Source organism: Urocampus carinirostris, chromosome 8, assembly GCF_059441175.1.
Source record: "Urocampus carinirostris isolate Australia breed hairy pipefish chromosome 8, RoL_Ucar_1.0, whole genome shotgun sequence".
Lineage (NCBI taxonomy): Eukaryota > Metazoa > Chordata > Actinopteri > Syngnathiformes > Syngnathidae > Urocampus > Urocampus carinirostris.
The window spans coordinates 13,135,031-13,256,568 of record NC_142356.1 but is presented as its reverse complement, the minus strand read 5'-3'; the positions used below and the strand labels follow the sequence as shown (position 1 = coordinate 13,256,568).

The 121,538-nt window shown below is 38.8% G+C and overlaps 3 protein-coding genes and 1 pseudogene across 5 annotated transcripts; 2 read left to right on the top strand and 2 right to left on the bottom strand.

Annotated features, from left to right (window-relative positions):
* Positions 1-3,849: 3,849 nt before the first annotated feature.
* Positions 3,850-25,383, bottom strand: dctd (dCMP deaminase). 2 transcript variants are annotated; one of them, XM_088341656.1, is made up of 6 exons: positions 25,149-25,383; positions 24,899-24,992; positions 15,332-15,467; positions 13,927-14,043; positions 10,304-10,400; positions 3,850-5,091 (listed from the first exon to the last, which is right to left on the bottom strand). In XM_088341656.1, the coding sequence occupies exons 1-6, from the start codon at positions 25,187-25,189 to the stop codon at positions 5,007-5,009; spliced, it is 570 nt and encodes a 189-aa protein (XP_088197782.1). In that variant the 5' UTR covers positions 25,190-25,383; the 3' UTR covers positions 3,850-5,006. The 2 variants fall into 2 exon arrangements, with proteins under 2 accessions (XP_088197782.1, XP_088197781.1); XM_088341655.1 differs by having other exon boundaries at positions 24,899-24,995; positions 25,149-25,380.
* Positions 25,384-31,221: 5,838 nt separating this feature from the next.
* cep44 (centrosomal protein 44) lies at positions 31,222-51,424 on the bottom strand. Its single transcript, XM_088343039.1, has 11 exons — positions 51,308-51,424; positions 51,119-51,216; positions 43,993-44,140; positions 42,194-42,331; positions 40,859-40,933; positions 40,137-40,292; positions 34,131-34,253; positions 33,132-33,227; positions 32,852-32,923; positions 31,732-31,769; positions 31,222-31,542 (listed from the first exon to the last, which is right to left on the bottom strand). Exons 2-11 carry the CDS (start codon positions 51,208-51,210, stop codon positions 31,482-31,484), a joined length of 999 nt encoding a protein of 332 aa, XP_088199165.1. The 5' UTR covers positions 51,211-51,216; positions 51,308-51,424; the 3' UTR covers positions 31,222-31,481.
* A 176-nt stretch (positions 51,425-51,600) lies between these two features.
* On the top strand, positions 51,601-77,968 carry fbxo8 (F-box protein 8). 2 transcript variants are annotated; one of them, XM_088341653.1, is made up of 8 exons: positions 51,601-51,837; positions 54,963-55,065; positions 56,229-56,309; positions 60,100-60,244; positions 60,363-60,489; positions 60,641-60,759; positions 63,906-64,102; positions 69,873-77,968. In XM_088341653.1, exons 2-8 carry the CDS (start codon positions 54,963-54,965, stop codon positions 70,058-70,060), a joined length of 960 nt encoding a protein of 319 aa, XP_088197779.1. In that variant the 5' UTR covers positions 51,601-51,837; the 3' UTR covers positions 70,061-77,968. The 2 variants fall into 2 exon arrangements, with proteins under 2 accessions (XP_088197779.1, XP_088197778.1); XM_088341652.1 differs by lacking the exon at positions 51,601-51,837 and adding an exon at positions 52,113-52,230 and having other exon boundaries at positions 56,229-56,310; positions 60,098-60,244.
* Positions 77,969-81,987: 4,019 nt separating this feature from the next.
* On the top strand, positions 81,988-82,222 carry LOC148360746 (U2 spliceosomal RNA; annotated as a pseudogene).
* The last annotated feature ends 39,316 nt before the right edge of the window (positions 82,223-121,538 follow it).

Here is a 121,538-nt window from a genome sequence, read left to right as displayed (position 1 = left end):
TGCTAGTCTCAGAGAAAGTAATTTATGTACAGTGTTTCTACAATAAAGAATAAAATTCTTAAAATCTCAAACTGTGTCTTTTTAGTTCATATTGTACTGGCTTGAGTGGGGATTAAGTCTACAACTCTTTGAGTGAAGGACTTGAGCTACCTGCAACATGCGTCTGAATTTTATTTAATTGGTGGGTAACTCTAAAAACACTTTAAAAACCTTGAGTAGAGCCAAAACCTTAAGCCTGGCTGATACCAAAACCCCTAAGCCTGGCTGCAACCAAAACCCCTAAGCCTAGCTGCAACCAAAACCCTAAGTCTAGCTACAGCCAAATCTCACCTAGCTACAGCCAAATCTCACCTAGCTGCAACCAAAACCCTTAGCCTAGCTCCAAACTCCTAAGCCGGGCTGCAACCAAAACCCCTAAGCCGGGCTGCAACCAAAACCCCTAAGCCTGGCTGCAACCAAAACCCCTAAGCCTAGCTCCAATCAAACTCCTTAAGCCTAGCTCCAACCAAACTCCTTAAGCCTAGCTACAGCCAAACCTCACCTAGCTGCAACCAAAACCCTTAGCCTAGCTCGAAACCCCAAGCCAGGCTGCAACCAAAACCCCAAGCCGGGCTGCAACCAAAACCCCTAAGCCGGGCTGCAACCAAAACCCCTAAGCCGGGCTGCAACCAAAACCCCTAAGCCGGGCTGCAACCAAAACCCCTAAGCCGGGCTGCAACCAAAACCCCTAAGCCTGGCTGCAACCAAAACCCCTAAGCCTGGCTGCAACTAAAACCCCTAAGCCTACCTCCAATCAAACTCCTTAAGCCTACCTCCAATCAAACTCCTTAAGCCTAGCTCCAACCAAACTCCTTAAGCCTAGCTCCAACCAAACTCCTTAAGCCTAGCTACAGCCAAACTTCACCTAGCTGCAACCAAAACCCTTAGCCTAGCTCCAAACTCTAAGCCAGGCTGCAACCAAAACCCCAAGCCAGGCTGCAACCAAAACCCCAAGCCGGGCTGCAACCAAAACCCCTAAGCCGGGCTGCAACCAAAACCCCTAAGCCGGGCTGCAACCAAAACCCCTAAGCCTGGCTGCAACCAAAACCCCTAAGCCTGGCTGCAACTAAAACCCCTAAGCCTACCTCCAATCAAACTCCTTAAGCCTACCTCCAATCAAACTCCTTAAGCCTAGCTCCAACCAAACTCCTTAAGCCTAGCTCCAACCAAACTCCTTAAGCCTAGCTACAGCCAAACCTCACCTAGCTGCAACCAAAACCCTTAGCCTAGCTCCAAACTCTAAGCCAGGCTGCAACCAAAACCCCAAGCCAGGCTGCAACCAAAACCCCAAGCCGGGCTGCAACCAAAACCCCAAGCCGGGCTGCAACCAAAACCCCAAGCCGGGCTGCAACCAAAACCCCTAAGCCGGGCTGCAACCAAAACCCCTAAGCCGGGCTGCAACCAAAACCCCTAAGCCTGGCTGCAACCAAACTCCTTAAGCCTAGCTCCAACCAAACTCCTTAAGCCTAGCTGCAACCAAAACCCTAAGCCTAGCTACAGCCAAACCTCGCCTAGCTGCAACCAAAACCCTTAGCCTAGCTCCAAACTCCTAAGCCTAGCTGCAACCAAACCCCTAAGCCTAACCAACCCTAGGTCCAACAAAACCCTAACTCTACCTCAAACCTTCTAAACCAATAATTTGTACTGGATAGAACCAGGATTAAAGCCACACCTATTTGAATGTAAAAAAGCTCCTTGACTTTGTCATTCCATGTCACTGGTATCTCAAAAGGTAACGTTTCCTTCAATTCCTGGATATTTTGAAAACCCTAGTGTAGAACCAAAACCATAACCCTAACCTCAACAAAACCAGTAACCCCTAGCTCCATCCAAAACGCTAACAGAGTTTTGGTTGGAGCTAGGGTTAGGGTCTAACCCTAGCTCCATTTAGTAATCTATAATCTTATCAATTACATTAGCTAGAATTAGATAAAACCCAAAACCCTTTGAATGTAGGGCAAGCTCTAAACACCAACTAAAACACCACTCGTAGCTGCAACCAAAACTAGCAAAACCTCTACCTCCAACCATGAACCCCTTAAAGCTAGAATTTGTACTGGGTAGAGGGGGATAAGGCACACTACATGTACTTGGGGTTCAAGGCCTCACCTTGTCCACAGTCGAGCGTGTTTTGCATCTCCATGGACTGAGAGGCTGCCGTGCAAGAAGCCCTTACTCCAAAAGTGGCACCCTAAGGCTCGACTGAAGTTTGCTGCTGATCACATGGACAAAGATAAGACCTTCTGGAGGAAGGTTCGGTGGTCAGACGAAACAAAAATTGAGCTATTTGGCCACAATGCCTAGCAATATGTTTGTAGGAGAAAAGGTGAGGCCTTTAACCCCAAGTACACCATGCCTACTGTCAAGCATGGTGGTTGTAGTATTCTTCTGTGGGGCTGTTTTTCTGCCAATGGAACTGGTGCTTTAGAGAGAGTAAATAGGATAATGAACCAAGAACCTAGAGTCATCAGCCCGAAAATTGGGTCTTGGGCGCAGTTGGTTGTTCAAACAGGACAATGACCCCAAACACACAACATAATTGGTAACGGAATGGCTAAATCCGGCTAGGTTAAGGTTCTAGAATGGCCTGACCTAAACCCCATCGAGAACTTATGGACAATGCTGAAGAAACAAGTCCATGTCAGAAAACCATCAAATGTAACTCAACTGCACCAATTCTGTCAAAGATTCATTCAGAAGCTTGTGGATGGCTACCAAAAGCGGCTAATTCAAGTAAAAATGGGCAAGGGACATGTTACCAAATATTAGCGCTGCTGTATGTATATTTTTAACCCAGCAGATTTTTTTATCACTTTCTGCTAAACCATAAAAAAGTCATAAAAGAAACAAACCTCATGAATGTTTTTTGTGACAAAGACCCATCTGTTCCAATCTATCAGAGAAAAGTCAGTAGTAGAAATAACTGGAAACTCAAGAGAGCAATGATATTATGTTCTTCACAAGTGTATGGAAACTTTGGACCACTACTGTTTTATGACTGTTTTTAAGTGATGCAAAAACTTTGACTTAGCGGAAATTCACTAAACGTAGATGGTTATAGAACAGATGACTGTGGAAAACAGAGGAAATACCGTATATTGTACTTGTAATCCATTACCCAGTCAGTGTTTGCCCGCGTCCCTGCGTCTTAGACGGGACGCATAGTTTCAAATCAACGTGCGTCCCCGGGACGCAACTTTTTTGACACAAAATTGTCATTATTGCCCGATTACGTTTTGTTTTTAAACAAAGATTTACCGCACTCCAAACTTTTCGTGAGGCAGATCCGCCATTGTTGTTTTGGTCTCGCGGTTCGAGTTTTCGTCTGCACGCCCATCTCGAGTTGTGTGGTGAAAAGACCGTCTCTTTTTAGAGAACCGGCTTTTTCGGCTCAACTCGTTCAAGAGAGCCGGCTCTCAAACGGCTCACTTGCTTTGATGCATTATATTACGAATGATTATGTTGTATAAAGTTGAGAAAAAAGGAAGTATAAAAGGAGAAAATGAAAAAAAAGACAGGTTTGTGGTTATCCCTTTAATCGGTATATTACCAACAATAATTTGATGCAGAAAATTAATAATTTGATGATTAAAACTGAATGAATATATACATTTTTATTATACATTTGTCACCGATTTACAATTTCAACCTCAATAACACAAAATTTTGGGGACCCTTAGATCTCTGTTGGGACCCATTGATTTGCTATTTGAGCATGCGAGTCCCCGGGACCCATCACTTTTCACAGGTAAAACACTGCCCAGTAATACTCTTCAATATAGTACTTGACACCCAAAACATACTCGGCAATAAGAATGAATCACGTTTTCTTTATTCGAGCATTGAAGTTGTATATTGAATTTTTTTTTAGGTATGAAAGCTTTTTCTGGTACTGATGACAATACTGAACTATTTGAAGGACTAGCTAAAAATCCAAACGGTCACTCTTAATACAAAGATAATCAGGGTTGGGTAGGGTTACTTTAACTGGATTACTTTCAATTACTTTTGGATTACTCCAATACCAAATATGATAATAAAAGACAAAAGAAACTAAATAGGAATACAATTATGACTCACAACATGTGGTAAGCTTCCTCTCCTGGCTTTGATCTCCGGCAAAACTAACATAAATGCGACAGAAACAAAATGAAAATAAATCCAAACAGCTTGCCAACATCATTTTTGCCCTTCCATGTATTCCGTTACTCCCCAAGCCTGCACAAAATTGAGTCATTTTATTCATATTTAGTTTCTTTTGTCTTTTATTAGCATATTTGGGCACATTTCTTTTCTGGTGGCTTTCTTTGAAGTTGCGAATTGTGGGGTGTCTGCGTCCAAGCTCTCACCGTTCTGACCAGCCTCCTGGGGGGTTGTCCAGACAACCTGGAGTGTCCTTTGTTTAAAAATTTTGGTATTGGAGTAATCCAAAAATAATTGAAAGTAATCCAGTTAAAATAACCCTACCCAACCCTGAAGATAATATTAAAAATGTCTGCAATTTGGTCAGGCAAAACCAGTCCTTGTTGGGTCAACAAAAAACCAAAACCATAAGCTTAAAGTGTTACGAAAAAAAAACAAAGTTTGAGATATTATGCACCGTGGACAAACTCTCTCCGATACTGACAAGATAGCCAAGCTCAAAGTCAAATTCCTTTAAATGCAATTCTTGATCATAAAATGTGACAGTTTAAGATAAAAATAACAAAACCGAAACCTCCTGGAAATATAATTGGACGAAAACTCCGATAAATACATGAAGAATTAAAAATATGTACAATTTTAAATGACCCATTTTAACTAAAAACATGAGGACTTGTAGCTGGAGGTCAAAAAGAGGAAATACATCACCTGTTCCTTCCGAGTATCCAGTATGCAAAATACTACAGTTCAAATCTTGTGGACCTCGGAATGGAGTGCCAATCTCTACTTTTGATATTCCAGGCCGAGATTCGGGATCCGCTCTGTCACTTGTTCATGTTGTCCAGGGTGCTCGTTTGGTTTATGGAATTAAAATCAATGGTAATCTTGCTCCTTTTCGGCTGGAATTGCCTAAAACGGGAAGATAAGAGGACATTGAAAATACAGTATGTACAAAAAAAGGCATCAAATAAACTAAGAATTAACGATAAGAATTTAAACATTGCTCTGGATTTTTTTACTTTCTTAGAACTCAAGCGCTTCGATAAAAGTAGATAATGAAAGACCTTTCAAAGCGGCGCTGCCACGAGCGGCTGCCTTTTCCAGCAGCTGCCCTATTGTTTTATTGTCTGCTCCTATCTTCGGTGTTTTTTCTTCCCGTTTTGACAACTACACTATGGATTACTTCTATCCTATGGACATGGGTTTTAACGCACAAGAAATGCGTGTATTTAAGGAATTTCAACTCCTTGCCCTGAAGAATTCTCGTGCCGGAGTGATGAAGGGGCCTATCGTGGAAGAAAAGCCGGAGCTAGCGAAGCGGCTAGCGGCGTTATAAGTCTTTGGTACCATCCGTAATCATGGTAAATGCGAACTCACGACCAAATAAGATCATCGAGTGCTGGTGGAAAACATCGAAGCGCACAGGGAGCGCAGTTGCTGTGTTTTGCGGAAACGTGGCTCACGTTTAGCACCCCGGACGCTAACGTGTAGCCACCCGGAGCTACCCGGAGCAATCCGGCTTCAACGCCGCTAAACAGAGACACGAAAGCCGGGGGGAATCGGAGAGGAGGCGGACCTGCTAACACGAGGTGGTGTATCCCTGGATTTTCACAAAGAAAAGTTTTCCATCTGCCGCAGGGATGTCGAATTTTTGGACTGGCGTGACGTCATCCACTTCGCTACAAGCACCCCTAGGGCATCATGTTCATCTGTTAAGAAACAACGGGGTAGACTGCTGGAAGTGTGAATTTCCCTACGGGGATGAATAAAGTATCTATCTATCTATCTAACTTGCGGGTTGTAGCTTCCAGGGAGGGCCAAAATTGCCAAATTTAAAAGGAACAAAAAGAATAGACCATAAAAAAGTGCAATGAAAATTAAAAAAAAATCAACAATGAACTATATTTAACTATACAAAACAATACATAAACAATTTAACGGAAAATAGTCATGTTTATTTGTGACGCCCTTAATCACAAGGAGTCTTAAAGAGCTGCACATTATCGCAAACGACAGACTATTATGACAACATCCCCTGATCTCAGACCTACATGAGGGCAAGGAAAAACTCAAAAACCTCAGTCAAGTCATGTGTATTTGTGACGCCCTTAATCACAAGGATTCTCAAATGGCTGCACAGATCAAAGACTATTGCAGACTACAGACTATTATGACACCATCCCCTGATCTAAAATCGACATGAGGGCAAGGAAAAACTCAGAAATCTCAACATCAGAAAAATTAAAAAACCTTGAGAAGAACCCGCACACAGAAAATGATTTTCAAAAAAAAAATGCAAAAATAAAGGTATCATAGAATGTATTTTGAAAAACGTGCTTGAATATAAAAAATGTGGGGAAATCTCATCTCATTAGCTGCACCGCTTATCCTCAGTAGGGTCGCGGGGGTGCTGGAGCCCATCCCAGCAATCATCAGGCAGTGGGCAGGGGACACCTTGAACTGGTTGCCATCCAATCGCAGGGCACACTGGGACAGACAACTCACTTGTCAGGGACAATTTTGACCGGCCAATCCACCTGAAATGCATGTCTTTGGAATGTGGGAGGAAACCGGAGTGCCCGGAGGAAACCCACGCAAGCATGGGGAGAACACACAAACTCCGCACAGGAAGTTCGGTAGCTGGATTTGAACCCACACAGGAGGTTCCCAAGACCATAGAACTGTGCGGCATACGCGCTAACCACTGCGCCGCCATGCTGCCCTGTGGGGAAATCTTTTGGGAATAAAAAAATTACCAGGAAAAAAAAAAACCCATCTATAGGGTTTGGTCCCGCCAGCAGGACGAGCTCTTAGTATTGTATTTTCACGATTATAAGGCGCACCGGGTTATAAGGCGCACCCCCCAAAAATACCTTTTTGTCATACATTTTCCATACATAAGGCGCACCAGACTATAAGGCGCTACGGTTGGAACGTCAACAAAACAGTCGGTTATAACAACCACAATTCACTTAGTTTTGTTTTTTTTACTTGTAATCTTTATCAATTAAACCTATCAAAGTCTTCATCCTCAGTTTCTGAACTACTGTTCCGTAAGCCCATCAGGCGTACCAGGTTCACTTTCTTTGATTTCAGAGTATCTTTCTATCTTTGGAAACGATGCCTGTTTTTGACAAAGCACGATCAACAGTGCCAGCAGACACGTTTGTCCAAGCATCTACAATCCACCGGAAAAACGGCAAGCTCGGAGTTTACTTGCTTCCCTTGTTTTTTATTCTTCACACCAGCTATGAAGCCTGCGCAGACCAGCCACATTTAGCGAGACGCCATTTCCGATCAGCTCCATTAGTCAACACCAGGTGCCATTCAACGTTGGGTCACTATTCTGTGACCAATATGTATTGGCAACTGTATATTTTTGTAATGCATTTATTTAAGAGATTTATTCTGTTATGTGTTCTACGGACGAATCAAAAAGAAGGGGCGGAGCAAACGCGGGCTGATGGGAATTAGGGCAAAGCTGAGTTACCGGTAGATCTGTCTGTTGTCGCAGCGGACAATAGTGGATATATATTTTTCCCACCCTTAACTTTGGAAATATATATTTTGTTTCCTTGGATTACTTTCAACGGGACCCGGACTTTACAAGTCTGCATCATACGTTAATTACGGGTTTCATTTTCCATTTATGATAAAAGCAGGGGTTCTGGAATTGTGTATTATCTATGTAGGTGGATTTGTTCAGACCGAGGACAATCGACTTTGGCCTGGACGGATCTATTGACACTAACAAAGATGTTATATAATGAAATTGTGAATATGTTTGATTTTCGAGAAGGTTTGTTCAAACCTCACTTTGTGTTTGCTGTTAAAAACGTAATATTGGAATATAATATTGTGAATGTGCTTAATTGCTGTTGAGATTGTCATGATTGTTTTCTGTTCTTAGTGTCAATAAATTTGTTCAAACCAAAAAAAAAAAAAAAAAAAAAGATACAATCGTGAAACATACAGTCTGGTCTGGGTTAAGCTTGTGGTTGTGCCTCAAGTATTAATGCCGCGCACGCGGCTTTTACATGGGTGCGGCATGTGTAAGTACAAAAGTGGCAAATCACCTGAAAAATGGTGGGTGCGGCTTATAATCAGGTGCGCTCTATAGTCCGGAATTTACGGTATTTACAGTGTTTGAATTATCAGGTAGCAACAGGGTGTGAGGTACAGTATGTTATCCCGCATTCGGTAAAAGGAGGACATTCCAGGTTGTCTCGACAACCCCCCAGGAGGCTGGTCAGAGCAGTGAAAGCTCGGACGCAGATACCCCACAATTCATTTCTGTGGAGAGCAAGGAGTGTGCAAGACCAGACACATTTAGCAAGACGCCATTACCGATCAGCTCCATTAGTCAACACCAGATGCCATTCAACGTTGGGTCACTATTCTGTTTTGCAATATCAAAAAAACTGATAACACAATGTCCGACCTAGCCATTCAATCCCATACTATGCTTTAATTCAATTATTTACAGTGTTTGAATTATCAGGTAGCAACTGGGTGTGAGGTACAGTATGTTATGCCGCATTTGTTAAACAAAGGACACTCCAGGTTGTCTGGACAACCCCCCAGGAGGCTGGTCAGAGCGGTGAGAGCTCGCAACTTCAAAGAAAGCCGCCAGAAAGTAATGTGCCCAGCACCCCCCACCAGCCACCACTAGTCTTTTTTACTCAAATGATTTTGCTTTCAATTCCTTTTTAGATTTCATAGTTTGTTTCAGGATTTCAGTAATGAAAACCCAAGGTTTCTGTCTATTCCTTTCCTCTTCTGTTAATTTATCATTCATTATTCTTTGGTTTGCCGTTGTTGCATCAGTTAGGAAGCACTTGAATTTCCAAAATTAGTCATTCATTAGGCGAATCCTTCAGCATATGCTTACGCAAAGCCTAAGAGGAACTATACTGACCCGGACCAGCGGCCAATAACCTGGTTTAGTCTGTTTTCAGAGTTTGTATTTCCCTTAAACTCCAAATTACTAAAAAATGCGCTTACTTAATTCGTAGTAGTAATATAAAGTCAAAGGCTTGGAACCAATGTTCCCTGTAATTTTCCCCAGGTCTGAGCGTTCACACTAAGTCGGTGAGCAACGCTTGAAACAACAGTGAGCCACCGTAATCCCAAGTGTGGCAAGATAATTAATTATCAAACATGTCCAAAACTTGACATTGAGTTACATTTTGCCGAGTTTCCGGCAATGCAAAATGATTTTTCTCTTTTGAATGAATTGACTCATGTACTATTGCAAAGGTTGTACGGCTTACAAACGTCCTTTGTTCTTACAATTCTTTCACATGATATCCATTTTTTTTTATTTCCTGATATATTTTGTCGCATAATATTAACATTTTTGGGGGCTTATTTAGTACAGAACTGTACTTAATCACATTTTTTTGTGGAAGTAGAATGTTGGCAACAAGATTCACTTGATATAATTATTTGAATGCAACACAAACTTTTTCTTATTTTTTCTACTTTTTTTTTAAATTCCTTTAAAAAAAATCTCATTGTGTTTATTTTTTCCGAGCTGTTACTTTTTTTCTTTTTGTTCTGTGTTTACTTTTTTCCTATGTTTCTTTCTTTTCTTTTTTTCTGGCTTTTTTCTAAATTTTTCCTTCTTTTTTTCTCTTCCTTTTGTTTCTTTTTTTCCCTCAGCTTTTCACTACTTTTTCATTTTGGTATTTTTTTCTTTTTTGTTCTATTTCACCTTATTTTAAGTCATTTTGTGCATAGTTTTACATAATATTTGGTCATGTTGGGATTAAAGAAGCAGAAACAAGCTGAAGAGCCGTTTAGGACCCGAAAGAGCCGGTTCCTTTTAGTGAGCTGAGCCGAAGAAGCCGGTTCTCGAACAACTCTACTAACTTTACTCAACTTCGTTCTACTTCGACTCGACTTCAAAATACCGCATTTAGGACACAACGTCAGGGGAACCCGTGTATTTTGACCTTCATGCACTGTATCTTTGACTTAAGTCGCTTTCTATTTAGTAATTTTGAGCCCTGATTTTTGTGCGCCGGCTAGATTTTCTTGTGCGCCGAAAATATGCGAGCAGTGCGCAATTGCGCACGCACGCAGCTTAGAGGGAACACTGCTTGGAACAGTTACTCACTGGATCTCCACTCCGGCCATGTTCAGTAGTCTTCTCGAGGCAGTCATCTCAAGTGTGTCATGGTATTTATCAGAAAGATAGACCACGGCTTTAATTCCTGGACAGAAGTTAATTGTGATTGATTACAATAAATATGTGAAAAATTATTCATTTGTTCTTGAAAGATAAGGGTTTGTAAGACAAGTTATCGCTCGGTGGTCAGTATTTCAAATCTAACTAAAAGCTGTTTTTATTTGGAGGTCTTTGAATACTCCAGTGATGTCGTGTAAGCTGTCAGCTTTTTCTGGAGACACAGTCCAGGAACCTGCTGGGGTGTCAAACTCATTTGAACAGAGGGCCACATCAGGAAAATGCCAGTCCTCAAAGGGTCCGATGTAAATTTTGGATATAGATAGATAGAGAGATAGATAGATAGATAGATAGATAGAAAGAGATAGATAGTTGATAGAGATACATAGATCGAGATAGATATAGAAGAGATAGAGATAGCTAGAGAGATAGAAAAATAGATAGAGATAGATAGAGATATAGAGAGATATATAGATAGATAGAAATAGATAGATAGAGATATAGATAGAGCAAGATAGATATAGATAGATAGACAAATAGAGATGGATAGAGATAGAGCAAGATAGATAGATAGAGATAGAGAGATAGATAGACAAATAGAGATAGAGAGATAGAGAGATGGATAGAGATAGATAGAAAGAGAGGTAGAGATAGATAGATAGTTGATAAACTGTATCACAGCATCTTTAAGACATCATAGAGCAGAGATTCCCCTCATAGTCTTTGAATTTAGCACTTCTTTCATCTTTTAATACATAGATAAATGCACACATAAACGAAGTATACAGTTTTTATCGTATTATTTAAAAAATACAGCTTTATAAAGCATATTTATTACATAAAATAAAGCATATTTACAGGGATTTAGGAAGTTGAATTCACTGAGGAATGCCCTTCCCCCTGAGATCCGATCTGCAACCTCCGTGGAAATGTTTAAATCTAAACTTAAAACTCCATTGCATATGAATAACCTACTCTTCTGGTCAGCTGAAAAATAGTCTGTGTAATATAGTGTAATAATCTGTGAAGCCCTTTGAGACTCTTCGTGATTTAGGGCTATACAAATAAAAATGACTTGACTTGACTTGATAGATAGATAGATCGAGATAGATATAGAAGAGATAGAGATAGATAGAGATATAGAGAGAGCAAGATAGATATAGATAGATAGAGAGAGAGAGACAAATAGAGATGGAGCAATAGATAGAGCAAGCTAGATAGATAGAGATAGAGAGATAGATAGACAAATCGAGATGGATAGAGATTGATAGAGATAGATAGAGATATAGATAGAGCAAGATAGATAGAGCAAGATAGATAGAGAGATAGATAGACAAATAGAGATAGATAGAGATAGATAGAGATGGATAGAGATAGATAGAAAGAGTGGTAGAGAGACGGACAGACAGATAGATACTTTATTCATCCCCGTAGGGAAATTCACACTTTCAGCAGTTTCCTTGTGTTGAAAAATAAAATAATAAAATAAAAGAAATAGAATACAAAAATACCCAATATAACGTGTTGATATAGAGGATTTAAATAGTGCTACGGAATATACACACTAATAAAATAGGGTAAAATGCTAATGAGGGGGTGGGGTTTCATGTGGGCTTTTACTCCCCCGGGTGGAGTTAAAGAGCCTCATGGCATGAGGAAGAAATGATCTCCTCAGTCTGTTCGTAGACCATTATGTAATGTAACTAAACGTAATCGAATGGCAGGTAAAATAAATGGGTCTCCTTGTTTATGTAAACTAACACAGAGTTAGAATAGAATAGACCTTTATTGTCATTGTTACAACATAGGTTGAATATATTGGACGTGGCACTCCAGTTCCACATTTTACAGTGAGGATAAAGAAAACAAAGAAGATAAGGAACAAAGAAGATGTTTGTACTGTCCTTGTTGCAGGCTTTGTTTTCCTCCGTAGGGGGGTGTATGAGGGGGTGAGGGACAGACAGAGATGGCCGGATCTCTCCTGGTTGCTGAGCCCACGTATTGAATGAATTTGTATTAGTTATTGAAGTCAAAAGCATGACAGTTACACGTATATAATGTAGACTAAATATAAGAAAATCTTCTCGGACTTTCTTGGCTTGATTTATGCCTCAATTCCCCTCATTGGCATTGATATGGAAACACTGCCATGTAGTGGCGGAGAGCTATAACTTCAAGGGGAGCGTTCTCTCTTTGGGAGTAGAGATTGAGAGGAGAGGATCCCCAGTCCTTTCGCTCCCTCTACCAGAGGGAGAGGGGCCCTCACCACAGGAATAATTTTTGGTTGTTTTTTAATATCTTTGTTTTTGTGTATGTTTTTGTCTTGCTGTCGGGAATGTTCCCTGTAATTTTCCTTACGGGTCTGAGCGTTCACACAAAGTCGGTGAGCAATGCTTGAAACAACAGTGAGCAACAGCAATCCCAAGTGTGGCAAGATAATTCATTATCAAACATGTCCAAAACTTGACATCAAGTTACATTTTGCTGAGTTTCCGGCAACGCAAAATTATTTAGATATCCATTTCTTTTTGTTTCCTGATATATTTTGTCGCATAATATTAACATTTTTGGGGGCTTATTTAGTCGGTTGCAAGATACAGAACTGTACTTAGTCACATTTTTTAGTGAAAGTTGCAATTGGAAATTATTTGAATGCAACACAAACTTTTTCTTACTTTTTCAGTGTTTTTTTTCTACTTTTTTTTAAATTCGGCTTATAATCAGGTGCGCTCTATAGTCTGGAATTTACGGTACAAGAAAGATCAGCTCCTTGAATATATTGGAGGATGGCAGTGGCGCGCTGTGCATTTCATACCTAGGCCTTCAGTGATGTCCTACTTAGTCCGGCTTGAATAACTATCCATTCAAATTCCAGGATTTTTGAGTCACATTGCCTTAGTCTATTTTCCAGAGCATTTAAATATCAATAAAAATGAGTCTGCAAATGTATCATAATAATATCATAATAATGCAAACATTAACAAATAACAGATTTCAAAATTGATTGTCCTGAAAGTTGTACCTCCTAATGCGATCTTGCTTCTCTTGAAAGATACGTCTTGAAAATGGCTTTGGAACTGGTCATCAAATTCAGTTGTAGTGGGTTAAAATTTTAACGTTTTTAACTTCAAAAGCTATAATGCGACTTTGTTGATCTTTATGGCGCTGCTTTTGCTTAGCTCCAAACTCATTCTTTATGTCAGGGGAACCCGTGTATTTTTACCTTCATGCACTGCAACTTTCACTTAAGTCGCTTCTTAATTAGTCATTTTGAGCCCTCATTTTTGTGCGCTGGCTCGATTTTCTTGTGCGCCGAGAATGTGCGAGCAGTGCGCAATTGCGCACACGCGCAGCTTACAGGGAACACTGGCTGTCGGTCACCCCTCTCGAGGGATATGACCAGGGTAGATAGAGAAAATAAAATTATCCATTTTCGGGCTGTGCGACTTATACTCCAGAGCGACTTATTGTCTAGAAAATACGGTACAAATGAACAGACTCATTCAACTGCTGATAATAATAACAGGAGAAGTGTGTATTTATGGGATCCCAACCTGCTTGGATGATGAGTTTGGCGCACTCGTTACAGGGGAACAGTGCGACATACATTGTGCAGCCCTTCACGTCGGCACTGTTCTTGTTCATGATGGCATTTAGCTCTGCATGACACACTGCGGGAGAAAAAAAAATGAACATTGATACCGTTCACAAGTGGATTTAAAATATTGTTCACTTCCATATAATGGTGAAGGAGCACCTTTTACGATTTAGAATGAAATAGAATTGTCTTGAAAGCAGAGGTGGGTAGTAAAGGAGTACATTTACTTGAGTACGTTTTGGGAATCTTTGAATCTCTATTACCGTATTTTCCGCACTATAAGGCGCACCTAAAAGCCTTTATTTTTGTCAAAAGCTGACCATGCACCTTATAATACAGTGCGCCTTATATATGGATCAATATTAAGTCGCAACGTCTTGCAACTAAAGCGAGCAGCCGCCGACTAGATTTTCCCCCGAAGGCGAAGTCGTCCGCGGTTTATGCTGGGATTTATATACCGGCGTTTCATTTCCTAACCAATGTGTCAATCATCATTTGAATCAGTCACTATTCGCTAAAGTTATTCGGAGGTAAAGGGGGCGGATCCTTTTGATCATTTACAGGCTCGCATAGGCTAAAGGGGCGAAACAAAGCCTGCAATTGGCCGATAAAGGTGAATGTGAATCACACGTTGGGTTGCACTACGACATCGAGAAAACATTTTTTACTATTCTGTATTTGTAAATATTTGACTCTCCTGGATTTACTACACTCACGGTTGTAAGAAGACCATGGTTACGTATCGTTATTGAACGTGATGGCTGCAAGAGAACTTAGGTGAGCTATGCGGCTTTATATTTTCCCGGTATCTTGTTTTAAAACGATCTTGATGTTTCTGTGATGAGTCTATTTTTAAACTCAATTCAATTCAAAGTGTTTATTGTCATATGCACAGTAAAGAACCCCGTTTCCCGCCACAATAAAATTCTGAGACACGTATTTGCTTCTTTGCAAGCTTTGGGAATGTTAAGGGGGTAATAAGTTGGACTGAACTATCTGACTGTTTTCTCGACAATCCCATTGTAGCGCCTTATAATCCGGTGCGCCTTATGTATGGAAAATAGACGACCAAAAACCGTTTTTTGGGGGTGCGCCCTATAACCCGGTGCGCCTTATAGTGCGGAAAATACGGTACACAAGTAAAAGTAAATGCAATGCTGTGCAGATCCTCCACTAAGGATGGCTCTTAATAATTGACATTTTAAACCCGAGCGCAGCCCAAATTTCGGTGGTAAAATTGCTTCCGTTGTCCCAGCTTTCAAGTTGAAAGTGCTGTATAACTATAGGTGACCAGATGGAACAGTCATGTGCTTTCTATTGTCATGAAGACCAGCATACTTTTCTTAAAGAAACCTTCTCACCGTATGGATATTTAGTATCCAGACGGTCATCTGCGGACCGAGCCCAGGGTAACTTGTCGTCATCACAGCCGTTAGGCATCCCGTTGTAGCCGATCCCTACAATCTTGTTCTCTTGATTCACTATACAGGCCCCCACCTGCGGACAAGAAAATAACTGATCAGACTTCAAATGATCAAACAAAAACAATTCAAAAAGTTGAGAAACGATGCTACTTGGTATACATTGATGTAGCGATGGCAAAATGAAGCCCTATAAAGCAGTGAAGCCCTGCAGGAAACACACAGAGGCTTCAAAACGAATCAGTTCCTCGAAAACACAATCATGCGGACGGAATAATGTATTGGTGCGTGCAATAAAAGAAATTGGGTGTAATTCCTACTCTGAATACAAAATAGATTGTTATCGCGGTTTACGGATCCCTTAATCGCATGGGTCCAATGAGGATGCAACTCTGGACAGCCTTCCCTACTGTTGACGGTCCCTGGCCTGTTCTTGGGTCATGGCAAACTTGGCACTAGTTGATTCCTTTATGGTGTCAGCCCATGTCTTTTTCGGTCTTCTAGAATTTTATTTAGTATGTATTATATACACATATACAGTGGAACCTCGGTTCTTGACCATAATCCGTTCCAGAACCCTGTTCGAAAACCGATTTGTTCGATCACTGAAATCGTTTTTCCCATTAAAAGTAAGTAGTAAATCGTTTTAATCCGTTCCAACACCCTGAATGTTTACCTTGAATGTTTAACGTAAACATAAAGCTAACCCAGGCTAATCGTACGTCCGCTTTCCGTACGAAAGATTACGCTAACATGAACGCGTAAAAATAAAAAAATCAGGTCGTTTAAGTCATTTAGCACCCGGGTCCCCACAACAAGTGGTGAGTGGTTCATTGGAAAGGGGGCTGCGTTCCAACACCCTGAATGTTGGGCTCCGTTCTAACACCCTGAATGTTTAGCTTGAATGTTTAACGTAAACTCAAAGCTAACCCAGGCTAATCGTACGTTCGCGTTATCGTAATCTTCCGTACGAAAGATTACGCTAACATGGACGCGTAAAAATTAAAAAAAAAGGATAAAGAAAAGAATTATGAATAGGATTTTTTACCTTTGTGGTGGTCAGCAGAAGGCGCAGGCAAGATCAGACACTTGCACATCTCCTTCATATTTTGCTATTATTTCTTTCTTAAATGCAATAGTTGTACGCACTACTTTTCTTTTTTCACCTGTAGCAACTTTGCTGCTTAGCCTGACTTTATTCGGAGGCATAATTAGGGGCTATAACACTTGGTACACCCATATTAAAAGCGAAAGCAAACCGAAGCACGTCCGCACGCGATAACAGTCGGTCACGAAAAGAGCGATCTCCACCCGTACGCCGCTCAGCATCGCACCCTAGCGTACGCACTCACGCATTACCGGCGTTCGATCTCCGATTTTTCTGACCGAACAGCGAAGCAAGAATTTCTCCGAATTTTTGGTCGGACTCCGATTTGTTCGAACTGAGAGGCGTTCAAAAACTGAGGTTCCACTGCATATGTCAGATTATCAAAACAGGTCACCGAGTAAGTTGTCACCATAACATGAGTTTTCCAGCAATATAACTTTTAGTATTTGATCATGGCATTATTCATTTTAGTTGTTATAAATGCACTTATGTTCATCCTCATATTTGAGTGAAGTATTTACTTGCTGTATCCTTTCGTATCAGTACTTTCCCAGCAATGGTCTTCCACCCTTATCATGCAACCTTCAAAATCCAGCAGTGTGCAGATTTAACAAAAGTCTCTTGTCCATTGAGATCCTTTCTTTTATCTTGTAATGCGAGTTCCCAGGTGAGCATGTTCGTTTCATTTTTACGTTTTGCATAATCCACACCTTTCTCCTATAGGAGTGGAGTGGGGCTGAAACATTCCGATGCCTTTCTTGGTGGGAGACGCGCTTCCCATCGACTGGACCAGAGTGTACTCTGATTTTGTCTTTAGATAGGGATAGATGAATGGATAGATAGATACTTTATTCATCCTTGTGGGGAAATTCACACTTCCAGCATTATCCTTGTGTTGAAAAACAATATAATAAACTAAAGATATAGAATACAAAAATACCCAATGTAACGTTTTGCTATAGAGTATCTACCGTAAATTCCGGACTATAGAGCGCACCTGGTTATAAGCCGCACCCACCACATTTCGGGAGGAAAACCGATTTTGTACATACACATGCCGCACCTGTATATTAGCCGCATGCGGCCACATTGAAAAAACGCAATACAAACACGAAATTAACCCATACCCGATAAAGTCCAAAAAACACAGCCGGCAAAATGAATGGAAAATGATACCGGTAGTTAAGGTTTGATGCAGACCTGCAGAGTCCAGGTCCCGTTGAAAGTAATCCAAGAAAAAAAAAGTGTATATTTCCAAAGGTAAGGGTGGGAAAAATATATATCCACTATTGTCCGCCGCGTCCACAAACACGTCTCACCTTTACTCCACTTCCCGTCAGACCGCGTTTGCCCCGCCCCTTCTTTCTCATTTGCTCGTACAAAACATATCAGAATAAGTTTCTAAAATAAATACATTACAAAAATATACAGTTGCAAATACATATAATACATGGTTACACATATTTACAAAGAAAGACGGTACACCGAGAGAGTTTTCAAAGCTTTAATAATAATAATATTATAACTTTCATCCCAAACCGTGCCTGTGAAGGGTAGCAAAACGCTACAAGCAACACGCTCTCAACACAGTAAACAGCTCTGTTAAAAAAACATACCATACTTGCAATACGCACGGTAAACCGTCCTTATCTTCCTCCTTATAACTGACGTCATCAAAATCGTCTTCCTTCAGTATGGGAAAGAGACTTTGTCATGTAGGCGTCATCATAGCTCCCTTATTCCAAAACACGCTAGCGACACGCTCGCAAAGTAAAGTTTACGTGCGGTAGCTCTGTTTGTCTACGCTGATTTAATTTGTGCAAAAGTTAAGAAGTTGCAGTCTAAATCTTACCTTTTGTACTCGAGCGCCGGTGGCGGCCGTTGGAAAAATGACATAAATTGGCCGCATCACTGAATAAGCCGCAGGGTTGAAAGTTTTGGGGAAAAAAGTAGCGGCTTATAGTCCGGAATTTCCGGTAAATAGTGCTACAGAAATTACACACTGTAATAAAAATAAGGTAATATGCAAATGTGGGGTTTAATGTGGGCGTTTACTCCCCCGGGTGGAGTTGAAGAGCCTCATGGCATGAAGAAGAAATGATCTCCTCAGTCTCCGCAGAACAAGACTGTGACAGCATTTGATACTTTGTCATAAATGTCCTCAACTGCATTGCTTATCCCCAGCTCTGTTTTTTTCCAAAGTCCGAATACTCGGTCTGGTCTTGGAAAAGAACATGCGGCCTTTTCTCCTTCAATATATAGTGCTTACCCCCTCAGCATCATATGGTTTGATCCCACCTACCTTCGGGTTGTTTAATTAGTTATGTGGGCTTTTGTCATAAAGTGTCTCAACAGTGAACATAGATTGTTTAATGAGCTTCCATATAAAGCATTATTTAGCAACGTACAGCTAAAATGGAGTCTATTGGTGTGACACCTTAACTGTAAACTGGAGTGAGAACCAGTGTTCCCTCTAAGCTGCGCGCGGGCGCAATTGCGCACTGCTCGCACATTCTCGGCGCACAAGAAAATCTAACCAGCGCACAAAAATCAGGGCTCAAAATGACTAATTAAGAAGCGACTTAAGTCAAATTTACAGTGCATGAAGGTCAAAATACACGGGTTCCCCTGACGTTGTGTCCTAAATGCGGTATTTTTAAGTCGAACGGAGTAAAGTTAGAAGAGTATGTCGAGAACCGGCTTCTTCGGCTCGGCTCACTAAAAAGGGTCCTAAACGGCTCTTCAGGTTGTTTTTGCTTCTTTGATCCCAACATGACCAAATATTAAGTAAAATTGTGCACAAAATGAGTTGAAGGAAGGGGGGAATAGAACAAAAAAGAAAAAAAATACCAAAATGAAAAAGTAGTGAAAAGCTGAGAAAAAAAGAAGGAAAAAATTAGAAAAAAGCCAGAAGAAAAGAAAGAAATGTAGGAAAAAAGCCTAGAGAACAAAAAGAAAAAAGTAACAGCTCAGAAAAAATAAACACATTGAGATTTTTTTTTCAAAGGAATTTAAGAAGAAAAAGTTTGTGTTGCATTCAAATAATTTCCAATTGTATCAAGTCAATCTTGTTGCCAATATTGTATTTCCACTGAAAATGTAATAAGTCAAAGTTACAGTGCATGAAGGTAAAAATACACGGTTTCCCCCGACGTTGTGTCCTAAATGCTGTATTTTGAAGTCGAGTCGAAGGAGAACGAAGTTGAGTAAAGTTAATAGAGTTTGTCAAGAACCGGCTTCTTCGGCTCGGCTCACTAAAAGGAACCGGCTCTTTCGCGTCCTAAATGGCTCTTCAGGTTGTTTTTGCTTCTTTAATCCCAACATGACCAAATATTATGTACAATTATGCACAAAATGACTTAAAGGAAGGGGGGAATAGAACAAAAAGAAAAAAAATACCGAATTGAAAAAGTGAATAGCTGAGAAAAAAAGGACACATTTAGAAAAAAGCCTAAATAGAGAACAAAAAGAAAAAAGTAACAGCTCGGAAAAAATAAACACAATGAGATTTTTTTCTAAAAGAGTTTAAAAAAAAGTAGAAAAAAAAACACGGAAAAAGGAAGAAAAAGTTTGTGTTGCATTCAAATAATTTCCAATTGTATCAAGTCAATCTTGTTGCCAATATTGTACTTCCACTAAAAATGTGACTAAGTACAGTTCTGTATCTTGCAACCGACTAAATAAGCCCCCAAAAATGTTAATATTATGCGACAAAATATATCAGGAAATAAAAAGAAATGGAAATTTTGTGAAAGAATTGTAAAAACAAACAACGTTTTTAGGCCGTACAACCTTTGCAATAGTTCATGAGTCAATTCAGTCAAAAGAGAAAAATCATTTTGCATTGCCGGAAACTGCGTTGCTCACCGACTTTGTGTGAACGCTCAGACCCGTAAGGAAAATTACAAGGAACATTGGTGAAAACTATGCCCTATGAGTACGGAATTGAACCCATTAGGTTTTCTACGATGTTCCATCTATGTGGGGGGGCGGCAGTGGCTCAGGAGGTGGAGCGCTCGTCTTGGGATCAAGAGATCGCAGTTCGAATCCCGGCTCCTCTGTGTTACATGACGAAGTGTCCTTGGGTAAGACACTGAACCCCTAATACCCCCAATAAGCAGGTTAGCGCCTTACATGGCTGCACGGCCGCTATTGGGAAATGTGAAGCACACTGTAAAGCGCTTTGGGAAGTCTCGACTTAAAAAGCCCTGCAGAAAAGCTGATCATTCATGTGTCATGAGTGTAATAATATCTTTTGTTTTGTTGAAATTCCTGCTGAAATATGCTTGTATAGTTCGTGTATAAGTGTCCTGCAATGACGAGGCCAACAGTGCCACCTGCTGGTGGGGGGTAAGGTTTAGTTTAGCCTGTGATTTTATGACCGTTGTTAGCAGTCTCCAGCGCGCTGCTAACGGTAAGCTAATATCTTTTGGTGCTCCGCAAAAAGTTAATTGACAACATTAAAACCACAATTGACAAATCTTGCAACATACACAAGAATGTACCGTATTTTCCGCACTATAGGGCGCACCCCCAAAAAATAGTTTTTGTTCCTATATCTTCCATAGATAAGGCGCACCGGATTATAAGGCGCTACAATGGGAACGTCGACAAAACAGTCGGATGGTTCAGTCCAACTTATTGCCCCCCTAACATTCCCAAAGCTTGCAAAGAAGCAAATACGGGTGGTAGACACGTGCGGATGCGGTGTCCGTACGATGTCACTTAAATGCGTCATTTCAAATATCATTCGGAAGGTTAAAGTCTTGGAATTCAAGAAATGCCAACCATTCCTTAGTTTCTATTTTCTTTTTCGCTCGCAACTTTACTGTGCATATGACAATAAACACTTTTAGAGTTTAATTCACTCAACTCATCACAGCAACATCAAGATCGTTCTAAAACAAGATACCGGGAAAATATAAAGCCGCATAGCTCACCTAAGTTCTCACGTTCAATAATGATACGCAATCATGGTCTTCTTACAACCGTGAGTGAAGTAAATCCAGGAGAGTAAAATATCTACAGATACAGACTGATGAAACATGTTTCTTTATGGCGTTGTTTAGCAAGCTAGCTATTCAGTCATCTTTTTCGGCCAATTGCAGGGTTTGTTTTGGCCCTCTAGCCAATCCGAGGCTCCGAATAACTTTAGCCAATAGCGATCGATTCAAATGATGATTGACACATTGGTTAGCCAATGAAACGCCGGTATATAAATCCCAGCATACACCGCGGACTACTCCACGTTCGGGGGAAAATCGAGTCGACGGCTGTTGCGTAAGTTGCGAGACCTTGCGAATTTAATATTGAGCCATATATAAGGCGCACTGTATTGTAAGGCGCATGGTCAGCTTTTGAAAAAAATTAAGACTTTTAGGTGCGCCTTATAGTGCGGAAAATACGGTAATTGATATTGTCAAGCTGTTTGGATTTATTTTCGCTTTGTTCCTGTCGTTATTAACGATAGTTTTGCTGTATGTTGTACTCTACTGATATGCCAATTCCCCTCATAGATGTTGAGAACCAGCGGAGGTGCTAACCACATGGTGTGTGTTTATTGTGTCGCACATTGCAGGTAAATTGTTCCCGTTTTTTTATACTCGTTATTGTAATTATTTCTGTTTTCATAAATGTATAAAAAGGATGATGTTGGTTAAAATTCAGATTAAAAATACCGTAAATTCCGTACTATAAGCCGCTACTTTTTTCCCCAATTTTTCAGCCCTGCGGCTTATTCAGTGAAGCGGCCAATTTGTGTAATTTTTCTAATGGCCACCAGCGGCGCTGGAGTATAAAAGGTAAGATTAAGACCAGTAGAATATGTGCGCCAAGAAAGACTGCAACCTCTAAGTTTAAGCGCACATTGTCTGTAACGGAAAGGTACGTTCCGATAATGAGGAAGACGCTTTTGATGGCGATAGATATAAGGAGGAAGTTGAGGACGATCCACCGTGAATTTCACAATTACGGGATGCTTTTTTATTGACAGGCACGTTTGATGCATTGCGAGCGTGATCCTACTAGTGTGTTGGTACCTTTCAAAGGCACGGTTTGGGATGAAAGTTATATTATTATTATTATTAAAGCTTTGAAAACTCTCTCGGTGTTTATTTGCTGTTATTAGTGTCAATAAATTTGTTCAAACCAAAAGAGTATTTCTTCGTAAATATGTGTAACCATGTATAATATGTTTTTGCAACTGTATATTTTTGTAATGTATTTATTTTAGAGATTTATTCTGTTAGGTGTTCTACGGGCAAATCAAAAAGAAGGGGCGAAGCAAACGCGGGCTGATGGGAAGTGGGGTAAAGCGGAGTTACCGGTAGATCTGTGTTGTCGCAGCGGACAATAGTGGATATATATTTTTCCCACCCTTAACTTTGGAAATATACATTTTGTTTCCTTGGATTACTTTCAACGGGATCCGGACTTTACAAGTCTGCATCATACGTTAATTACGGGTATAATTTTCCATTCATGATGACGACTGTAGTTCTAGGATTGTGTACTATTGACTTTTGGATTGTGTCGGTAGGAGGCTAGGACCTTGAGCAAGTGTCTCGGCCTATTGGCTTTGTAGTGTATTATGGTTTGACCGATAACGGATAATGATAATTGATAAAGAATATAGAACAATAAACCTCTACAAAATCACAATCGTCTGGTCTGGGTTAAACTTGTGATCGTGTCACAAGTTTTAATGCGGGCGCACGCGGCTTATACACAGGTGCGGCTTGTGTAAGTACAAAAGGGGAAAATCACTTAAAAAGTGGTGGGTGCGGCTTATAATCAGGTGCGCTCTATAGTCCGGATTTGACGGTATGTCAAGTTGAATTCATTGTAAAATTTAAAACCACTATACGATCACTTGTTAAAAGTATCTTGTTAAAATGTATGTCAAAATGTCATGGTTGATTTTCTGAACTGTATTGTATTGTAACTGAAAAGAAATCTATTTGTTTGATATGTTTAGAGCAGTCTCCAGCGCGCTGCTAACGTAACTAAAATGAAAGCCTCATCATCCAGTCCAGCCTGAATGTGGATCCTTGGCATGTTACACACTTTCCTGTCCACATGATGGCGTAATTGAGGAAATGATTCATCTTGAAGCCCATACGTGTGAGTGTGTGAGGCATGTCCCTGCAGGGCTTCACTGATTTATAACGTTTCAGTATGCCTTCACTCGAGGAATGCGCCCCTGGTGGTTTTAAAATGCGCGCATGCTCATTACTCAACAACAATTTTCCCTGTAATTTTCCTTATGGGTCTGGGCGTTCACACAAAGTCGGTGAGCAACGCTTGAAACAACAATGAGCAACAGCAATACCAAGTGTGGCAAGATAATCCATTATCAAACATGTCCAAAACTTGACATCAAGTTACATTTTGCCGAGTTTCCGGCAATGCAAAATGATTTTTTTCTTTTGAATGAATTGACTCATGTACTATTGCAAAGGTTGTACAGCTTACAAACGTCCTTTGTTCTTACAATTCTTTCACAAGATATCCATTTTTTATTTCCTGATATATTTTGTCGCATAATATTAACATTTTTGGGGGCTTATTTAGTCGGTTGCAAGAACTGTACTTAATCACATTTTTTAGTGGAAGTACAATGTTGGCAACAAGGTTCACTTGATATAATTGGAAATTATTTGAATGCAAAACAAACTTTTTCTTCTTTTTTTCCGTGTTTTTTTCTACTTTTTTTTTAAAAATTCTTTTAAAAAAAATCTCATTGTGTTTATTGTTTCCGAGCTGTTACTTTTTTCTCTATTTACTTTTTTTCCTACATTTCTTTCTTTTCTTTTTTTCTGTCTTTTTTCTAAATTTTTCCTTCTTTTTGCTCTTTCTTTTGTTTCTTTTTTCTCAGATTTTCACTACTTTTTCATTTTGGTGTTTTTTTTCTTTTTTGTTCTATTCCCCCCTTCCTTTAAGTCATTTTGTGCATAATTACATAATATTTGGTCAGGTTGGGATTAAAGAAGCAAAAACAACCCAAAGAGCCGTTTAGGACCCGAAAGAGCCGGATCCTTTTAGTGAGCCGAGCCGAAGAAGCCGGTACTCGACAAACTCTACTAACTTTACTCAACTTCGTTCTACTTCGACTCGACTTCAAAATACGGCATTTAGGACACAACGTCAGGGGAAACCGTGTATTTTTACCTTCATGCACTGTAACTTTGACTTAAGTCGCTTCTTAATTAGTAGTTTTGAGCCCTCATTTTTGTGCGCTGGCTAGATTTTCTTGTGCGCTGAGAATGTGCGAGCAGTGCGCAATTGCGCACGCGCGCAGCTTAGAGGGAACACTGCTCAACAACCTTTGCAGTCCGAAATGTAAAAAAGCCTTCCTGAAATATATTTTAAAACGAGTAGACAAAAGATTGGATACACACCTGTGAGTTTGGGTCTTTGCTCCTCTGAGCAGACAAAAACGCCACAGCCATAAAGTACTCAGGCCACTGCAGGTAGTCTTCCCTTTTCGTCGTGCTGCTGCACAGATAAAGACTTATCAAGAAGACTAAGAATTTGTGACTCTCAAAAAGAGATCGTCTTTAGGTCCATTTGTCTCCAAATGACAGAATCCTGCCACTTGGCGACGTGTTTTTTCAGTTGTTTCCAAATATTGTTTTTAATCTTACTTACCCAGTGTAAATATCAGATTTCGATCGCTGAACAGCGTCCATGTTTGTTGCACAGCCCGAGATCCCGAACTAGCGTGACGACTAGTAGCGGTTTGTTGACTTCCTGAACTTGGAAAAAATTTCCCGCGTTTGTAGAGAAAACTTTTCCCGATTTTTGGTTTCCCAGGTAGACGGACAAATCCGAGGCAGTCGTTATTTTAGAATTAGAATTGTATTTGTTGTCATTGCTAACAACGAGATGAGACATGGCACTCCAGGATAAACATGTACAGTGGGACCTCGCTACTTCGCGGTTACACGTTCGCGGGTTCTGAGCTTCGCGGGTCTAAAAAATAATAATAATAAAATAAAATAATATATTTTTTTAAAAAAGTGTTTTTGTTTTTTTTAGCATTTTTGAAGGGGTGTCGCTACTTCGCAGATTTTCATGTTTGGCGGGTGGTTTTGGTCCCCATTAACCGGGTCTAAAAAATAATAATCCCAAAAAAAAAAATAATAATGATACTAATAATTATAATAATAATTTTTATTTTTTTAAGCATTTTTGAAGGGGCGTCGCTACTTCGCTGATTTTCACTTTTGGCAGGTGGTTTTGGTCCCCATTAACCGGGTCTAAAAATTAATAATAATAAAATAAAATAATAATAATATTTTTATTATTTAAGGATTTTTGAAGGGGCGTCGCTACTTCGTGGATTTTCACTTTTCGCGGGTGGTTTTGGTCCCCATTAACCAGGTCTAAAAATTAATAATAATAAAATAAAATAATAATAATATTTTTATTATTTTTAAGGATTTTTGAAGGGGCGTCACTACTTTGCGGATTTTCACTTTTCACGGGTGGTTTTGGTCCCCAATTAACCAGGTCTAAATAATAATAATAATAAAATGAAATAAATTTAAAAAAAAGTATCTTTTTTTTTTTTTTTTTTTTAGCAATTTTGAAGGGGCGTCGCTACTTCACAGATTTTCACTTTTGTGGTGTTGGTCCCCAATAACCGCGATAACCGAGGGATTACTGTAATAGAGAAGAATAAGATAAAAGAAACATAGAACCAGCTATATAGAAGTTGGTGCATGGTAAAGGATTTTATAAATTTGACTATAAAGGATTTTATACGATTGACTCAGTTTAATGCAATAAAGATATTCACTGACTGGGCTTTAGTTCAATGTCAGGGTAGGCTGTTCAGAATGCATAATATGTTGTCTAGGAAATTTTGATAACAGGACTCGTGGATTTGCTGACCAGACATCAAGGCCCTGGTGTATGAGATGGTGTAATCTGTAGTTTGCAATAGCATTCCGCAGCACCAGGGCCCGAATGGTAAACGCTCTTAAACCTGCGTATCTCTTCTTGGCTCTTGGGATCACTAGACCAGCATTTTCAGAACAAAGGCTCTGGAGCGGAACATAGGGTGAAATTAAATCTGAAAGATATTAGGGAGCAAGTCCATGCATGAATTTGTATAATACCAACAAAACCTTCAAATTACATCTTAAGCTAACAGGGAGCCATTGCAGGTTAGCTAAAATCGAGGTAATGTCTTAGTTAAAAGCCTTGCAGCAGCATTTAAGATTTGAATTAACAATAGATACTTTTAAAATGTATTTATTATGATTAAGTATTTTTTTCCTACAGATCACACCATATTCAGACATTTATGGACGGTTCCTAAAAGAGACCTGCGGCGTGAATAAACAGCATTAAACTGTCTCCGCTTATGTCATTTTGCTGCAAAACCTGTCAGGTGTGTAGTACATACATAGCAAACAATCTTTTTGTGACTATATAGCAGAGGCCGGGAACGTATGCCTTGCGGGGCCAAGTGACTCTTTTTATGAGTGAATCCGTCTCAAGAGATATATACAGCAAACTTGTAGAATGTGCACATCTTGAAGTACGTAAACAATCCATGTTCACTGTTGAGACAGTTTCAGATGAGAAGCCACAGAATAAACTGTAAACACCCAAAATCACCAGCTAAGCAGCCAGATAGGGTAAGCAGTAGTGGTGGGTGGATGTCTATACACAGCACGCTCCCTTCTCTCTCTCGCCAAACACCCTCTGCTTGGATTTTTAACTTAAAAATGATGGTGTGGCTCTTTAAAAAAAATGCTTCCATGGCTCTTTGGGTCAAAAAGGTACCCGACCCCTGCATTGCTTTCAAATGTCTATTTAAAAAAATGAAAATGGTCAGACGTAGTGGAGATATGTTAGATAACAAATGTGTCACACTGTCGAATTTTGCAATAACCAATTAGATCCCAAGATGGCGCCAGTGAGATCAGATGTTCGGCATTAGCTAAGGAGGTAGAGTGCTCGTCTCGGGATTATGAGGTCCCGGGTTTGATTCCCGGCTCCTCCGTGTTATATGTCGAAGTGTCCTTCGGCAAGACACTGAATCCCTAATGCCCCAAATAAGCAGGTCGGCGCGTTGCCCGGCTGACTCCCTAATGGTGTGAGTGTGTGTGTGTGTGAATGGGTGAGTGAAACAAATTGTAAAGCGCTTTGGGAGGTCTTCATTGACTTAAAAAGCGCTATAGAAATGCAGACCATTAAGCATTTACCATGTTCAACGCGAAAAATTAACATAAAGAACGAGTTTGGAGCTAAGCAAAAGCAGTGCTATACAGATCAACAAAGTCGCATCATAGCTTTTTAAGTTAAAAACGTTAAAATTTTAACCCACTGCAACTGAATTTGATGACCAGTTCCAAAGCCATTTTCAAGACGTACCTTTCAAGAGAAGCAAGATCGCATTAGGAGGTACAACTTTCAGGACAATCGATTTTGAAATCTGTTATTTGTTAATATTTGCATTATTATGATACATTTGCAGACTCATTTTTATTGATATTTAAATGCTCTGGAAAATAGACTAAGGCAATGTGACTCCAAAATTCTGGAATTTGAATGGATATTTATTCAAGCCGGACTAAGTAGGACATCACTGAAGGCCTAGGTATGAAATGCACAGCGCGCCACTGCCATCCTCCAATGTAATAATAATAATTTCCTTTGTATTGTCATTCTTTGTAACAATGTACACAGAACGAAATGTCGATACACCTGACCTGTTCTAGCGAGCCGATGCAGCCGCAGCCAACAGAGGGCGCCGCCATTTTACCAATGTTACAAGTCTTAGGTATGACTCGGCCGAGGCACGAACCAGCGACCTCCCAGTCTCAAAGCGGGCGCCTTACCATCTAAGCTACTGAGCTGGTATATTCAAGGAGCTGATCTTTCTTGTACCGTAAATTCCGGACTATAGAGCGCACCTGCTTATAAGCCGCACCCACCACATTTTAAGAGGATAACCGCTTTTGTACTTACACAAGCCGCACCTGTATATAAGCCGCATGTGCCCACATTAAAACATGTAACACAATCACGAAATTAACCCAAACTCGACTTTGAGTCCCGCAAATGTAACTGAATATGAAGTACACAGTCCAAAAACAACAGCCGGCAAATTGAACGTTGAATGATACCGGTACTTAAGATATGACGCAGACCTGCAGAGTCCGGGTCCCGTTGAAAGTAATCCAAGGAAAAAAAAAATGTATATTTCCAAAGGGTGGTAAAAATATATATCCACTATTGTCCGCTGCGCCCACAAACACGTCTCACCTTTACTCCACTTCCCATCAGCCCCCGTTGTATTCGCTTCTTTCATTTTCATTCGCCCATGGAAAACATATCAGAATAAGTCTCTAAATTAAATACATTACAAAAATATACAGTTGCAAATACATATTATACATGGTAACACATATTTACAAAGAAAGACGGTACACCGAGAGAGCTTTCAAAGCTTTAATAATAATATTATAACTTTCATCCCAAACCGTGTCTGTGAAGGGTAGCGAAACGCTACTCGGAACACGCTCGCAACACAAGGAAACGGTTTTGTTAAAAAAATACGGTATTTGTAAAAATCATGGTTAACCGTGCTCATCTTCCTCCTTATAACTGACGTCATTAAAGTCGTCTTCCCCAGTATGGGAAAGAGACTTTGCCATATAGACGTCGTCCTACGCTCCTTTATTCAAAAACACGCTGGCAACACACTCGCATATAATTCCACCGGTCTAAATGTTACCTTTTGTACTCGAACGCTGCTGGGGGCTGTTAGAAAAAATACATACATTGGCCCCATCACTGAATAAGCCGCAGGGTTGAACATTTGGGAAGAAAGTAACGGCTTAAAGTCCGGAATTTACGGTAATCGATTCCAACAATCGGGAAAAATTGGATGCAATGAGCACTCCAAACTCTTAAGAACTCTTTGTTGTGACTTCATAAGTATTCTGTTATGGTCCTCTCTGTTTTACCAAACACAGGGTGCCAAATAGTGTGAAAAAACAAATAACATGTATGATGTAGATCATCTTTATTCAGTACATATACAGAAATCAGTTTCATGTAAGGGAATTTTAAGGATTTAGCACAAGGAAAAAAAAAACATTTGCAATGGAAAAGGATTATTAAACATATGAATCCCCCTTTATTATACATTATACTCATCTATGTGCTACACTATAGAAAACCCATCCAATATATGATCAGGGTTGGGTAGGGTTACTTTAACTTGATTACTTTCAATTACTTTTGGATTACTCCAAGACAAAAGAAACTAAATATGAATAAAATGATGACTCACAACACGTGGTAAGCTTTCTCTCCTGGCTTTGATCTCTTTGATCTCCGGCCAAACTAACATAAAATGCGACAGAAACAAAATGAAAATAAATCCAAACAGCTTGCCAACATAATTTTTACCGTTCCATGTATTCCGTTACTTCCCAAGCCTGCACAAAATTGAGTAATTTTATTCATATTTAGTTTATTTTGTCTTTTATTAGCATGTTTGATATTGGAGTAATCCAAAAGTAATTGTAAGTAATCCAGTTAAAGGAACCCTACCCAACCCTGTATATGATAAACGTATATCAGGAAATCTTAAGTAATTTAGAAACATTACTGAAGAGTGAAGGAAAAAAAATGTAAATACAATGTATGCATGGATTCAAAACAAAGGAAATCTATCAAGAGAATGATAATAGAAAATTACCCAACCAACAACCACTTTCTCAATAGTCAAGACATCACAAGGAGTCTCAAAAGGCTGCACAGACCACAGATTATTGCAAACCACAACCTACACCTGGCTGCATCTTCCTCTTTGTATCTCTTGCTTTGTTTCAATGGCCAGAAAAATTCTCTTCCTCTTCTTTTCTTCTAGTTCAATTTTCTGTATGCCGTTTCGTAAGGTCTGTGATGAATGATAGCTCTTTGTAGCATTTGCAACAGTTGCCGGGTAGAACTCTGGGAGCAGCTAATGGCAGTGCGTACTGTACTGTATTTTTGACTTTGTATCCTGAAACGCCTTTGTAACTAGAGGCAATATTTTCCCGTTCAGGTACTTTTTCCATCTAGTACTTTTGTATGTAGAGACATTTGTAAGTAGAGTTAGTGCTTTACTTGTTTATTTGTGTAGGATGCCCACTCGTGTATAACGTGCACCCCTAATTTTTGAATAGAAATCGGTATCAAATTTTGTTTAGCTCTTTCTCAGCTCAAACTATCCAGATATTTAAGTTCATTTTAAATTTACTTTTTAAAACTTTAAGCTTAATTCATGTTTGTGTTTATCATTACATTTTTCTTAATTCTCTAGCTTATGAATGACCTATATTTGATGTTGACAATATCTGTGAATTATTTGATATTGGAACATCCCTTGCAGCCTGGTCATTGTGGAAGGGGAATTACCTCATGTGCGACCCCTCTCAAGGTTTCTTCATGTTGAAGTTTTCGATTTTTTTTTCCTTGTCCTCGTGTAGGTTTTAGATCAGGGGATGGTGTAGTCTGCAGTCTGCAATAATCGGTGGTCTGTCCATGAAGTCTCAGAATTTGCGGAAAAGAAAAGACCCAGAAAAATGTTGAAAGGTTAAGCTATCGCTCATTATGATGACCTCTGCCTCGCGCATTTTTGACAGATTGTCAAAAGCCAGCAAAAGCAGACGTCATTGGATCAGTTCTTCAATGGGTTGTAAAAAAACAGTAAACAAAAAGGCCAGTTAAGAGGTAAATAAATACTTTATTGTATTAGCGATATAACGTTATAACACGGCTCTGTAGACTTCAGAACATAACAAAAATATGACCCAAAACATAAGTACCAGTTTTGTAAACAACGACAGTATTTTCCCATTACAAAAAACAAATATTTTTTCCGTTCTGACCAAATCCCAAACTAAAAAGAAGCTAGACTTGATGAACAGAGTGGCTTCTGTCAATTTCTAACTCGCAAAAGGTTTCACTTATCTATTCACAAGGTGTTCTCGACGAGACTGTATTCTTTATTAGAGTTGATGTACTCTTCATCCTGTAGAAGTTGAAAAACCGGTCAGGTTTTTTATTTTACATTGAAACATTGATTCATAAGCACTACCTTTCGTGAATTGATTAAAGAATACTATTAACTGGAAAAAAATACATGACTCAGGCTTGAAGGTTTACAAACTAAAGTCAGGTAACACGTCTCTGATGATGCTTTTATGAACTCGTCACTTACATTTGGGTGATCCTTTCTAGTCTGTCTTGCATATCATCCTGGAAAAATAAATAATGAAAGGATAAAAACATTCTGTGTGTAAAACAAAAGACCACTTCAACACTTAATGGAATCAATGGCAGCAATCATATTTAGGAGGGTAAAAATATCACATTCAGCGTTGGCGACTAATTGGATCATCGATTTGTTGTATCGCATGATTTATGAGCTAATAAGATCGTTAAATTGATGCATATTAGAGTGCACACCATTTCCTTGTGACACTGGGAATTGTAGTATTGCTTTGGGCCCGCAGAGGGCGCCCAGACAGTTTTTATAAAAGAATGTTACATTTTTTTTTATATACTATATTTTGAACAAACAAAATTTACATGAAAGTCTCAACTTTGTAGTGTTTGACTGTTTCGTCATGAAACTAAGTCATTTTTCAGGGGAATAGAGAAATACAGAGAAAAATAATCCGAAAATAAATAAGGTAAAAAGAAAAATAATAATATTGACATGTTTTACTCTACCCAAGGGGCAAATTCTGGAGCAAATATCATTTTCATATAGGCAATGTTTAACATATTCCCAAATTTAACACCCAATAACAAATTTGTTGACAGCATTTTGAAAAGTGGGTTTGTTTACAGTTTTGATTATTTATTTTGTGGATAAAAAAAATCTACACAAATTAAAATGTATTGCTTTTCCTTTGTTGTTTTGTATGATAAGTCCAAATTTAATATGATCTTCAAATAAGGTGGTATGAAAAGAGTAGCGTACATATTTGCAGATTTATAGCATACATTTCTATGCATTGTTTTTTATAACGAGTTAAATTGACAAACACTTATTATTTTTTTGGTTTGATATCATAGAATATTTTGTTTTTGTGTGCGTCTATCTGGCCAAAACATAAAATATTTGAACAAATAGGAGGATTTGATCAACTTATGTTTCTTCCTACTCTAACGTTAACATTGTTTTTTGACTTGTTTTATTCGGAATAAAATTCCTTTCAGATTCAGCCTTTCGATTAAGGTGTACATATGGAGCATTCCTTATGACCGTTCGCATTCATTTTAACCAGAATACATGGCTCCATGAAAAATCAAGTATGAGAGTATGGTCTCACCTTTGAATCATCAGATATGGAGCTCAAAGAGTGGAGCGGAGCAGATGACTTATGCTGTGAAGGAACACTTTGCTATAACAGAAACACAGGGACAGTGCTCGTATAAATAACAGAGAATGGCATAGTGAACTGAAAAGAAACATCAATCTAAAATCAACAGAATACCTCTGATTTTCTTTACTCCAGTTACTTAACAACTTATTGCTCAGCATAATTATGAAGCTCAAAAACTTGTCTTCAACACCCGTCCCACAGCCAAAACTAAAGGTAAGCATCCTACCTTTGCTTGGCCAAGTTCCAATTTGGTTTCCAATAATAGAATTCTACCATTTAGATTTTCCCAGCTCTCTCTTGATATTGTCAATTCCTCTTCCTTCTGTAAAAATATGATACATAGTATGACAGAACAGGTACGACTTAAGTGAAACCGTGACACGCAATGAGAAAAAAGGTTAAGTGGAACTCAACCAAAAGGATTCAGAAACAATTATATCTCGTATGGCTCACCACTTGTCTGAACTCAGCTTATTAGTATTATTAGTATTGAGAGGAGGCTTATAACCGATATTTGGAATCAATATTCATTTGCTGTAAAAGCTTAAAAATTGTCGTAAGGAGTTTTCAATAATGCGAAATGAAACAAAGAATATTTGTTATGAATTCAAATAAAACTTTAATAGCTCTCTGAAAGCTTTTAAAGTAAATACATTTGAATGTTAACACCACTAGGATGCCTTATTTTTGACTTAAACGAAAAATAAATAGTGCAGGAAATAAAATTACGCTTAGAAGCAACTGGTATAAAAAGGTATATAAAAACATCCCATCCCATCCCAGCTATCTCCGGGCAGTGGGCAGAAGACACCCTGAACTGGTTGCCAGCCAATCGCAGGGCACACAGGGACAGACTATTTGCTTGCTCATTCACACCTAGGGACAATTTTGACCAGCCAATTAACCTGACCTGCATGTTTTTGGAATGTGGGAGGAAACCGGAGGAAACCCACGCAAGCACGGGGAGAACATGCAAACTCCACACAGGAAGATTCAATCTCATGACCTCACAACTGTGCCGCACACAGGCTAATCACTGCGCTGCTGTGCCGCCCCTCAGTCAACCAATAAAAATATAATTTGAATAGAATTTTCACCCAGGTGCATGCGGGCACCACATTGGAGACCCCTGCTAAAAGTATATAGGCTAAGTATTCACCTGATTGCACGCGATACTAAATAAACTGTTACCTTGAAGAAAACTAAAATTGAAATGTCACCCTACCTTTTCTTTGCTAGTCCTTTTCTCCAGGACCTCCAGACGGGCTTCCAGGGCACTGAGCCTTTCCAAACCAGAAAGAAGACTCTCGATTTTGGCTTCCATGGCAGAAATCTTTTGCTCTGTATTGTAAGACTGAAAAACAAGATGACATTGTACATAATGAGTTAGAAGTAGATTTATTCACATATTAGATTGTTGCATTGTATATAAATGACTTGTGTAATGCATCATTACCATTAAAATATATTCTATTTGTTGATGACACCATAACAAAAGGTTTGAGTGCAAATTTACAGGAACTACAGGCAAAAATGACCATAGAGCTTAACAAGGTCAATGATTCAGATTCAGTTTTACTTTATTGTCATTCGTGTACACGTGTATACAGAACGAAATGTCGATACATCTGACCCGCACCGTTTCCTTGAGCGTCAGATAAGATTAACCATGTCTTCGTTAGAATTTTACCGCAGCAGTTCGTCATCTCACGGTTCGATGTTACTTCCAGTTGTAAATGGTCCAGTTTATTGTCCAGAGAGCGAACGTTGGAGAGGAAAATGGATGGGAGAGGTGTTTTGAAGGGTTTAGCCTTTAGCCTAGCTGTTAGCCCGGCCCGACAACCTCGCTTCCTCGTCCGGCGGTCACGCCGCTGTCTTGCCATTTTGCTTCGCTGCTTTGTAGGCCGCTGGGTCTTGTTGATGTAGCAGTCCGTGGCTAAATAAACACTCCCAAGTGGTCGTAGCACCGAGCGCTTGATGCCTGGATGATCGCATATCCAGCAACAAAAACTGCGATCGTATATTAATCTGCAGTTTGAGTTGACTTTGTGCGCCGTCAAAACTGAGTTGAAGACTGGGTCTTTTGGCCGAAGTGTAAAAAACTGTAGCGAGCCGATGTAGCCGCAGCTGAACAGGGGCGCCGCCATCTTGAATTTCAATCATTAAAGCAGCTTTCGTTGGCACCTTTGTTTGACACTCCGCCTACAACTCCCGTCTCTGCCCGCTACATTGGTGACCCCGACATTAGTCTCGTGGAAGTTTCCGAGGCCGTGCATAATACTGAGCATACCGACATGGCATACGCGCCAGTTCTCATGCTCCCCGAGTTCTGGGAGTCATCGGCGGCAACATGGTTCGCACAAGCAGAGGCTCAATTCGCCCTGCGCGGAATCACTGATGATGACTCTCGCTATTACCACGTGGTGTCTGCTCTGGGGAGCTCAACTGCAGCCAGAGCGGTGAGCTTCATCACATCACCTCCTGAACTGGATAAATATAAGGGACTGAAGGCATATCTCCTCAGAATCTTTGAACTGTCGCGTTCTGAGCGTGCCAGATGAATGGCTTGATAAAAAAATCATTAAACATATAAAAATAGGTTACTGTATTTGGGAAATCCCAAAATCATATTGAAATGCCAATAAAGCTTGTAGAGTATAAGTTATTCTCCATATTAGCTGGACACTATATATATGGTATACAATCCAAATTAGCAAAGAACATTGCAGTGATGAGTAGATTAAAACATATATTTGACTCCCCCTATAATGTAGTTATTAATGTGGTCTTGTTTAAGTTATTGTAAAGAGATTTGAGGAAGATCATATAGAAGCAATATAAAAAGGATTATTTTGATTACAGAAGAACTGTAAAGATTGTGCCCCTGAAGACCTTACAAACTGTTTTGAAAATCAAACTTAAATCTTGATTATTAGTATATAAAGCAAGTATACGTCAGCTCCTAAAGATAATATACAGAGCAGACACTGATCATCAAAGGGGAACCCAGAACTCATTGTCCAATATTCTGGTACAACATTGAAAAGCCATTGTGCCACCTCAAAAGTTATTCGTTTTTTAAATGATTCAGATGAAAACCTTAAAAATGTTCCCAATTTATATAAATATATATATACCACAGCCATATCCCCCTAGAGGGAGGTGGCTAGAGTCATTTCTGACTGTTTTTGGGAGATTGATTCAGAGGAGGGGATTCCCAGCCCCCTTGCTCAACCCAACTGGGGTGTTGGGAGTCATTAGGTGACCAAACCCCCCAATTCCAACCCCTAATGCTGAATGCCAAGCAGGAAGGCAACGGGTACCAATGTTTAAGTCTTAAGTATGACTCGGCCGAGGCTTGAACCACAACCTCCCAGTCTCGGGGCGGGCGCCATACCCCCAAGGCCACCGTGCTGTTTTATATTATTATATATTATATTTATATAAATAAAAAGATTATATACTATATGTCCATCATTCATTTTTTGAGCCGCTTATTCTCACTAGCGTCGAGGGGGGGGTGGAGTCCATCCCAGCAGTCTTCGGGAAGTGGGCAGGGGACGCCTTGACCTGGGGACACAGAGACAGACAATCATTCCTATACCCACTCATAGGGAATATTTAGACCTGCCAATCGACCAGCCATAATGGATTTTAAAATGTGGGATGAATTCAGAGTGCAGGAGAAAACCCTCACAGGCACGTGGGGGAACATGCAAACTCCGCTCATGGAGGCGGAAGCGTGAACCAGTCTTCCAAAGTGCCACCTATACTATACATTTTTCGATAAATATGCTAAAGAGGATTTATTTATCAAGAGTTCCTTTGGGTAAGTATATGTTATAGGAGTGGCTAGCGGTATATTTATATGTCTTCAATGGAAATTGTGTTTTTATTCCCCAATTCCTTTTTGTGAGGTGGAGTTCAGTTTTATCTTTCTGATTTTGAATATCTTTCCTGCAAGAAAAATGGAATAGCGGTAGGCTGTTAAAAGCTTATACCTTAGCCTTTTGTTAATTAGTGGTTAGTGTGTTTGTGTGTGTGCTTTGCCCATATAAAAATCCACAAACTAGAGATACAGTTAGGTAGGTAGGTAGGTAGACAGACAAAACTTTGACACTAATTCTTGAACAAAAAACAAATAACCCACCCAACATCTGTTTATGTAATTATGTATTTCTAAAAATAAAAAAAAAACTCATTTCATTTCTCAAATATTACTGTGCTTATCTGCTATATAATATACAGTATTTTCACAACTATAAGGCGCACTTAAAACCCCTTTTTTTTCATAAGGTGAGCATGCGCCTTATAATACAGTGCGCCTTTTATATGGATCAATATTGAGTCGCAAGGTCTTGCAACTAAGGCAAGCAACCGCCGACTAGATTTACCCCCATAGGAGAAGTACTCCGCAGTGCATGCTGGGGATATATATATACTGGACTGTCTCAGAAAATTAGAATATTGTGATAAAGTTCTTTATTTTCTGTAATGCAATTAAAAAAACAAAAATGTCATACATTCTGGATTCATTACACATCAACTGAACTATTTCAAGCCTTTTATTATTTTAATATTGCTCAATTTGGCATACAGCTTAAGAAAACCAAAAATCCTATCTCAAAATATTAGAATATCATGAAAAAGTATACAAGTAGGCTATTCAACTAATCACCTGAATCATCTAATTAACTCGAAACACCTTGCGAGGGTTTCCTGAGCCTTAAAAACACTTAGCTTGGTTCAGTAAACTAAATCACAAGTATGGGGAAGACTGCTGATCTAACTGCTGTCCAGAGGACCATCATTGATACCCTCCATCAGGAGGGTAAGACACAAAAGGAAAATTCTCAAAGAGCAGTGCAGTTTCAAAGCATATCCACCAAAAGTCTGTTGGAAGGGAAAATGTGGCCGGAAACGCTGCACAACCAAGAGAGATGACCGCAGCCTTAACAAAATTGTGACTAAGAGCCGCTTCCAGAATTTGGGGGAGCTTCAAAGACAGTGGGCTGAAGCTGGAGTCCAGGTATCAAAAGCCACAGTTCACAGACGTGTCCGGGAAATGGGCTACAATAGCCGTATTCCCATGGTCAAGCCACTTCTGAACTCAAGACAACGGAAGAAGCGTCTGACTTGGGCTATGGAGAAGAAGCACTGGACAGTTGCAGAGTGGTCCAAAGTCCTCTTTTCAGACGAAAGCAAGTTTTGCATTTCATTTGGAAGTCAAGGCGCCAGAGTCTGGAGAAAGGCTGGTGAGGAGCAAAATCCAAGTTGCTTGAAATCCAGTGTGAAGTTCCCACAGTCAGCAATGGTTTGGGGAGCCATGTCAGCTGCTGTTGTTGATCCACTGTGTTTCATCAAGTCCAGAGTAAATGCAACTGTGTACCAAGAGATTTTAGAGCACTACATGTTTCCATCTGCTGAAAAGCTCTATGGAGATGAGGATTTTATTTTCCAGCATGATCTGGCACCTGCCCACAGTGCCAAAACCACCAGTAACTGGTGCACTGACCATGGCATCACTGTCCTTGATTGGCCTGCTAATTCCCCTGACCTGAACCCCATCGAGAATTTGTGGGGTATAGTTAAGAAGAAGATGAAAGACACCAGACCTACAAATGCAAATGAGCTGAAGGCCGCTATCGAAGCATCCTGGGCATCAATAACACCTCAGCAATGCCACAGGCTGATTGCCTCCATGCCACGCCGGATTGATGCAGTAATCCGTGCAAAAGGATTCCCAACCAAGTACTGAGTGCATCAATGGACATTTTCAAATGTTTGATTTAGTTTTGCTGTTATAAAATTATTTTTTTACTTGGTCTGAGGAAGTATTCTAATATTTTGAGATAGGATTTTTGAGTTTTTTTCAGCTGTAAGCCAAAATCAGCAATATTCAAATAATAAAAGGCTTGAAATAGTTCAGTTGATGTGTAATGAATCCAGAATGTATGACATTTTTGTTTTTTTAATTGCATTACAGAAAATAAAGAACTTTATCACAATATTCTAATTTTCTGAGACAGTCCAGTATATATATATATATATATATATATATATATATATATATACAGCGGCGTTTCATTTCCTAACCAATGTTTCAATCATCATTTGAATCGGTCACTGTTGGCTAAAGTTATTCGGAGGTGCAGGAGCTCTACGGCCTGGAGAACATTCTTTTTTTACTAGTCTGTATTTGTAAACAGGAATTATGGGGCTAAACAGACAGCTAGCAACAAGCAACGTCCAACAATTCATAGATGCTTTTTAGCTGATTTTTTCCTTTTATTTGTCAGCATTATTGTGTGTTTTGGAGTATGTAAATATATGACACGGTTGGATTCACTACACTAACGGTTGTAAGAGGACCAAGGTTATGTATTATTATTGAATGTGATGGCTGCAAAACGACTTTGGTGAGCTATATCTTGTTTCACAGTGATCTTGATGTTTCTGTGATGAGTCTATTTTTAAATTCAATTCAATGTGTTTATTGTCATATGCACAGTAAAAAACCAAGTTTCCCTGCACAATGAAGTTCTTACTTTGCTGTCCACACAGTTGCCAGTGGAAAAAGAAGATAGAAACTAAGAAATGTTTGGCATTTCTTGAGTCCCAAGAGTTTAACCGTCCTAATGATATGTGGAATGACGCATTTGAGTGATTGGTGACATCGTACAGACACTGTGTCCGTACATGTCTGAGACACGCATTAGCTTCTTTGCAAGCTGTCGGAATATTAAGGGGTTAATAAGTTTGACTGAACCATCTGACCGTTTTGTTGACGTTCCCACTGTAGCGCCTTATAGTCTGGTGCGCCTTATGTATGGAAAATATATAACAAAAAACTATGTTTGGGGGATTTCGCCTTGGAACCCGGTGCACCTTATAGTGCAAAAAATATAGTAATTAGTTGGTTGGTTGGTTGGTTGGTTGTATCCCACTACCATTAGGGTTGTATAGGCACAATTACCTGTGGAGTGCCTTGGGCAAGTGCAGCCTGGTGGCGCCCATCCCTCTCCACCCGGTCTGGCACCATGGACTTTTTGCGTGTCAGGCAAATGTGCTAACCACTACACTACTGAAACACTGCAATCTGATATACTTAATTCTAATTGCTAATACGAAAGAACAATGTTTGTGTTTTTATAGGTTTCTTTTGTGTCTTGTTTTCTGGAGAATTTTAAGTGATATGAACACACATACACACATTTCTTACATGATGAATGTCAGGATCTTCTTGGTTCTCTTCTGTTTGACTTGTGCTCTCATTATCAGGAGAATTTGATCTGTATCCATCATCGAGCAGTGGCTGCACTTTGTTGTGGCATGAAAATTGGTCATCTTGTTGCAAATGATTTACAACAAAGTGCCGGTCACAAACCTGAAACAATGCTTTATGTTAGTACCAAGATAAAGTCTAAATAATAAACACATAATACAATTAAAATTTGTTTTTGTAATGTGAACAGAGTACATAAAAAACTGATTTGGTAAATAAATACACATTTGAGCATCACAATCTGTAGTGTGAATTTTTTGTAAGTAGCTTTACGCCCAATATGTTTTTCACCGGTGTTAAAACCCCTAGTCATTTTCTGAATCCATAACATAATTTTCTGGAATATTTCCACCCCAAATACTGACCTCCAGAAATAATACATAATTTAACCAAATCTTTGACTGTTACTGGTGGGAAATGTTTGTCCCAATTCTTTAAATTGTCCTGAAGCTTAATCCACATTTTAATTTTAATAAGCAGGGTATTTTAAAATTTACTTGTCAACATAGTAACATTCTGTACTTTCTGTACATTTCGACTCTTTATTTGTCAAATGTTTGTGTATGATTTCATTACACAACATGAACTGTGTGTGGTATTTGAGAAGGTCCATTTGCATAACTACTAGATGTGCTTAACATAACATATTGTTATCTTTGTGTACTTACAGTATCTGGCTTACTGTCTTTTGCATAGTCGACTCCTTTTGTGTTCTTGTGCAAGATGGGATTTCTCTCGGTGGGCTAGAACACACATCAAACTCAGTACAATCCAATAAAATATTGCTCAGAGACAAAATTGGACAGTAGTTTTTTCATGCCCAAATTCTAGCACTTTTTAAGGACTTTCAAAGCCTATTGTCTGATTTCTCCAGGACCATTCAAAGGAGAAAAATACATTATTATAGTATAGTGTTAGTAATGATATTTATCATTAAATGTTATTAAAAAGTAATTTAATTTGGCATCATTGATCCCACCACCAGTAACGAGGTATTTAAGGTGGATTCAAGTCAAGGAAAGTCCTTTATTCTAAAGTTTAACTTATGTGTGAACTAAGCTACTGTGAATCTAAACTGGTCATGGTAAATTGTCTGTTTTTATATAGCGCTTTTCAAGTCAATGAAGACCTCCCAAAGCGCTTTACAATGTGCTTCACACTTACCCATTCACACACTCACACACCAATAGATATGTCAGCCATGCAAGGCGCCTACCTGCTTGTTGGGGGCATTAGGGATTCAGTGTCTTGCCCAAGGACACTTCGACATATAACATGGAGGAGCCGGGAATCGAACATGCGACCTCTTGATCCCAAGATGAGCGCTCTACCTCCTAAGCTAATGCCACCCTTCATCTATGCTACTATTTCTTTCCAATTAATTTGCTGGCATAAGAATATATTTAACTTTAATGTGTGGTCTATCGAGTCAGACTACCAAGAAACATGGCAACACTTTCAAGCATTTACAAGCACTTTACCCAATACTCCAGTGTTTTTCAAACTTTGAAATCACAAGATTAAAATTCAAGCATTTTGAAAAATTCCAAGCATCAATACGATTCCTTATTAGAAAATGGGAGAAGAGGGGGGGGGGGGGCGTCCTTGCAGGGGTGTTTTTAATGCAATAAACAATTTAGGAGAAATGTCCTCCTACTTCAGCCAAGTAATTAGATTTTACCTGAGTTTGTTGTCAAATTGTATGTAACAATTATTCAACTTTGCTTGTATACAAAGAGACCTTACCTTTGACCAGTACAGCATGTCTGATAAACTCAACTGTAATAAACTTCAGTACACTATGATTAAACTACAATATAAATATACAGAAAAAGAAATAAATTGATTGTATTAACCTTTTTATCATTCCTTATTAAATGGCAGACACTTAAGTTCTCTTAAGATCCATTTAACTCTAAAATGCATTATTATCCAATTTTTTGAAATACACAACACAAAGAAAACAATGTAAGACAACACATCTCCGAACGTATATGCTGTACCTTCTTTAGTTCCTTGTGTTTCTTCAGGACCAAGTCAATGATGTCGCAAACGGTAGAAATCTTTCTTTGCACAAAACCCTTCTGAAGGAACTGTTGCTTGGAGAGTATTGGTTTATAGTGGAATACATCTCGCAAAACCTTGAAAAAAAGATAGAAAGATGTAGAAAATAGACACTTTCATCATTGTATTGTTGTTATTCTCTCTTGCATATTTTATTTTAGGGATATTCTGAACGGTTTTCCAAACAAAGAAAATTAATACACGGTATATTTCAGAACTTGCCGCTTCCCATTATTGTATCATCAAGGCTCCCATAAGACACGGATTACACTACGGAGGCGAGTACACACATTCCTTCTCTTTTTGGGAGTTTTGAGTTATTAAGCATATGCAGAGTATGGCAATGCTTTTTTTCCCCTCTTGTTTTCTCAATTGTTTATCAAAGTTGTCGATTTTGAACTCATTGTGACCATGTATTTGAGGAACAATAGAAAATAAATAGAAATGTCAATCAATCAAATAATTAATTCAAGGGCTATGAACACCATAGTGGGCAGAGAGACGTACAAGAGGACATGACCAAATTTCCCTTAACTGCTAGTCATCAATAGGCTGCATGCAACTCTTTGACACTCCTTACTGGTTCCCTAGTGGTTATTTCAAAATGTTTTTAAATGGAAAAGTATACAGTCTCTGTGGGAGAACAAACATTAATGTTTTCTAATGAATATAGATATTTACATCATATAGAAACAGTATGTGTTGGTTTCCTTAAAAGGCGTAAATAAAGCTTTACATTTTCTGCACGTGCAAACATTTTTTATTATTGTTTCTTATCCAATATGGCTCGTTCCACATTTTGGGTTGCCAACCCCTACTCTAAAACCTGCAAAGCTCAAGCTTAGAGTCTATGCAGGCAAAATAAATGCAATTATTATGTGACACATTAGTTGACATTTTAAAACAAATTAAGTACTTTAGACAGGTGAATGCAGTATTACAATATTTTAACATTGTGGTACAAAAATATGATTTTCCTGTCATCTTTTTAACTATAGTACTTAATAGTTGATGTATTGTGCCAAGAGCATTTTTTTGACCTGTGGTTGTGCGGTAGGTGTGTGAGTGTTAGTAGTAGTAATATTGTAATAGAGTTTGGTTCTCTGGATACCAAAGCCAATGACACTTAAAGGGACAGTGTGTAACATTTAGTGCCTCCTAGTTGTACACAAAACTCTTTCAGTAAAAAAAAAAAAACAATTTGAATACTAGGCAAAAATACATGAACTATCATACCAATGTAAATATCAGTAAAAAAATAATGGTTCACAAAATTTGTATTTCTTTTACCGAGTGGAATCCCTACTTAGAAGTCACCGCCATGTTTGTCTGATATCTTGCCTCTGCTCTGTGCACTTGGCACTGGTTTTCGTTCACATAAGACTATACAATGCCATCTAGTGGTCAAATATTACACACTTGGGTTTTAAATCACAGGAGTCAAGGCTTCAAGGACCCTTTTGACAAAAATGTTCCTAGTTAACTGCTCTGATAATAGACATATTTTAAATGTAATATGTTTAAATAATGATTTATTTAAATTGCGTTTTAATAACACTGAAGAGAAAAAAAAATGGAATAGTTACGTAAAATGTACAAAGTTGAGAACAAGTCCTGTCACTGCAATTAAGTCACCCAATGCATTGATACAATTTTATTTTTCAGTTTCACCATTGCCATCAGAAATAACAACCCAAGGAAAAGAAACAGATGAAATGTGTGTGCCAGAGTACGGTACCTTATAGAGTGTGTCAGTGAATCTCATGTCAGTTTTGCCAGACAGCTCCAGTCCAGCTCCCACTAATTGCTCAGCAAAAGGTGGAGAGAATGTCATAAGACTGAAGCTCAAAATCGGCAAAAACGCTGAGGGATCTCCTTTGGAAAGACTGTTGTGAAATAGCATGAGTAAAAAGAAATAACTGGAAAAAATGGCATACATAAACTTCAACACACACACACACACAACATAAATAAATAACTTTCAAATGCATTTTGAGTAATATAAAACATTTATTAATTTGAAGGCCATCACTTTTAGATTTGAGAAAATATTTTATTGATCACACCGTTTGTTAAATGTAGGCATTAAAGTAACAACTAGGTCTGCACGATTAACTAAAATCTAATCGACATTGGGATTTGATGTAGTGCGATTGTGTAATCGCATAACACTGCAGCGTTTTTTCCCAAGGATTTATAAACAGCAAACCCTAACAATGATCCCCAGAAGAGGGCGCTGTTTACCTAAATTTCCCCTCTTAATAATAATCCTGTAAAATTCACGTAAAATCTCAATCCAAGAAGCACCCAAAGTAAATTGAACTCTGTTGTTGAACTGTTTGGAGAATCTGGACAGCCTTGCTCTCTTGACAGGTAACACTCTGAAGTTTTGTCCCAAACTGAAATAATCACTGCAAGTGCTACTAACATGAGCAACCGAAGTTGGAACACACAGAAATAGTAGGCATTTATTCTCGCCTGAATTTATTTTTTGCAATCACATGCAAGATGAGTGTAGCATGGGCATTTTAGCTGGAAAACAACTATTAGAAATGCATTAAGCTCTACCTGATCCTAGGTCAAATTTGATCTGGAAAACTAGACATAAGTATTTTGCTGATTTCTTTTTTTAGGGTACGATGGAGCGTTTTCAAAATTGGCCATTTGGAGACTCCAAAAGGACCAGTGACTGTCGACATCATACAGGTTAAAGCATGTCACTAGTATCAACCAATGGGTGCCTAAATGGGATCAAATGTACCCATGGTTTGTTATTCTTCAAAATCTTTAAAAATAAAAAGTTGTAAAACAGTTATATTCCAAGTATTCCTCATAAAACATGTGTAACATGATGCCATGAGTACTTTATTATTTTCCCCACTAATTATCGACCCCACACATGGAAAAGTGTATGTACTGGTAGGTCATGCATCCAAGTACTCACAAAAAAACAAAACCAGCACAGAAAATACACTTTCCTTTTAAAATCCAAAATCTCATCAAAATTGCAATACTGGTCTGAAAAAATGGCAATTAGGTTTATTCCCAAAATGGTGCAGCCCCACTCACAACCATAAAAGGGTTTTAAACTTGATTACGGTAGCATTAGTCAGCGACAAGATAAAGAAGCAGTTAATGTTTCCCTAGATGCAGGAAAAAAACCTTTGAGGTTAATTGTCTTGTTCGTTATTTTAAGTAAGCTTGGCTTTGGGAAATTATTTACCCATCACCTAATCATACATATTGTATTTTAGAAGATCCTTTCAGTTTGTATGTATTCACTCTAATAACTAAAAGGTTATATTTATCACACTGGTTCAAATCCCTGCTATCATAATATTCTACTGGAATAAGAAGCAATCATTACCCCTTTCACCTAAACGGGGAAAAAAAATCCCTAGGCGGTCTCGAAGCACCTAGTTTTATCTATCACTATATAGCTAACCAACTACAATATCTTGTTATATGGGCACGATACAGAGATACTATGGTAAAAAATAAAACAAAGTTATTGTAACAATCTTCAAACTTCACACCTAAACTTTGCTACAACGGCTATGAAGCGGGGCAGCTGCTTTAAAAACCCAATGCTCTCCTCTAACTGGACGATGCACTGTATTAAGAATGGACTTAGTCAGACTAATTTGCTCATGCAAATACCAAAACAAAATTAAATCCAGATACAAAAAAACAATATTGGCAGAATACAGAGATGAAGAAAATGGGGTATGAGTAATACTAGAGATTGGAAATACTGCATTTGCAACTATAGTTCAGATTCAGATATACTTTATTGTCATTCTAGTACACGTGTATACAGAACGAAATGTCGATACATCTGACCCGCAGTTTCCTTGAATGTACTGATATAAATAAAATGTTGTATTGAGTTGGAGTATTGAAGTACTAATAATATACTAAATAATTATGGCTATGTATAGTATTATACAGTAGTGCAAAGAGTGCAAGAGTGCAAGAGGAGCAGCTAACCAGATGTGCAAAATGGGCAGTCAGGTAAACAAGTCTCTATACAGTAACAATAACACTGTAGTACGATAGTGCAGAGGAGAACAGATGTGCAAAGGAGTGGCTAGGTATAAAGAACTGCCAGTAGTGTTGTTATTGTTACTATTATTATATCATAACTGTTATCATTGCTATTGTTATCATTGGTGTCACAATGATATCTAGTGACTAGTAGCATTATAACGTTAATAGATGGGTACTACAATGATTAGTGTATAAAATATGTGATCATGGTTATTATTATAATGATAGATGGCTGACCTATGTAATATGTATATCCGTGAGATTTTGTTATATTTAGACACAAAAGAAGAGCTAGCTGTAAAATTTAATTAAGGGGTAGGGAAAAGAAGCGTCTGCTTCTTACTACCCCTTTTCGAACATGTTATGTTCACATTATTTTTGTTGTTGAGTCATTGTTTTTGTCCTGTTTTTATTTTATAATGATCAAAATAAAGTTTTTTATCCATTCATTCATTCATTCTTTCAGTGTTGATTGATGAGGGCGTGGCTTCCGATGTCACAAGTGTGGCACATCTCTATGAGTGTATTAGTGTAATTCCAGCAGATTTGATACCTTAAACATTGAAAAATTTCAAGATTGTTTTCTTGTAAATGTGAGTTTTTTTTAATCTATTCAAATGCATTTTCTTTTTTTTTCATTCATTTATTTCACGCAGTTAAATTCCTAGTGAACACCTGTAAATATAATTTAACTCATAACAATGCCTGAAAAGGAGTGGAGTATAGAATAATATTACTTATAAGAACAATAATAATAATTGTAATATTCTATTTGAGCTCCCTGTGCAATATATCTAAAACTGTAAATGGTGCATTTTGAAAAAGAGACATGGGTTAATGTTATTTTTTTTAAATTCTATTAATTTTAAATCAAAGTACTCGAAAATGTAGACAATGTCCAATCAGTTAATCACTCTAAATGGCACATGTACATTGCTATGGAAAAGGGCTCCCCAACTGTCTGACCGTGCCCCTAGTCCAGACCCAGAGACCCTTTCAGCCAAACCTCCACAAAAAATTACAGTACTAGCACTGAAATAAAAATGCATTTAGTTTCAATTGACGGTTGATTTTTAAACAGGCGCATTTGAGGACATTCATGTCTGGGGTGGGGCTCCTTTGAAAGCAAGAACTCGGTAGGCAATCAAACAAGTTTGTTGGGGATAGTAAAGATGATTGAATGGCGCTGTCTATTTTGTCAGGCCACGTACACTAAAGCATATAGGAGGAGGCATCTGGCAACAGAATCCCCCCACACATATATTTCAAAGAATTGCTGATCGTATAAAACGGTCTCTTCGTAATTTAAACCTATTGGGTAAGCGTTATGACATGTTGGTTAGCTTGAACCTCGAAATTTAAAATAGTGTTGAAATCATCATTTATATTTTTCCAAAGGTCAACAAAAACTTTATAGATTATGCCATAACATAATTTATATTTTATGGTATTGTCTTCTTTTAAAAAAAAAAAATATCCACCCTGGTCATATCCCTTGCAAGACAAACGCAAACACATACACAAAACAAAGAAAAGAAAAAGGTAAAACAAAGTAGCAAAGAACACACAAAAAATGCCCATGGCCAACCCAAATGCCCAAACACCCAAACAAGTTAAGCACCCCGGCACCCAAGTTGGTCATGCTTTCGTCCCTCCAGATAAAAGGGGACACAAGAAAGCGGCCTTGTCACTTGGGTCAGGGTGACACAACACACTCTACTGTTCAAAAGCAGGGCCCGACAGCTTTCACTGGTTTACCCCTGCCGCATCATATAGGTGTCCAACCCATCACTTAGAACACATCCCACTATCCTTTCACAACACCTCTCCACTTATTCCGATCACCAACAAGAGCTTTAGATCCCACTACATTTAGACCTCTTTCCTCCAGTGCACTCATAACACCATCCATCTACGTCAATCGCGGCCTTCCTTTTGGTCTCCTTCCATTTACTCCTGCTCTGTAGATCCTCTTCAACATTCGCTCCTCATCCATCCTCTCCATGCATCCAAACCAACCGAGTACTCTCTTATCCACACGCATGCTCAGTTCCACTACTACTCCAGTTCTGTCTCTCACAATTTCCTTTCTCAATCTATCCAATCTTGTCACTCCTAACATACTCCTCAATCACTTCTACATCTCAAAAACATTTAATTTCATTCTCAAATCTGAGTTCAGGCTCCAAGTCTCTGCACCATACAACACAGTCGTCACAATCACGCTCTGATACAGTGCTCTCTTAACATCCATACTCATACTCTTGTTATTCATAATACCATTAAAATAGCTTTCTTGCATAAATGTGTGGTATTGGCATGTTGTATGTTTTCTAATGTCTTTCATACCAAGATAATTACAGTTGTGAGTAAATAACACACATTTAGAAAATGCTGTAACCTTAGAGTCTACAGTTATTCTAAGGCTTAGACTATACTCACGCAGTCCTGGAATAGAATGCATTATATTTAGGCCTAACTCCCATTTTGTTGCACTGATGTTTTTAACGATCTCAGATTCTGTATAATCGCACCATTATGAAATTATGGCGAACCAAGGATAATTGAAAATTACATATTTATATATTTTTTAGGACAAAAAAGTGGATACCAGTCTTTAACACATGACAGCAACAACATGCTTTTCTGACATGCTTTTGTTTGTATGAAACAGCAGCTAAAATGTATATGAAAAAAATCATTAAAAGTAGAAAAAAAACAAAGTGAAATAAGTTCTAGTTCCCTCACAGCTGAGCCAAAATTCAGACTTCAACACAGCTTATAAATTGTTGCTCATGTATTAGTCCTCCATTAGTGGTGGGCGATACTAGCGATTTTGGTATCAATCCGGTCCAAGTAGATACAGGGAAGTATCACTCGATACTTTTAGCTTAGATAAAAAAATGAAAAACAGAACTCTTCCACCCATGAGTTGGTTTATATTTAAAACAAACACAGGACAGAAATTATAGGAAATAAACTACTACTGTATTTTTAAAATTAAACAATTAGACAACTACAGTAGTACAAAAAAATATGTGTATATTTCCGTTTCAGAACAAAAAGCGTCAAAACAAAAAGTGCAATGCAACAAAAATACAAATACTGTACATCAATGTCAACGAGTCAGAAAGAAACCCTTTTGGTCCTGTTGCCATAGTTATGACGGATAAACTGTTTTTTTGTACGGGAACGGTAACACGTTTACATTTTTTGGTTGCAGCTCTCTTCAGGGTAAGCTTTTTTCTTGAATTAATGTAATTTTGTGGTGTTGCCACAGTAGCATATCATGTCACCACACAAATGACACGGTCCTTTTCTGTTGTTAAAGAAAAATCCACATTGTGCTTCCCGTTTGCCTCTGTCATTTTTTGCTTCTAGTAGGGGTTAGTGCATCGATCTGGCTGTCCAAAACTGTTTGTCGCCCACTCTTTTGCCTTGCAGGCTGGATGCAGCAGGCCAGACAGTGGCATAGGTAGGTAGAAAGGCTAGTCAAGTAGTCATAAAGGGGTGCCAGTCACATCAGCTTGGTTCACACTCTGCAGGAAAATTGGATGTTTTTGCACAAAGACGACCTGGATCCGATGAGTAAACGTTCGTATGGACAACACATATCCAATCTTTTCAGACCAAACCCAGGCCACTTTCACATGGGGTCCTAAATCCAATAAACACCTGATGTTTAGGAACGCAAGTGCTGTGTGAATGGTCAAGATGTAATCATGTGACCTGCATGACAATAATATGCGACAGACGTCACTATTCTGTGTTCAACAAGGCGAGAGGAAGCAGAGAAATAAACAACCATGGCGGATAAAAACACAGACAGCATTCAATGGAGGGAAAGCGAAGATTTTAATTAAATTAGCATTTGTGGGGACAACTCTGTACAGGACCAACTCAAGGGATCTAATCAGAACCGGGCAGTGTTCTAAAATATTTCAAGATCCATGAGTACTTCCGCAAACACTGGATGCATTGTCTGTGACGTCACACGCCCTCTTCTGGGCATGCTGGAAACTTATGGCGTTCAGACAGAAGCTCAAATACAAGTCGCATTTAGTTGGAAATGTGAATAATCTCACAAAAATATTGGATTTCACTAAAATATCGACATTGAGCATTAGTCTCTGCAGCGTGAACCAAGCCTTAGATTTAGAGGGTTGTGGAGCGCACTAGGTGAGAAAGACAGAGAGAGGAGGTGCGCTAGTTATGCAGAGAAAATTGGTGCAATAGCAAAGGATGAATCCCCGGAGAATAGTATAGAACTGATCAAGTATTTGCCTAGAATTGAAAACATCAGGGGCAGCACGGCGGCAGTGGTTAGTGTGTGTGCGACACAGTTCTGAGGTCATGAGATCAAACCTCCTGTGTGGAGTTTGCATGTTCTCCACGTGCTTGTGTGGGTTTCCTCAGGGCACTCCGGTTTCCTCCCACGTTCCAAAAACATGCATTTCAGGTGAATTGGCCGGTCCAAATTGTCCCTAGGTGTGAATGAGCGAGTGAGTTGTCTGTCCCCGTGTGCTCTGCAGCTGGCTGGCAACCAGTTCAGGGTGTCCCCTGCCCACTGCCCGAAGATAGCTGGGATGGGCTCCAGCACCCCCGCGACCCTACTGAGGATAAGCGATGCAGCTAATGGATGGATGAAAACATCAGTATTTGGATCTATCTTCACACCCCATTTTGAAAGCAGCCTATGTTCAGTGGCGCTTGGAGGTGGTCTCGCCCTGGAAGTAATTTAATGTAGAACCGCCACTTATTCTACCGATATTGGTCTTATTACTCCCAACTATTATCAAACGTTAGAATCTTACCCACTGTAGTCCACAGGGTCAGGATATTTCACAATTCGTAAGAGACTTTCCAGCTTACGAAGACAGCCTTGCACATCACCGGTCGGCAGCATTATCGCCTTGTAGAGTTTAAGAAAGCCTCTGTTAACGTTTGGATTCGATAGTTTCGAACTAACGACGTTAAATAGGTTTATCAATCAAAAATCTTACCTATTTTGGCTTTTTACAAACGTTAACCGTCTCTTTTCACAGTTGCGTCAAAATGAAGAGCCGAAATTTGAACGTTGGTTTCTTCCCGGGTGTGAAGAAAACAAAACGGGATTGGCTCCTGCTGTCACGTGATGTTTACCGACGTTACTTTGAAATATAATTATCATATTTTTGTTTGAATATGTTTTGACTTAATTATATGTATACGCAAATAAATAATAATACTTGAAAAAATAGTTTTATATTAAAAAAAAAAGTTTTTTTTTGTTGGAGTTATGTGACATGACAAACGGAGGGAGGGCTGGAATAACAAGGAGAGGAAGGCTAATATTTGTAAAACAGTGTCATCGCAAGAATGGAGGTCTTTTCACAAATTGAGGAATATTTACTTTAATCGAAGATGACTGGGTTTATTTATTAAACAGTAGATGAAGGGGAAAAACAATCGAGTGAACCGAACTCCATGAGAAATTAAATGTGGGGCTGTGCTCGTGTGCAACCTGAGTCGTCAAAGGAACCTTTCAACTCAGGTATGTATCTTATTTTTTTAATATACAACTGCCAATCAACATGAAACATTGACATTTGTGTTAAATTATCCTAAATTTTACTAGATGCTTGGTCGGCCGTTTAGTTAACAGTCACAATCTCCATTACTGTTTACGTAGCATGCTATGCTAACTCATCAAATCGAAAGTGACGAAGGCAACTACAACCAATAGAATTTCAGAAATAACGTACACGTGACTTGCACGTTAATTTTCATTGGACGGTTAATGGGATTACACGTCTCACTAAGGATGATGGCGGAACTGCCTGCAATGGCCTGATCACAACAGTCGGAGATTGTTTATGGAACACATCTGACGTGTCTGGACAAGCAGGAACAATAACAACAACCACGGCGGTGAAAAGACGATTTGGTATTTTGTTGTTGATTTCTTTCAAAAAGATTCCAAAATATCGAATATACAAGTTACTGTACTCACAGTGTGGTGTTTTCATACCTGTCAAGCTCCAGGGCTCCATGCCCTTACAAACTCGTATTTTCCCTTACAAAATAATTTTACACAATATTTCTTTTCCAAACGTGTTTATTTATGTAGTTTAACATGTTATATTTTACATGTGTTTCGTTATATCATATATATTGTTCATTAACATTTTGTTGTGAGATACTGAGTTGCTCGACATGAATGAGGTTTATTATAAAAAAAGTTCAAAAATGAAGTAGCTTGGACCTTCACTGTAGAAGGAAAAAATACATGCAAATATAATTAAGTAGAATAATACATTTTCTTATTCAAATTATGAATTCATTTTTTGCATTAATTGTTGGTAATATACTGATTAAAGGGCTAACAACAAACCTGTCTTTTTTCATTTTCTCGTTTTATACTTCCTTTTTTTCTTAACTTCTTTATACAGCAATAATGATTTGTAATATAATGTATCAAAGCAAGTGAGCCGTTTGAGAGCCGGCTCTCTTGAATGAGTTGAGCCGAAAAAGCCGGTTCTCTAAAAAGAGACGGACTTCCTTTCACTACATAACTACCACATGAAATCCGTGGGAGCAGATGCATGGGCACAGTAGCATCAAACCACTCACTTCGTTTGCAACGGAAAAAAACCCGATACCGAGATAGAGGCTACCGCGGCGAACTCTTTTGACTTGATTGATTTGACGTTTTGCCATAGTCGGTGTATACCGGATGGTACCCATAATTGACAAATTTGCGTTTTTCCGTACAGATTTTCTTGTACGCCGTACACGTCTTAAAATGCATAATAAACATACTTTGTACGACAAAAACGTACAGGTTGACAGGTATGTGTTCTGAAGTAACCAACTTAAACCTAATTGAATTTAAATTAATAATTTTTTAATGCCATTGATGTAAACGTTGTGAAACATTGTATGCAGCTATATTAGACATGGCACTGCAGGGTAAACATTTGATAAAGAGAAAAAAAAGAGAAGACTGTTAGGATAAATAGGTAAAAACGTTCCTACCCTCACCTATGGTCATGAACTTTGGGTCATGACCGAAAGAACACGATCCCGGATACAAGTGGCCGAAATGAGTTTCCTCCGCAGGGTGTCTGGGTTTTCCCTTAGAGATAAGGTGAGAAGCTCAGTCATCCGGGAGGGATTCTGTGTAGAGCCACTGCTCCTCCGCGTTGAGAGGAGCCAGTTGAGGTGGCTCGGGCATCTAATAAGGATGCCTCCTGGACGCCTCCCTCGGGAGGTGTTCCGGGCATGTCCCACCGGCAGGAGGCCCCGGGGGCGACCCAGGACACGTTGGAGAGACTATGTCTCTCGGCTGGCTTGGGAACGCCTCAGGGTCCCGTCGGGTGAGCTGGAGGAGGTGGCTGGGGATAGGGACGTCTGGGCTTCCCTTTTAAAGCTGCTGCCCCCGCGACCCGAGCTCGGATAAGCGGAAGACAATGGATGGATGGATGGAACATCTAGGGATGGCAAAATGAAGCCCTGCAGGGAAATGCTTCACACACACATTGGGGCTTTAAGATAATTATTTTCCTCGGCTATGTCGTCATGTGGACAGCAAAATAGCATGTTTGGTGCTTGTAGTGAAATTTTGTGCTCTTAAAAAATGTATATATATTTTTTCGTCGGGGCACCAATGAGGACGCAACTCTGGACAGCCTTCTCCACTGTTGACGGTCGCTGGCCTGTTCCTTGGTCGTGGCAAAGTTGGCAACAGTCATTTCTTAATGTTGTCAGCCTAGTTCTTTTTCGGTTTTCCTCACTTCCTGTCCCCTTGGACTGCCTTGGACAATAATCCTGGTCAGTCCTGAGGATCCTGTGACGTGACCTTACCAATGAAGTTTCTGTCCGCGCAGAGTTGACAACAGTTTTTCGTAGGGTCCAATCTGCCCTCTGATGGTGTTGCGCACCGTTTTGTTTGTCGCTTAGGCTAATTAGGTAATGCCTAGAAGTTTCCTGTATGATCGCATCTCCATGGCCTGGATTTTCTTTTCCAGTTTTGCTGTGACAGTCCATGTCTCGCAAGCATAGAGGAAGATAGAAGTCACCAGAGCTTGCATGAGTCTGATCTTTGATTTCAGTGCTATGTTCTTGTCCATCTAGATGGGTTTAAGTCTGGCAAATGTCGCGGTGGTTTGAGCTAGGATAACTCATACTTTACACACACAATATTAATCGGAATGTAATATTTATACCGGTTGTCCACATACTGTTTTTTTTGGTTATTTCTTGTTGAACGGATCCTGAGATAATCAGGCTTGGCTTGTTTGTGTTCAGTAGGCATAAATTCAGCTTTTTCAAAAATGTGTTTTGCTAGAAGCAGTTAAATGTATAACTTGGGCCGATTTTAAAAACTTTTCACACACACATACATTATTTTTATTGTTTTGAAGAAAGAAAAAGCTTATTTAGAAATGCTTTAATTATTTCATCTATTCCTTTTTGTTTGGTCTCAATTTATTTGATTATATACAACATTGAATTTGGAAAATATTTAATTTGCATGTTCTTTTAGGAACCAAAATTAATCAAATGTTTTAAACATGTTTGCCTTTGTAACTCTTTGTCATTACCACAAATTTTGCCACATACTACTTTGTTTATTTTACTGTTTAATGGACTTATACTTGTACTGTAACCATACAGATGGGTCAGGCACTGTGGAGGCTGCCACCAAGACAACAGCAGCAACTTCAAGAAGAGCTCGTTGACCGACTGGCAGACACAAGAGGAACCAGACAAGACGAAGGTATGAATAATACTGCACTTGTAGCATTTAGCAAATGGGTCTTGACCTAAATTGTGAATCCAGGTAATGCCGGGGAATATTACACCAGGATTTTGTCTAAAAGTCTGTCCCTTTGTGAATATGTATTTGACCCCTGAACCTTTTAGCCATTTGGGCCACTTTTGGCAGCAATAACAGAAACCAAAAGTGCACGATAACTGGTAATGAGTCTTGTACAACGCTGTGGAAGACTTTTGGCCCACTCTTTTTTTGCAAAATTGTTTCAAATCTGCCATATTGGAGGGTTTTCTAACATGAACTGCCCGTTTAGGGTCACACCACAGCATCTCAATTGGATTTAAATCCGGAGTTGGACTTGGCCACTCAAGAACCTTCAGTTTGTTTCTTTGAGCCAATCGTGGTGCATGATCCAAGAGCGCTTAAGTTTGAGGGATCAAACTGATGGCCGGACGTTCTCTTTCATGATCTTTTGGTAAACACCAGAATTCATTATTCCATCAAGATGTCCTAGTCCTGAGGCAGTAAAGCAGCCCCAGTCCATCATACTCCCAACACCATACTTTACTGTTGGCATCATGTTCTTTTTGTCAAATGCTGTGCTATTTTCACGCCGAATGTAACAGGCTGCACACCTTCCAAAAAGTTAACATTTTGACTCATCAGTCCACCGAATTATTCTCCAAAAGTCTTGAGGATAATCAAGATGCTTTTTTTGGCAAAAGTGAGACAACTCTCTCTATTCTTTAGTGGTTTTCGCTTGCAAACTCTCCCACGGATGCCTTTTTGGTCAGGGTCTTTCTTATAGTGGAGACATGAACACTGACCTTACACAACAACAACACCATTTTATACCAGTTTTTAATCGACAATTAAAGTTGTGTGTTATACGCCTGTGCACGTTACACATTAATAAATCTGGTATAGTGAAAATTCTACACATTTTTATTTCGAAGAATGCATATTCTGCCGGGAGCTTTACATCTATTTCTCTGCCTCAAATATGAATGTGCCTTGAAATATTTTAAGATACCAGAGATTATCTAACAAATGCTTATTCAAACATGTTTTTTTGCTTTTGTGTTGTATTTACTCATTTGGTTCCAGATTTACCTCGAGTAGTTATTAATTTTAGTCTACTGTGCGTGTCATTACCATTTCCCTAGGTAGAGATGGGGGAACACTTCGAAGAGTCCCTCAACATTGTTATGGCCCTGACGTCTACCATCTGCTGAAAACACGCAGAGGTAAGATAAAACCAAAACAATACTTTTTCTAGTGGAAATAACAAATGATTCTGACTAATCAAAGGGGTTGCTTGATTTGAAGTTGTTAAAACATGCGATGAACGTCTCTTAAAATGACCCACCATAAAATAACCCTACCCAATCACTAAAATCAGCTAATGCAATTGTACCTAAAATATTTTACATTTTTACATGTATTGATAATGCTAAATTATAATGATAACATTACAGTTCACTTATTAAGGTCCAAAGTTACAAATTTCTCATAATCGTGACCAAATGATTATTGAATTACATTAAAATAATCATAGTGTTTTACACATTTTTGTTGTTCTTAAATATTTCAGCATTTAATCATTTTCATGTGTTGTGCCATTAAGTAAGTGTGTTCAATTAATTCCAAAATATTTACGATTACTATTATTTCCTACTTCTGCCTGCCATCAAAAACTATAGAGTATAAATTTCATTGGAGCGGTACATTCATGTGTATTTGTATTGTCTTGTACAATATTGTTATTGTTTGAAAGAATTGTATGTGACTGATACCTTGTTTCCATGTTTTCTCATCTCCTTAAACGCCCAGGAATGTTTATCAAAAGCCCTTCAACATTAATATAAATGGACTTTTAATCTATATTATCTAATTACCTTGTTTTTTTTTCTTGTATTTTATTTTGATTTTCAAAAACCATGTGTTTCTTTTTATAAACAACTTGTTTACATCAAATTACGATTTCTTTTTTTAAGATTATTTTCCAAATAATCCGCTAATTTTCCGCTAACCGTTTCACCGGATGCTAACGTTAGCATAGCGCTAAATCTCCTGCCCGCTGCTATCAATAAACAGCAGCTTGCACACCCCAACGGAGCTTTATCGTCGACGGCGACTTTAATCGGGCATGTTTATGGACTGTACTCCCAAATCCATTCAATTGTGGACTGAGCAATTCGGAAAAACACTGAACTATGTGTAATGTAAGATCAAACATTCGGTTGTATCCGGCAACTCTGTTTGACCCTCAACCCCCCCGGAGGAAAACAAAGCCTAGTTACAACAAAGTCAGTTAGTTCTTTGTTCCTTTGTCTCTTTGTCCTTATCCTCACTGTAAATGTGGAACTGGAGTCGTCCAATTTCGTTATCACATCATATCCCATGTTGTAACAATGACAATAAAGGCATATTCTATTCTATTCTATTCTACTCAAATTTAAATGGATTGAAAAATATATATATTTTTGTGTATCATCTATATTTGATGGAAAAGAACAACATGGAGGCACCCTTGATGCTTGCAAACGCTATTCATAAGGCCCCGTTTACACATGAAAAAAAGAGTTATTAGACAATTAAAGGAAAACACCATGCCTTTGACGTCAACATCCCCATGGGTACGTACGCAAATGCACATGCAGACACCTAAATGAGAATGATGTGGTGAGGCACAGAGAAACCACATGAAGAAAATATGTAACAGATACTCATCACATTATAAGCGATGACAGCCAATAGGCACATAATACAGTGTAGAATCCAGTTTTGGCTTGTGCATTTCATGCCTAGGTCTAAGTAGTGCTACACCTGAATCAATCTAACTCTCAATAACTTTGTTTTGGCTATAAACCTTTTACTGCAGCTACAGCCGGGTCATACATAAGACTTACAACATTGGTACTCATTGCCTCCCTGCTTGGTGCTCGGCATTAGGGGTTGGAATTGGTCACCTAATGACTCCCAACACCTCAGTTGGTTTGAGCGAGGGGGCTGGGAATCCCCTCCTCTGAAATAATCTCCCAAAAAGAGTCAGAAATGACTCTAGCCACCTCCCACAAGGGGGACATGACTTTGTTATATATACATATATATATATATATATATATATATATATATATATATTCAACATCTGCAAAACGCTCCTGAAAATATTGTATGAGACAGTTGTGGCAAGCGCCCTCTTCTATGCGGCAGCGTGTTGGCGAGGCAGCGTCATGAAGAATAAACTGGCGAGGAAAGCGAGCTCTGTTGTGGGCACAGAGCTGGACAGCCTGACAACAGTAGCTGAGAGACGGGCACTGAAAAAGCTGCGGTCAATCATGGACAATTCATCGCATCCACTACACAGCATTATATCCAGACAGAAGAGCAGCTTCAGCGACAGACTGCTGTCACTGTCTTGTACCACGGACAGACTGAAGAGATCTTTTCTTCCTCATGCCATAAGGCTCTTTAACTCCACCCGGCAGAGTAAAGGCCCACATTAAACCACACCCCCTACATTGCATCTTACCGAATTTTATTGCAATATTTATTCTGTGTAGCACTATCTAGATACTCTATTTAACACGCTACAGTGGGTATTAGCACGTCACATTGGGTATTTGTATATTGTATTCTTTTTGCTTTATTATTGTATTGTTCTCAGCGCAGGGATGCTGCTGGATGAATAAAGTATCTATCTATCTATCTATCTATCTATCTATCTATCTATCTATCTATCTATCTATCTATCTATCTATCTATCTATCTATCTATCTATGTAAAGCTACAACACATAAAAACATTAATAATACCCTTGCAAAATTTCAATATTATTTAGGAATAAAGCCACATCAAAAATCTTTTTTTAGTGTTACACGAAATCAATCCTCCTTTCCCTACTTATTTGAAGGCTGCTGGTTCTACATAATTTTCTTGGTTTTTGAATCCTGCGCTTTTATCGTGTTCTCGAAATGAAAGTCACTCCTTTCCTCGGTTGTGACAGGCTTGCTAGTTTCAAAGTTGTCTGACCTTTCTTAATGATGTCCGGCTTTTCTTTAAAAGTCCTTCTTGAAAATGGCTTTGACAGCAAATCTGCAACCAAATCCATGTCTTCTCTTTCAGCCAAATCTACATAACAATATATTTGCTTGTGCAGGCCTCTACTGTTTGCTGGCCCTGGTTGGTACAATCTATCACTAGCCAATCATTCTTTTTCGTCCTCTTCCAGTTAAACGCCGGTTGGTATCATCACTTAAGTGCATTACCGCCCCTTAGCCAACCATAGTTTGTTAAAGCGCTGACGTTTCTCGACACAAGCTAGAAGACCTTGGTTTCACCAACCTCAAAAATGGATTGGTGAAAGTAACAGCTTAGTCGACGTGTATTTTATGCTACAGGGCCTGCAGAACAGATTGTGAAGGCCTCCAGGTAGATATCTGTGATTGTTTAAAAATTTAAATATGAAAACACACATATGGAATTGGCACAACCTGGAAAAGCAATGAAAGGAAGCTGACAGGCAATTTAGAATGATTTAATTAAGAAAGTACTCATGGGAAAAAATTAATTAACCTCACATGATTAGAAACTGGCTTAAGTTATGATAAATATAATTAACATCTCACGAGTGGGGGCGGGGGCGGCAGTAGCTCAAGTGGTAGAGCTCTCGTCTTGGGATCAAGGGATCCCAGTTCAAATCCCGGCTCGTCCGTGTTACATGTCGAAGTGTCCTTGGGTAAGACACTGAACCCCCAATACCCCCAATAAGCAGGTTAGCGTCTTACATGGCTGCAATACAAGGCCGCTATTGGGAAATATGAAGCACATTGTAAAGCGCTTTGGGAAGTCATTGACTTGAAAAGCGCTATATAAATGCAAATCATTTCATTTCACGAGTAAAATTCTCTGGGACTCAAAATGTTGACAGACACCAACGTGTTTGTGTGCAATTTCTAATTTTGTTGTGTTTTTTTCTGAGCTAATTTTGTTTCATCTTTAATTTTTAATCTTGCATTCTTATCGTTGTCATAGGGAAAGAACAAAACGGTTTTATTGACTTGGAGATGCTCCCTCCCGAGTTGGGAATCACCATCTTGTCGTATCTGAATGCTACTGATCTATGCCTGGCCGGATGCGTGTGGCAGGATTTAGGAAACGATGAATATCTGTGGCAGGGGTGAGGAAACCTAAGTCCCTTTCCACCGATGGCATTTTTCCACATGTTTGCAGTAAATGTCCATTTTGCTTTCCTTCCAAATGAGTCTTTTTGATAACCCCTCGTATTGATTTTCCAGGCTCTGCAAGTCCACTTGGGGTCACTGCTCCATCTACAACAGAAGGCTGCCTGCTGGTTTCTCATATAGAAGACTTTTTCTACAACTAGATGAAGGGAGCCTTACATTCAACGCCAACCCGCAGGAGGTAACGCATGCTAAACATCAAAGAAAACGGGTCCCTCCGACCCCCCACCACGCACTCTTTTAAAGTACTACGGCCGAGCCATGATCTTTCTTTTTCTCCCCCTTTCCCACTCTCTCACCCTTTGGCTTTTTCCCCACCCTCCCCTCCGCAGGGTATTTTGTATTTCATGTCGAAAGGCATTCTATTGGATCACCCCAAAGAGCAGGCTAAGTTCATCTTTTATACTAGGCGGCTCAACTGGAAGATGCTGAGAATATACCTGGATGAGAGGTAGGCTTGGTTTGTACACCGTATATATTTTTCTCTCTATACATTATATCTTTAAACGCCCCCTTTTCTGTACATTATTTATTCTCATCCTTGAAAAAAAAAATAATGTGCTGGATTTGTATAATTACTGCACACTGCAAACACAGCAGACCCAGTTGCACCAATACATTTAATCCCAAATTCTTAAACATAGATAGATAGATAGATAGATACTTTGTTCATGTTTTTTGCATTCTAAATTGTTGGGAATTTAATATTAAAATGTATCGTTTACCAAATTGTTCGAATTCGTTATCTGACTCCATTAACCAAACACAACATACATTCACCCACCAATGCGCGCTCGTTTCTTGATGGAAAAGATGAACAAGAAAAGCTGACATTTTCATATGGGGGCAGATTTAATTTCTTAAACAATTCAACTAAGTGAACTCCATCGAATATGGCCGAATTAGCGTTGTTGGAGTCTCTGGGAAGCCTTCTCTTCAAGTCCTCTCACTTCTCCTCTCCGCCCGCGTCTTTCCGCAAGATGGTGGGCCGGCTCCTCCCATGCGCGTGCCAGGGAAGCCCCACGTGGGCTCCACCACCTCGCCTCGATGTCTGGAAAACTCAAAACAGCAGAGCGTTTCTCATAACAATGCCTGCCGTCCTCCGTCATCAGGGCCTTTCTGCGTCGTCGGATGCGCTGACTATCTTATCAGCCTCGCGTCCCGTACCCGCCATTACTGTAAACAATATTCTCCACTAGGTTGCACTGACCTCGCACCGCAACCCCGCCAGTGAATATCTTTTGCATAAAATGTAATTTGAATTTCGATCGTACAAAATCCTTTATAGTCAAATGTATAAAATCCTTCAATATATATAATATAAATACACATATACACATCTGAGCTTATTTATAAATCCCAATTTGTGTGCGTGGGTGCATGTGTGTGCGTGTTCGCATGTGGCTTATAGGCTCGGAAACAGCGGAACCGTTTTTCGTGAAGATTGACTCAGTTGTACTTTCAGCTTCCTTCAGTGTCTTTAGCTAGGTTTCAGGTTAAGACACCCCAAAAGATACCAACAAAATCGATAAACATCTGCATTCGTGGCGTCTCTAAGGCCCTCTGGCGGCCAAATTGGGTACTGCAGCTCCTGACCACCATCCACTCCAAGCTGCCAAATCCAATCTTCTATCAGAGCTAACACCTTGATTGATGCAATCATTTCTTATGCTCACATTTCAAGAAACCCCCCAAAATATAAATTTGTTTTAATAATAATAAAAAGTAACTATCATGCCTTTCTTTAATTACGCGTAGGTCAATAAATTTGAGATTTATCTCACATAAACATGAGGCTCGCTTAGAAGGTATTGACATGATTGTCTGCAATCTTGCTGATAAAGGTACCCACCCAAAACCAAAAACCTTTTAAAAGGCTGGACAAAAAAATGAGAAAAGTAATGTGCTTTAGTCTCTTTGAGTCTCCGTAGTTTTTATTCTTTCTTGTGATTTGTAACTTTTGTTTTTAGTAGCACTTCACAAAACATTGACATCTATTGGTCAACTATCACACAGTGTTCCTTTAAGGACTCTCAAGTAACAGTGGAGGGGTATGGAGTTTGTCTGATGTGATTGTATATTTCTGACATTAATATTTCAATTGCTTTTATTCAAGATGGCAACATTTAAGAAATCTCTTCTGCATTACAACCTGAAAAAATTACCGTATTTTCGAGAGTATAAGTCGCAGTTTTTTTTTCATAGTTTAGCGACTCAAACTCTGGTGAGACTTGTATTTGAAATTATTAACACATTATTACCGTAAAGTCCGGACGATAAAGCGCACCTGATTATAAGCCGCACCCACCACATTTTAAGAGGAAAACCGATTTTGTACTTGCACACGCCGCACCTGTATATAAGCCGCATGCGCCCACATTGAAAATGTAACACAAACAAAAAATTAACCCAAACCCGACTTTAAGTCCCTCAATTGAAACTGAATGTCCTTCATTAAAGTACACAGTCCAAAAATCACAGCCGGCAAAATGAACGGAAAATGATACCGGTACTTAAGGTTTGATGCAGACTTGCAGAGTCCGGGTCCCGTTGAAAGTAATCCAAGGGAAAAAGTGTATATTTCCGAAGGTAAGGGTGGAAAATATATACATGCACTATTGTCCGCCGCGTCCACAAACACGTCTCACCTTTACCCCACTTCCCGTCAGCCCGCGTTTGCTCCGGCCCTTCTTTCTCATTCGCCCGGGCAAAGCATATCAGAATAAGTTTCTAAAATAAAGACAAAGTAATACATTACAAAAATATACAGTTGCAAATACCTATTATACATGGTTCCACATATTTACAAAGAAAGACGGTACACCGAGAGAGTTTTCAAAGCTTTAATAATAATAATATAACTTTCATCCCAAACCGTGCCTGTGACAGGGCAGTTAATGGTAGCAACATGCTAGCAACACGCTCGCAACACAGTAAACGGGTCTGTTAAAAAAACATACCGTACTTGTAAAAATCACTGTAAACCGTCCTCATCTTCCTCCTTAGAACTGAAGCCATCAAAGTCGTCTTCCTCAGTGTCGTAAAGAAACTTTGTCATATAGACGTCGTCCCACGCTCCCTTATTCCAAAACACAGTAAACGGGTCTGGTAAAGTTTACATGCAGTAGCTCTGTTTCCTTCTTTATCGGACTGCTCGATGGCTTTTAGCTTTAAAGCTGCGTCATGTGCCTTTCTTTTTGCATTTTGCATGATGAGGGTATGTTTACGCTAATTTAATTTGTCCACAAGCCAAGAAGTTGCAGTCTTCCTCGGCGCATATATTCCACCGGTCTAAATCTTACCTTTTGCACTCGAGCGCCGCTGGTGGCCGTTAGAAGAATTACATAAATTGGCCGCATCACTGAATAAGCCGCAGGGTTGAAAGTTTGGGAAAAAAGTAGCGGCTTATAGTCCGGAATTTACGGTATATCATTGAGTTGTAATTTTTTCTTACGATACTGTGTATCACTTCACATGTTATTTTCACGCTAAACCGCAAGAGGGCGCTCCAGGCCTGTGTTGGATCATTTCAGTACATATGCACCCTTAAAAACTAGACCTCTTATCTCATGCCTGTGTCCATCTATGCGTGCTTAGGCGTGATGTTTTGGACGAGCTGGTGACACTTCACAACTTCAGCAATCAGTTTCTCCCCAACGCCCTACGGGATTTCTTCAGACACATCCATGCACCGGAGGAGAGAGGAGAGTATCTGGAAACCCTCATCACCAAATTCAGCCAGAGGTTTTGTACCTGCAACCCTGGTCTAGTCCGAGACTTGGGTCTCAGTCCTGGTAAGTGTAGAATTTTATATTTTACGTATGTGAAAAGAGTAAGCGTCTGTATTGAAAGTATATTGTATACCTACGGATTTAACATTTATGGCTTGGAAAAATATTTGATCTTTGCTTTGAGGAATAACAAATAGGCTTGAAGAAAATAGATCCATCATAGCAAAAATGGGTGGTCTAGAAAATTATTTACATATATTTGTCAAGACCAGAACGGAGACAGGACCCACTTGTGTTACGTTTCTCTCAGTTTTATTGGGAAGAAAGGAAAGGATTGCACACACGATACGGTGATCGCTGGTCACGGGAAGCAGGTCGCTCTGAACGCGGAAATGGCACTACCGCGGCGAGCGATGGCGGTGTCGGGAACGGGAAAAAAACGGGTCAGTAGCCGGGACACGAGAGCAAAAACGTGGTCGGGAACAGCAACGAGTTAAAAGCCAGGAGAGGAGAGTAGACATGCTCAAGATCAAAAAACGGGTTGAAGCCGGGGAACAGACTGGAGCAAAACAGGAGTGAGTCAGGGTCGAAAAGTTTGCCTAGAGTAAAGTGAGGTTCGCAGACGGACTGACAACAGGTGACAGATAAACGAGGATTCAAATAGTGACAAGGAGCCAATCAGAGTCCGAGGCTTCACATCAGTTATCATGACAATATAACATTGGAATGAAAACATTACCAGCACATTTTATAGGATGTTTCAGTTTATAACAAGGGCCGCAAACCTTTTTGAAGCTGAAAGATACCTTTTTTTAATTATTGATTAGCACCATGAGGGAGGAGTTTGATATGCATTCCTAAAATGTTTTGTTATTGCCTTGTTATTATCATGTTATTACCAGGCTGTAATTCAGGGGTGTCCAACGTGGTGCTCGTGGGCACCAGGGTGCCTCCCTAGGACAGCTGAGGAGTGGACCTGTTCTGAAAACTGCTAACCAATATTGGGTCGTTGTTTTGTCTTGTAAAATATTTTTTTTAGTGGTTGGCTGAGTCGATTTAACCTATCTTCTAATAGTTAAGCAGGTAATAACGTGATTAGTTATTATTTTAGGAATACATATCAAACTGGGTGCCCTTTGCACTAATTATTTGGAAAATGTAGCTCTCATCTTGAAAAAGGTTGGAGACCCCTGCTGTAATTATGAGATAGAGTTAAAATAGACTCAGTCAGCCATGTCTTCGATTACATATATCAATCATCTAATTTTAGAAATCATTTTGAAAGTTCATGTATTTATAGAATGCGGCATGGGAGCTGAGTAGTTAGCGTGTCCGCGGCACAGTTCTGAGGTCATGGGTTCAAATCCAGCTACCATCCTTCCTCAGCGGAGTTTGCATTTTCTCCCAGCGCTTGCGTGGGTTTCCTCCAGGCAATACGGTTTCCTCCAACATTCCTAAAACATGAATTTCAGGTCCAAAGTGTCCCTAGGTGTGAATGAGCAAGCGAATTGTCTGTCCCTGTGTGCCCTGCGATTGGCTGCCAACCGGTTCAGGGTGTCCCCTTCCCACTGCCCAAGGATGGCTGGGATGGGCTCCAGCATCCCCGCGACCCTACTGAGGATAAGCGGTGCAGACAATGGATGGATGGCCGTATTTAAAGACACTGATCATGCTAATGATTTCTCATACCAATTAGAAAACATATTTCCAAGATCTCAATGGCCCATCACTGATGTTCAAAACCCGTCTGTGGGTTACTCGTGTTATAAACCGGCGGGCAACAGGTTGGTGACCCCTGGTATGTACAATCTACCGTAAATTCCAGACTATAGAGCACACCTGATTATAAGCCGCACCCACCACATTTCAAGAGGAAAACCGACTTTGTACTCACACAAGCCGCACCTGTATATAAGCCGCATGCAAACCCAAACCCGACTTTAAGTCCCGCGATTGAAACTAAATGTCCTTCATTAAAGTACACAGTCCAAAAATCAAAGCCGGCAAAATGAACGGAAAATGATACCGGTACTTAATGTTTGATGCAGACCTGCAGAGTCCGGGTCCCGTTGAAAGTAATCCAAGGAAAAAAGTGTATATTTCCAAAGGTAAGGGTGGGAAAAATATATATCCACTATTGTCCGCCGCGTCCACAAACAGGTCTGTCTGATTCTCACCTTTACCCCACTTCCCGTCACCCCCCGTTTGTTCCGCCCCTCCTTTTTCATTCGCCCGTGCAAAACATATCAGAATAAGTGTCTAAAATAAATACAAATAAATACATTACAAAAATATACAGTTGCAAATACATATTATACATGGCTTACACATATTTACAAACAAAGACGGAACACCAAGAGAGTTTTCAAAGCTTTAATTATAATAATATAACTTTCATCCCAAACGGTGCCTGTGACTGGGCAGTTAATGGTAGCAACACGCTAGCAACACGCTCGCAACACAGTAAACGGGTCTGGTAAAAAAAAAAACATACTGTACTTGTAAAAATCACGGTAAACCGTCCTCATCTTCCTCCTTAGAACTGTAGCCATCAAAGTTGTCTTCCTCAGTGTCGGAAAGAAGCTTTGTCATATAGACGTCATCCCACGCTCCCTTATTCCAAAACACGCTAGCAACACGCTCGCAACACAGTCAACGGGTCTGGTAAAAAATACATACCGTACTTGTAAAAATCACGGTAAACCGTTCGGACTGCTCAATTGCTTTTAGCTTGAAAGCTGCGCCACGTGCCTTTCTTTTTGCATGATGAGGGTATGTTTACGCTAATTTGATTTGTGCACAAGCCAAGAAGTTGCAGTCTTCCTCGACGCATATATTCCACCGGTCTCAATCTTACCTTTTGTACTCGAGCGCCGCTGGCGGCCGTTAGAAGAATTAGATAAATTGGCCGCATCACTGAATAAGCCGCAGGGTTGAACGTTTGGGAAAAAAGTAGCGGCTTATAGTCCGGAATTTACGGTAAGTGAAAAAGGTGACACGCAATTGTATTTAAAAAGAAAACATTCAGATTATTTTTCACCTCCAAGAATACTTTGAAAATAAAATGCCAGATTAAAAAAAAATCCAACATATAAGGCACGCTTCTTTTTCACATTGACTGCCTTGAATCTGGGTTCTGTACACAAAACATTTATAACATTAAGAATATTGAGTACATTCAGAATTTGAAGAAGAAATGATAATCAGACATTTCTCAGATCACACTTTAATACACTGTGTAAACTTAGTTTTTATGGAAAAGGACACACAATATCACCAAAATCAAGTGCTTCAGCAACAAACCTTAGCTTTAGTATTGTCAGTGGAGTATGAGTGACCTAATACTGCTCTATCACTCAATTATACTACAATTTACTCTAATACTGCTTGGACTTACTTATGTGATTTGTGGGATTAGTGTAATGGTAGTGGATCATGGATGGATGCTTGGTACTCTCTCTCAGATTTTCTGCTTTGCAATTTGCTCAAGAAGGGTTTTAAAAGATCAAGGTAGAAGAATAGAATTTCAGCTTCCGACAACCAACGCATTTCATGCGATAAGTCGGTATTTTATTTAAAGTCCTGAGCAATCTCGTCATATCTTTCTTGCATGACGTTTAAGCTATTTTGTACTCGAAGGTGAAAGTTAGGTAGCGTCATTTTTGGACTACAAGCCGCTACCTTTTGGCTATATTTTACACACTGCGGCTTATTCTTTTTTTTTTTTCACCTTGGGAAAGAAACTAAATAGGGATAGAATGGCAAAATTTTGTGCAGGCTTGGGGAGTAACGGAATACATGGAATGGCAAAAATGATGTTGGCAAGCTGTTTGGATTTATTTTCATTTTGTTTGTGTCGCATTTTATGTTAGTTTTGCCGGAGATCAAAGAGATCAAAGCCAGGAGAGAAAGCTTACCACGTGTTGTGAGTCATCATTTTTTCATCCCTGGCGTTAAGGTTTCAAGCTTTCACTCTGGCAAGGAAATCAAGCTGCTACCTGTAAACTTGGCATAAATGAATCAATGGTGAAGAATCTGTCCGATCATTTTGGCGCTCGGTCGGCAAATTCCTCAAGTGTGCGAGGGACATTGGAAAACTGCCTTTTTCGACGGCGCATTCGCTCTGATTACCGCGCTGATGTCTGGAAACATTTATGACGCCCTTCTAGAGGAAAAAAATGTGTTTATATTTTGGCAAACATTATTCATATCATACATCCAAGGAGCATAATGGGGATTTTGACGGTACTTTATTCAGTATTGGCTATGTGCTCACAATATTTCAACTCCCACATCTGACTTGAATAGCAGTGGAAGTTATCTATCAAAAGCGCTTCTGTTCTCTTTCTGTATTGGAGTCATTGTCAGGTGTCGGGAGTTTCCTTTACTCCTCAAGGAACGATGACAAGCATATGCAATTTGGTCGGTCGCTGCAGAAACTACCAATGACTAGAGCACAAAAAACACATCTGTGTTGCTTAGAAATACAGGGGTCACATTTTACACAGCTTGTGTCGCCGACTCCCCGTGCGGACTTCATTGATGGCGTCAAGCCCAGTGAACTGGACGCACGGCGGGGCCTGGGGTTGGCCCAAATCACCTCTCCTCCTGAGTCCTCCAAAAAAAATTCGGGTTTGTTTTAGGGACGGTCCTGCAAATCATGTTAATCTGTTGGGTTTGGGCTTCAATACCCTCAGGCCTGGGTCGGGACGGATTATTTTGGGGCCCAGTCTTACCTCGCTCTCTAGCCTGTGGCTTAAAATCTGGTGCGGCTTGTAAAAATGCAAAATTGAGCATTCTTCTTCAATATTAGCATGCAGGTTTTATTCAGGTACGTTCCATAGTCTATGATTTACGGTAAATAATAGCAAATTTACCACATTTGAAAAACACATGGATTTATCCATATCTCAAAGTATCTTGAGAAGCAAATGACAAAACGTGAATCTAGGACAATTTAATGTGTGTTATTAGTCTATAAAACCACTAAAGATATAAAGCACATCTGGTAAATTCAGATAGCTTTTAATCTCAATTTTTTAATGGAATGTTGGAAGATGTTCAATGAGAGCACCATCGGTCACACAACACACATCAAGCCGATAGTGAAATTCTTGCCAAACGTGTCCCAGCATTGCCATTGCTTGCAACAGTTTTTGTTTTTTGTGGCTTCAGCTCATCCACAGGTCTTGGAATATGGGGTACATAGGCCAATCTTTTCAACTAATCCCCACAAAAAGACTGCATGGTGGGAGATATAGGTGGCCAGGACACAAGATTGTGATCCTTTTGTCCAGGCTTTACAATCTGTAGGTCTGGAAGTGTTGTGTTCAGAAACTGTCCAACTCCGAGGCTGCAGTGTGTGTGAAATACATGTAACAACAGTCCATGATTCCGTTTTTTTTTTGCAAATTCAAGCACACAAAACGCCTTTTCTTGTCGAGTGACAACACCGCTAAAGGGTCTGAGAATAAATTAACAAATGAATTGCCTTACAAGAAACGTAATGTATTTCACTTTATAAGGCTTTCGTCTAACTTCCAATCAAAGTCAGGAAACACGGGGACTTCAATTGTACCCAAGACTTTTGCAACACCCTGTATAATCACAACCTCAAAAAAATGTTGTATTCCATTTTGAATACACTTGTGTTGTTCAGCTGGCATTTTACTCATTTGCATACTGTAGCCTACTAAACTGTGTTGCATTGTAGTGCTTCTTCTTAAAGGTTTAACAATGTCAATAGATATTTATGCTCTGCCATATTCTCTACTGAGAGCATTTCAACGGAATACTTTTATCACAATCTCTTATATTGTTTTGTTCTCTGCAGATGCTGTGTATGTTCTGTGCTACAGTCTCATCCTGCTGTCCATCGATCTCACCAGTCCGCACGTCAAAAACAAAATGTCTAAAAGGGAGTTTATTAGGAACACTCGCAGAGCCGCCCATAATGTCTCCGATGACTTTGTGGGCCATCTTTATGACAACATTTACCTGATTGGCCATGTGGCAGCGTAGCTCATCTTCCAAAAATGTCTTCTCCTAATTATATCTGTACATTTTTAAAATGTTGAAAATATTTATACATTGTTTGCAAACAAGCAGATACAAATATCCAGGGGTGCTCACCATTTTTCAATATTTAATACTTACAATATTAACAAACCTTGAACGATATACCGGAAACTACAAAATATGCAAAACAGCCAATCTTTTTACATATATTGTATCTTTATTACGCCAAAAATTAAAGTAAATGAAAAATATTCAAAAGAATGTTGACATTTCTCACCGTATTCATAAAAAAATAAAATACATTCATTCAGAATAATAGTACAATAATCAACCTGTTACCATTGTTTTTGTCAAATGTTGCGATTGCAAGAAATAATAAGTACCACTGTACTGCAGTTTAAAAACGAATAACAAATACATACATTTATGCCTATTAATTGAAATTACAACATATACTTATAGAGTAAATGTATTCAAGAGATTCAAAGTGTTTATTGTCATATGCACAGTAAAAAACCACAATTCCATGAACAATTAAATTCTTATTTAGCTGTTCGCACAGTTGCCATTGTAATAAAACTAAGAAACTATATACATGTATACATAAAAGAATATTCCGAATATATAGTTGACTTTTTTTTTGTAAGGCAATGTTTTACCTTTATTTCCACCGTCATTCATGTTATGAAATATAAATGCTAATTTACATATTACATTTCATTTAAACTCCAATCATGAAATAATTGTTATATTATTTTAAACACACACACATTATATATATATATATATATATATATATGTATATATATATTGCACTACCATTTGGGCAGTTAACCAAAAGTTTAGGGTCACCCAGACAATTTTGTATTTTCCCTGAAAAAGTTTCACTTTTTCTTATCAAATGAGTTGTCCAATGTTTTTGTTTTTCACTTTGCCCATATTAATATTTTCCTTTTGTCGGCCAGTTTTAGAAATGGCTTTTTCTTTGCCAATCTGCTTGCTTTCAAGGCCAGTCACCTCTTTACTGTAGAATTTGACACTAGTGTTTTGCGGGTACTAGTTAACTAACAAAGCTGCTAGATGAGGACCTGTAAGATGTCTAGGTCTTAAACTAGGGAATCTAATGTACTTGGTTGGGCCTCCCAATTATTTTTCTACTCTGTGTTAGGCCTGATTGTGCTGTTCTCAGAAGAGAGTAGTACACACCGTTGTAGGAGATCTATAGTTTTCTCGCATGATATAGCCTTCGTTTCTTAGAACAAGACGAGACTGTCAAGTTGTACGCAAAAGTTCTCTTTTTCTGGTTGTTCTGAATGTTAAATCACACCCACAAATGTGATGCTCCAGATACTTGACGAGCTCAAAAGAGAAGTCCGTTTTATAGCTTCTCTAACCAGCTCAACTTTTTTCAGCTGTGTTAACATCATGGCACCAGGGTTTTCTAACCATCCATTAGCCTTCTTGCGCAATCAGTCAACACAATGTACTATTACAACACTGCTGGTTGTTAGAAATGGGCCTCTATTCGCAGATATCAGATACTGCATTACAAAACAGACATTTCAATCAAAAATTTGTAATTTACCACATGAACAATGTATGGGGTGTATTTCGAATCAGTTTATTGTTATCTTCGTTGGAAATTGGAAGATTTCTAAGCAAACTTTTGAACGGTAGTAATGTATGTATGTATGTATATACCGTATTTTCCACACTATAAGGCGCACCGGGTTATATGGCGCACCCCCAAAACATAGTTTTTGGTCCTATGTTTTCCATACATAAGGCGCACCGGATTATAAGGCGCTACAATGGGAAGGTCAACAAAACAGTCAGATAGTTCAGTCAAACTTATTACCCCCTTAACATTCCCAAAGCTTGCAAAGAAGCAAATACGTGTGTCAGACATGTACGGAAACAGTGTCTGTACGATGTCACAAATCACTCAAATGCATCGTTCCAAATATCATTCGGAAGGTTAAAGTCTTGGGATTCAAGAAATGCCCAACATTTCTTAGTTTCCATTTTATTTTTTGCTGGCAACTGTGTGGACAGCAAAGTAAGAATTTTATTGTGCAACGGGGTTCTTTACCGTGCATATGACAATAAACACTTTGAATTAAATTTAGTTTAAAAATAGACTCATCACAGAAACATCAAGATCGTTCTAAAACAAGATACCGGGAATATATAAAGCCGCATAGCTCACCTAAGTTCTCTTGCAGCCATCACATTCAATAACGATACGTAACCATGGTCTTCTTACAACCGTGAGTGTCGTAAATCCAGGAGAGTCAAATATTTACAAATACAGAATAGTAAAAAATGTTTTCTCTATGTAGTGCAACCCAACGTGTGATTCACATTCATCTTTTTCGGCCAATTGCAGGCTTTGTTTCGCCCCTTTAGCCTATGCGAGCCTGTAAATGATAAAAAGGATCCGCCCCCTTTACCTCCGAGTAACTTTAGCCAATAGTGACTGATTCAAATGATGATTGACACATTGGTTAGGAAATGAAACGCCGTTATATAAATCCCAGCATACACCGCGGAGTACTTCGCCTTCGGGGGAAAATCTAGTCGGCGGCTGCTTGCCTTAGTTGCAAGACTTTGCGACTTAATATTGATCCATATATAAGGCGCACTGTATTATAAGGCGCATAGTCAGCTTTTGAAAAAAATAAAGGCTTTTAGGTGCGCCTTATAGTGCGGAAAATACGGTGTGTATATATATATATATATATATATATATACATATATATATTTTTTTTAATATATATATATATATATATATATATATATTATTTTTTTAATTTCATTTTTAAAATTTTAAATAGTCAGAAGTCTGCAATTGACCAAATTTGATGTACTTGCATTTTACCACTAGATGCCAGTGCATCCTAAGAAACACACAGCACTGAATACACTAACTACGCTGCGATCTACTGGTAGATCCCCATCACCTAATGAGCACCCCTGTAATAGATCACTGTAGTGTGGGAGAGATGCTGCCGCCAAAATGATATGTTATGTCCGGAGATGTTTGTAATCGAGGAAGATGGTTTGGACTAAAACCAGGAAGATAAACTCTGACACTGCACTGATAAAGTACCATGACTACGTGGTGGAAGGATGAACTTGACAGTTTCTCTCCAACTGCGTCGGACTGCTTCACGACCGCCAGTTGAACAATTACATTCACCTCAGAAATAGATGATACATTGTTGTGTATATACCTGAGAACAGGAGTGGGCAAACTACGGCCCGTGGGCCGAATTAGGCCAGCTAATGGATTTGATCTGGCCCGCCAGACGAAGTTGAGAGAAGCACAGGCAAAAATGGCTTTAATCAATGTCCTGCAGTTTAAAATATCGTCCACTGGATTTTGCCAAAATAAGGCGCCACTCCCAAAGCTGTAATTGCTGACTACTATTTATCAACCAGAGAACATTTGAGGAAACAAACCATCCTGATGGTTAAAGATGCGTTAAATGCTTTTATAATAGCATAGCTGTCAAGCTCCACGGCTCCATGCCCGTTACACACTGTCGTATTTTCCCTTACAAAATACAAAATAATCATACACCATATTTTTTTTTCCAGAATGATGCATGATGGGATATCCCCAGGCGGGATGGTACCCATAATTGACAAATTTGCGTTTTTCCGTACACATTTTCTTGTATGTCGTACACGTCTTAAAATGCATAATAAACGTACTTTGTACGGCAAAAACGTACAGGTTGACAGGTATGTAATAGATTGGAATCTAACAGCATAGTTCTCAAATACAGGTAGACATTTAAAGTAAAATTAAAAACAGAAAACGACTTTTTACCTATTGAAACAATCATTTAATATATTGCCTACATATCAAAAGTTGAAATAAGAACAACTTGCGTTATTTTGTTGTCTTACTTATCCTGTGTCCCTTCGTGTGGCCTAATAAAATCAATATTTTTGCGCTCATGGGCGACATTCAAATACCTGGCTACATTTTTCTGTACAGTGGAACCTCGGTTCTCGACCATAATCCGTTCCAGAACCCTGTTCGAAAACCGATTTGTTCGATCACCGAAATCATTTTTCCCATTAAAAATAATGTAAATCGTTTTAACCCGTTCCAACACCCTGAATGTTTACCTTGAATGTTTAACGTAAACATAAAGCTAACCCAGGCTAATCGTACGTTCGCGTTAGCGTATTCTTCCGTACAAAAGATTACGCTAACAAAACGTGTAAAAAAAAAAAAAAACATAAAGAAAAGAATTATGAATAGGATTTCTTACCTTTGTGGTGGTCAGCAGAAGGCGCATGCTGTATTCCCTAGCAAGATCAGTCAGTCGCACACCTCCTTCATATTTTGCTATTATTTCTTTCTTAAATCCAATAGTTGTACGCACTACTTTTCTTTTTTCACCTGTAGCAACTTTGCTGCTTGCACTGACTTTCTTCGGAGGCATAATTAGGGGCTAAAACACTTGGTACACCTATATTAAAAGCGAAAGCAAAACGAAGCACGTCCGCACGCGATAACAGTCGGTCACGAAAAGAGCCATCTCCACCCGTACGCCGCTCAGCATGGCACCCTAGCGTACGCACTCATGCATTACCGGCGTTCGAACTCCGATTTTTTGACCGAACAGCGAAGCAAGAATTTCCCGAAATTTTGGGTCGGACTCCCATTTGTTCGAACAGAGAGGCGTTCGAAAACCGAGGTTCCACTGTACTTGCTTTTTAAAATCAATGTTATCTATGAATACATTCAATTTACAGCCCCAGTGTGTAATATTTGACCACTAGACGGCACTGTTGTCTAACGCTTACGAAAACCAGTGCCAGAGCGGGCAACAAAATGGCAGACAAACATGGCGACCTATGATTTTTATTATAAGAATAAACATTGGTATGATAGTAATTTTGCCTTGTATTCTAATCAATGTTATGTTACTAATTGAACGTGTTTTTCTACTATTAGAGGGCACTAAACATTACACACTTTCCCTTTAAAGCAAAAAACGATCGTTTTTCAATGCAAATCAAATTTAGTGCTTGAAAAAAGGGAGAGAATACTTTGCCATTACTTTTAATTCAAGTTTTTTTGTAAAAATATATATATATATTTGTATATTTTGAGTATTTCAGAACCATTTGGATGAGATTATCCTTATATTGTCCTTTAAACAAATAGGGGATGAGACATACTTGTGCAGGTAAATGCAAATAAGCAAAAACAGATTGTTTTTTGTTATCTTTTTTTCCTCATTTATTGCCGAGTTATCGGATACAAGACTATCGGCATATACAAAGAAATTATTCAGTCAGCTTTTTGTTTTCTTTGACTCGGCCCCTATGCAATTTTTTTCAACCAAACGCGGTCTGTGAAAGGTTTGCCCACCCCTGTCTTGGAAGATTATAGGCGTGTTGGGAAAGGTACTTGAGATCAGTAACGGTCATGCTACTCCATCCATCACTGGAGGGAAAAAAAAACAAGCCGAAAATGAATTCACGTGGGCGGGTCGAATAAACGTAAAACCTCATGATCCTCACACTGAGAACTGGTAAACCAATTAATATATCGAACAGTAAGACAAAGTCATCTTCTCAATCTTCAATCCACTGCGCCCAAAGGGTGATCATGTTGAAGTTTTTGAGTTTTTCCTTGCCCTCATGTAGGTTTTAGATCAGGGGATGGTGTCATAAAAGTCTGTAATCATAGTCTGTGGTTTGCAATAATCTGTGCAGCCCTTTGAGACTCTTTGTGATTAAGGGCTATACAAATAAATAAACATGACATGTGCAAAGTAAGAATTTGAAACAGGGGTCCCCGGATAACTTTTCCCTTCCCTGGTGAGGGGCCAGGGTCAGTTTGTTGCACAAAAAGTGTGACGATTGCAGGAGGGGCTTAATGCACAAATGTAGTTCTTCGGGAATCAAGCAACACTTCTGTATTCTTCACAGAACACTAGTCAGAAAATAAATAATAATATTATTGAAATGACACAGTATATTCTATAGTTTATGAATGACCTACCGTAAAATCCGGACTATAGAGCGCACCTGATTATAAGCCGCACGCACCACATTTTGCGGACATTATGGGTTTTGTCCGTACACAAGCCGCACCTGTATATAAGCCGCATGCGCCAACAATTAAACACGTAACACAGTCACAAGCTTATCCCAAACCTGACTTTAGGTGCCGCGATTGTAATTGCAAACATAGTACACAATCCATCCACCACAATCGGCAACATGAACGGAAAATTATACCGGTAGTTAAATTTAATGCAAACCTTTAAAGTTGAAAGTAATCCAACGAAAAAAATGTATATTTCCAAAGTTAAGGGTGGGAAAAATATATATCCACTATTGTCCGCTGCGACAAAAGACAGATCTACCGGTAACTCAGCTTTATCCGGGGCGGCAGTAGCTCAGGAGGTAGAGCGCTCGTCTTGGGATCAAGGGATCCCAGTTCGAATCCCGGCTCGTCCGTGTTACATGTCGAAGTATCCTTGGGTAAGACACTGAACCCCTAATACCCCCAATAAGCAGGTTAGCGCCTTACATGGCTGCACGGCCGCTATTGGGAAATGTGAAGCACATTGTAAAGCGCTTTGGGAAGTCATTGACTTGAAAAGCGCTATAGAAATGCAGATCATTTCATTTACCCTACTTCCCATCAGCCCGCGTTTGCTCCACCCCTTCTTTTTGATTCGCTCGTAGAACACATAACAGAATAAATATCTAAAATAAATACATTACAAAAATATACAGTTGCAAATACATATTATACATGGTTACACATATTTACAAAGAAAGACAGTACACCGAGAGCGTTTTCAAAGCTTTAATAATAATATAACTTTCATCCCAAACCGTGCTGGTGAAGGGTAGCAAAACGCTACTAGCAACACGCTCGCAACGCACAAAGCATAGCTGTTGAAAAAAAGCCGTGCCGCAATTGCGAAATTCACGGTAAACCGTCCTCGTCTTTCTCCTCATAACTGTCGCCATCAAGGGCGTCCTCCTCATAATCGGAACGAACCTCTGTCCTCTGTCATACGGACAATTCGAACATAAACTAAGAGGATGCAGTCTACCTCGGCGCACTATTCCACCGGTCTAAATTTTACCTTTTGTACTCGAGTGCCGCTGGTGGCCGTCAGAAAAATTACATAAATTGGCCGCTTCACTGAATAAGCCGCAGGGTTGAACATTTGGGAAAAAAGTAGCGGCTTATAGTCCGGAATTTACGGTATATTTCATGTTGACACTATCTGTGTATTGTTTGTTCATGCTAAATCCATTGCAACCTGGTCATCATTTTTGTTTTATTTTTTTAATTTCTTATTTCATCTTATTCTTAAATTATTTTATATTTTATTTTTAATTTGATTGTTTGTTATTGCAACATCAGTTGCAGTCTGGTCATCCTGGAAGAGGGATGACCTCATGTCCCTTCTCAAGGTTTCTTCATTTACCTCATGTTGGGGTTTTTGAGGTTTTCCTTGCCCTCATGTAGGTTTGAGATCAGGGGATGCTGTCATAATAGTCTGTAGTTTGCAATAGTCTGTGCAGCCTTTTGAGATCGAGCTTATTAGTTGGAACTGTTGAGTACCTTACCTCCCAAAGACTATAGTTCGAGAGAAGTAGTCCCTTTTTTCAATTCAAGTCTTTTATTTCCTTTCAATTTTCCTTTCATTGAAGTCAATAACTCCTCATTCGAAATCAAGTCTTACCCGCCCACGGGTTATTTATGTAAAAGATCCATTGAACATAATGAAGTCTGGCTTTCCTAATTAGGAGAGCCTTTTTATGTTGTATGTTTTGTTTGATTTTATTTGTGTTTAGAATGTAAAACTGACACGATGTAAGATGTTAGTTATTAAATCTTGTCTTTGCTATGAAGTCTTCAATTTCTGTCTTTTGCTTTATATTTGAGCTATGATACAGTGAAGAAAATAATTAGTTGAACACCCTGCTATATTGCTATTTCTCCTATTTAGAAATCATGGAGGATTCTGAAATTTTCATCATAGGCGCATGTCCACTGTGAGAGAGATAAACTAAAAAGAAAAATCCAGAAATCACAATGCATGATTTTTTTAACGATTTATTTGTGTGATATAGCTGCAAATAAGTATTTGAACACCTGAAAAAAAATGAGTGTTAATATTTGGTAATATTTGGCTGGGCCATGCTAGAACCTTGAACAAAATGGCACCGAAAAGAAAATCAAATCCTGCAAATTACAAACTGCAAATAGTGAGAGATTTGGCCCAAAAAGCAGAAATAAAATTTGTAAAGCTTGTAAGCTATTGGCGAGAAGCAGAAATGACGTGAGGGAGGAGGAAGGAGGAAACCGCGCGTCTTTTACCTCAACACCGAGGAGGAAAATTTCTTTGGATTGTTTGTCAGCACCGTCTCATAACTGCGATGTTCTTTGCTAACTTGGATTGTATACTAGTAATATGAGGTCTCCAGTTATTATGGCTAATAATCACTCCAAGAAACTTGAACATCTTTTTGGGGATTTACCAAATACTATAACCTTTGTTTTTGATACATTTAACGATACTTTGTTTTTATCAAATAGAATGGAATATGCAAAAAAATAAATGCTGAAAAATAGAGATACGTCTTTTTGAAATTAAATATGAGAAAAACGAATTGTCCTTAATTATCTTTTCCCATCATGTCTCGCCGAGGTATCAGATTCGAGACTGAAATTCAATAGTTTTCTTCCTTCTGGTCCTGCTGCCATTTTTTCAATCCGATGGGGTACACAACTTAAAAAATCTCGCCCATCTCTGATAATAGCGGAAACCTTTAGCTCAGGGGTCTCCAAGACCACATGAGAAGAAAATATAGCATAGGTCAATGTTATTTTCTAGGAAAATCGATTTCTAACTAGTATGCAGTTTAGTGGTTGACTGAGCCTATTCTAATCTCCAATAATTACACTCTCGGAATACTGTAGCAATGTCATAGTAACGACATAGTAATAACATGTTATTTGAGAAATACATATCAAACTGTTAACCCTTTGCACTGATCAGTAACAAAAAGGCTGCTGCCCTGTGCATTAGCTACTTCAGTGTCTGCCCGAACACCCGTAGCGTGCATCTTTTACGTCGGGCGAACAACTTAAAAACATCTTCGTTTGGTTTGGAAATTTTGGAATTACGGTTTGTTTGGATATTTCGGAAGTTCGATACGTTTGGCAATTTGCATACTCAGCAGCCGATCAGAAGCCTGCATCGAATAACATCGTGCTTCCGGACTTCCCCGAGCCTTATAAGGTCGTGCATTTGCATATCATTTTCCAAAGTCGACGCGCAGAGAACACAAGAAAAATGGAGAAGTGGTTAGGAATCAAGCCAAAACCTCAGCCCCAGAAGAAAGATTCAAAAGAAGCTAACAAAATTGCTGACGCTACAAAACGTAAAGGTACATTAAAAGCATCGTGGAAAGAGGAATTCACGCGAATTGTAGCAGACGACGCAACGCAAACATTGGATGAATGAAGATGAGTAAATAAAGGTACATACTGATGGCAGATGGAAAACAGCGACTTCATATCCATGCAATTAATTTTGTGAGTAGATTTATAATAAACTTAATTTAAAGTGTTGTTCTTTTATATGATCTGATTTCCGTAAATTTCGGACTGTAAGCCGCTACTTTTTTCCCAAACTTTCAACCCTGCGGCTTATTCAGTGATGCGGCCAATTTATGTAAACACCCGCCAGCGGCGCTCGAGTACAAAAGGTAAGAGTTAGACCGGTGGAATATATGCGCAGAGGAAGACTGCAACTTCTTGGCTTGTGCATAAATTAAATTCATGCAAAATGCAAAAAGAAAGGCACATGACACACACCATGCAGCTTTCAAGCTAAAAGCAATCGAGCAGTCCGGACGGTTTACCGTTATTTTTACAAGTACGGTATGTATATGACCCCGTTTACTGTGTTGCGAGCGTGTTGCTAGCGTGTTTTGGAATAAGGGAGCGTGGGACGACGTCTATATGACAAAGTTTCTTTACGACACTGAGAAAGAAGACTTTGATGGCTTCAGTTCTAAGGAGGAAGATGAGGACGGTTTACCGTGATTTTTACAAGTACGTTTTTTGTTCTTTTTACCAGACCCCTTTACTGTGTTGCGAGCGTGTTGCTAGCGTGTTGATACCATTAACTGCCCTGTCACAGGCACCGTTTGAGATGAAAATTATATTATTATTATTAAAGCTTTGAAAACTCTCTCGGTGTACCGTCTTTCTTTGTAAATATGTGTAACCCATGTATAATAAGTATTTGGAACTGTATATTTTTGTAATGTATTTATTCGTATTTATTTTAGACACTTATTCTGTTATGTTTTGCACGGGCGAATGAAAAAGGAGGGGCGGAACAAACGGGGGGTGACGGGAAGTGGGGTAAAGGTGAGGAACAGACAGACCTGTTTGTGGATGCGGCGGACAATAGTGGATATATATATATATATATATATATATATATATATATATATATATATATATTTCTTTTTTTTTTTTTGTCAGACCTGGTGTCCAGTAACTTTTTGTCATGTTATTATTGTTTTTGAATATGCAGTAGTCCTGGACACTAAATGTCATCACCCAAAATGGAGTGATAAATGAGTCCTTGGGAGTAAACTCGGAATTTCCAATCGAAATCTAGGTAGACCTGTACGCGTATCCTAGATGAAGCAGCCCACCAGTAAATCCTCTCCAGACACAATACGACCTTTAGCTTTTGACCTTTGCGCGTGGTTTGTGTGCATTAGCGAGCGACAGACAGCGACGAGAAGCCGCTCGAGTGCAAGGATTCGTGACCTCATCGACGTTTTCCTGGTTCATTTCATTTGACCAAAAAAAGACGATTGACTGAAAATTACACGTAATAATGACCTGAATTCAACCGGTTCAGGGTGTCCGAATAGAATGAAATTAAATTAAATGGAAAAAAAAGTTTTTTTTGTCATTGATACCGACGTTGTGAAACACCGTCCGAAACGAGATTAGACACGGCACTCGAGAGTAAAACATGGAACTTTGAAGGGAAAGAAGATGAAAGACTATCAGGATAAATAGGCAAAACAGGAACAGGGTTGGGTAGGGTTACTTTAACTGGATTACTTTCAATTACTTTTCGATTACTCCAATACCAAATATGCTAATAAAAGACAAAAGAAACTACTGTAAATTCCGGACTATAAGCCGCTACTTTTTTCCCGAATGTTCAGCCCTGCGGCTTATTCACTGAAGCGGCCAATTTATGTAATTTTTCTAACGGCCACCGGCGGCGCTGGAGTATAAAAGCTAAGATTAAGACCAGTAGAATATGTGCGCAAAGAAAGACTGCAACCTCTAAATTGATGCGTACATTGTCTGTAACGAAAAGGTACGTTCCGATAATGAGGAAGACGCCCTTGATGGCGATAGATATAAGGAGGAAGTTGAAGACGATCCACCGTGAATTTCACAATTACGGGATGCTGTACCGTCTTTCTTCGTAAATATGTTTAACCATGTATCATATGTATTTGCAACTGTATATTTTTGTAATGTATTTATTTTAGATATTCATTCTGTTATGTGTTCTACGAGCGAATCAAAAAGAAGGGGCGGAGCAAACGCGGGCTGATGGGAAGTAGGGTAAAGCTGAGTTACCGGTAGATCTGTCTGTTGTCGCAGCCGACAATAGTGGATATATATTTTTCCCACCCTTAACTTTGGAAATATACATTTTGTTTCCTTGAATTACTTTCAACGGGACCCGGACTTTACAAGTCTGCATCATACTTTAATTACGGGTATCATTTTCCATTCATGATGCCGATTGTGGTTCTAAGATGAACTAATATTTATTTAGCTGAACGCTTAGTGGCTATCCGGTGTTAGGGCTAGGACCTTAGCTTGGCCTTTTGGCTGAGAGTAAGTGTCCCGGCTCCTAGGCTTTGTAGCGTATTATGAACTGACCAATAACGGATAATGGATAATGAATAACGAAGATAGATCAATAACCCTTAAAAACCCCCCCACTATCTTTGATTTTTGCATTTCGGAGATGGAATATGAGCTTGCTCTGTCCACTCCACGCATCGGCCCGGTATTGCAGTACCTCCGGGAACGGTGCATTCGCAATGATCGCAGCAAGGTTTTAGGGCTAGGACCTTAGCTTGGCCTTTTGGCTGAGAGTAAGTGTTCCGGCTCCTAGGCTTTGTAGCGTATTATGAACTGACCGATAACGGATAATGGATAATGAATAACGAAGATAGATCAATAACCCTTAAAAACCCCAAAAACCCCAGCTGTGATTTTTGGACTGTGTGCTTCAATGAAGGACATTTAGTTTCATTCGCAATGATAGCTGCTTGGCTCTGTGGCAAGGACCTTGACTCGGCCTCTTGGCTGAGAGCAAGTGTCTCGGCCCCTTGGCTTTGTAGCGTATTATGATTTGACCGATAATGGATAATTGATAATTGATAAAGAATATAGAACAATAAACCTTACATCTACCTTGATATGGACGGGAGCAGAAGGCATCAGGAAAGGATTTTCAGCCATTGAACCACAGCCTACCTGATAAAACACAGAAATAATCAAAAAATAAAAATAAAACTGCAGAGCAAAAACAAAATATCAAATTAAAAGTGAAATATGGTACAGTAAAAGGTTAGAAGTCAAACGAATCAAACTATATAAAAATGATTAATTCAAAGCCATATTAAACAAAGTAGGTATAGATGCATGTTCCATTATTATATTATATTATACCCACTACTCCAGTCACCCCTTGTCAGTCCGTCAGCAAACCTACGCATACGCAAGGCAAGCACTTTGGCCCCCGTCGGTCCCGTCTTCGTCCGTATCCTACTCGTCTGTTCCGGATTTTCCGTTTTCTCTGCCTATCAACCCGTTTTTCCAATTGACCACGCGCTGATCTCCCGCTCCGGCTAACGACCCGTTTTTGACCACCGATCACGCTCCGATCTCGTGAGCTGCTTGCTCCTCCTTTCCCGCGAGCACCGGATCGCTGGCGCTTGTTTACCCGATATCTCAATAAACTTTTGTGTGAAACGTTACGCGTTTGGGTCTATCATATGTTCTGGTTCGGACTATATTATATTATATTGAACATGCTATCTTTTATTTTATTATTTTAATTTTTAACACAATGATACTGCTGGAAGTGTGAATTTCCCTATGGGGATGAATAAAGTATCTATCTATCTAATTATCTATCTATCTATCTATCTATCTATCTATCTATCTATCTATCTATCTATCTGTCTTTCTCCATTACCCTTTTCCCCCCTCTCTCATCTATCTATCTATCTATCTATCTATCTATCTATCTATCTATCTATCTATCTATCTATCTTCCACTACCCTTTTTTCCCCTCTCTCATCCATCCATCTATCTATCTATCTATCTATCTATCTATCTTCCACTACCCTTTTTTCCCCTCTCTCATCCATCTATCTATCTATCTATCTATCTATCTATCTATCTATCTATCTATCTATCTTCCATTACCCTTTTTCCCCCCCTCTCATCCATCTATCTATCTATCTATCTATCTATCTATCTATCTATCTATCTATCTATCTATCTATCTAATCATATTATATTATATTATATTACATTACATAACATTATATTATATTGTATCATAGTATATTATATTATACATGGTGATTCAAAAATTGATATTTTTTGGATATAAATATCACAGAAAGTACATAATTAAGGCAAATTAAATTTAAAAAAACATAATGCTGAAGATCATAATATTTATCCCTCCAAATATGAATGAGAAATTCCAAAGTATGTGGATTAAATGAACGGTATTGCCTAATACACGGAATACGTCAATTCGGGAATCCAACTCCTGCCAAATACTTGGAAGCAGATCTTGGGTAACAGAAAATACAAATGTACTTGATAGTTAGAGTAGGAAAGTACATATATAATTATCATGTGTGGTCCCTTCTCAAGGTTTCTTCATTTACCTCATGTTGAGGTTTTTGAGTTTTTCCTTGCCCTCATGTAGGTTTTAGATCAGGGGATGGTGTCATAGTAGTCTGTAGTTTGCAATAATCCGTGGTCTGTGCAGCCCTTTGAGACTCTTTGTGATTAAGGGCGTCACAAATACACATGACTTGACTGAGGTTTTTGAGTTTTTCCTTGCCCTCATGTAAGTTTTAGATCAGGGGATGGTGTCATAATAGTCTGTAGTTTGCAATAATCCGTGGTCTGTGCAGCCCTTTGAGACTCTTTGTGATTAAGGGCGTCACAAATAAACATGACTTGAAATGTTTTTGAATTTTTCCTTGCCCTCATGTAGGTTTTAGATCAGGGGGATGGTGTCATAATAGTCGGTGGTTTGCAATAATCTGTGGTCTGTGCAGCCCTTTGAAACGCCTTGTGATTAAGGGCGTCACAAATAAACATGACTTGAAATGTTTTTGATTTTTTCCTTCATCTAATGTAGGTTTTAGATCAGGGGATGGTGTCATAATAGTCTGTGGTTTGCAATAATCTGTGGTCTGTGCAGCCCTTTGAGACTCTTTGTGATTAAGGGTGTCACAAATAAACATGACTTGAAATGTTTTAAAATTTTTCCTTTATCTATTGTAGATTTTAGATCAGGGGATGGTGTCATAATAGTCTGTAGTTTGCAATAATCCGTGGTCTGTGCAGCCCTTTGAGACTCTTTGTGATTAAGGGCGTCACAAATACACATGACTTGACTGAGGTTTTTGAGTTTTTCCTTGCCCTCATGTAAGTTTTAGATCAGGGGATGGTGTCATAATAGTCTGTAGTTTGCAATAATCCGTGGTCTGTGCAGCCCTTTGAGACTCTTTGTGATTAAGGGCGTCACAAATAAACATGACTTGAAATGTTTTTGAATTTTTCCTTGCCCTCATGTAGGTTTTAGATCAGGGGGATGGTGTCATAATAGTCGGTGGTTTGCAATAATCTGTGGTCTGTGCAGCCCTTTGAGACTCTTTGTGATTAAGGGCGTCACAAATAAACATGACTTGAAATGTTTTTGATTTTTTTCCTTGCCCTCATGTAGGTTTTAGATCAGGGGATGGTGTCATAATAGTCTGTAGTTTGCAATAATCCGTGGTCCGTGCAGCTCTTTGAGACTCCTTGTGATTAAGGGCGTCACATATAAACATGACTTGACTGAGGATTTTGTGTTTTTCCTTTCCCTAATGTAGGTTTTAGATCAGGGGATGGTGTAATATTAGTCTGTGGTTTGCAATAATCTGTGGCATTGCTGACTCCCTATTAGTGTGTGAGTGTGTGTGTGTGTGTGTGTGTGTGTGTGTGTGTGTGTGTGTGTGTGTAAATGGGTGAGTGTGAAGCACATTGTAAAGTGTTTTAGGAGGCATTGACTTGAAAAGCTCTATATAAATGCAGACAATTTACCGTTTATCAGGTTTTAGATCAGGGGATGGTGTAATAATAGTCTGTGGTTTGCAATAATCTGTGGTCTGTGCAGCCCTTTGAGACTCTTTGTGATTAAGGGCGTCACAAATACAGATGACTTGACTTGACAGACGTTTTTGAGTTTTCCCTTGCCCTCATGTAGGTTTTAGATCAGGGGATGATGTCATAATAGTCTGTGGTTTGCAATAATCTGTGGTCTGTGCAGCCCTTTGAGACTCTTTGTGATTAAGGGCATCACAAATAAACATGGCTTGAAATGTTTTTGAGTTTTTCCTTTCCCTAATGTAGGTTTTAGATAAGGGGATGGTGTGATAGTAGTCTGTGGTTCGCAATAATCTGTGGTCTGTGCAGCCCTTTGAGACTCTTTGTGATTAAGGGCGTCACAAATACAGATGACTTGACTTGACAGACGTTTTTTAGTTTTCCCTTGCCCTCGTGTAGGTTTTAGATCAGGGGATGGCGTCATAATAGTCTAGTTTGCAATAGTCTGAACAGCCCTTTGAGACTCCTTGTGATTAAGGGCATCACAAATACACATGACTTGACTTGACTGATGTTTTTGAGTTTTCCCTTGCCCTCATGTAGGTTTTAGATCAGGGGATGGTGTCATAATAGTCTGTGGTTTGCTATAATCTGCGGTCTGTGCAGCCCTTTGAGACTCTTTGTGATTAAGGGTGTCACAAATAAACAGGACTTGACTTAATAGTATTCGGGATAATTTTATATCACATTATATGACAGTTTTCTTTCGAGGGCCGAGTGAAAAAGCCCGACGTGCCTTATTTGGTCCACCGGCCGTAGTTTGCCTACGCTTTTGATAGAATAACACGCAAAACCTGGCATTATTTATCCACAATATCGACATGGATGAACACAGTATAGAACGGCTCCAGGAAGACCTTTAATGTATTGTGGTTTCACAAGTTTATACCATCACAGTTCTAGCTAAGCTCAGTTCCCCTAATGCGGATGTTGATATTGTCCCAATTAAAATAATCACCGTGATGAATATAATGATGCCGAAGACCACAAAGGGGGAGATGTTTATTTAAGGCCAGTCCAGAGTGGTGAACCCGGGTCGTGGTCTGGTGGCGTCTCGGTCCGGAGAGACACACTTAAGCCTGAAAGAGATGATGGATGGTCTCCCGAGCTCCAGATATCTGCACTTCATCAGCGTCGGCTGACATTAGGCCAAAACACGCATGGCGAGAACCTGCACCCGCGATTCCAGCTATACCCTGTCCAGTTCTTCAATACAGGATCAGAAATCCGACTGGCATTGATGCTATTGTTGCGAGAAGTCAAATCCCTACTTTGTTGGTACCGGTAACCAGTGTTCCCTCTAAGCTGCGAAGCCTGGCTCTTCCGTGTTACATGTCGAAGTGTCCTTGGGTAAGACACTGAACCCCTAATGCCCCCAATAAGCAGGTTAGCGCCTTACATGGCTGCAAGGCCGCTATTGGGAAATGCGGAGCACATTGTAAAGCGCTTTGGGATGTCATTGATTTGAAAAGCGCTATATAAATGCAGATCATTTCATTTCATGATTGAATGAACGGACATACAAATGAATGAAAAAAAGAAGGAATGCTAAAAGAAAGAACGAAAGAAAGAACGAACGAAAGAAAGAAAGAAAGAAAGAGGAAGAAAGAGAAAAAGAAAGAAAGAAAGAAATACAGCTACAGTTGCTTTGTGGGTGGGGCCTGGCCTTATTCATAACTGCAGCTCCTATTTTGCCTTTTTTTTCTCTTAAGCTTCTCTCAACCATGTCTGGCTGGCCTGGTTCGCTCTGTGGGCGGGCGAGAGCCACGAAGAAATCGGAGCCGTACGGGAGCCTAACGAGCTGACTGTTTTTAGTGAGCCGAGCCAAAAGAGCCACTTCATTTTCCCATCAACGTTTGACACCTGATTTCAAGTTGTCTGGAGATGCGTTTGGATCAGCTCGTCTTTTCTTGTCAGTCTCGTTGCCGCAAATATAGAAATATCTTTCTTCCCTCGGCAATAATACTCAGCCGTCACCTCGTTCAATTTCCTCTTTTCTTGCCTCGGATGGAAACACAAGCTCTCCGCTTTTAACTGTCTCAATCTGCTCCAAATGCAGTAAATCCACCGAGGGGATGAAAATGGGACAGACAGAGAAGGGGGGAGCCCTTACAACGCTGTCTTTGCACTTCTTTCAAACCAATCAAACCTAAAGGAATAGCGACTGCTATCTATCTATCTATCTATCTATCTACACATCTATCTCTTTCTCTCTCTCTCTCTCTATCTATCTATCTATCTATCTATCTAGCTACCTACCTACCTACCCTATCTACCTCTCTCTCTCTCTCTCTCTCTCTCTCTCTCTCTCTCTCACTGTCTCTCTCTGCCTCTCTCTCTCTCCCTCTCTCTCTCCCTCTCTCTCTATCTCCATCTATCTATCCCTGTCTCTCTCTCTCTCTCTCTCTCTCTCTCTCTATCAATCTATGTATCCCTCTCTCTCTCTCTCCCTATCTATCTATCTTGTCACTGTTGCCATGGCGCCCAATTGACCCCGCCCGTGTGGCGCCAGCTGCAACTTGTTAACAGATTGGCTTTGGGTCTATTTTCAGCTTGGCGTTTGTCAGCCCAGACATGGGTTTCGACTCGATCCTGTTCTTGTTGGTATTTCCTGTCCGGTATTGTTCCTGTTTATTTTGTCCTGTTTAATTTTGGTTTCCAGTTTTGGTTCCGTCTATTTTTGTCCTGTTAATTATATTCTCCAGTTTACGTTCCCGTTTCTCTTTGTTTCATTATCTAACCCGTCTGTCCCGCCCTGTCTGTTATCGACCCCAATCTGTCCGATATCAACTCGGGCAATTGGTATCGTTCTCGTCGGTCTCCGGCCTCCTGTCTTTCCACGCCAGACCGCTGCCTAACATGCATGACTCCCCATTTCCTGTAAAATAAAAGGCTTGTGTGAGAACGTCACGCGTTTGGGTCCTGATCCTGTTCTGGTTCCTGACAGATTTCTCTCTCTGTCACGCTATCTCTTTTTTTCTCTTTTTTCTCTTTATTCTCCCTCTATCCATATTTTGAGCCAACGTATTATACACTCCCCAAAAGTATGAGCGCCATGACGGACGGCGAAAGCACCTGAGCGCACGGCAGTAAATAAGCAGTTGAAACGAATATCAATAACCACGACATGAGAATATAACCACGACTTTTTACGACGGCGATTTCTTGCTGTGCGAACCGGCAAGGTTCTAAGCCCTATTTGGCATTTTAGCGTATCTCTTTTGTTGAAGACAGAAGACGACGATGGATATCTGAAATCGATCGGAGGGACTGGCAGCCATCAAGGTACCCCAGCGAGCATTTTTTAAGGTACTGAAGGATTTTATACATTTGACTATAAATGATTTTATACGATTGAATACAAGTTACATTTATTGAGTCTAATGCTGTAGTTATTTACTGACTGTGCCTTTATTAAAAAAAAAAAAAAAGTGACTGTTTTAAAATGACCAGATTGATTTATATCGGGCACCCTGGTAGGAAATATTGTTCACAGGAATGGCGGGAACGGGACGTAAGGCTGATAAGATAATCAGCACATCCAGACACAGAAAGGCCCTGATGACGGAGGACGGCAGGCATTGTTTTGAGAATCGCTCTCTGTTGTTTTGAGGAACCACAGACATCGGGACGCTCGTCCCTGAGATTGTGAAGCTCACGTTGGGCTTCATTGGCGCGCCCATGGGAAGAGCCGGCTCACCATCTTGCGGAAAGACGTGGGCCGAGAGGAAAAAGCTAGGGGACTTGAGAAGGCTTCCCAGAGACTCCGACGACACTAATTCGGCCGTATTCGATGGAGTACACTTAGTTAAATTGCCAATGAAATTAAATCTGCCCCCGTGTGAAAATGTTGGCGAGCGCGCATAAATTGTTGTGTGAATCTAGGTTGTGTTTAGTTAATGGAGTCAGATAACTAATTCGAACAATTTGGTTAACGGTACATTTTAATAATTCATTCCCAACAATTCGTTTTATGTATTTCGGGGCAAAAGTTATTTTGACGAGGTATACAAAGTGAGCCGTGCTTTACTGTTCTATTAAATTCTCACAAAAATTAAAAACGTACTCGTTTTCGTAATGTTTGTACCAGGGGAGACATTTCAGCGCGGTAACGCTACGAAGAATTGGTAAGCATCCAGACTTTTATAAGCTTTTGGATCAGCACTGGTGTATGGGGATACTCCATCTACAACAGGGGTGTCAAACTCATTTTAACTCGGGGGCCACACGATAGAACAAACATTCTGTCGGGGGCCGGACTAGTAGATTAGAGAGAAAGAAAAAGAGAGATAAAGAAATAAGAGAAAGAGGGAGGAAAAAAGAGAGAGGGCGGGACAAAGAAAGAAAAAGAGAGAGAGAGGGAGAGAGCATGAGAAACAATAGAGATAACAAGTCATGAGAAAGGGGAAAGAAAGGGTGAGGAAGAAAGAAATCCAAAGAGAAATAGAAAGACAGAAGGAGAGAAAAGAGAAAAGAAAGCGTGAAGGGTAGGAAGAGAGACAGAGAAAAGAGAGAAAAGGAAAAAAGAAAGTTAGAGCAAAAGAAGTTAAAAAGACACAGAGAGAGAAAAAGACAGAGCAACAAAGGAAGAGAAAAAGAGAAACAGAGAGTGAAAGAGTCAGAGACAGAGAGTGGGAGAAAAGGGGTGGAGAAGAGAGAGAGAGAGAGAGAAAAAGAAATACAAGTACATTGTCTTTGTTTAAGGCACCTGACTTTGGCAACATCAAGTTGACATTTTTCAACCTGCAGCTTGTTTTTCTCTTGCGCTTCTCTGAGTGTTGTCTCGCGGGCCGGATTCAATCCCTTAGCGGGCCTGATCTGGCCCGCGGGCCGCCAGTTTGACACCTGTGATCTACAATATTGTGGTACAGATCGTGTGGTCAGAAGTCAGACTGTACGATTTGATTAGATCTGTGAAAATGTCAGGAGGAAGACAGTATGGGTAAGTCGCTAGCCCAGCTATTCATAGTCTCTATTGAGGTTTTTGCGCTTTACGACAAGGTGATCCACCTCATCCGAGAGCAGCACAATATTCGTTGGCCTTGTCATCGCCGATGGTGTCAAATAGTATCGCTTTTTTTGTTGTCGTCTACCGTTTACCGGGCTCAGTCACGGGGAGCACGGTTTTCTGTCAGGACCTGAACGGAGACAGGACCCACTCGCGTAACGTTACTCACAGTTTTATGGGGAAGAAGGGAAAGAAGCGCAAACATGATCCGGAGATTGCTGGTCACGGGGTGTAGGTTGCTTAGACGCGGAAGTGGGACTTCCGTGGCGAGCGATGGAAGTGTCGAGAGCGGAAAGAAACGGGTCAGTAGCCAGGGTGGAAGAGCAAAAATGTGATCGGGGCAGGAGAATAATAATAATAATAATAATAATTTTCTTGTATTGTCATTCTGTGTAACAAATGTACACAGAACGAAATGTCGATTGCACCTGACCCGTTGTAGCGAGCCGATGCAGCCGCAGCCAACAGAGGGCGCCGCCGACCACTTTTTAAGTCTTAGGAATGACTCGGCCAGGGCGCGAACCACCGACCTCCCAGTCTCAAAGCGGGCGCCTTACCATCTAGGCTACTGAGCAGACGTGGTCTAGACAGAGTTGGGTAGGGTTACTTTAACTGGATTACTTTCAATTACTTTTGGATTACTCCGATACCAAATATGCTAATAAAAGACAAAAAAAACTAAATAGGAATAAAATGATGACTCACAACACGTGGTAAGCTTTCTCTCCTGGCTTTGATCTCTTTGATCTCCGGCAAAACTAACATAAAATCAGGGTTGGGTAGGGTTACTTTAACTTGATTACTTTCAATTACTTTTGGATGACTCCAATACCAAATATGCTAATAAAAGACAAAAGAAACTAAATAGGAATAAAATGATGACTCACAACACGTGGTAAGCTTCCTCTCCTGGCTTTGATCTCTTTGTTCTCCGGCAAAACGAACATAAAATGCGACAGAAACAAAACGAAAATAAATCCAAACAGCTTGCCAACATCATTTTTGCCCTTCCATGTATTCCGTTACTCCCCAAGCCTGCACAAAATTGAGTCATTTTATTCCTATTTAGTTTCTTTTGTCTTTTATTAGCATATTTGGTATTGGAGTAATCCAAAAGTCATTGAAAGTAATCCAGTTAAAGTAACCCTACCCAACCCTGGGTCTAGATCAAAACAAGTCGTAATACCGGACGGGAGAGCAGACGTGGTCGAGATCAAACAGATCGTAGCGGGAGAAAAACAGGAGCAAAAACACAGGACAGGTGAAACAGGGCTTGCCGTGTAGAAACAGAGATTGGCAGACGGACCGACAAAAAGCGACTGACAGGACAGAGTTTGAATACTGTCAGGGAGCCAATCTGTCAACAATCTGCAGCTGGCGCCACACGGGCGGGGCCAATTGGGTGCCATGGCAACCGTGACAGAAGCTGGGGCCACACAGGCGGGGCCAATTGGGTGCCATGGCAACCGTGACAGTTTCCTACGGTTTACCTTCGTCCGTCATGGCGTCTTGATCAGTCACGTGTGTACATAGGAATCATATAACTCCACGAAGGCAGACGGAATCCCTGTCGTGCAATATTTTTGGCATCACATCACAATGTTTGAAAAATAAAGTCATTAAAATCGCGAGAAAAGCGAATTTATACAGACTATAAACCACTTTAAAACAATTATTAACGTTTTCCACGTTTGTAATTGTGAACAGGCGCTTTTGAAGACACACTCAAGGAAAAAAAGGCCCCCACTTAATTGAAATAATCCCAGGCCCATCAACATCATTGGATAACGAAAAATCAACATTGAATTATAAACGCGTACTCAATCAAAGTCGAACCAAAATTAGGCGTTTTAAGCGTTAAAACGCATATATCATGTACTCTCACTCTTAGTTTCAAATATAGAAATAAAATCAAGATACATAAATCCAAATTCACTGCCAAAATCTATAATACTAAATAAATTACGCATTGTTTTCGCCTATACCCAAATTGATTAATTGCATACAGTGTACTTGAAATCGTTAAGGTTACAAATGCCTTATTTACTTTGCAATTAATTATAATCAAATAACATTTATCTCAATATAATTTAATTCCACTTTGCAAAAAAAACAATCATTTTTTGAGTGTATACACACAATAAACACTACAATTCGATTCATTCAGACATTTCTGAAATATAATTTCCGACGAAATCATTTATCAATATCAATTCTAATATTATTTAAAAGCAAAAATACTCGTATTCGATTTGCGCAATTACTTTTATATTTAAATTTCTCTTTTACACAAAATAAGTCCGGGGGCCATTTTTTGGGGTGGGGGTTGGTTGTTTTTTTTTGTACGAAATAAGAATAAAATGTCATAATCAAATAGGAAGTTTATAGATTTTTAATAGAAAATAAACAAATCCGAGAGCAACATTACTCAAATTATTATTATTATTATTATTATTATTACTCTTATTATATTATTTGAATTGAAAGATAATAAAAATAAGGGTGATAATAATAATAATATCTTAAACTAAAATGAGTGTAGGAATTTACGTCCAGCACACCAAAAATAATGAAAATAAGCTATTAATTAACGGAAAAAGAAAAAAACTGTACCCAAAATGGAGTAGGCTGTACTCGATTTATTTTCTTGCGAGGAAGACAAATCCAAAATCAAAACTAGAAAAAACGAATCTTAACCCGTAAAATTAGAAAACAAAACAGAAAAAACACAATTGACATTTTAAACCTGCATTTATACTCCTTGCGTCTATAATCGGCACTCATATTACGGGTCACGTGATCGAATTCTCTATACAACATTAAATAACCGTAATAAAGTCTATATTTCTTACAGTTAATACTTAAATATATCGGCAAATTAATTGATTTTCCTCCATTGAAATATTTACAAGTGAGAACAAAAAATTGGTGAAAATGTTCATTGAATTAAATGTATTGCCATTGATAGCAACGTGGTGAAATATTGTATAGGCTGCGACGAGATTAGAAAGAAAGAAAGAAAGAAAGAAAGAAAGAAAGAGAGAAAGATATAAAGAAGGAAAGAAAGAAAGAAAGAAAGAAAGAAAGAAAGAAACAAAGAAACAAAGAAAGAAAGAAAGAAACAAAAAAGGAAGAAACAAAAAAGAAAGAAAAAAGAAACAAATAAACAAAGAAAGAAAGAAGAAAAAACAAACAAACAAAAAAGGAAGAAACAAAAAAGAAAGAAAAAAGAAACAAAGAAACAAAGAAATAAAGAAAGAAACAAAAAGAAAGAATCAAACAAAAAAGAAACAAAAAAGAAACAAATAAACAAACAAACAAATAAACAAAGAAATACACAAGGAAACACAGAAACCACCAAAGAAAAAGGGTGAGAAAGAGTGAGGAAAAAAACAAAAAAAGACAGAAAAAGAAAAATAGAGAGAGACAGAGAGACATGGACAGAGACAGAGACCGAGAGAGAGAGAAAGAGAGAGAGAAAGAAAAGGACGAAAGAAAGAAAAAGAATGAAAAAACACAGAAAGACTTTAAAGAGTAAAACGATAATAAAGAATAAAAGACTGTCAGGATGATGACGCAAAAAATATTTATAATGTATTGCGTAGAGGCGGGTTTGATTTATAATATTAATAACGCAATAAAAATGAATAATTCGTTCATGAATAGAAGTGTAATAATATTTAGTAGCAACACAAATAACCTTAAAATCTATTGGAAGACATTTAATTTCACAGTTTTTCACAGCAACAAAAAATACCCAACGCTGTACTCGCAAATGCGATTAACGCGTGTTTTTATATCTCACAATTTTCCCAAAACACATTTATCTGTTTGTGCATGTTTTAAAAATAGATTTAAAGAGTATAATAATCATTTTGTCCGCATTAGGAGGCCTAATCGTGATTTCGCGTGGGAGGCGGCGCATTTTCCGGAGTTGTTGAGTGGATAAGGCCGATAAACGATACTTAATCGGAGTTATTATCATTATGTAAACACTTTTAGATGCTATCCATCACTCTTCATTCTATTGACTCTTTTTTTTCGTTAGAGAGTAACAAGGAATTAAGTCAAATCCATGTTTATTTGTAGGGTTACTTTAACTAGATTACTTTCAATTACTTTTGGATTACTCCAATACCAAATATGCTAATAAAAGACAAAAGAAACTAAATATGAATACAACTACTACATTTTGTGCAGGCTTGGGGAGTAACGGAATACATGGAACGGTAAAAAAGCTGTTTGGATTTATTTTCATTTCGTTTCTGTCGCATTTTATGTTCGTTTTGCCGGAGATCAAAGAGATCAAAGCCAGGAGCGAAAGCTTACCACGTGTTGTGAGTCATCATTGTATTCCTATTTAGTTTCTTTTGTCTTTTATTAGCATATTTGGTATCGGAGTCATCCCAAAGTAATTGAATGTAATCAAGTTAAAGTAACCCTACCCAACCCTGATTTTATGTTAGTTTTGCCGGAGATCAAAGAGATCAAAGCCAGGAGAGAAAGCTTACCACGTGTTGTGAGTCATCATTTTATTCATATTTAGCTTCTTTTGTCTTTTATTAGCACTTTTGGCATTGGAGTAATCCAAAAGTAATTGAAAGTATCCAAGTTAAAGTAACCCTACCCAACCCTGATTTTATGTTAGTTTTGCCCGAGATCAAAGAGATCAAAGCCAGGAGAGAAAGCTTACCACGTGTTGTGAGTCATCATTTTATTCATATTTAGTTTATTTTGTTTTTTATTAGTATATTTGTAATTGGAGTCATCCAAAAGTAATTGAAAGTAATCAAGTTAAAGTAACCCTACCCAACCCTGATTTTATGTTAGTTTTGCCGGAGATCAAAGAGATCGCTCTCGAACCTGCGGATACTGTATATTATTATATTTTTTATAGTTTCATTCTCCATACTTCAGACCTTTTTCATACTATTTTGTACTTTTTCGTAGTTTCTAACACTTTCCAATATGTTTTAATACTTTGCAGTATGTTTTCAGTCTGTTTTTAATTCGTGTATTTTTTTTAAACTTTTCAGTACTTTTTCATACTTTACGACACATTTTGTATCTTTTCATATTTTAGACCTTTCCAACAGTATTTTGTACTTTTTTATACTTTACAGTGTTCTTTAATAGGTTTGAATACTTTGCAGTATGTTTTTAGTCTGTTTCATTCATCCCATCCATTCGTTAGCTGCACGGCTTATCCTCAGTAGGGTCGCGGGGGTGCTGGAGCACATCCCAGCTATCCTCGGGCAGTGGGTGAGGGACACTCTGAACTGGGTCCCAGCCAGCTCATTCACACCTAGGGACAATTTGGTCCGGACTATTAACCTGAACGTGGGAGGAAACCCAGGCCAGCATGGGGAGAACATGCAAACTCCACACAGGAAGGTTTGATCTCATGACTTCAGAACTGTGCCACACACTGCGCCGCAGTGCTGCTTTATTCGTTCCTTTAAATATTTTTCTTTATACCTTTCAGTACGTTTTCATACTTTACAGCACATTTTGTATATTTTCGTAATTCATATTTCAGACCTTTTTAATACTATTTTGTACTTTTTTTCATACTTTACAGTGCTTTTCAAAATACTTTTCAGTAGATTTGTATTCATACTTTCTTGTTCTTTCATACTTTTCACAACTTTACATTTTCATACCTTTCAAGCACATTTTATACTTTTGCAGTACTTTTTCATACTTTTTAGTACATTTCTGTACTTTTTCTTACATCTTACTACTTTTTCATACTTTACTGAACTTTTTGTATATTTTAATACTTTAAACTTTAGACCTTTTTCTGACTATGTTGTACTTTTTCATATTTTACAGTGCTTTTGAATATATTTCTCAGTAGGTTTGTAGTCATACTTTTTTAGTACTTTCATACTTTTCACGACTTTTCAGTATATTTTCATACCTTACAGCACATTTTATACTTTTGTAGTACTTTTTCATACTTTTCAGTACATTTTTTACTTTTTTACGTTTCACGTTTTTAGTACCTTTCTGTACTTTTTCTTACCTCTTACTACTTTTTCATACTTTACTGAACTTTTTGTATATTTTTATACTTCAAACTTTAGACCTTTTTCATACTATGGTGTACTTTTTCATATTTTACAATTTATTTCTCAGTAGGTCTGTAGTCATACTTTTTAGTACTTTCATTCAGTACATTTTCATATCTTACAGCACATTTGATACTTTTGCAGTACTTTTTCATAGTTTTGAGTACATTTTTTACTTTTTTACGTTTCATATTTTTAGTACCTTTTACTACTCTTTCATACTTTACTGAACTTTTTGTATATTTATATACATTTATATTTAAATAATACTTCATACTTCAGACCTTTTTCGTACTATTTTTTTTACTTTTTCATACTTTACAGTACATCATGTTTTCAGTACGTATTTATTAATACTTTTTAGTACTTTCATAATTTCTACGACTTTTCAGTACATTTTCATACTTTACAGCACAGTTTATACTTTTGCAGTACTTTTCATACTTTTCGGTACATTTTTTACTTTTTTACATTTTACTTTTTTAGTACCTTTTAGTACTTTTTCTTACTTTTTCCTACTTTTTTATACTTTATTGAACTTTTTGTGTATTTTAATACTTCAAACTTCAGACCTTTTTCATATTATGGTGTACTTTTGCATATTTTACAGTGCTTTTCAATATATTTCTCAGTAGGTTTGTATTCATACTTTCCAGTACTTTCATACTTTTCACGACTTCTCAGTACATTTTCATACCTTGCGAGCACATTTTATGCTTTTGCAGTACTTTTTCATACTTTTCTGTACATTTTTTACGTTTTTACATTTATCTTTTTAGTACCTTTTAGTACTTTTTCATACTTTCCTAAAGTTTTTGTGTATTTTAATACTTCAAACTTCAGACCTTTTTCATACAATGTTGTACTTTTTCATGCTTTTCAATATATTTTTCATTAGATTTGTATTCATACTTTTTAGTACTTTCATACTTTTTACGACTTTTCAGTACATTTTAATACCTTACAGTACATTTTATACTTTTGCAGTACTTTTTCATACTTTAAGTTATTTTTGTTACTTTTTACGTTTTACTTTTTTAGTACCTTTGAGTACTTTTTCTTACTTTTCACAACTTTTTATCACTTTACTGAACTTTTTCTATATTTTAATACTTCATACTATTTAGTACTTTTCACGACTTTTCAGTACATTTAAAAAAATCTTCTCATATTCCAAAACTGCGCATCGGCAAAAAGTAAATGAAATTATGAGTGTTTTCTTCTTTTTCTTCCTTTTCTTTTTCTGTTTATTAGATTTTATGTTCACTAGGGGTAGAAAAAAACAAATTGTATTTCAGTTTTACAATAAAATTACTGCAACCGAGGTGACAATATAAAACAAACAAACATAATACCGTATAAAATAAACGAACCCGATATACGATACATTAAATAACAAAAAAAAAATGGAAAAAAGCAACAGTAACTCGAAAAACACCAAAATAGCGAAATAAACAAGGAAACCTGAACGCTTCATTGAACGAAATAGATAAAAATACATTAAATAACGCTTTATACACGGAATAATACAATTAAAACTACATTGGAGTGTAAAATAGTCATACAATAATTCTATATTTCACGTCAAATATCGCAAAAAAACAAAAGAAAGGAATTACACGCAGTTTTCAGCTATTTCATGAAAACGCGTGCGTCAACCGTTCCTAATAATTATCTTTTTATTATTATTTCGTTTTCACCTTCTTGCATTTTTCCTGTATACCCCCCCCCCCTTTGTAATTATTCGTTTTGTATTCATTTCGAAATTTTGTACGTGTAAAAAAATATATTATTCCGTATCGTCTCGGTCACTGGTGGCAGATTGCTTCTATTGTACACTAGAAAATGTCCTATAATAATTAACAATAAATGTACTGCAAGTATCGGGCAAAAACAAAAAATTATGCTGAAGGAATTGCTTTTTGTTATTTATTTAGTAAAATAAAATGACGTCTTTTATTCTATATAGTCTATTTTAGTGTTTTTTAACCAATGTGCCGCAGGATTTTGTCTAATGTGCTGCAGAATATTAAAAAAAAAAAAATATATATATATATTAAAAAAGAACGCCATTTTTCAGTATATTTTGATTTATTGCTGCTGTCACACTTATCCATACCAGTAGGTGGCAGCATATTACTTTTCCCTTTTTATCTGCTTTTATATCTGTTCATGATTTCGTTTCGGGAAATCAATTATTCGAAGAATATATTCTTTATTTTTAATGTTGTTGTTTAAGATCGCTAAAAAAAGATCAAATAAATCCAATAAAGTACAAAAATTCCGGATAATATTGCTGACGAACGTAGTAGGAAATATTTGAGTAGTTATTTTGTTGCATGTATAAAAAAAACGATCACAATACAGCAAAACAAATAATAAAATCCCAAATTACGGGAAAATAATTAACTAAATTAAAATGAATAACCTGTAAGAACGAATTAAAGAAAAACATGATACAGTGAATTTAAGATATATAATAATTTAATATTAAAAAACAAAAAAAGGTATTCCTCGAGATTTTTATCATGAAAAAAAAGTAAGCATTGGCTTAAAAAGAACGAAAAACACTGCAATGAGTAAATAGGTGCCGGGTACGTTTTAGGGTTTATTAACGCGTAATAAGGGGGATAGCAGTCGTTAGGGTAGCAATTGAGGTTAACACTATATATGAATGTATATATAGTTTAAGAACCCTACCTATTAGCTAGTCCTGATTCCTGAGATGCTAGGAAGTCCTCACGGTCTCTGCAGAAGATGATGATTGACAAAAGCCTGAAAAACACACTCAGCTTTTAAAATGGCGGACTGCGGAAAAAGCAATGGAGAATCTTTTCCTTTTCAGAAAAATCGAAAGCTGAGGGCACGGAGGTTAGATTCCACTGTTGCAAAACTCCCCCCCCCCCCCCCCCCCCCACATGCTAAAGTGCAGTATTCCCCCAGGACCCCCTGCAGTCCACCCCCTCTCCAAAAAGTTATGCTTTCTTTAAGCAAATATGACCAGAGGGGGGGTAGAGTAGCCAACTTTTGTAGCGTTTTGGGGTTTGTGTTGGCATTTGGACCGTTTCTTACTTTCGCCATTTTCATCTACTTCCTCACGCTAAATTCTGGCTGAAATCATCATTGTTGCTCCTTTTGTCGCACGTGCACGTATGTAATATTCTTAGAAGCGTTCAAATAAAGCCTTCCTTTTTCATCTTATTTGGGGTTTGTGTTGGCTTTTGGACTGTATTTGGAACAGTCTGTTTCTTACTTTCGCCACTTTCATCCTGGAATTAAAGAAAACCTCAACCACACAATATCAGTCTGTGTAATTTCTGGCTGAACTCATTACTTCTGCTCATTTTATTGCGTGTGCACGTATGTGAAATTCTTAGAATCTCTCAAATAAACTCTTCCTTTTTCATCTTATTTGTGGTTTGTGTTGGCATTTGGACCGTTTCTTACTTTCGCCATTTTCATCTACTTCCTCACGCTAATTTCTGGCTGATATCATCATTGTTGCTCCCTTTGTCGCACGTGCATGTATGTAATATTCTTAGAAGCCCTCAAATAAACTCTTCTTTTTTCATCTTATTTGGGGTTTGTGTTGGCATTTGGACCGTTTCTTACTTTCGCCACTTTCATCCTGGAACTAAAGAAAACCTCAACCACACAATATCAGTCTGTGTAATTTCTGGCTGAACTCCTTACTTCTGCTCATTTTATTGCGTGTGCACGTATGTGGAATTCTTAGAATCTCTCGAATAAACTTCCTTTTTCATTTTATTTGGGGCTTGTGTTGGCATTCGGACCTTTTCTTACTTTCGCCATTTTCATCTACTTCCTCACGCTAATTAAAGGCTGAAATCATCATTGTTGCTCATTTTGTCGCACGTGCACATATGTAATATTATTAGAAGCGCTCAAATAAACTCTTCCTTTTTCGTCTTATTTGGGGTTTGTGTTGGCATTTGGATCGTTTCTTACTTTCGCCATTTTCATCCACTTCCTCGCGCTAATTTCTGGCTGAAATCATTGTTGCTCCTTTTGTCGCACGTGCACGCATGTAATATTCTTAGAAGCGTTCATATAAACTCTTCCTTTTTCGTCTTATTTGGGGTTTGTGTTGCCTTTTGGACTGTTTCTTACTTTCGCCATTTTCATTTACTTCCTTACGCTAATTTCTGGCCGAATCATCATTGTTGCTCCTTTTGTCGCGGGTGCACGTATGTAACATTCTTAGAAGTGCTCAAATAAACTCTTTTTTTTCATCTTATCCGGGGTTTGCGTTGGCATTTGGACCGTTTCTTACTTTCGCCATTTTCATCTACTTCCTCACGCAAAATTCTGGCTGAAATCATCATTGTTGCTCCTTTTGTCGCGGGTGCACGTATGTAACATTCTAAGAAGTGCTCAAATAAACTCTTTTTTTTCATCTTATCCGGGGTTTGCGTTGGCATTTGGACCGTTTCTTACTTTCGCCATTTTTATCTACTTCCTCACGCTAATTTCTGGCTGAAATCATCATTGTTGCTTTTGTTGTCGCACGTGCGTGGATGTAATATTCTCAGAAGCGTTCAAATAAACTCTTCTTTTTTCATCTTATTTGGGGTTTGTGTTGACTTTTGGACTGTATTTGAAACAGTCCGTTTCTTACTTTCGCCATTTTCATCCTGGATCTAAAGAAACCGCAACTACACAATATGTCAGGTACCAGGACAGGAAACAGGAAGCATTACCCACTCGCGTAACGTTACTCACAGTTTATTGGGGAGAAGAGAAAGGAGCGCACACTCCATCCGGAGATCGTTGGTCGCGGGGAGTAGATTTCTTGGAACGCGGAAGTGGTCAGAATCAAACAGATCGTGGCGAGAGCAAAACAGGAGCAAAAACACGGGAAAAAACGGAGATTCTCAGGGCATGACGTGTCAAAACAGGGTTTGGTAGACGCTCCGACCAAAGGCAACTCACAGGACAGCCTTTAGGTAGTGACAGGGAGCAATCCGTCAACGAGTTTCAGCCGGTGTCCATGGGCGGGGCCAATTGGGCGCCCTTTCTTACGTTTCTTACTTTTGCCATTTTCATCCTGGATCTAAAGATAACCGCAACCATACAATATCGTTTCGTCCCACTTCACACCACCCCATCACAACAACGTATGTGAAATTCTTCGAGCGCTCGAATTCACTCTTCCTTTTTTTGTCACGGTTGCCATGGTACCCAATTGGCCCCTCCCGTGTGACGCCAGCTGCGGCTCATTAACAAAATGGCTTTCCGTCTTTTTAAGCTCAGTGCGCTCTCTCTTTCTTTGTCAGTCCGTCAAAGAACCTCTGCCCCGCAAGACGTGGGTTCTGACTCGGTCCTGTTTTCCTGTTGGTATTTCCAGTCCGGTATTGTCCCCGTTTATTTTTGTCCTGTTTAATATCGGTTTCCAGTTTCGTTCCCGTCTATTTTTGCCCTGTTTATTATTCTCTGCAGTTTTCGTTCCCGTCTAGTTTGTCCTGTTTAATTTCAATATCCTGTTTCGATATCAATCCTGTCTCTCCCGGTATCGACCCCATCTGTCCAATATCAGCTCGGGGCAATTGGTATCGGTTTCGTCGGCCTCTGGCTTCCTGTCATTCCACGCCAGACTGCTGCCTAACATGCATGACTCCCCATTTCCCGCAAAATAAAAGGCTTGTGTGAGAAACGTCATGCATTTGGGTTCTCCTCCTGTTCCGGTTCCTGACATTAAAAGCTATAGCACTGATAGGGAAACTCAACCTAGAACAGGAGTTGTCTGTGTCCTTCTAGAAAGCCACGGTGGAAAGCATACTGGTATAGGGCATCATCGTGTGGTATGCAGGAAAAATATCGAGAGTCATCAACACAGCCTAAAAGATCATCGGCTGCTCTCTGCTTAGTCTAAAGACATTGCAGGAACCAGAACATTGATCCTGTTCTGGTTCCTGACATTTTTATCTTATTTGGCGTTTGCTATGGAATTCGGACTGTATTTGAAACGCTCCGTTTCTTACTTTCACCATTTTCATCCTGGAACTAAAAAAAAAAAAAACCCCACAATATCACTCTGTCCCTCTCAACCCACAGGCTTCCTTCCGTTCAGCGTAATGTGCTCTGTGGCCGAAACACAGATGATAAAAGTAAGATAAGAGCAGATAGGCGCCATGAAAAAAAACATAGGCGCTCTTTGAATTCAGTTGGGCATTGTGAGGATAAAATAAATGAAAGTACCACATTTAAAGGCCCAGTACTTTTTTTTTCAACCGGTTCTGCAGGCAGAAAAAGAAGCTAACCAAAAATGTTAAAAGAGCCATATTAGACCAAAAAAAAACCCCCGAAAAGCCTTATATAAGCCTTATAATGAACCCAACCGGTTCGTTATCGGGTTCGATGTAGCCTAATGTCGTGGAGTAAGAGTACAGTTTCTTCTTCACAAATCTACTCAAATAAAAAGCGTAGTGTATTGAAAATACTCCCAGAAGTACAAAAAGTCCCAAAATTTACTCGAGTAAATGTACCTCATTACTCACCCACCTTTGCACATATTCCAAAACTCAAAAAAAATATATAAAAAAGGGACAGTGTGTCATATTTCAAAGTTATATTCAGTTAAAAAAAACATTAATTTACTAGGAAAAATGCAGAAATTACTATACCAATGTTGATTTTTATTCTTGTATTTTTTTACATGGTGAAATCATAAGTTAGAAGACGCCGCCATGTTTTTCTGACATCCTGCTGCTAGGTTGTGCTCTCAGCACTGTTTACAGTGTACAAAGTCCGGCCCGGGGGCCAGTTACGGCCCGTGATCACATTAAAGACCGTTGAAATCTGGCCCGCTTTCTGAAATGTTCGGACACCCTTGCTTTAGACAATACATTGCCCTCTAGTGGCCAAATATTACAAACTGTCCCTTTAAAGAGAAAAACGACAAAAAAATGTCAGGATAAATAGGCAAAAATGTACAGCGTGTGCAGCTTAAATTATAAATTGATTTGTTACTGATTGATTGATTTGTTTTCATATTGATTATCAAATGGACAATTTGTATTATGTAGCGCCCCCTAGTGGTAAAAAATTACAACGCAGCACGACATATTTTTATGACTCTTTAACAGTTAGAATGTGTAATAATCAATAAAATAAGCCCGAAAGTAGGATTTATGTTTTTAATTTAGTCAGGTAAAAACGATATGAGATATTTATCATTTGAGATTCCACTTAAAGCCCCAGTGTGTACTATTTCACCACTAGATGGCACTGTGTCGAGCCAGTGTTTCCACCATGGGAAAGAAATACACATTTCTCCACCTTATAGAAAATTAGATTGGTTCATGTATTTTTTCCTAATATTCAAATGTTTTTTTGTACCACTTGGAGGCGGTAAATATCGCACGCTGTCCCTTTAAGAAATATACGGCCAAATTCAAGCACTTTAGAAGGACGTTTAAAGGCAATTTTCCAATTCCTCTCCAATTGATCTCTTGACTTGTTATCTTGGGCATGATGCGTAGGGGACGATGGTGCTTCACATAACAAGGCCATACAAACTAATGCCAGCTGCCGTTAGTCACGGGGAAGAAAAAGAGTTTTGGTTTCTGATTTTTACCAAAGTTTAGTTGTTTGAATATTTCTTGTAATTTCTGTAAAATATGAGAAATAATAATCATTAAAACAAGGGACATTTTGATGTGTTTGTCCATTTTTTTCTTTCTTTATTTCTTTCTTCCTTCCTTTCTGCCTTCCTTCCTTCCTTCTTTCCTTCTTTCTTTCTCTCTTTCTTACTTTCTCTCTCTTTCTTTCGCTCTCGTCCTCCCTTTTCTCTCACTCTCCATCTCTCTCTCTTGCTTTCACTGTCCCTGCCTCTCTTTTTCCCTTTCTTTCTTCCTCCTTGTCTCTTTCTCTCTCTCTGTGTCTTTTTGCCTTCTTTTGCTCTCTTTTCATTTTTTCCTTTCCTCTTTGTTTTCTCTCTCTCTTTCTCTCTCTCTCTCTCTCTTTCTCTCTCTCTGTCTCTCTCTCTCTCTTACTCTCTCTCTCTCTCTCTCTCTCTCATTCTCTCTCTCTCTTGCTTTCCTCTTCTCTCTTTCTCCCCTTCTCTCTTTCTATCCTTCACCTTTCTCTCCTTCTCTCTGTCTTTCTAATTCTCTTTGGATTTCTTTCTCTCTCCCTCTTTCCTCTCCCCTCTCACACTATTTCTCTCTCTTTCTCTCTCTCATTCTCATCCTCCCTTTTCTATCACTCTCCATCTCTCTCTCTCTCCCACTCTCTCTGTCTCTTTCTTTATTCCTCTTTGTTTCTTTCTCTCTCTGTGTCTTTTTACCTTCTTTTGTTCTCTCTTCCTTTGTCATTTTCTCTTTCTTTTCTCTCTTTCTCTATCTCTTAATATCTCTTTCTCTCTCTCACTTTCCTCTTCTCTCTTTCTACCCTTCTCTCTTTCTCTCTTTTTCTTTTCTCTCCTTCTCCCATTCGCCCTTTCTCAATCTCTTTCGATTTCTTTCTCCCTCTCTCTTTCTTTCCCCTCTCTCACTATTTCTCTTTTTATCTTTTTTGTTTGTCAAATTCTCTCTTTCTCTCTCTTCTCTCTCTCCTTCTTCCTTTCTATTGTTCTTTGTTCCATCCTCTTTCTTTTTCCCTCCCTCTTTTTCTCTTAATTCCTTCTCTCTCTTTTTCTCTTTCTCTCTTTGCCCCACCCTCTCTCCTTTTCTCTCCCTCTATTTCTCTTATTTTTCCCTCTCTCTTTTTCTTTCTCTCTAATCTACTAGTCCGGCCCCCGAGAGAATGTTTGTTCCATCGTGAATTTGTCTCGATTGACTTTAAGATGAATAGACTTTTTCTTACCATCATCAATGATAACAATCATAACGCTATTCGGCTTATCAACTCAAATATTGTTTCGGTTTTATTTTGAAAAACATCCGTTCTCGAAATCTTTTGTAAATGCAAATCACATTTCAAAATAAAATCACGTTCACCGTATTTGTCAGGTACGAGTTGTAGTTATACTGGAAAAATTGAGAATATTTCGACAGCGTTTTTGCTCATATTTCCATAAGGTTGATTTTTGGGGGGTTCGGTGTACATTGGCGTGTGTTTTTACTGCGCGCATGAGTTTGTGTCGCCCGTGGAGGGATATCCTTTGGGTCTTGGGAAAAATCAGCCTGCGTCAGACTGACACAAAACAGACTGCGGCATCCAGCTTCCTCTCCACTAATGAATTCCTGATCGCATTTACACACATGAAGACCTTAGATGGTGGGCAACTGTTTGGAGTCGGGGAGGGAGGGGGGGGCGCTATGGCTTGAGAAAATGCGGCCATTTTTTTTTGTTTATTCATAAATATACATAAAGATATTTATATATTATAGTTCTTTATATTCGGTGCTGGGCAGGGTACTTTATAACAGTAATTTGGGTTGATTTTAGCTAACCTGCACTTGTTCCCTAATTAGTCTATTTAAGCACGTCATTCTCATTCACTCCTGATCAGTCCGTCAGCAAACCTCAGCGCATGCAAGACAAGCACTTTTGACTCTAGCTCCCGTTTTCTTTTTCCTGTATTGATCCCCAATCCAAGCTCTGTTCTCCTGTCCCGGCTACCTGTATCCTGCCTCATTCTGTCTCCTGTATCGATCCCCTGTCCATGGCTTTACGATCGTCTCCAGTTACCTGACTTGTTCCAATCTCCGACCACACTCTGTGCTCCTGTCCCGGCTACCCGTATCCTGCCTGATTCTGTTTCCTGGATCGATCCCCGATCCAAACTCCGTTCTCCTGTCCCGGCTACCCATATCCTGATTCTGTTTCCTGTATCGATCCCCGATCCAAAATCCGTTCTCCTGTCCCGGCTACCCGTATCCTGCCTCATTCTGTTTCCTGTATCGATCCCCTGTCCATGGCTTTACGATCGTCTCCGGTTACCAGACTTGTTCCGATCTCAGACTACGCTCTGTGCTCCCGTCTTGGCTCCCTGTATACTGCCTGATTCCGATTCCTGTATCGATCCCGATCCAACCTGTGTTCTTCTGTCTCGGCTACCCGTATCCTGATTCTGTTCCCTCTATCGATCCCCGAACCAAGCTCCGTTCTCCTGTCCCGGCTACCTGTATCCTGACTGATTCAGTTTCCTGTATCGATCTCCGGTCCCTGGCTTCCTGCTCGTCCGGGCTACCCGACATGTTCCAATCTCCCACCACGCTCCATCTCCCTTCCTGGCTACCCGACTTGTTCCGATCACCGACCACGCTCCGTCTCCCGTCCTGGCTGCTCCTCCTGCCCAGCAAGCACCTCTTTTTCCTCTCGCCCTGACTTCCCCGATCCCTTAATAAAGCGTCGTGTAAAACGTTACGCATTTGGGTCCCCTGCTTGTACCTGTCATGACAGAGAAAGAGAGAGATACAAAGAAAGGAAGTGGGAAGAAATAGAATAAACTGTGAATGGGAGAAAAGAAGAAAGAAAGAGGAAGAAAAAGAAAGAAGAGATATTAAGAAAAAGAGAAGAAAAATGAGAAAGACAGGAAGAGGGAGAGAGACAGAGAAATAGAAAAAGAGAAATAGATCCTACACTTAAAGTCAAACAAAAAGAAACAGTAAACAATATTATAAAATAACAATAAGCAGTATAAAATCCAATGGTCCATTGCGAAGATGGGAATTCCGACTCATTTTAGAGAACCGGCCTTTTCGGCTCAGCTCACTAAAAACAGCCGACTCTTTCGGCTCCTAAATCCCTCTTCGGGTTTTCGTTGTTTAATCCGTTTACCGTAAATTCCGTACTATAAGCCGCTACTTTTTTCCCAAACGTTCAACCCTGCGGCTTATTCAGTGATGCGGCTAATTTATGTCATTTTTCTAACGGCCGCCAGCGGCGCTCGAGTACAAAAGAAAAGATGTAGACTAGTGGAATATATGCGCCGAGGAAGACTGCAACTTCTTAGCTTGTGCACAAATTAAATTAGCGTAGACATATCCTCACCATGCAAATTGCAAAAAGAAAGGAACATGACGCAGCTTTCAAGCTAAAAGCAAGGAAACAGAGCTACTGCACGTCAACTTTACTCTGCGAGCTTGTTGCTAGTGTGTTGCTAGCGTGTTGCTAGCGTGTTTTTGAATAAGGGAGCGTGGGACGACGTCTATAAGACATAGTCTACCGTGATCCAAGTACGGTATGTTTTTTTAACAGAGCCGTTTACCGTGTTGCGAGCGTGTTGCTAGTAGCGTTTTGCTACCCTTCACAGGCACGGTTTGGGATGAAAGTTATAATAGTATTATTAAAGCTTTGTGTACCGTTTTTCTTTGTAAATATGTGTAACCATGTATAATATGTATTTGCAACTGTAGATTTTTGTCATGTATTTATTTTAGAGACTTGTTCTGATATGTTTTCCACGGGCGAATCAAAAAGAAGGGGCGAAAACAACGGGGGCTGACGGGAAGTGGAGTAAAGGTGAGACGTGTTTGTGGACGCAGTGGACAATAGTGGATACATATTTTTCCCACCTTTACCTTTGGAAATATACATTTTTTTCGTTGGATTACTTTCAACGGGACCCGGACTCTGCCGGTCTGCATCAAACCTTAAGTACCGGTATCATTTTACGTTCATTTTGTCGGCTGTGGTTTTTGGACTGTGTACTTTATAGTCAGTCACAATCACAGGACTCAAAGTCGGGTTTGGGTTAATTTTGTGTTGTGTTACATTTTTTTAATGTGGGCACATGCGGCTTATATACAGGTGCGGCTTGTGTAAGTACAAAAGCGGTTATCCTCTTAAAATATGGTGGGTGCGGCTTATAATCAGGTGCGCTCTATAGTCCGGAATTGACGGTATTACCATCCATCATGTACTATTATGAATGACTTGAACTCAGAATTTAACAATGAAAAACATAGATCAGGCGCCCTCTGGTGGTGAGAGGCGTGCCAGACCAAAACACAAAATCTTAATACTCGGTTTTAAAGTACAACTGTAGTTTATTTCTATGGTCGATTATTTTTTTCCTTCTTCCTATGGGAGCATGACAGAAACACATTTCTGCTCTCTATGTTTGTGAGTTGTCTGTCCCTGCGATTGGCTGGCAACCAGTTCAGGGTGTCCCCTGCCCACTGCCCGATGATTGCTGGGATGGGCTCCAGCACCCCCGCGACCCTACTGAGGATAATCGGTGCAGCTAATGGGATGAGAAGAGATGTTTGGGTAAGTGGTAACATTTCTCTATGTCAGGGGTGTCAAACGGGCGGCCCGCGGGCCGGATCAGGCCTGTCAAGGGATTGAATCCGGCCCGCGAGACATTCCTGAGGGAAGCGCAAGAGAAAAACGAGCTGCTGTCCATTTGATGTTGCCAAAGCCATGCCTCTCACAAACTCTGTACTTGTATTTCTCTCTCTCTCCCTCTCTCTCTCTCTCTCTCTCTCTCACATTCTTCCTCCCTTCTTCTCTCACTCTCCATCTCTGTCTTTCACTCTCTCTCTGTCTCTCTTTTTCTCATTCTTTGTTCCTCTTTGTCTCTTTCGCTGTGTCTTTTTACCTTCTTTTGCTCTCTCTTCCTTTTTTCCTCATCTCTCTCTCTCCTCTTTCTCCCCTTCTCTTTTCTCTCCTCTCTTTCTGTCCATTTTTCTTTGGATTTCTTTCTTTCTTTCTCTCTTTCTTGCCCCCTCTCTCACTATTTCTCTTTTTATCTCATTTGTTTCTCACGCTCTCTCTCCCTCTCTTCCCTCTTTATCCCTTTCTCTCTTACTTTTTCACCCTCTCTCATTTTCTCTCCCATCATTCTCTTATTTCTTTCTCTCTCTTTTTTTTTCTCTTTACGGTACTCATCCGGGCCCCCGAGAAAATGTTTGTTCTATCGTGTAGCCCCCGAGCTAAAATGAGTTTGACACCCCTGCTCTACGTCTTCCAGAATCCAAATTTGAACCAATTAGAAATTTGATTGACTGAACCAGGAGCAATATCACTGTGTGGTAATGCAGGGACGCCTGCAGATGAAAGATTGCAGGCCCAAGTCATCCTGATATGTGATTGGTTAAATGCTTGGATAGGAACTCACAAGTCTGGAAGCAGTGCAAGCAGGAGAGAGGCAACGAAAGGAAATTGACAGACGATTTGGAATGACTTCAGTGTTGACCAAGGGTGTCAAACTTATTTAAACTCGGGGGCTGGACTAGAAGATTAGAGAGAAAGAAAGAGAGAAAGAAAGAAATAAGAGAAAGAGAGGGAGAGAAAAGACACAGGGTGGGACAGAGAAAGGAAGAAAAACAGAAAGATAAAGAGAGAATGTAAGAAGAAAAAGAGATAAAAAAGAGAAACTGTGAAAGAGGGGGAAGAAAGAGAGAGAAAAAGTAATCCAAAAAGAACAAGAAAGAGAAAAAGAATGAAGGAGGGAAAAGAGAAAGAGAGAAAGAGAGACGGGGAGAAAGAAGGTAAAAAGACAGAGAGAGAGACAAAGAGGAACAAAGAAAGAGAAAATGAGAAACAGTGAGAGTGAAAGAGAGAGAGAGAAGAAGAGTGAGGGAAAACAGAAGAGAGAGAGAGAGAGAGAGAGAGAGAGAGAGAGGGAAAGAGAGAATGCGAGAAACAAAAGAGAAATAGTGAGAAGAATGAGAGAGAAAAATCCAAAGAGAAATAGAAAGGGAGGAAGAGAGAAGGGGAGAAAGAGAGAAGAAGAAAGCGAGAGAGAGAGAGAGAGAGAGAGTATGAGAGCGAGAGAGAGAGAGAAAGAGAGAAAATAAAGAGAAAAGGAAAAGGGGAATATAGAGCAAAAGAAGGTAAAAAGATACAGAGAGAAGAGACAAAGAGGAACAAAGAAAGCGAAAAAGAGAGACAGGGAGAGTGAAATACAGAGAGATGGAGAGTGAGAGCAAAGGGAGGATGAGAGAGGGAGAGAGAGAGAGAGAGAGAGAGAGAGAATGTGAAAAACAAAAGAGAAATAATGAGAAGAATGAGAGAGAAAAATCCATAGAGAAATAGAAAGAGAGGAAGAGAGAAGGGGAGAAAGAGAAAAGAAGAAAGCAAGAGAGAGAGAGAGAGAGAGACAGAGAGAGAGAGAGAGACAGAGAGAGAGAGTATGAGAGAGAGAGAAAGAGAGAAAAGAAAGAGAAAAGGAAAAAAGGAATATAGAGCAAAAGAAGGTAAAAAGATACAGAGAGGGGAACAGACAAAAAGGAACAAAGAAAGCGAAAAAGAGAGAAGGGAGAGTGAAATACAGAGAGATGGAGAGTGAGAGCAAAGGGAGGATAAGAGAGAGAGAGAGAGAGAGAGAGAGAGAAAGAGAGAGGGAGAGAGAGAGAGAGAGAGAGAAAAAAAACAAGTACAGCATTTGTGAAAGGCACCTGGTTTGGCAATATCAAGTGGACATGTTTTAACCTGCAGCTCATTTTTCTCTTAGGCTTCTCTCACCGTTGTCTCACGGGCCGGATTCATTCCCTTAGCAGGCCTGATCCGGCCCGCGGCCCGCCTTTTTCACACCCCTGGCTTTCTTTCAACAAAGCTCCAAAAGGATAACAGCATCTGTCATCGATTACCAAGTATCGACGGAGAAAATATCCTCGATATCACAGGATCTCGATATCTTTTAGGCCTTGCGGGCCCTCGCGGCCCACCAGCGCTGACCACCACAGTTGTTTTACTACACGATGAAAGTAAGTACTTGTACACAAACAGTAACACAGACACACTCAAGAATACACACTCGAGGTTTAGGGTCAGCTTAGTAACTGCTCTGGTTTAATGAGGTACTTACCTGAAATACTCACACTATAAATCAGGAGGGACCAAAGGTTTTGGGAGTTTTAGGGTGGATGCACCAAACACAAACCGGGCAGGGATTTCAGTTAGGTTTGATATGGTGTGGTTTTTTTCGTTTCCGCAGTAGAATTTTCTAGTATTTCTTTAGTATTTCTTTCTGTAGTTTTATTTTGTAGTATTTTTGCGGTAGTGTTTTTTTTGTATTTCCATTGTAGTACTTAGTAGCATTTCTGTAGTAATTCTGTTGTATTTTTACATTATTTATATAGTAGACTTTTTGTAGTATTTTTGCAGTATTTTTGTTGTGTTTGTGTAGTGTTTCCATAGTAGAATTTTCTAGTATTTCTTTAGTATTTTTGTAGTATTGCTGTAGTTTTATTTTGTAGTATTTTTGCGGTAGAGTTTTTTTTGTATTTCCATTGTAGTACTTAGTAGCATTTCTGTAGTAATTCTGTTGTATTTTTACATTATTTATATAGTAGACTTTTTGTAGTATTTTTGCAGTATTTTTGTTGTGTTTGTGTAGTGTTTCCATAGTAGAATTTTCTAGTATTTCTTTAGTATTTTTGTAGTATTGCTGTAGTTTTATTTTGTAGTATTTTTGCGGTAGTGTTTTTATTGTATTTCCATTGTAGTACTTAATAGCATTTCTGTAGTAATTCGGTTATATTTTTATATTGTTGATATAGTAGACATTTTGTAGAATTTTTGCAGTATTTCTGTTGTGTTTTTGTAGTGTTTCCATAGTATAATTTTATAGTATTTCTTTAGTATTTTTTTAGTATTACTGTAGTTTTATTTTGTAGTATTTTTGCGGTAGTGTTTTTATTGTATTTCCATTGTAGTACTTAGTAGCATTTGTGTAGTAATTCTGTTGTATTTTTGTAGTATTTCCATTTTAGTAATTGGTAGTATTTCTGTTGTATTTCTGTTATATTTTTGTAGTATTTCCATTTTAGTAATTGGTAGTATTTCTGTTGTATTTCTGTTGTATTTTTGTAGTATTTCCAAACACAAACCGGGCAGGGATTTCAGCTAGGTTTGATATGGTGTGTATTTTCGTTTCCGTACTAGATATTTCTAGTATTTCTTTCGTATTTATGTCATATTGCTGTGGTTTTATTTTGTAGTATTTTTGCGGTAGTGTTTTTATAATATTTCCATTGCAGTACACAGTAGTATTTCTGTAGTATTTCTGTTGTATTTGTACATTATTTATATAGTACACTTTTTGCAGTATTTTTGTTGTGTTTTTGTAGTGTTTCCATAGTATAATTTTCTTTTTTTTGGTAGTATTATTGTAGTTTTATTTAGTGGTATTTCTGCAGCAGGGGTTTAATAGAATTTCCATTGTAGTAATTAGTATTATTTTTGTAGTATTTCTGTTGTACTTTTGTAGTATTTCAATTGGAGTAATTTGTAGTATTTTTGTAGTATTTCCAAACACAAACCGGGCAAGGATTTCAGCTAGGTTTGATATGTTGAGTATTTTCGTTTCCAAAGTAGAATTTTCTAGTATTTCTTTAGTATTTCTGTAGTATTTCTCATGTATTTCTGTAGTATTTCCAAACACAAACCGGGCAAAGATTTCAGCTAGGTTTGATATGTTGTGTATTTTCGTTTCCATAGTAGACTTTTCTAGTATTTCTTTAGTATTTCTGTAGTATTTCTCATGTATTTTTGTAGTATTTTCAAACACAAACCAGGCAGAGATTTCAGCCAGGTTTGATATGTTGTGTATTTTCGTTTCCATAGTAGAATTTTCTAGTATTTCTATAGTATTTCTGTAGTATTTCTCATGTATTTATGTAGTATTTCCAAACACAAACCGGGCAAGGATTTCAGCTAGGTTTGATATGTTGTGTATTTTCATTTCTATAGTAGACTTTTCTAGTATTCCTTTAGTGTTTTTGTAGTATTACTGTAGTTTTATTTAGTGATATTTATGCAGTAGTGTTTTTATAGTATTTCTATTGTAGTAATTAGTATTATTTCTGTAGTATTTCTGTTGTATTTTTGTAGTATTTCAATTGTATTAGTTAGTAGTATTTCTGTATTATTTCTGTTGTATTTTTGTAGTAATTCCATTGTAGTAATTAATAGTATTTCTGTAGTATTTCTGTTGTATTTTTGTAGTATTTCCATAGTAGTAATTAATAGTAGTTCTGTAGTATTTCTGATGTATTTCTGTAGTATTTCCAAACACAAACCGGGCAAGGATTTCAGCTAGGTTTGATATGTTGTGTATTTCGTTTCCATAGTAGACTTTTCTAGTATTTCTTTAGTGTTTTTGTAGTATTACTGTAGTTTCATTTAGTGGTATTTCTGCAGTAGTGTTTTTATAGTATTTCTATTGTAGTAATTAGTATTATTTCTGTAGTATTTCTGTTGTATTTTTGTAGTATTTCAATTGTATTAATTAGTAGTATTTCTGTATTATTTCTGTTGTATTTTTGTAGTATTTCCATTGTAGTAATTAATAGTACTTCTGTAGTATTTCCAAACACAAACCAAGCAGGGATTTCAGCTAGGTTTGATATGTTGTGTATATTCGTTTCCATAGTAGAATTTTCTAGTATTTCTATAGTATTTTCATAGTATTTCCATTGTAGGATTTTTGCAGTAATACTTTCGTATTTTTGTAGTATTTATGTAGTGTTTTTTTTGTAGTATATCTCCAGTGGTGTTTTTGTAGTATTAATGTAGTTGTATTTTGTAATATTTCTGCAGTAGTGTTTTTAAAGTATTTTCATTGTAGTACATTGTAGTGTTTCTGTAGTATTTCTATTGGGTTTTTGTGGTGTTTCCATAGTAGAATTTTCTAGAATTCCTTTAGTATTTTTGTAGTATTACTGTAGTTTTATTTTGTAGTATTCCTGCAGTGGTGTTTTTATAGTATTTATATTGTAGTAATTAGCAGTATTTCTGTAGTATTTCTGTTGTATTTTTGTAGTATTTCAATTGTATTAATTAGTAGTATTTCTGTATTATTTCTGTTGTATTTTTGTAGTATTTCCATTGTAGTAATTAATAGTATTTCTGTAGTATTTCTGTTGTATTTTTGTAGTATTTCCATAGTAGTAAGTAATAGTAGTTCTGTAGTATTTCTGATGTATTTCTGTAGTATTTCCAAACACAAACCGGGCAAAGATTTCAGCTAGGTTTGATATGTTGTGTATTTCGTTTCCATAGTAGACTTTTCTAGTATTCCTTTAGTGTTTTTGTAGTATTACTGTAGTTTTCTCATCTCATCTCATCTCATCAGCTGCACCGTTTATCCTCAGTAGGGTCGCGGGGATGCTGGAGCCCATCCCAGCAATCATCGGGCAGTGGGCAGGGGACACCCTGGACTGGTTGCCTGCCAATCGCAGGGCTTACTGTAGTTTTATTTAGTGATATTTATGCAGTAGTGTTTTTATAGTATTTCTATTGTAGTAATTAGTATTATTTCTGTAGTATTTCTGTTGTATTTTTGTAGTATTTCAATTGTATTAATTAGTAGTATTTCTGTATTATTTCTGTTGTATTTTTGTAGTAATTCCATTGTAGTAATTAATAGTATTTCTGTAGTATTTCTGTTGTATTTTTGTAGTATTTCCATAGTAGTAATTAATAGTAGTTCTGTAGTATTTCTGATGTATTTCTGTAGTATTTCCAAACACAAACCGGGCAAAGATTTCAGCTAGGTTTGATATGTTGTGTATTTTCGTTTCCATAGTAGACTTTTCTAGTATTCCTTTAGTTTTTTTGTAGTATTACTGTAGTTTTATTTAGTGATATTTATGCAGTAGTGTTTTTATAGTATTTCTATTGTAGTAATTAGTATTATTTCTGTAGTATTTCTGTTGTATTTTTGTAGTATTTCTGTTGTATTTTTGTAGTATTTCCATTGTAGTAATTAATAGTATTTCTGTTGTATTTTTGTAGCATTTCCATAGTAGTATTTAATAGTACTTCTGTAGTATTTTCAAACACAAACCAAGCAGGGATTTCAGCTAGGTTTGATATGTTGTGTATATTTGTTTCTATAGTAGAATTTTCTACTATTTCTATAGTATTTTCATAGTATTTCCATTGTAGGATTTTTGTAGTGATACTTTAGTATTTTTGTAGTATTTATGTAGTGTTTTTTGTAGTATATCTGCAGTGGTGTTTTTGTAGTATTAATCTAGTTGTATTTTGTAGTATTTCTGCAGTAGTGTTTTTAAAGTATTTCCATCGTAGTACATTGTAGTGTTTCTGTAGTATTTCTGTTGGGTTTTTGTGGTGTTTCCATAGTAGAATTTTCTAGAATTCCTTTAGTATTTTTGTAGTATTACTGTAGTTTTATTTAGTGGTATTTCTGCAGTAGTGTTTTTATAGTATTTCTATTGTAGTAACTAGTAGTATTTCTGCAGTATTTTTGTAGTATTTCAATTGTATTAATTAGTAGTATTTCTGTATTATTTCTGTTGTATTTTTTGTAGTATTTCCATTGTAGTAATTAATAGTATTTCTGTAGTATTTCTGTTGTATTTTTTAGTATTTCCATAGTAGTAATTAATAGTAGTTCTGTAGTATTTCTGATGTATTTCTGTAGTATTTCCAAACACAAACCGGGCAAGGATTTCAGCTAGGTTTGATATGTTGTGTATTTCGTTTCCATAGTAGACTTTTCTAGTATTTCTTTAGTGTTTTTGTAGTATTACTGTAGTTTCATTTAGTGGTATTTCTGCAGTAGTGTTTTTATAGTATTTCTATTGTAGTAACTAGTAGTATTTCTGCAGTATTTCTGTTGTATTTTTGTAGTATTTCAATTGTATTAATTAGTAGTATTTCTGTAGTATTTCTGTTGTATTTTTCAGGTATTTCCAAACACAAACCGGGCAAGGATTTCAGCTAGGTTTGATATGTTGTGTATTTTCGTTTCCATAGTAGACTTTTCTAGTATTCCTTTAGTGTTTTTGTCGTATTACTGTAGTTTTATTTAGTGGTATTTCTGCAGTAGTGTTTTTATAGTATTTGTATTGTAGTAATTAGCAGTATTTCTGTAGTATTTCTGTTGTATTTTTGTAGTATCAGGATGATTGAATAATTGAACCCCTTGAGTTAGTTTATGATTACGGTAAACGCACACCTAGCACTCACTGTAACCCTATCGAGGTTAAGCAGCTGGAAAATGATACTTGAGTCGATACTACTTTTGCGGTATCGTATTTTCACCCGAATGGAATATTTCTATGTCGAACATCCCTCAGATTTCTTTTAGTGAACGTAAACAATGACAGAAAGACAGTAAAACGGGATGTATCCACGACATCTCCACCAAATTCAGTTAACCTTTAGTTACTCGATCACGCGTCGATCAGGATGCCAAACGCACACGCGGCTAAACAGCCGGGGGCCCGTTGGCGTATGCTAACTGAATTATGGACGCTCCACGGCTCGGTCTGGACATCATCATCGGGGCATCTGCTCGCTCCTCTTTCTGTGGATGTCTTCCATTTTTTTTCGCCTATTTGTTTATATTGTGCATACAAGGTCTTGAGAACATGTTAGTGTAGAATATAGACCACAAAAAGGCGAGAAGCGCAAGAGAAAAACAAGCAGCAGGTTGGAATACGTCAACTTGATGTTGCCAAAGCCAGGCGCCTCGAACAAAGGCACTGTACTTGTATTTCTTTCTTTCTCTTTTTCTCTCACTCTTTCTCTCTCTCTTTCACTTTCTCTGTCTAACTTTTTCTCTTTTTTTTGTTCCTCTTGGTCTTTTTCTGTCTTTTTACCTTCTTTTGCTCTTCCTTTTTTCCTTTTCTCTCTCTCTCTCTTCCATTTTCCTTCTGTCTTTCTTTCCTTCTCCTTTCTCTCCTTCTCTCTTTTGCTCTATTTCTCTTTTTTCCCCTCTCTCACTATTTCTCTTTTTATCTCTTGTATTTTATGTTTTCTCTCGCTCTCTCCCTCTCACGCTTTTTTCCTCTCTTTCTTTGTCCTACCTTCTCTACTTCTCTCTCCCTCTCTTTCTCTTATTTCTTTCTCTTATTTCTTTCTCTTTTCTTCTTTCTCTTTAATCTACTAGTCCGGCCCCCGAGACAATGTTAGTTCCAACGTGTGGCCCCCAAGTTAAAATGAGTTTGACACCCCTGATATAGACTAACTAACAGTAATTCCAGGTTTGTGTTTCCATTCAAGGATTTACGGTAATACCATATCAAAAAAATAAGACATGATTTAAAGTTTCACGCTGAAACAACCATAAAAACGAGCCATTTCACATCCAGGTGGCAGAACCAGAACAAATACAGGACCCAATCGCGTGAGGTTCTTACACAACCCTTTTACCACACGGGCGTGGCCAATTGGGCGCCATGGCAACCGTGACAAACATGGGCAGGGCCAATTGGGCACCACGGCAACCGTGAAACACACGGGCGTGGCCAGTTTGGCGCCATGGCAACCATGACACAAGGTCTTAAATTATATGTCACTCTTTGTTTCTTTCTCTCTCTGTGTCTTTTTAACTTCTTTTGCTCTAATTTCCTTTTTTTTCTTTTCTCTCTTTCCTCTTTCTCTCTTCCTACCCTTCACGCTTTCTTTTCCCTTTTCTGTCTTTCTATTTCTCTTTGGATTTCTTTCTTCCTCTCCCTTTCTTTTCCTCCTCTCTCACGACTTTTTATCTTCTGTTTCTCACGCTCTCTCGCTCTTTTTCTTTCTTTGTCCTGCCCTCTCTCCTTTTCCCTCCCTCTTTCTGATATTTCTTTATCTCTCTTTTCCTTTCTCTTTAATCTACTAGTCCGGCCCCCGACAGAATGTTTGTTCTATCGTGTGGCCCCCGAGTTAAAATGAGTTTGACACCCCTGGTCTACATAATCCTTTCGTTAATGCATTACCGAGGTATCGGATTCAAGACGGATCCCCCCAAAAATTATATCAATACAATTATTTTTCATTGTCGCCTGGTTACTTAACCGACTCATAGCCTGTGACTCAAAACCTTTACCCACTTCCGGTCAGGGTTGAGTAGGGTTACTTTAACTTGATTACTTTCAATGACTTTTGGATTACTCCAATACCAAATATGCTCATAAAAGACAAAATAAACTAAATATGTATAAAATGACTCAATTTTGTGCAGGCTTGGGGAGTAACGGAATACATGGAACGGCAAAAATGATGTTGGCAAGCTGTTTGGACTTATTTTCATTTTGTTTCTGTCGCATTTTATGTCAGTTTTTCCGGAGATCAAAGAGATCAAAGCCAGGAGAGAAAGCTTACCACGTGTTGTGAGTCATCATTTTATTCATATTTAGTTTCTTTTGTCTTTTATTAGCAGATTTGGTATTGGAGTCATCCAAAAGTAATTGAAAGCATTCAAGTTAAAGTAACCCTAACCAACCGTGATTTTATGTTAGTTTTGCCGGAGATCAAAGAGATCAAAGCCAGGAGAGAAAGCTTACCACTTGTTGTGAGTCATCAATTTATTCCTATTTAGTTTCTTTTGTCTTTTATTAGCATATTTGGTATTGGAGTAATTCAAAAGTCATTGAAAGTAATCCAGTTAAAGTAACCCAACCCAACCCTGATTTTATGTTCGTTTTGCCGGAGTTCAAAGAGATCAAAGCCAGGAGAGAAAACTTACCACGTGTTGTGAGTCATCATTTGATTCATATTTAGTTTCTTTTGTCTTGTATCAGCATATTTGGTATTGGAGTAATCCAAAAGTAATTGAAAGTAATCCAGTTAAAGTAACCCTACCCAACCCTGATTTTATGTTGGTTTTGCCGGAGTTCAAAGAGATCAAAGCCAGGAGAGAAAGCTTACCACGTGTTGTGAGTCATCATTTGATTCATATTTAGTTTCTTTTGTCTTGTATCAGCATATTTGGTATTGGAGTAATCCAAAAGTAATTGAAAGTAATCCAGTTAAAGTAACCCTACCCAACCCTGATTTTATGTTGGTTTTGCCGGAGTTCAAAGAGATCAAAGCCAGGAGAGAAAGCTTACCACGTGTTGTGAGTCATCATTTGATTCATATTTAGTTTCTTTTGTCTTGTATCAGCATATTTGGTATTGGAGTAATCCGAAAGTAATTGAAAGTATTCAAGTTAAAGTAACCCTAACCAACCCTGATTTTATGTTCGTTTTGCCGGAGATCAAAGAGATCAAAGCCAGGAGAGAAAACTTACCACGTGTTGTGAGTCATCATTTGATTCATATTTAGTTTCTTTTGTCTTTCATTAGCAGATTTGGTATCCGAGTCATCCAAAAGTCATTGAAAGTAATCCAGTTAAAGTAACCCTACCCAACCCTGCTCCCGGTTTAAGGGTACAACAAGGGTGTTATTGCTAGCACAACAGATACGAAATGCTATCTTAACAAACTCTTTCCACGGTGAGGTCACTGAAAACTACAACATGTGTGTGTTTGTGAACCCAGCAGTGGAAGAATTGAACACACGGTGTTTGGTTCCCATGGCATTAGCAGTGCTTGTGCAGTACAACACATAGAAGAGTGTACGTGCGCGCACAGGATGAGGTGCCGGTGTTATCAGAAAAGCAGTAGAAGGTTATGCTACACTAACAGGAATGTGTCTCGCCAGTCTTGACACAGTGCAGCTGCCCGGTTTTTCTTACTCTCTCACTTTCAAGAGCGAGCAGACCCGCCACACTCGCATGCTGCCCCCAAAAATCATTTGCTGAGGCTGGTTTTAGACGTCGGGTTTCATTCACTCGGAAAGGAGTTGAAATTTACTGAAAATTCTGGGCGATACTATTTTATTAATAGTAATTGATTGTAATTATTGGTGGTATCTATCGATATCGATATGCTTGGAATATCATGATCTATGAATAATTTAACCCCTCCCCACCCCCTCTGTCATGATTATCGATGTGATGCACCTGGGTCCGCTCCTTTGGCGCCAACTGCCTCGCACTCTGATTGGCTCCCTGTCACTATTTAAACTCACGTCTATCTGTCACCTGTGGTCAGTCCGTCTGCGAACCTCAGTGTACTCTATGCAAGCTTTTTTGACCCCGACTCACTCCTGTTTTTGCTCCCGTCTGTTTCCTGACCTGTTTTTTTATCCTGACCACGTCTGCTCTCCCGTCCGGACTCACGACCCATTTTTTATCCTGACCACGTCTGCTCTCTCGTCCCGGCTTACGACCCGTCCCCGACCAGGTTTTTGCTCTACTGACTCGTTTTTTCCGTTCCTGACACCGCCGTCGCTTGCCACGGAAGTCCCACTTCCGCGTCTGGCGATCTTTGGATCGTGTGTGCGCTCCTTTCCCTTTTTCCAATAAAACTGTGAGAAACGTTACGCGAGTGGGTCCTGTCTCGGTTCTGGTCCTGACAGGCAATATGTGAGGCAGATGGTCAAGAAAAGGCATGTCTGAAGAGGTGAGTTTTGAGTCCAGATTTGAAGGTGGACTGGCTCGCAAAAATCCCGAGGTCAGGCGGCAATGAGTTCCAGAGCTGAGGGGTAGAGCGGCTGAAAGCTCTGCAGGTGTAGAGAAAGATTTTGTAGTGTATTCTGTGGTAGATTGGGAGACGGTAGAGTTGCTAAAGAATATTGGTGATGTGATGGTGAGAGCGTTTTTTTTTTTGGTGATGATACGTTCAGCAGAGTTATGGTGCTCAATTATTATTACTAATCTACAAATAAAAGCCGAAAGAGCTGACTCTTTTTAGTGAGCCGAGTCGAAAGTGCCGCTTCTCTAAAAAAAAGCTGGAATTGCCATCACTACATTTCAGAGCTGTCTTCAGATATTCATAGAAAATCTGAACAACATGGCGGTCAGTGTTACAGTTGCAGTATTCGTGTCATAATTACTGCCAACTGCCTCAGACGCTGATTGGCTGCTTCTCTCTCCTTAAACCCCCCGTCTTCCTCGTCACCTGTGGGTAGTCCGTCTGCAAACCTCAGTTTACTCTATGCAAGCTTTTTTGACCCCGACTCACGCCTGTTTTTGCTCCCGTCTGTTTCCCGGCTTCGACCTGTATTTTGATCCTGACCACATCTGCTCTTCCGTCCCGGCTTACAACCCGTTTCTGTCCCCCGACCACGATTTTTGTTCTACTGTCCTGGCTATCGACCATTTTTTTCGTCCTTGACACTGCCATCGCTCGCTACGGAAGATCCACTTCCGTGTTCGGATCACAAACTCG

Excerpts from the sequence above, each read along its gene's own strand:
- dctd (XM_088341655.1), bottom strand. The coding sequence starts at position 25,189 with ATGGACGCTGTTCAGCGATCGAAATCTGATATTTACACTGG. Across the intron at positions 15,468-24,898 it reads GCAAAGACCCAAACTCACAG|GTGGGGGCCTGTATAGTGAA; the intron begins GTGTGTATCCAA and ends TCTTGTCCGCAG. Across the intron at positions 5,092-10,303 it reads ATGGCCGGAGTGGAGATCCA|GCAATTCCAGCCGAAAAGGA; the intron begins GTGAGTAACTGT and ends TTCCCGTTTTAG.
- cep44 (XM_088343039.1), bottom strand. The coding sequence starts at position 51,210 with ATGCTGCCGACCGGTGATGTGCAAGGCTGTCTTCGTAAGCTGGAAAGT. Across the intron at positions 42,332-43,992 it reads TCACTGACACACTCTATAAG|GTTTTGCGAGATGTATTCCA; the intron begins GTACCGTACTCT and ends CTTTTTTTCAAG. Across the intron at positions 31,543-31,731 it reads CTAGAAAGGATCACCCAAAT|GATGAAGAGTACATCAACTC; the intron begins GTAAGTGACGAG and ends CAACTTCTACAG.
- fbxo8 (XM_088341652.1), top strand. The coding sequence starts at position 54,963 with ATGGGTCAGGCACTGTGGAGGCTGCCACCAAGACAACAGCAGCAACTT. Across the intron at positions 60,245-60,362 it reads GATGAATATCTGTGGCAGGG|GCTCTGCAAGTCCACTTGGG; the intron begins GTGAGGAAACCT and ends TTGATTTTCCAG. Across the intron at positions 60,490-60,640 it reads TCAACGCCAACCCGCAGGAG|GGTATTTTGTATTTCATGTC; the intron begins GTAACGCATGCT and ends TCCCCTCCGCAG.